This window comes from Onychostruthus taczanowskii, unplaced genomic scaffold (genome assembly GCF_017590055.1).
Source record: "Onychostruthus taczanowskii isolate IOZ18803 unplaced genomic scaffold, ASM1759005v1 scaffold36, whole genome shotgun sequence".
In the NCBI taxonomy this organism is placed as follows: domain Eukaryota; kingdom Metazoa; phylum Chordata; class Aves; order Passeriformes; family Passeridae; genus Onychostruthus; species Onychostruthus taczanowskii.
In genome coordinates this window covers 2,092,699-2,236,877 of record NW_024501015.1, presented here as the reverse complement: position 1 = coordinate 2,236,877, position 144,179 = coordinate 2,092,699, and the positions used below count along the sequence as shown (strand labels likewise).

Here is a 144,179-nt window from a genome sequence, read left to right as displayed (position 1 = left end):
TCCATCCCTGCTGAATGTTACAAACACGTACATTAATTTGGACTACTCCAAACATGTGGTACTTCTTGCAGTATCAAGGTACAATCAGGATCCTAAGTTATGATCATCTCTTGTTGATTATAGAGGAATGTGTCAAAATGACATTGACAGAGTGCCTAGACCAGAGGATCAACTTCCTCTATTAGGTATAAATCAAAATAAATACAGAAACAATAAGAATTCCATAAAAGTAAACCTGTTACACATGTAAATTACTGTCCAAAAAAATGTATGGCAGATCAAAGAGTAACAAAGCTACTGTTTACTCTAGGAGATAAGTACGAAAATATATTTTAAAAGAGCAGGTGGGGTTTAAGTGAACTGCTCCCCTGCTACCATATCTCATGAGAACTATTAATTAGCACAATCTTTTATTTCAAAATTGTTACCAGCTACTGACTACTTTGTTATGCCAATTATACTACCTACCACATCAACTCGTTTTAGAAAATTATTGACACTTGGAAAAAAATGTTAAAATTTCTTGTCAAAGGCAACATCACATAAACACAGATTATCATTCTCTTCACCCTATATGGAAACAGCAAGTAATGTTGCCAGGGAATTTCATTTTTTATGCCAAATACTATTTACTTGTCTTTCCAAAGAAAGTAAACCAGAAACCAACAGAATCACTCTAATTCACAGTTAAAGCAATTCTCAAAAACATTCTGAATTCCAACAGCTCTTTTCCCAACTATTTTAACAACAGGACATACTGTGCACTGCACATTCCTGTATCTATCATGGCCAGCTGTGCAGTGATGATTCCACGCCAGAAAAATGGTATTTCTATATGCATGTGGCAAATAACACATCCAGATGTTTTGTACTTCAGAATGTAATCTGTATGGAAATAATTGTTGCTTAAGTTATCAATCTACAGCAAAATCAGGATATTGAAATGACTCACACAAGCTGTACTATTATTTGCAGTCCACAAGAGACTAAATAACCCAGAACACTATTCAAAAATAGAGCTACATCACCTTGATAAAACCCAAACACAAAGTTGTTTCTGAAGTCTCTATCAAATACAGTGCTAAACCGTGCTACAAAAGTTTTTGACCACAGACAATTTAATTCTGAGATCTTCTATAAACAGGACATTGAAATGACAGAAATTAACTTGCATACAAACACAGGCACTGCACTGGTGCACAAACAGTAGCTCAGATGTGGCCTTGTAAACACTGAGTACTCCCTTTGAGCAAGAGGTACTTTTTCTGTTCAGTAAGTTACTAAGCTCTTCCCAATTCTGGTTACTCAGTTGTTCCACATGTTAGGTTGCCAGAACATCTGCTCTCCATTTTTAATTGTGGATATTAAAAGCATAGAAATTAAGAAATTAATTTCTTTTCTTCTCTAGGGGTACCCTGAGACAGTCATTATCAAAGCATGCCTACAACTTGTCAATATCCTAGAAGAATGGTAATGTAGATTACTTAGAAAAACGTATCAACTGAGGAACAGAAAAGTTTTGATGGAACAGTTAATTAATGACACAGCAAGACCAAAGTCATTAACGTAACATATGTAAGATTGATTATGTGATATTGCCAGTCATTCCAGCATGCTTGTCTCAGCTAAATTATATCTTCAGAAATTCACAAAGTATTATGATATACCCCACAAGCACCTACACCTTTAACACTACTCTCTTGATGCGATTATCTTTATAATGTCCACAAGAGCCTTTCCTTGTGCCTTTGAGACATGGAGTAAACCAGCCTCTCTTGTATACTGAACATTTGACAGCCCTATTTGCAGACATATGCTCCAGACAAAGAGGTAGGCACTGCTTCCTAGAAACCAAGCAGACTTTTCAAACACTTCTGCAAATCTGGACATTATGTATTAATAACGCAAAAAATATCACTCAGCCATATGATTATTTTATTTTATGGTCATGAGATGTAGACTTCCCTCGCCGGAAATTAGGACTACCTATAGACAGGCCAGTTTTGCAACCAGATGCAGTGCACACATTCGTTATTTTTCCTCATTTCAAAGATTTAGATTTGGGTTACATTAAAAGCCTCTCCAGATTCTGATTAACAGAGATGAGCAGAAACAAATAAAGAGGTCTTGGATCACTCTAGGAATACAGATCTCCTATGAAATCAATCAAGGATGGTAAGTCTTCTTGCCTCTGATTCCACACTAGGAACCATCAGATTATCCTGCACAGAAACCTCAGTAGAGGGAAAGCTGATCTCAAGTTCTAATTCTCATAAAACTGCATGAAGAGGAACTGGGGCTCCAGATGTCTACACCAAATACGACACCAGTACTTATGTGCAAAAATGCCTTTTTTTTTTCTTGGTAACACGCAAGGATATAACTGATCAAGACCTTTTAGCACTTGATTACAGATGACTCTCCAGAATATCATAAAAGCAAAAAAAACACATAGTAGCAATGACAGACAACAGACTTGAAGACTGAATCAAAACCTGCATTTGACTCCTCTCCTGTAGGGGACAAGTAATAAAAATAAACACAAAACTAATAAAAAATGCATATGCAGAACTTCTGCTCTAAAGGATATTACCTTCATTACTGCACTTCCTACAGCTCCCAGTTTTTGCCAGACATCCAATTAGTGTATGCATTTAGATGCACCTACTTTGTAAAAAAACTGGCACATCTGAAATACTTCTCCTATATGCAACATTACTCTTTCAGTTTATGAACACTGGGTCTTCATGTTTCTAAGCAATACAAAATTACTTGCCTGGGAACAGTTTTAAACCTGTTACTGCCACCTCAAAGAGCCTTCTGCTCATTATTACTGAAGTTCAACATTTAGCAACTTATACTGGGAACAAAAAAAAAAAAAAATCACATTTCACCTACAGCATATGCAGAGAAGCGGGTAGAGTCTTAACTTTCACAAGTTTAAGTAAGCTGCTATTAAGAAGAAAACTCTAAAAAAAGTTTGAAAAAGAAGCTTCAACTGTCACTTCATATTAAGCAGCCATACTTAATACTTAATAAAGCAGGCATACTTAATAAAGCAGGCATACTTAATAAAGCAGGCATAGCCCTTCCCATATACACGTTCCCAGTCCCCTTGTTTCCATCACAGTGACACCAGCACAGCCGTCCACTGCACCACACCATGATCAAACCAAGCACCAAGTCAGTTATGAAATAAGATGGTAAAAGCTGAGGGAGGAGAGGCTGTATTTTCCTGGCAGATCACCCTACTGATCCATTTCACTGTGCAGCTGCACTAACAGCTGGAAAAGCAAAACAAATGCAATAATATAAGGATATATATATAACCAATATTTACTCAATACATCACTGTTGCTGAAGAAAAGCACTCGCATCCTAAATAAAAACCATTCACTTAAAAAGGTACCTAAATTTTTACCTAAGTTTTTTTCAGTTCAATAAAAAAATTATTATCCAGCCAGCAGAGCAAACAAGACAGAATACTTCTGAAGCAAACGAGCCCTAAAATGCAACAAAAATCAACATTAGAACCAAAACCAACAATGCTCACAGAGCACAGGAAGAATCTTATTTCATATTTATTTTCCACACCAATCTAAAATTACAACTGTTTGTTGGGGTTTTTGGCTGAGGTTTTTTGATTTTTTTTTTAACTAGGTGACTTTTTCCTCTGTCCACTATTCACTATTACAACACCAGTTACCTTCTGTGCAATTTCAGACAAAGGTTAAATGACACCAGCTTGAACAGATTTGTTTTCTAAGCAACTTATGCACTTCAAAAGGACAAAGTGAACTTTATTCCCTCTACATGAACATTCTGTGAATCGACACTTTGAGTTCTCTCATAGAAATCCCACTTTCACTACATACCAGCCAATATTGAAGGTCATTAATTACTGTTCTCATAATTAGTCAAGATTTTCTTTTGTTCTTGTTTATTTTTCAATCATAGGCTCCATTTACTAACCATGCACTGCAACCTTCATATGTGTTTAAGAGAAGTAAATGATAAAACCCCTTTCTGCTTTCATTAGGCTTCAAGCCACCTCCAGGTGCTTTTTTATTTGCTCATGAACAATCGATTCTCTAGAAGTCACTCATTTTTACATTCAGATCACAGTACAACTTCTATTATCTATCCCAAGATGACTAGGTTTTCACAGTTTAATTTACTGCAAACATTACACATACATATTTGTAGACACAGATATAGTTAGACAGCTGGCTCCATTTAACTCAGTGTACTGTATCTATACTAAGCATTTTCATAACACTAAGTGTAAGCTGATATAACCACTAAAAGAAAGCCATTTTTATTCTTACCATCTTGCAATGCTTCCTTCCCTTATACTGATGTGAATCAGGCAAACTGGAAATTTAGTTGGGAAATTCCATTTTAAACATCTAGTCACAAAACACTGGTCTTAACCTCAATCTGATTCGCCACACAAGATCTTGTTTCACATAAAGAGGAAGCATAAGAAACAAGCCACCCTGCATTAAAGATGTTTCTTTCAACAGTAGCACTACCTTATGCCAGCTCAACATGTTCCTCAAATGACTGCCAAAGTATTACCTGTCTCTGTTGAAGTAGAATAAAGCAGAACATCGACAGTTTAAGAAAACTATCATCACAGTCAAGATGAAATCAGATACCTGTACATTGTACACAGCATTTTGTGTAATCACTGAAAAACTGTTTCCCAACTTTTTTCTTCTACCTGATTAGTAATTCTAGAGTCCTGTCTGATTGCCTCCCTCACTCAGGCCAACAGACAAAGCCATTACATTCACATTTCAGTAACTTATAAACAGAACCATCAATAAAGTTTTGATAATTTTTTTTTTTTACATTTCACAAATGCCATGAACTAAACATTCAAGTGTTTTCTCAGTTACATCATTTTTCAAAACTTTGCAAATATGACACATACACACTTATTTTTAAAAATGCCTTACCAGAGAATTGTGCCTGTTTGCAAGCTAACGCCCCCCTGGCACAATCTAGTGACTATATAGTCACTGCACATTGCATTAAAAACACTTCTGCTTTGTTACACAGCACAGCATTTTTATACTGCAGAGGAGTAATTTAGCTTGCATAAAGACTCACAATCTGCAGATGACAACTAAGTCGATTATTTACATTCTTAAACAGTGAACTGAGTTCTACAGGAAAAGTACTCCAGTCACAAATTAGTCTGTCACCCTTCTCCCCTCCCCACTGCCAAAGCATCACTTCATTAAAGCCTGAATCAACACTTCTATTAAATAAAATGCAAATAAGGAATTTAAGCATCATCTATTAGGAGCTATACTGACAAAGATAGACAAATCAATGTCTTAAACAGAAGTAGATATAAGAATTAATAAATTTCTAATCCCATAAATGAAGCTTTATTAACCTTGGAACACATCCAAATATCCAAATATATTTTTTCCAAGGATCTGTTTCGAATAATTTCAGTGATCCATACTGTTCAGCTTGTTCTAGCAATAGAAATTATTCAGGGGTGTGGGTCAGGTTATGTCCAGCTTAGTTTTCATTCTTTGTGCACATATTTCACACACAGTATCACATTCTTCACTCAGTCCTGTTCACCATGTCACTCTGTAATCATACATCTCTTCTCAAATAATTTCCATTTAATTCTGCACACATTAAACCTTCTCTTTATTCCAGCAGACTTCCAGCTGGACTCACACCTCTAGTTTTGGTCTCCAGTTTAGTCTTTGTTACAAAACTGACACTCTAACAGCAGGAACCAATCCATCACTTAAGTGATGTTGAACTTAAAGTTCACTGTTGTTGAGATTTATTTTAACTTGCAAGAGAGCAAGCAAATTTTTGAAAACAGCAATAGAACAAGCATAACTTACCTTGAAAATACCAACCCAGTCTTTCTGATGAGGATGGATAAACTGGGTCAGAGTGTAGTGACATTCAAGATGTGTGTTTGGAAGGTAACTTTTCGCGACATTTTGAAAAATTACATGCGCAAAATTGGAAGTCTGCAAAGTGCTAGCTGAAGATGGAACTTCTTGAAAGGATGACATGGTTACCTGTAACAAAATTGTAGAAGTTATTACTTGAACATAGTGAAAAAACTAGTGAAGTTACAAAAATTAATCTAGTTGAAATACTTATGACAGAAAAACCTAACAATTAGTTCCCCTGTTCTGAAAACAGAGAGCCATAGACAAAATTCACTAAAGTGCACTGCTTCAGCATCTCTCCAAAACAACCACCTCTCAGAACGAAAAGAGCAGTCATTTCAGCAATGACATCAAGATGGAGAGAAAGCACTGCTTAGCTGAATGCCCCCAGTATTATATCTCATTGTCAGAAAGTGGAAAAGAAAAGCAGTGGTGTGAAAACAAAGCAGGGTTCTAACTTAATGAAAGATTCTTAATGGTTCTAGACATGCTAGAGAAGCAGAACAAAAGGTTTAAAGCAAGGAAATTACGGAACATTCTCAAATCTGTACTGCTCTGCTTTTCACAGCATTTTTACACATCAAGTTTTTCCTCCTCTCTCAGTAAAAGTATCAAAGTTCCATTTTAAGACATTTTTTTAAAAATAAGAACGTTTATGTAAACAGGAGGGTTTTGTTTGGGCTGGCTTTTTTCCCCACTTCAAGAGTTTTCCTGCCCCTGTTTAGCAGTCTGTGGGCATCTTTTACTATTCTCACTGTAACACATACTTCGTGTTTAGCTTCATTACCATTAACAATGGCCTGCATTGACAGCAGGAACATTGAGGTATGCATACAGTTGGAGGGATTAACACTAATCAGTTGGACTGCAAAAGCTTTTAATCGTGCTTTCCATTCACCACCTCCTTCAGGATACAGAGTGCTACAACTACAGTAACACAAGATGCTTCAGGAGCAGAACAAGAACATCCCTTCCTCAGATTCAGCAATATCTGCCAAAAATAGAATATATGCAACTGAGAAGTTTCAAGTGTCTGACTCCATAGTATAATCAAAATTTTGTCAAAACATTTGATATTAGGAGGATTAGGGCCTTATGTATCTGGCCTTTCTGGAAAGATGAGCTATCCTGTTCTTGCAATTGCTGCTGAAAGTAATTTTATACCGGCCAAGCACATTCACGCCTTGAAAGAGGTAACTGCCAGGTGTGTGACATAATGTTACTTTCATTGAAGATACATGCGGAAACCAAAACCAAAAGGACACAGGTCACTGCAAGCCTCAATTAGTTCAGATATGAAAAGGTGTTTGTGTACCTCCTATAGCCTTTTAGAATTTCACTAGTTAAAAAATAAGTAGCGAAGACCTTGTGCTTTCTGAAACAAACTGCACTCTGAAGTAAACACGTGTCTATCACCCAAAACAAGGAAAAGGTAAATACAAGGGTTTGGGGGTTTTTTTAGTTTTAAGCCATCAATATTTTAAGCTTATTACTGCCCAATTTAGAGTAACACATTATTTCAGTGTATGAGATGTTCAATAAAAAACAGTCTTGTATACTAACCCACACAGGTTACAAGATAAAACACAAAGCTTGTAAATATTAATAGATATAAAAGAAAAAAAAAAAAAAGAACTTTGACAAGCAAGAAACTGAGTAAAGATCAAAACACAGTTTTCTAGAGACAACAGGGTACACAATAAATCTTATCAGTTATGTAGCTTCAGAGTCCAGAATAAGAAATGTTACAGCACAGTAAAATCCTGAAAACTCCCACACGTCTCAAAACAGAGGCATCTCTCCATTTCATTCCGCACTATAAATGGTATGCATTGGCAATTTCTATGGTTCTCATAGAAAATTAATAACCTTAGTTATTTTCAATTGCAACCAATTAATTCATTTTTAGTAATTCAGTAACTTAACCAAATAACATTGACATGAAAGAATGTGTTTAATTTTCATTAGGCAGAGTAAGTACAAAAAGAGTAAACACAGCATTAATAATAAAACCTAATAAAACCAATTGAATTTTTAAAGTAAGTGTGTCTTTAAAATTGTACACATATTTAAAAAAAAAAAAAAAAAACACCAAACAAACACCACGAAAAACAACACCAAACTCAACCAAAAGGAAAAAAAAAAATATCCATTTCTGCACATTGGTTGTCAGCTGCCACAGCTGAGTACCAGCCCTAGTGGAACCAGTAAAGGTAGACTGGTTTCCAACCCCAAAGCAGAACTGCTCACAAATCTCACTTGTGCAGACCAGCACAATCATGTGGGATTACTGTTGCCTAGCAGGAAAATCCCCGGAGCTTAGGTGATGCTCAGATCTACTTACAGTTCAAGGATATGGGGATGCCGGGTACTTGCTTGCTTAACTCGCAGCTACCGGCTAGGCAACGGGAGAGGAGGAGGAAGAGCTACGCACAGGCTTCATTACTGACATGACAAGCGCTTCCCACGGGAAGGCTAAACGACGCCTTTGGCTTTGCGCAGCGGAAAGGACGGCGAAAAGGAGGAAAAGCTCGTCGGGCAGGAAAAACAAAAGCAGGACGAGCCGCACCACCCCAGACAGCTCCTCCCGGAGTCCTGCAGCTGCGGTCCCGGGCCTCCGACACCCCCGGCCCCCTCCTGCACCGCCTCCCGCCCCTTCCCCGCCGCTGCTCCGCCACCTGCCCGACACGGTCACCTTGGCCTCGGGCCTTCTTCCTCCTCCCCGGGCAGGGAAGCCCTGCCGGCTCCCGCAGCCCGGCCCCGCCGCTCCCCTGCCGACCACGGCCGGCCCGAGCAGCTGGCGGGGGCCGGTGGCGCAGAACCACGGCCGCACGGCCCGGCCGCCCCGGCCCGGCCCAGAAGCGGCCGGAATCCGGCGGGAAGGAGCGTGTCAGCCCTGCCCGGCCACCCAGCCGGCCCCGGACAGCTCTTACCTAGGCAGACACGGAGGGCGCCGGGGACATCAACATGGGGCCTCCGCCACCAGCGCCGCGCAGCTCCGCCCGTCCGCCCGCGTCACTTCCAGCCCGGCCCTGCCCGCACGGGGCGGGCCCCGACGCGGATCCGGTTGGGAACCGGGGAGCCGCCCGGTGGTCTCCGCGTCCCACGGGCACACGCCCTCGGTGGGGCTCGGAGGAGCGGGCACGGCGGTATAGCGTGACCGGGCTGCTGATAGCTCCGTACAGCGCTCGCACGGTGCCCTCCCGTCTTGTCCGTGATTACAACATCACCTCTGTCGCACCCGCTTACCTCGAATTAATCATCTCCTCTTCCGTCCCACGTCAAGACACAGGCTGACCCTGTCGGTCACCGTTAATCTGCCAGGCTTTGCGCGTCTTCCCAGGGCAACGGAGGGGTGAGATAAGAGCTGCTGTAAACGCTTACACAGGGTCCTGCCTGGGTACCTTGGCGGATCTCCAAGAAGGGGTATTCATCGCACAGCACCGACTCGGAGAACCAGGGAAGCACAGAATCATTTAGGCTGGAAAAGACCTTTGACCAGTCACCTCCTTGTCAACTAGACCGTGGCACTAAATGCCACGTCTTTTCTTGAGCATCTCTAGGGGATGGTGATTCCATCGCTTTAGTCGCCACAAGTTTCTACAGGATTAATACCTTTTATCACGTCCGATAGTTTTAAAACAATCTGAATTTAAATGGTTTGGGCATTAAGGCTTTTCTAACTAGGCTCACAACTATTTCACAGGCTCCACTCAATTTTAATCCAAAAATTGATTAAAAATTTTAATCCAGTGCTCATAGAGCACTGACCAGAGTCACGGTGCTTAGTAAAAGCCAACCAGTGATGAGTACCCATCATTGGTAGCAGGATTTGTCCCAGTGCACCCAGTGTTGGTTGCCACTACAAACTGTCTTCAAGATCATCTTAAATCCTTTGCTGCTACGATTTCTTATTTGTTTTCATGAGTATTTAAAACAAACCGGTTATGTGGAGAGACACAGTGTTATGTCTCTCCATAAATAATATGATTAATCATTGGAATTATTGAGTTAGGTTTCTGACAAGTTCACCTGTTTTTTCATGGTCAGTCCTAACAGAAATGAAACCAAGCTGGAGCATAGAAAGTGTCTTTAAGTAATTATGGTTATTCATTGAACTTTCATTTTTGTTTCTGAAAACAGTCTTGTGTCTTAAGGTGTGTCACATTACTAAATTATCTTTCGATTTGTAGCCACAATGAATAATCTCTTATATCCTCCATACATTCCATGTTTTCCTGGAAAACAATAAATTCCCTGCATAGTACTAACTGACCATTTTAGAAGACACAAGAAGTGTATGTAGAGAAAAATTAAACCGGTATCTTGTTCAGCAAGAAATATTTGTAAGGAGGTAGGAAGAGCTATTCCTTCTTATCTCAGCCCTCCATTTCTTCTCCTTGCTGCTCTTTGCTCTGTATGATGTGATAAAGGGCTGTCTAAGAGTCACAAGACACTGTTCTCATGTGGGCTGGAACTTAGGAATAACTCGGGGTTTACAGTCACCAGCTGGGGAATATCACCGTTGGTGAGACTAAGTAGTTTTGCTTTCATTTAAAGACATTATAATGCAGATGTATGGGAATATGATGGGAAATTTGAAATAAAGATTTTCTTTTGCAGCTAACAACATTTTTACAAGTGAATGCCTGGAAAAACAACCAACCCACCTTTGTTTCCTAATTAAAAAAAAATACTTCTCCTCAGTTCTGAGTTTTTTAAGAAACTTGAGATATTTCCATGTTCACTTAATAAATGTTCATTCAGTCAATAAAGGTAGTTATGGTTTACTCATAATTCAGTATTCAGTTATTATTTCTATTCCTTAATGCATATGGAAGAGGTAAAAAAACTACTGAAATGCTGACATTCACATGAGCAGTGTAAATATTAGGACAAATAAATCAAGAATTGACTTTTCTTGTACTTATACAATCAAATAAGTAAAAATGAAATACATTTTTCAGGAATATGTATTTTTAAACTTCTAAACTTGCTATCTTAACCACATAATGGTGGCTATATATATAAAACTATTTCTGACCAAAATAAATGGGTGGTTTAATGTGTTCTCATGTATACTTTTATACATTTGCATGCTAGATTTAGATGCCAATCCTATCCCTCTAGAATTCATAGATATTTTACAGAAAGATGCTGCAGAGCCTTTTCTAATTTTTATTGCCACGACAAGAAATTAAATACTTGAGAAAAATTAAATACTTGAGAAAAATTAAATACTTAAGAAATTAAATACTTAAGAAAATAAACACTTGCACAGTGGTGCATAGTGATCCCAGAATCAGCAATCAATATCCTTGTACAAAGATCTGAATCAAGAAAAATGTGACTGGAACCGGTGATACTTGCACTTGGCTGAGAATGAATGGTTGACTGCCTTGGTAAATCTGAATTTGATAGATACTATGTCCTGAAATTATCCATGTGATATAAATCTTTCAGGAATCTTGCTCTTGAGCAGAAAGAAAAGCAAAACAACCCCAAACAAACGAACAAAAAAACAAACAAAAAACTCAAACAAAACCAAAACCCCCTTTAACACTACTTTTCTATCCTTGCTTACATTCTCTGCAAAATATTTAAAACAAAAAAAAGTTTGATATCAGCATTTCTAACAAAACCTTACTCTTTTGAGATTTTCTTAACTCTGGCACACTATTTAGAAAAGCTTATTACAGGTATGGTGACAGTAATCCCATCTCCTTCTGGCTTGATTTTCAGCTTTCTAACTCCACTGATTTCAGTAACAGGAAACCCGTTTTCTTCAAGCCAGTACTTTACCACAAATGGTACGGTTTTCATGTGTACCAGAATGTACTTTAAACACGTAGTATCAATGTTTAGCCAGTATTTATGCATATTTAAAAGAAAAAGAAACTAGGAATGTCAAGTATTTTTTAATGGTACTATATATATATATATAATTTTTTTTTTTTAATAATCAAAACCATGTTTGTTGGAAGGGCTGTCCAGAGAATTCTGGTCCATCTTTTCTACACCCTCTGCTTAACTGGTTCTAGACATCAATAGGCCCTGAGGCCTTCTCTTCTGCAGGCTGAAAAAAATCCCTATTCTCTCTCTTTTTCTGTCTCTATGCACAGTCCCCAAGAAATATATGTCAAACACATTTTACCAGGGTATTGATTTGAAAATAAAAAGCTGGCAGGACTCTTTTTTAGGGGTCTTTATTTCTGAAGTACATAAATATGAGGACAAATATACAATTGTGGCAAATTACAATTGTGGTTGCGACAGAAATACTAAATCAAGTAAAAAGTGTGTGTGAATTCAGTAACTGGATTTGAACATTACTAGATTCCAAAGAAGTTTGAAATTTGGTTTGGGATTCAAAAATTTACCTGCTTTGTAATTCTACTGAGACTTTACCAGAATGAGACTAGTCCCTCCTCAGGCATGAGATGATTAAGGAATAAAAACTGTAATAATGAGGAATAAAAACATGCAGTTAATCGGAATTGCCAAAGCAAATAGGGAGCAATTACAGATTCCCAGGGAACAAAGTCTTGAGTATTTGCAAAACATTGTTTTTATGACTACACTATCTTCTTCAACCTGTGAACTCCAGCAATTTAGAGCCTTATAATTAAACATGGATCCCTGTCACATCTGTTTAACATTTGGTATATGTGAACTTCTATTCAATCCAGAGCCTGACACTTTTTTCTTTCATTTATTTACTTTCTGTATTACTGTAGTCTGAACCAAACCTATGATGAGTTCTTGAACCATCCCTGAATTCCTCCACTCTGAGGCCCATCTTTGTTTTGCGTGAGTGACAGAAAAAACATATTTCTAGGTTTTATTACCAGAGACAGGTACTTGATGTTGTGGATATTCAATCTATTGGCATGACATGATGATATTGATGAAGTGTGGTAAGGAAATGCTTCAGTTCTAATGATTTGATTTCATTTTGGTTTGACTCCTATTTCAACACTTCCAAGTTTTAAAAGTATGGGCCATGTGAGATGTAAAATATATATATTGATGTCACTAATCGGAAGCTCTTTCTGGTCATGTTGTAAAGCACACTTAATCAACTTCTTTAAGATCATGTTACAGAAAGCTATTAACTATACTCTTAAAATAGTTAAATAGTTATAAATAATGTTTCATGTTATGGCTGACAACACTAAATTGCCCAGCATTTAAGGGAACCTAATCACAGGGCATGCAGTCTTGGCCTTCCTCTAAGATGGTGCGGCTAAACTTTGGAACATACTAGAAATCCCATACTATTGCTAACATTTCCTATTAAGGAGAAAGTTTCTCTTTGTGTATTTTGGACTTCTTTTCCAACACTTAATTGCAGCTGATGAAGAAAAGCTATTCAAAAGCTGCCAGGATTTTTAAATCTGTAGAGTGAGATTGATGAAAATTGTGGGTTTTCCCAAAAGAGTATAGGTGAGAGCAGACATGTAAATTGTGTATGTGTGTGCATGTATGTGTGTGACAGAGGAGAGAGCAGGAGCTTACTTCTAAGGTGTGAGACTTGGCAGCACTGCACTGTACAATGGGCACAAGAAACCACACGTCTGTAAATGACTGCATTTGAATTGCTGTTACTTCACTGTTAGGTTACTTTATTGTTAAAGTGAAAAGGAATGTTTTTAATAAATGCAAATAATGAATTAAATGCTTGCACATACTGAGGCTTTACCCTCTGGTGTGTAATTAATATATGTGCACTGGAGACCCAGGTCTGGGGGAGTGTTTCATTTCTTATTTATGATGTTTGCAAGGGGGTTTTTTCCCTCCAGCATAGCTCTTACTGGCATACACAGCACGGCATGTAAATGACCACTGAGTAGGTGTCACTGAAATCTTAGCAGATATAGAACAGGTAAATACCTTTGTTTGGTACGCTTTAGTAGATTTACTGTTTCTCTCAGCCTTTTATCTTTTCTATCCGAAAGTAATAGGAAGCTCCCAAATGACCAACATTTTGTTTTCAGAGGCAGGAAAACTGCATGTGGCAGGAAACAAACAAGCAATGAGAATTTAAAAGTTCTTGTACCTCGGAGCACAGCACTTAAACCTGAGGGACTGGAAGTAGGAAGGCGCTTTCCAGAGCAGCCTACAGCATGCTTCTTGCATCCCCTCCTGTGTCCCCCTCCAGCACTGGCTGCCACCACTGACAGAGCACAGAGTATACCGTATCTGCATGAAGCTTGGCGGCTTTCCTATTTTCTCATAATGGATTATGTTTTTCTGAAAGGATCTAAAGATGTCCTCATACTAATGCTGTCTCTGGCTCCTCTAGCCTGGCTCAGGCAGTTGTGTCTCCAGCATTGTACTGGTTTTTCTTGCTCCTTGGTTCCCTGAGCAGCTGTGCTCAAACTGGGGGGCTTGGTGCAGCTTCACAGTTCCCTGTCGAGGCCGGTACCACCTGAGCAGTGCAGGAATTTTTGTCAGCCTTGACTTGGCGCCAAGGAAAAGGGCTGTTGGGTCATGCAGTGCACTTGTGAGAGGCTGAGCCTGGCCTGGGTCTCAGCACAGAGACCGACTCCTGATGCTTTCCCCACAGCCCCTCATTCAGCTTGGAGATGGGTCCAAAGCTCTTGTGTAGCTATTTGTACAGAAAACTACTCTGTCAACAAATCTCAAGTCTCACCTTCTACTGCTTGAGTTCTGAAATTCTTACATTATGAGTTCTTAAATTCTGTGGGGAAAAAAATCACTATATTGCCACATACATTACATACAAATCAATTACTAAGAAACACAGTCTAAAATGAAAATTTGCCTTTAATGCACCCCCCAGTGATTTATTATTCTATAGTGTCTATTAAGATTGTACAGAGAAGAATATGTTGGATTTGCTATGCAAATTTACATACAGAAAGTAACGTCACCTTTCTGGTGTTATTTGATCAGCACGATTCAGAAATGCAAATATATTCTAATCACTCAACTCTCATACATTTTCTTATTTCACAAATTGATTTCCTTGTATAAAAATATTTTTAAAAGGCAGAACACTCTTGAATTTTCTACAAAAAGAAACATATTTATTAAATGGCTCTCCCTTTTGCTAATAAATATTTTACATTATAATGTAGGCAAGTTAGCATACTTTTTTGTCCAAAGTGTGGTTGCATGTTGTTGGGTCTTGGAACTGGAAACTTTCAATCAAAATAAAATTTACATTATTAATATGGGTAACAACTCTTTTGAAACCACAGTAAGGTTACAGCCATGACATATGGCTTTAGTTCACTACATGGCAAAAGATCTGTTGGCCCTGTAATAAGTGTTTTGTACACAAACACCATGGTAAAAATCTGTTTTTACAGTGTTTATTTCCATTATCTTTGCTAGGATATGTCAGTGGGCAACATTTGGTCTACATATCTGCATATTTTGAATATACAGTGTCTGTGCTGAAGGAAACTTTTTAGGGCTTTATGAAGCTGCCTGCTTAGATGCTACCACTGAGACCTGACTGAACTTGTCAACAGTATCTGTTACTTATACAGCCTCTAAGTAGTGCTGCTTTTCCATAAAATTGGGTGACAGATGTATGAGTCTGAAAAACACTGTTATCTTACCAGATTTGAGAACTTCACCCATCATAATCCACACATTGATATCTTTATTTTAGCATTCCCGGAATCCAGGCTTTTTTCTGCCTGATAGAAGAGATGCCAAAAAGCAAATTCATTCTGTACTTCTCTCTCTCCTTCCCAGACCTTTGTTGACTTGTGTTCCCCATTCTGCTGCAATTAGTCAACTGCAAGGGAGAATTAATTGAAAATTCTTCCTAGTTGTTTTCTAAATTAAAATACAGTTAGTCTTAGTTTTTGTCACATTAATCACAGGTCTGCTGGGGCCAAATCAACTCGTTTGTCAGTGGGAGTTTGCAAAGCTTTCAAATGGGATGGATTTTCTCCCGCAAAAGAGCCAAAAAATCTTACGAGTTGCACCCATTGCATGTCTAACATCACCCTGATTTTCCATTTACATATTGCTTTTTGATCATTTCACACTCACTATTTCATTTAGAAATCATTTATATCACAACTGTACTCGGCCTTCAGTATTATTAGGTAGCATGGAATATATTCGGTGATGGTATGAAAGTTATTTCCAATAGGGCTTATGAAGAACAGCTGAGCAAGTACGACCTCCTGACCTCAAAGTGTTTGTTTACTGGGAACTGTACTCCAGTTCTCTACATTTAATCTGTCTTGGACCAAGCTGACATTCCCCTACTAAATTTATTGTATCTCTAGAGACTATTAGAAATACAACATTGTCACTGTTTATCTAATAAGATGATAATAGGATTATATTAGTCTAGTGATAGTGGTACATTTATTTTCATTTTTTAATAGTAACAAATAGAAGTTTGATTTCATGTTTAGTGGAGTTAATGTGTTACTAGGGGGAAAAAACATTCAAAAAGTACTTTTCTTTCAAACAAATCAGTAATGGAAAATATTTCTTATTCCATCCTATTTGTAGATCAAAGCATTGGTTTGTGTACATGAGTAGGCATGCTATGTCAATTTGACAGAAATTATAATAATGAAAAAAATCTGACTCAGAAAACTGGGTCTCCTATATCAACAGCTCTGGATTTTGGAAGGTTGTCATGATGTTTTTTCTTGTGCATCTTTTCCTAGAATTTATCAGCTATCAAAAGGCAGGCACAACAGACCAAATTTGCATTTCAATTATACTTAGTTATAATCAAGGTGTCCAGAGTAAATTAATTTCTTATTAGTGTTGGTAGCTCTTAAGACAACAAAAATCACATTATTTTTTTAAATTCAGTAGGGAAATGCATTAATATATAACAGAAATGTAAACCAAAATTAATAATAAACAAACCTCCCACTGGGTGAAGTCAAGACTTTGCTCAGGAGCATGCCATATAAAGACAATCTTTCTCAAGCAGTGGTGGTTTCCTACACTTTGGTGTAGGAAGACCCAAGGACTGAGTTAGTGCCAGGCTTCTTCTTTCTGTATCATAAGGAGGTCAGTACAGGATTTTATCAGACTAATGTGAGGTTGATGCTTTTAGCTGATACACATATGTTGGATGGAAAAAACCTATTTTTTCTGTGTTTTATAAGCATGCATCTTTTCCTGGGAAACAATTACCTAATCCTTACTCAGACTCCTTAGGTTTGAGATCAACATACCGTGTAGCTTTTCCATGTTGCTTTTCCCAGTTGCCCTGCTGTGTTCACTTTCTTTTGCTACATCAGTACCCAGTAACTGGCAGAAGGGCATTGAGTGACTGTTTTGTGCAATTCCCAAACAGATCAGTATGTTCTACATGTAGTGCATTGCAGGTAGAAGTAAAACTAAAATCACCATGACTGATACCAAATATTTATCATACATAGCAATACTTCTTCTGGATTTTGTTTCATTCTTCAGCTGCTTTTACAGAATCTGCTCATCTAAATCTGAACCAAAGTCATCATCCTCTTGCATTTCTGTCGTGTGAAAGATGCTTGTAAAATAAGGTATTTAATAAACACTGCTAGATTCTAAATCCATTAGAAATGCTAAACATATCTTTCAGTTAAAACACAAAAACGAAATCAATCTGAAATTGCTATGGGATGCTCTACTGGTAATTTACACTTTAAATTTTTTGTGTCAGTTCTCCAGTTCTTCTGTCAGTTTCTTGTGTCTATTCATGGTACAACATATATGCAGTCACCCACATAAAACATCCTACTTATTTGTAAAAGACAGTAATGGTTGAAGTTGCTCATAATCAGAACTGCAACACATTCCATTTAGCAAAATGTTTAAAAAGACTAGTTCTTTGAGTGAAATCTTTTCAGGGACTTCGGAAAATCCACACTATGTTCTGTGAAATTCAGCTAGATAAAGTGTCTCTATTACATCCTCCTTGTGTGAGAATTTGAATGGGACAATTGAGTTCTAGGAAATGGGTACTTGAATCTTTTCAGCCAGCTCTCCAGGAAACTCAGTCAGTACAGTCTAGCCTAAACATCCTAATGGGATTTATCACAGCTAAGAAGAGGACAAAAACTGTTGTGTTTAACTGACCTTGGTATCAATCAGTACAAATAAGTTTGTATCGCTACCCTGTGGTAGCCTGTCCATTCTAACATTTGCCTGGTGTCCCAGTGAGATGCAGCTGCTTTCCAAGCTACAGTACAAATGCTTCTGACAGAACAGACACTACATCTTCATACCAAAACAAAACGTCTATGTTCCCCCAGGGCACTGCATTCCCACAGAAGCCTGGAATTAGTGTTCCCTTAGGTATATGCAACATTCCAAACTTTGCACATATTTAGCTCAAGGTTGATTACTAAAATGCATAGTACCCCAGGATATGTAATATGATTCAGCAAGAAATAAAGCAGGTCCAATTACACAAGAGCTTTTTTCCTCTAGACAAAAATAACCACTTGCCTTGCTGCTTATGCATTCCAGTTCATTATCTAGCAAAATGTGCACAGCTAAGAAATGAATGCTGCCCTGAGAATCCCAACTCAAATATTTACAAATGTGAAGAATGTTATGTTATGTTGGACTCAAGGTCCCTCTAGCCTAGTAGTCTGTCTCTAGAAATGACCAGTCAGAGAGGAAATACTTTGGGATATTTCTCTGGAATGCTTTCCCAGCTCCAACTATTTGAAGTTCAGGCCTTCCTGAGCAGCTACACTGTGTTTTGATTGCATTTTCAAATATTATAACAGCTCTCTGATGCAAACAAATAAATGCAACAATTACAAGATGAAAAGGTTAGAAGGAGGAATGGAACACTGTAGGTTTGGCTACCAAATCATTTTGATTCAAGTTTCAAATGTACTGTTGCATCCACTATAGTTTCTTTTGGCTACACTACGTAGTGTTAATGCTGAATTTAAATATCACCCTGCAATGAGGGTCCCATTTTACAAGCATTCTATGCTTGTAACTCTTGCTAAATTCAGTGGAAATTTAGTTATCAGCCCAGACTATAAAACTTGATGTCCTGAAAAGGCTATCTCCCAAAAATAATGGAAAACAAAAAAATGCCAAACCAAACCCCCCAAAAAAACTCACACCAAAACCAAACCAAACCAAACCAAACCAAAACCAAAAAACCAAAACAAAAAAACCCCGAACCCAAACCTCTGAGCAAATGTGGTTATTTCATGCCAATGAAGTTAAAATCAGGGGCAGGCTCTGAAGTGAATCTAGATACCCTTAGCATATTTTGCCACAGTGTATAATTTCCCTTTGCTTTCAGAGGTTCCTTATTATTATACCTTATTATTAATGGAAAAAAAGAATCTTAAATGTAAGAAAATTAAAATCGACAAAAAATTCTATAAATGTTCTGTGTTCTTAGAATTGGGGGTTTAATTCTTTGTTTTGTCCTTTTATATTGAGACCTTTAAAGAAAAATAACATGGCCATATTTTCAACACTAAGAATGAAATGAGTAACCTTCTTTACATTTTTTCTGTTTATTTACATGTTTGTTTACATTTCTTTACATATCCTGTAAAGTGGGCATCATGCACCAACACTTAGAAAACTACCTGCCTGTTAATGTAGAATAGTAGCTGCTTTCTGTATTACAAATGCTCTAACAAGTTCTTATGTTTTAATATCCATGTTCCAATACCACAAATCATGATCTACACCTAAGGTATACACATACTTCTTACAGGGTGAGAAAATGCATCTCAGTCACTTAAACACAAAGATCTAGATTTACTATGTCACTGAGCATTATTTGAGTACTATATAAGTAAATATACACATTTTTTTGATGGTCTAAAACTGGGAATCTCATTAGTCTTCCCATGAGTAATAATTTGGTTTTACATTACCAATATCCAGTAGTTTAGGAGCTGATTTAAGCCTCGTCCATTCAGTCCACCCAGAATGAAGACTGAGTGTGCCACTGCAAGCATTTGTTGAGCAGACAGTAAAACATGACTTAAAGGTTGTACAAACCAAACTCTATCTGTGCTAAAGCAACAAGTAGACTAGGAAGTTCTCCTTCAGAAAATAGTTCCAACCACAATCAGCATGATATTTTGAGATCCCATTTCATGCTTCAGCCACAAGGTTGGCATTACTGCTTTTAAGATACAATACGCCATTGATGAAATAAAACTTTAAGGCCAATTAAACATTGGCAATCTTTCTACCACTGGCAAAGGCACAGTTGTTAAGAGTTTGCCTTTGTGGCATGTTTGCAGTGTAATCACTGATTTCTGGAAAGCTGTTCTGGAAGTTAAAAGTATCCAGTGAATTTCTTTTTGTTAGACAATTTTATACTTGACTTACATTACTTGAAAACACTTTGGTTTAAAAAGTACAGGTTGTATGCACTCAAATGAGTTATATATCTCCATTCTTAACACAAGGAAAAAAATAACAATTTGTAGCACCAAGCTATACAAATAACAGTTTATTTGCATTTTAACTAGTTAATTTCAGAAGTCATCACATACCAATCTTTATGAAACCCACTACTAGGTGTGAGTAAGGAGACCATGCTGTTTTGTTTAAAAAATATCAGCATTTATGTCCTGGGGTTTAAGTAAAAGTTTTCCTGGCCATTTACTTAAAGTAAATATGTCCTTAAGTTAACAAAGCTTTTTTCCTTCACTTTGTATGGGAAAATTGTGAGTAGGTAGGCAAAGAAATAAACATACAAACCAAAATTAACTAGCAAGACTTAGTGAGATAAACTTCTACAAAGGCAAAGTTACTTTAAACAGAAGGAACTTACTGTACTACCTGCCTACTAAAAGTTCAAACATCTCTAGAGGGCATTTTGGAGAAACTAAAAAACACTAAATCTCTATTAATTTCATTTTCTCCCTTCTGAAAATGCTCTGCAGTATGGTTGTCCTGCACCATCTGGTGCTGCAAGTGGCTCCTTCTCATACTGGCTACCTTAGTGGTACTAAACTACTAATATCAGTTCATCAGTGTTCATAATGTAAGCAGAGATTCCATTTAATCTAATCTCAAGGAATTTTATCTGTCTTAAAAAGTACATTCTGTACAAAAGCAATGTACAAGCTATAGTATTATAGTGGTGATGTCTGTAACAAGCCTTTATACACAAGTGTGTTGGCAGAGCAATATAAGGCTAAGTCTACTATATTTTTTATGAATAGGACTATCCTTTTTCCACTTTCTCACACTTTTTTGGGGGAGGAATTATAGTGTATTTTTATTATGTTGGTACTAAGTTTATTCTCCTCATATACCTTTGAAACAAAGAATGCATTACTTATACCTACACAAACAAAACCACCTTAGACATGAGAAAGGTGTAGAGAAAGATGCAACTATAGAGGTAAAGCTGCATCTTGTAATAAGAGTTAAAAATCAGAATTCAAGGACCACAATGAGTACAGCACTTGACTCTTTGCACATTGCTCTACATTTAACTCCCCTCCCTCCTGACGCCCCCCCAAAAAAAAAAAAAAAACCCAACTGAAATCACTTTTCTAACTCAGTTCAGACTTGACAGGAGTCTAGACCAAATTGATAAAGGGGCAATGACTCTGAAAGCGTAAGGTGGTGAAGAAGCAGGCTGGAATGCAAAAATGCAAAAGAACCCCATGTTTTCTAAGTACTATGTGATTACATGCAAAAAATCAGGTTTCAAAGACTTCCAAAGAGCTTATTTGGACCATATCTCAGTACAAATTTCTGCCAATACAGCTGCTCAATGAGGAGTCACACCTCTTCTCATCACCAAAAAATAAAATCAAATACAAGATGGTAGTCAACCTCTTCCTCACTGAGGAGAAGAGTAGCTCAGCAGCTTTATTCACTTGGCAGCCTTCAAATGGCCCGTGAAAGAGATGAGTCAACTTACAAAAATATTAGTATAATTGAGTCTGTGGAGCTTCCAGTGTTTTGCAAAGTGTTATCAAGTGGAAGAGATTCTGTGTTTGTGTCTCTTTCCATTGCTTTAATACAGAGATTTTTCTTTTTTTCTCACATCATATTCTGCCTCAGTGCTCAGCTGAGAGGCAATGAGAGGCAATAAGAGAAAGAAGCAACTGGGTGAAGGTATGAGATCAGCCTAGTGAGTGGTAGCCCTCTCACATGTCACAGTAAAGCTACTATATAACCACAGCCGCCTTCAATGCCCACAAAATTCCTTTATGTTGAGCTAGATTGATTTAACTATATTTAACTGTATTGCTTTATACAGGTAAGTGTAAAAATATATTATGATAGGAGAGCTGAGCTCATATATATTTAGCCTATTCATATATATATTTAGCCTATTGCATATAACTGAGTGAAGACACATTGTGGTGAGACCCGAGATCTGTGCCTCATGACTACACTCCCAGAATCTGTAAATGATACTACATAACAGCTACAAAAAAAGCTCTGACCTAACAAGAGTAACCTAATGACTGAGGGAGTACCCAGCATCCTGGCACAACAAAGCAAGGCAAGCTTTTCTGTCAGGAAAAGAAATTAACTACTTTCTTCCAAAGAAATGAACGTGGCCATTGCAGGACTGGAGCTGAAGCTTTGCTCTGAGAAGGCAGCATTCGCCTGCCTCCAGCCTGCCCTCCCTCAGAGCTTGATGTGCTTCCTGAAGCTCTCCCAGAGTTGCCAGCAGGGTCTCCAGGTTTTATTAATGTTGATAAACCCTGTGTTAGGCGTTTGGGAAATGCGCTCTGGGCGCGATTGTACTGGGTTTGCCTGGCAAAATTTTGGCAGTGGGTGGGTGCTACAGGGCTGGCTTCTGTGAATAGATGCCCCTGCAGCCCATAGTGACCCTGGTGGGACAAGCTGTCCCCATGTAGCCCATAGAGGTCCACAGTGGAGAAGAGATCCACCTGCAACTCATGGAGAACCCCACGCTGGAGCGGGTGGATGCGCCCAGAGTACACTTCCCAAAGGCCTCTAGGCACATCCACCCGGAAGCCTGTGCTGGCAGGATCTGTGACCCCACAGGGAGACCCATGCTGGAATAGTCTGTTCCCGAGGGACTGCACCTCATGGATGGGATCCTACACTGGAGCAGTTTGTGAAGATCTGCAGCCCAGGGGAAGGCCTCATCCTGCAGAAGACCAGGGAGGAACGTCTCCCATGGGAGGAAGCCCACTCTGCAGCAGGGGAAGAGTGTGAAGAATTCTACCCCGGAGGAGGCAGAAGCGGCAGAGACAACGTGGGATGAAGCGATTGCACACTCTGTTCCCCAAACCTCTGAGGGAGGAGGAGGTAGAAAAATCGGGAGTGAAGTTGAGCCTGGGAGGAAAGAAAGGGTGGGGACGAAATGTTTTAAGACTTTGTTTTTCTTTCTCATTATCCTACTTTAATGCCATTGATAACAAATTAAATTAATTTCCCCAAGTTGAGCTTGTTTTGCCCAAGACAGTTACTGGTGAGTGCTCTCTCCTCATCCCTTATCTCGACCCGGGAACCTCTCGTTGTACTTTCCCCCCACGGTGGCTTTGGGGGGCGCTTGGCTCCTATCTGGGATACGCAACGACGAAGCCAGTCATAGAATCACAGAATGGTTTGGTTGGAAGGGGACCCTGAAGATCATCTAATTCCAACCCTCAATAAGCGCCAACTCTCAATTTGCCACCTGACTCAGCAAAACAGTGCAAGGCGGCTTTTTCCATCGCCCCGAGGGCCCCGTCTCGCAACACAAGGTGTCTCCGCCAAAACGCCGGCGCTCCGCTCCTCTGCCGCTTCAGCCAAGCCTCCTCCCCCGGCAGCTAAGCAAGTAGACGAATCGGCAGCGGGCAGGCACAGGCAAGCAGAGCTGGAAAGAAACGCCTCCCCGGGAGCCGCGGGCAGCGGGATACAGTGTCCCACCGCCCCAATGAAGTGCTCCAGCGCCGGCCCGGCCCCCGTCCCGCCCCGCAATCCGGCCCCATCCGTCACGGGGCGGTGGGCGGGGCCAGCCGCCCGCAGGGGGGACGCTGCGCACTCCCATTGGCTGTGCCCCGCCGAGCGTCGTCCGTGGTTGGCTGCGGCGGCTGCCGCTCGCGGCGCGCGGGCGGTGGCGGCGGGCGGCGGCGGGCCGGAGGTCACTCGGCACGGGGGCGCAGCATGGCCGCAGCGGTGGTGCGCAGGGGACCTGCGGGCTGGTGGCGCTGGCACCGGCGGGTGATGGGTAAGGAGCTACCCCTTCCCTCCGCGCCAGTGGCCCCGCTCTGCCGGCCGGGCGGGGAAAGGCCGGGCCTCTCCCGGGGCGCGCAGCTGCCGCGCTGCCCTTGGCGGCCGCGGGCCCTCCGAGCCCGGTGCAGCTCCGGAGCCGCCTCGCTGTGCGGCATCCCCGGTGACGGGCCCCCCGGGCGGTCACGGCTGGCAGGGCGCGCTACCGCTGCTGCCTTATTCAGGGCTCCACCGCAGCTTCGGAGCGGCTTGGCTTAATAAACGTTTTCACTCATTTGCTTAAAATAGCGTGCCTGGAAATCATCAGAGCCCACAAAAGCCTCTTGTGGCAGCAGTGACATGTCTGTGGTACCTCTTACCTAGGTTTGGGCTGCTCGGCTCTGTCGGTCACTGCATCCGATTATTTTCTTTAAACCGAAGGTAGATCCAGCGGCACTTCCTCCTGTGTCGGCTCTGCAGGCACTGGTGGTCACCTGTTGTTGGTCCCTGGGCGGTGGAAGGAGCAAGCACTGCAGGTGTCCTGTCGGTGCAAGCAAAGGAACAATGTATTTGTAGAATTGGACCTATACATGTTCCCCTTCCAGAGTCCTGAAAAATCACACAGCTATTCCTAAGTAATTTAATTGCTGAAGTAAATGGTTAAAAATAAACCTTCAGTAGTCTTGTCAGTGTCATTTTGATTGCAGTCTGTTGGTCTTGTCTGTGGTTAGGCTCCCAACACATAGGTGAAGGTTTTTAACTAGCAAAGTAGAAGAAATAGATTCTTTTAAATGGTATATGGTTCTAAAATCTTGACACTTAAGGAAGTGTTTCACGAATTACAAAATTTCTTTTAAGTAGGTAACTTTAAAAACTTTGTAACTCCCCTTTAAACCTCACTCAAACTGATTAATGAAAAACGTTTGACAATTTTGATGTTATCTTGCGGTGCTCTTTGCTCCTCTGTCTCTTTTCCACTAATGCTTTTTTTTTTTTGGTAACTGTGGTTCTGATGTTGTGATAAGTAATAGCTCAGGTGCAGAAGGCATGTTGGTCTCATGCTAGTAAAGTTAATGTGTTTAGTACCTTTTGTGATACCACAATTGAAAGCAATAGCAATGAACTTTCTGTGCATGGTAACTGTCAGGTATTCTGTAAGAGCTTTGAAATCCATTGTCATGGTCAATTTCCAAATGATCTTGTTTAATGTAGGGCAGATGGTGGGGATCCTGTTTCTTGGTGGTGAGCATAGGTATGAAAAGTAAACCAACACTGGTCCTTAAAGTTGAAAAATACAGTTTGTCTTTATGTGAATACTTGAGCAAAAAACTGTAACTAAGTCTAAGGAGAAATTGTGACTCTCCCTAGAAACTTCCATGGAACAGAATTTCACCCTTAGCATTTAAGCTCTGACTTAGTCGGTAGTGACTGTGCTGAAGGTACTCTTGACTCTGAGAAATGTTTATGGGATGAAGGTCTAAGCATTAAACCTTCTTAACTGCTAAGCTCTGTTGCTTAGTTATATGGCTTCCCCATCTCTAATGCGTTTACTAAGTTTGCCATTCTTTTCTTTAGTCTGACAGTTGGGTTTTGAGTAGTGATTTCATCATCTGTCCTGAGTGAAATGCCATCCTGGTGAAGGAGTTGTGCCAGCTCTGAGAGCTGTCCAACACCACAGCTCGGTTAGCAAGTGGACTGTCTTCCTTCTCTTACTGAATGCTCCTTGGTTACTTGGTCAGTTGCTCTTTGCAGCTGGTGCAGACCATGATGGTTTGTTTTTTCTGTATGTTTATACTAGACATTGTTAAATTGTCTAGGAGGAAAATAAAGAGCTGAGGGCAGATGTTGGAGGAGTTTCTTGGATGTGTATGTGTGTGTATTATTCAGCTGGACAGAGACTATGTAGTCTTGTGTTCTGCAGCTGCCAGGCACTGACAAAGGTGCTTCATAGACATGGTTTATATGACCTTACTTAAAAATATTTTTTGATGGATATGGAGAAATCCCTCCTGGGGACTTCTGGAGGAGAGGGAAGAGGAGGTTAATGAATTATGGTGACTGAGAAAAGAAGATTTTCTGGTGAATGTCCATTCATCAGCTGAGGGAGCTGTTCATCAAAGAAGACAGTACCATGCTAGAGAACAAAAATGTCCTTACAAGTAGTTTTGTTGGAGTGGAGGAGATACATTCACTTAGTAATTAAATAGTAGTTTTGCTGGTTTAACAGTTTTTTTGTAATGCAGGAGCTCTGCTTGAGCTGTTGAATGACTCTATGCTCTGGTGCAGCGAAGCTTTGATTACTAAGCAAGGATTATGACAAAAGATCTGCTTCTCAGAAGTCCAGCACAGTACTTAGTTAAAGGAATCAAGTGTACACTTGATATTCTTTTTAGATCAAAAGTACTTACTATATGGTTTTCTCTGTAATGTATTAGCAGACATTTAATGAGGTATAGGTACAGATAAGAAATATTATATATAAGAAGACTCTGAGTGTTACAAGATAGCATCTCTGGTTTTGATCAGTAGACCTTTACAGAGGCAAGAAAAAGCAAGTGGGATATTTTTTAATGTAAGGCTGGCCAAATTTACTATATTGTATTCTTCTTAAATTATTGTTTTGGCAGAGTGCTCTTCTCCAAATCATTGCACAACCTTTAAAAGTCAGTGACCATGGGACAATTTAAATTGGCAAAACTTCTAGGAGCAGAAGGATTCCACCTATGTGCAGCTGGCCTCTCTAACTTCTCTATTTCTTCATCTAGTTCCCTCCCAGGATCTGGTTTCAGTAGGGGTTTTATAAATTACATGCCGAAGTCCACAAAACACAGAAGCTTACACTGATATTTTCTTTCAAAGTAGGAAAGAGAAAAGGGATGATGTCTTCTGTTATGCTTGTACCAGAATTTCAGATGCTAAGTCAGTGGGAAAATCTTTCATTTAGTGGCTCATATTGAATTGTCATCATGTTTCTCTTTGTCAGTGACTTCATGTGTATTTTCTCATAAAGCCCCAAGCAAAACCAGCAACTTCAGTAGCTAAGCTTACTCTGAGCATCTTCCCATGATCGTGTTAAATCTCACATATTGGAAAAGAGGATCCAGAGAGATCAAGATCATTAATATTCACCAATCCAGAGAGATCGGGATATTAATATGAACTGCAACCGCTCTGATTAGGAAGCTCTTATGGGATGGGGCTGTGTGGACTCTCACCCTTGTGGCCTTTGGTGAATGGGGTTCAAAATAAATTTTATAAAGCCAAGAATTAATATAGTTGAAACTATATTTTGGGAGTTACTTGTTTCTCAGTCTTGTTCTTGGCCAGTTAGAGTGCAAGCACATTGGATTTTTTCCAGATCTGCTGTCTGTGGTTCTACCCTACTATTAGTCCCTTTTTGTTTGATTACAAAGAGATGTCCTCAATTCTGCATATTATAGTGTTTGTGCAGTCAAGTATTTGCAATGAAATCGGGGCAGCACTGGAGCTAGAATTTGTTCTTGAAACTGTAAGACTTGTTACTTTGGGAGATAGTGTAAAATAAAATGTATACATCTGAAATGATCTAAACTTGTCATCATTCAGGTTAAAAAGAAAACTGCTTTCAGTGTCTTTATATAAAGCTTGAAAAGACAAGCTTTAGGTCATTGACAGGCTAGGTATTCTGAAGACTGGATTGCAATCTGTGTGTTTCTGAAGTTACTGGTCTAACAGTTGCATTTTGTTCAAGAAGAGACATTCAAGAGGTTCATAAACAAGATCTTGCTGATTGTTTTATAAAGTAAAATTATTGTGAAACTGCACATTAGGTAAAGTTTTTCTATTGTAGGCTGACTTTTCAAATAAAAAAAAAATCTGTATTTTATCTGTATTGACCATAAGCCTCAAATTTGGTGAGAGTGTCATAATTGGTTCTCCTCATCAATTGAGTTTTCATAGGCATGAGATCTGCAAGCACATATTCCCTGAAGAGAATAATGAAGAATCTTCTGGGAAAAGCCCAATTTATTTGGAGTCGGTATAGCTGTAGCTGGTTTTGCTCACAATTAGCTTGATTTACAGATTGATCTGTATTGCTGGTTCTGTTCCCAGGGAAGGAGAATTAGTTGCACATGGTATCAGTGATTATTTTAAAAGTAGATTTTGTTGCTCCTCTTCTGATGTTCTGCCCTCTCTTAGAAGTTAAGTGTGGACTGGGCATTTTTCCAGCCATGTGATTGCAGCAGGTTGCTGTGGATTTTATGGTCAAAGTAAAATGGGCTCAATACCACAGGAACAGTTTCAGCAAATGCTTATACAATTGATGGGATTAGTTAGCATACATGATGTGGGTTTGCAGAATATCAGTCCTTAGATGTTTGACTTACAGAGTTATTTCAAAACTGAGTTTGTGCTACATATCAGATGCTAAAAAGTGACAACATATGTGAGCTGGACATCACATTCTGTGAAATCACCTGTGGAGGTTCATCTAATGGGAAAACATGAACGTTCTTGTCTTTTAAAGCATCCTTTTTTTGGCAAATCCCCACTGTCTTAAGTAGTCATTTAAAATATGCCATGCATCTAAATGTGGTCAGTTCAAATTTAATTGAAATAATCTCTGTTAGGTCTGTGAACTAATTTAATCAGTCTTCTAAACCAGTTTTCCTATTTTGGAGTACCTGGAGGTCTGAAGATTTTTCAAAACTGTTAATCAAATTATTTCATTTTGAAGTGTCTTATATAATGCTGGGCTGTGAAAAGTTAAACCAAAATAAAGTCAGAAACTGACTCAGGATTTGAACTATTTATCTAACAGTCCCAATTCCCATGGATTTGAATATGTTTTAGCACATAACAGAAAGTGGTCTCTGATTCATGAACTGAGACCAAAAAAAAAAAAATCAAAAGAGACAGACAAAAGGAGAAATAATAGAATACAGTGACACAAAACTTAATAGTACCGGTCAGCAAGTTGTCTTGTATCACAGCCTAACTTTTGCCATGCTTTTTTGGTGATACTGCAAAATGAGAATTTTTAAGGGAGTCCTTATAGTAGAAGAATGTGTTCATTTCATGGATATTTACCTTGTGAAGAGCTGCCTCAGAGGCACAATGTGAGTGCATGTTGGTAATAGGCACGTCACTGCAGTCTAATTACCAGCTGAAGTCTTAATATTAAGCTGTGATGACAGTCATGAAAAGTAATCAAAGCAAAGCAGTCTTATGTAACATGGTGGAGAAAAAGCAGGCAGGTTGCAGAGAAAGAGTGAAAGTAGCATGGACAAAATGTCCTTCTCAATTCCCAGCGTGGAGATCAAGGCAAAATTATGCCTGTTGGGGCAGGTGACCAGGTTCTGAAGCAGCTGAGATCTCAGATGTGATGGATGAATCAGTGAGATTCAAGCAGATCATGGATGGGTCTTTTAGGCTGTTATGAGTGACAGGCATCACTGCTGGTGTCAGCACTGATAGCAGAAAAGGTTTCAAGAAAATTTTCTAAAGATGCTGAGTTTGAAGTGATGGTTAGATGTCCATGAGATAGTGCGAGAAAAGAAGAGATCAGGATAAAAGTGAGGAATCTACAAGAATGATCCTAGTATGGTAGTCAGAATTTTTCTTCTGATAAAATTACTTGGAATTTACAGAAACAAAGAAAACTGAGATTTGGAAGCAAGGCTTCCAAAAGCCTTAAATATTTAAAGCTACCTTAGGTTGCTCATGGTGTTCAAAGGTTGCCAGTAGGATGGAGCTTCCATAGCTTCTCTGCATTGCCTGTTACAGTGCAGAACCTTTTTTCCACATCAGGGATGCTCTTCTTATTTCAAGCCAGAATTTTTCTTTACTGCAGCTTTTGGCCATTGCCCCATGTCCCATTGGAGTGCACATCTGTGAAGAGTTCAGCTTCATTTTCTCTGTAACTCTTCTTTCCTCCCACTCCGTAGGTAGTAGAAGACCACAACCTTTGCTTCTCCCAAGCTCAGCAAAGACAGTTCTCTTAGCCTCTGCTCAGAGGCCGTGTTCTCCTGCTCCTTGGTCATATTTATTACTTGATGTTTGCTGGATCATCCATAGTTTCATCACATCTTTTGTGTATTTGCTGTATAGAAGAATAACTGGGTTTTTTTACCTTCTGCATCTACTCTTGCTAATGCAGTGTAGAATGTCATTAACCTTTTTCCTGAAGGATGCACTACTGACTCCTGCTCAGCTTCCAGTTGATGGGAATCCATAGGTTCTGCAGAGCTGCCGGCTGTCTAGCCAGTCAGCAGCCTGTAATGACATCCCCTGACCCAAGTACAGGGCATAAATTTGTCTTTGTTGAACTGCTTAAGGCCTGTTTCTCGAGTCCTTCTGAATAGCAGCCTTGCCCTGCCATTTTTCAGACAGTCTCCCCAGTTTGGTGTCACACATGATGTTGCTGAGGGTGCTTAGCTTTAATCATCAGTTTTTGATGAAACTTTTAAACAGCTTCAGTATTGACCCACGAGGAACATCATGTGTAACTAGACTGTTGCTAGTCTTTGAACTACTGGTCACTGTTATTTGAGCCCAGCACTCCAGACAGTATTTCTTCCTTCAGTCAGTTTTGCAGTCCCATCCAGTCCATGCTTTCTTCATTTGGCTGCTGGGATAAGAGAGGAGGCTGTTCTGAAAGCTTTACTGAAGTCAAGGTAAATAAGATCTACTGGTATTAAGGGCTAGAGAAAGAAAGATGCTTAAAACCAGGGCTTGAAGCTCCTCAGGAAGTGGGAAGCTTTGGACTAACTAAAGGAGCAATTTTAGATTAGTGCAAATGAGGGACTGGGGAAGACTGACTCATAGAAACAATGAGAAGAAGACTCTAAGACGATTGTTATGGCTGATGATTCTGGTTTGGGCTCTTTGTTCATTTGTTCCCTGGTTTTGACATGTAGCACTTCTTAAAAAAGCAATGGGCTCTTTTCCTGACTTATCTCAGTTTTCACTAAGCATTTTCCCAGCGCAGATTTAAATTTTGCTACTTCTCTAGCTATGTAATTGCTGCAGGCATCTGTGGAAACTGTCTCAGACCAAAGTTCTCTCAACAAACCTGATTTATTAAATGTGGCACTTCCAATACAGTGCTGCAGTTGAAAGAACATGACCATTGCTGGCTAAGAAGGAGCTTAAAGTCAGAAAGACTTTAAAATGATTAATCAAGTGTTATTGGCCTAGAGAGGATTCTTTGCTAAGCATTGAGACCTCTTAGAGTCTCGATCCAGCTTAGGCACATTTTCTGTATGTGCACTTTAGAGCTAGAGTATTTCTGTAGTTAGCTTTGTTTCTGTCTGCTTAGTTGACACATACTTTAGTGTTTATTCTGCATAACTTTTTCCTTTGTTGTAAAGGAGAAAGTATTTTATGTAATTGGCAAAGAAATCTAGTCATTGTCAAATTGTGTTGCCTTTGGATTTGGAGTGTTTAGAGTGATGAGATAGTGATTGCAGTAGATGAATGCCTGCAGTGCTGCTCCTATCCGGAATTTGATGCTCACTAAGTTCTGGGAAAAGGTAACTGACTGAAATTGTAGTTTTTTCCACAGCTTGTAGGTTAGGCTTTATAGTTCTGTCTTGGTAGTATGATAAATAGAATACAGAGGTTATTCCTGTAAAGACTTCACAATTTTTTAATACTGTATTTTATTCCAATTTTCAGTATTTAAACTGTGATTGCATGGTTTAAAGGATTTGCCATGACTTGCTATGGAGATTTTCACCTTTGGACTTGTATCTGATTGCAGGATCAGAACAATCTGTGAGAGGCTGCATGAAGTAAAGTGGCAGCCTCTGTCCATTTATAGAGAGCACGTGCTACATCCTAGGGCTGCAAGCAAAGTTGCAAATAAAGAGTCTGTAAAATATATATAAAATTGGTCTTCACATATCCAGTTTAGAATTTAGGCACATAATAAAATACAGACAATCCTGCATATTTTTAGTATACATTTGAGCTCTTATCAGATCTTAGCTTTAAGTACTGTATTTTTTGAAACGCCCACATTTTCCTAATTACAATAATGATCTTTGATATATAGAAAAATCGTTGTGGGATGGTATTTGTGTCCCAGTGTGTGCTATAATTTAAAGATTTAAAGTTTAAATTATGTAAAATAGGATCCACATTTGCACTGTTTTTAAGGATAAGGCTGTTAAAATAATTGAAAACAGATTACATGGTTGCTTTTAGTATGTCATTGTTATACATTAGTCTAAAGTACAAATGTATTGATGTTTATTGTTTTGAAATCAGTGTGTTCTAGGACTATGGCTTCCAAAACCCCAGTTGGATTCGTTGGGCTGGGTAACATGGGAAATCCAATGGCAAAAAACCTGGTAAAACATGGATATCCAGTTATTGTGTATGATGTCTTCCCAGAAGCTTGCAAAGAATTCCAAGACTTGGGTGCTCAGGTATAGTAATAAACTTCTTTATTTCAGCAACTGTGTGTGTTGAATGGTTCCTGCATGCAATGCAACTAAATAATCTGGGTTTTTTCTTGGTTAAGATCACAGTCAGAACTGAAACAGCACAATTAATACAATCTGAATTTGTGAGGTTTCAGTTAGAGCAAAGGTATGATTCTATGCCAAGTAATTTTCCTGCTGTTAGCCAGAATTGCTACCTTGTCAGACTCCTCTAGCTGTCTCTTTTTTCCTCCACTTTTTATGAGAGTAGTTTGATGGCCTGTTCTGTCACCTCCTGCTTTCTCCTGCTTCCTTCTCTGGTCTAGATGGCCAGTGGGCTGCTTTTCATCTGGTTCCTGCTTTGACCTTTCCAGGTTAAATGACCCTAGTTAAAAATTCCTGCTGGCATAGCTGTAAGGGTTACAGGGACATATGAGCTTTCCTGCTGCTTCAAGGTGTAGTCCTCAGGGGCAGGGGAAAAAATCTAATTATTTAAGTGCTTATTCTCTTGGAGGTGAGGAAGGATATGCTGAGAGAAGAGGAAGGAATGAAAAGGAAATAGGAGGGAAGGAAATTGATTGTATTAGGGAGCTTTACCTTCCTGCAATATACCCTGCAAAATCTTGGCCCTGTTCCAGCCAGTCCTATTACTTTTCTTAATCTGTTAATACCTTCAGAACCCCATTCTCTCAGATGGTTGTGTCATTTCTATGTGTCTGTAACACATTTGAATGGTTTTGACATACTTCAAAGCTGTCACAATTTAGACAGTTGTGGGCAGATGGATACGTGCTTAAAACAGAAAAAAAGGAGTGCAGTGCAAAAATAAACCTCTCATGTAACAATGTAGAGGATAGAAGGGAATTTTGCAGCAGTGGCAAGGAGATTGTAGGTAGGTCTTGATAGAGGAACTGTGTGCCTTGAAAATCTAAACTGTTGAAACTAATTGCAGCTGTTTTAAATAATGAGGTAACATCAAGAGTCCTAAAAGATAAAATGATACCACACACCTGTTAGTAATTAATTGCAGCTCCCCTTGAATAATTACAGAATCTTGGCCTTAAGTGGGAAAGCAAGCTTTTCACCTTTCTTCCTAGCTCCTGTTCATATTTTGTTAAAGCAGCCAAGACCCTCAGGCACTAACCAGACGTGTCTTGAGTAAGACTGGGCAAATGGAAGAGACTGTTTTGAACTGTTGGTTGTATTTTTAATTCGTGTTCTGCAGTGGGATCTCTTTTCTGTGGCTGTCCATGTTGATAGCTTTTTGCCTTTATAATAGAATCCTTGGCATTCACTGCAAGACATAACATACAATAATAAAGGTGAACTGTAATGCCTTTAAAAATAAAGTCCAGGGTATGTTTTAAGATCATAAAACACTGAGAGAATACATGGCTAGGCTTAAATACAAATAAGACACACTGAAAGAAAATATGTGAACATAACTTCCTCTTCTTGATCTATAGGTGTAAATCCTACTCCAACACTTTTTTCAGGAGTTGAAAACTTGTGGGTCCACGGGGCCTTGTAGAAACTGCTGTAGAAGGAACATTGGGCTCTAAGGGCTGCTTTCTCTTTGGTCTGGCTGTAAGGGTAAAACCGTCAGGAGTGTTACAGGGGTGAAATGACCCCAAGAGACAGTCAGCTTAGTCAAATGTCCATTGTTTAAGGCAGTGCTGCTACCAAGGTAAATGGCAGATGCGGGATGCTTGACCATAAATCTGCACACTCTGCGACTCCGCTTTCTTTAGCCACTGAAGTAAACAACTGGGATGTGGTGCATGTCAGAAAGTGGCCACCCACCTGCTAAATGTGAATAGTAAGAGGAAATCTGGCTGAGCATGAGCATATGGAACTCCCTGGGCTGAAATTCAGAGAACGTTGGAAGGCTCACACAGTGGAGTGACTGTGTGTCACACTTCAGTTTACAGGTCTTTGTATCTAAATCCAATCACAGATTTAGAACATTGAGAATGTTACTGGAGTCACCTGATGCATAAAGCATCATAAAAATAGAGCTTTCTTTAGTGTACTGTAAGAATGCCATTTCAGGCCAACAATAATTAATTGACTCACAGTAAATATAAGTAAAACAAAATAGGGAAGCAGTTTGGAACAAATACAAGCAGATGCATGTATTGAAGGACAGTACCAACAACTAGCAGTATGCAGAAAAGTCTCCTATCCAGTTGCATGCTGCAAAAGTTTGCTTGAACTAAACAAGTATCAGAACATGTACAGGCCTTGGTGGGCTGCTACTCTGAGCTAGTATAGTCTATGTTGGTAATCAACAATTAGTGTTTGGTCTGTTTTTTAAAGTTATGCACATATTCTTAATGATTTTGAATGCTTAATGTTTTGTAATAGTCTTCAAATCATTCAGCTTTGTTTCTGAGACAGAAGGTTCCAAATAAAATACAGGTTTTATAAACTGCTTAATGAACCAGGTAGGTATATTTTTTCAGGCATTATTATTCATATTTGTTAACAGTACCAAAAGGCCAAAGGTATCCATTCCACTTTTAATTCCCACTTTGTTTTGCTGCTTACTTCAAGGTGGCAGAAAGTTTTTCCTTTGTATGGTTGTAGAAGTACTGTCCCAATCTGTATACATTTTTAATCTAATTTTCTTCATGTAAAAGGCATCTTACTATTTTGAAAGATGTGGATGGAAAAAATTAATTTCTGTTTAGATGACCACTATACTGTGTCTTCTTTGTACCTGTTTTCTGCTTAAGAATTATTTAAAACTGTAATCAAAACCCAGCTGTCTTCTATCTATGTAGCCAAGTAGAAATTTGAGGCTGATGTACTGTTTCAGTTGTGTGCCCAATGTAGTATATTTTTCAGCTTCTGGTTGAAAAATGCAAATGGGCCACTGAATATTCAGCTGATACCCTGCAAACATGTAAAAATACTGGAGATCATAGTTTAAAATAAGAAGACTGTATATAGATTCAGGTACCAATTTCACATTTCTTCTCTCCACATCTAATAATACACCTTGAGACTGAACCAAACCAGAGATACTCAGAAATTGTTTTTAAAGAGATAGGTTCTCTCATCTCCTGGAAGGCAAGTCATAAAATCAGATATAGAAGGTTTGCTGGTTATAATTGCCTCATTTATTCCTGCTAACTTTTGTTCTTTACACTAGAGCCAGTTTCCTTTTGTAACTGGTATGCCAGGTGTTTTGTGCAATATTAACTTATTCTTTCAAAACAAAATCTCATGTTTCTCAGTCCCATCCATGCCAGTTTCTTAGTGTTTTTTCCCCCAAGAGCGTTGTTCAGTCACTATATACAGTCTTCCCTTCTTTTGTTCAGAAGTCAAATAAAAATTGAGAAGTTTCTTATGCTGTATCCCAGAAGTTCTTCAAGGTGTAATTCAGCATTAATTACAAAGGATTGAAATTAGATTTGATCCTTCTGGGCTAAAAATAAAAGAATAAGCTGTATGTTTGTTGCTATTGTCCCTGGGCTATGAATGTGTTAACAGCGCAATTTAAAAAACATTAATTAATTCAGACCAGATCTGGGCAGAAATCTTACTGGTAGATGCCTTCCAAGTGAAACTCACAACTTAGCTGTCAATATTTCGTTTGTTGTGTATGTATCTTAAATACTATAGTGCCTGCCTCTGAAAGTGACTTCAGAATGGTAATATACCTTTCAAGTTAGGTATGATTCTTTAACAACTAATGCCTAATAATATATTTTGAAAATTGTTCAGATCTTTTTCATGAAGGATGCTTGAGCTGATAATTTTCCATTTTAAGAATGCCAGTTGTAATATTTTGAGAAACATCAGTTAGTTTATTTGATTTATTTTAAGGTGAGGCTCAGAGGTGCATCGAGTAATGTTTTCTTTTTTCCTCAGTCTTCGTCTCTTTTAATGCCGTATATAAGACAAGGAAAAAAGTGGTATTTTTGTAAGCCATTCATGTTGCCCCTCCTTAGAAACATTGTAGAACAATATTTTCTACAGATGCAGGGTTTGTAGTGAATTTCAGGTACTTGAATGAGTTGATGGGATGAAAGCATATTGCCTTTAGCAGATGTTGTGGAGGAACTTCCATGACAGGAGATCCTTTTCATTTTTTTTTATTTTTCTGTTGCTGGATCCAAATAACCAGTATTTTCGTTAGGAGAGCAGTTTTTCTTGTATTTTAATTTTTTACCTAGCTTAGTTGTGACCAGTGCATACTAAAACCAAACTCATCAAACATTTCTTTTTCAGAAGTGTGTAAGCTTATATTGTTTTTGTTTTTTTTTCTTTAAAAGGTAACGGAATCCCCAGCAGACGTAGCAGAAAGAGCAGACAGAATTATTACCATGCTGCCTTCTAGTCCCCATGCAAAAGAAGTTTACACAGGAGCAAATGGAATTCTAAAGTAAGACTTTTTGTAGTTTGGAGAATTTCCACTCGTACTCAGGGTTTGTCTGATGATTGCTGTTGTAACTCTTCCTGTGCCTCCAGGGCACTTAATTCAATGTTCTCTGTTCTGTCACTATTGATATTTCTAATTATATAAGTTCTCTCATACAGTGCCGCTTTTGAATGGCTTTTGGCTAAAGTCTTTATTTTATTTTCAGTAGAATTATAATTTTTGTGCATTTCAGGCAACTTAGCTATTATCTGCCTTTTCAGTTGCATGGTTCTTTTGCCATCATGTATCATGCTCACGTACAGCTAGAATATTTGCTGGCAACAATTATTTGTTCAATACTCTTTTCTTTAACTTGAAATCCTATAAATTAAATGTGTCTTATGTTGTTAAAGTGTATTAACATAGAATAGCTGAAAAAACTTTCTTGATTTCTACTCTTATTATCTGTTTGTTACAGAAAAAAATACTTAATCATTTTGTTTAATGTGAAACGGTGTTTTTTAACTTTTGTGGAGGGATTTCCACTGAGCCTTATATCCATAGTCTGCAGAATTCTAATGCTCTGAGTTTTTGAACTTGCCAAATCAAAAAATATGTATAGTTTAAAAATCTGTTGTAGCTACATATGCACTGCTCCTGGCAGGTTGACTGAGGCTACTGGATACCTCTGAGGATCGTGTAGACTCTTAAGAGCTATCCAAGTAAATAAGGTAAAGGGAAAAAAAACATACCGAAGACAAAAGTACAGTAGATTATAAAAAAAATTATGATCAAAAATTATTATCAAAAATTATGAAATTATTACCTTTTAAAGTATTGATTGTACAATATTAGGATGCAGTGATAAGGAAATGGAAGTGGAAGGGGGGATTTCTGTTGTACTTGTTATATAATAGTTGATTCTTTCCCTTATTGTCTGTAGTTTAATTCCTCGTAAGGTAGGAGCGAGATCTAAGTATTTATAGCTTAGACCCTTCAGGGAAGGTGGGTAATAGGATCAGCCCCACAAAGCTCAGGAAACAGTTGTGGGAGAACTGCACCCGTGATGGCAGTGGTTTGAAGAACTATTGGCAGTACATACTGATACAGTACAGCCAGTAAATCTCTTGAGTACATAGAAGTGGGAAATCCAGCAGGAAACAGAGCATGTGGAAAGCAGTCTCTGCTGCTGCAGTTTCTCAGCCTCTGTGTTAAGAGAAGTGTAATTTGGCAGTAGTGAATAATTGTGGCTCTGAGTGAGCTGGTCCTTACTGATTGGTTTGATTTTCATAATTTTCTGAAGCTTTTAAAGCTTTACAGAAGAAAACCTCAGTAATGTGAAGTGTTTAAAGGTTGAGTTAGTCATCCCACTGTGTTACCAAGGAGCCTGTGCCACTGTGCCTTCTTCTGAACATAAAGGGGAGATGATGTAGTACCTTATCTGCTGCATTGGTTTTTGTTTGCATGTGTTCAAACTAACTGCAGCAGCACAAGGGGATGAGTTTTGTGTATGTAGCACTGTTTGACTCTGGAGTTCCAGTAGGGTCACAATGTATATATATGTTGAAAGACTATTTCCAGCAACCTGAGTAATTCAATTAAGTGAAATCCACTGTACTGCCAACAGCATGCAGTGGATCTCTTTATCTGTCATGAGTTGCTTTAAATGGGACACGTTTTTATGACTGAAAAATTCTGGTGTTCGATTTCCTGGTGATTGCTGGTCAGGTGGACATGAAATCATGGTGCAGTTCAATGGAAAGAGGAATAAAAATCAAATTTTTTGTTGTGGAGGGCATGAAAAAAGTTAACATTTTTTTAAATTTCAAAAATTTTTATCATGTTTTTTAATCAAATAAAGAGCTTTCTGTGATCTGCAGTTTGAAATACAGATCTGCCTAAATGTACTGGCTATCAGTGGGAAAACATTTTTCTCCATGCTTCACTTCAAATCTTCAGTGAGCTTTTTTGGTTTTAGTTAGGGTCTTTATGGAGAACAAATTGTAGAATGATTAAAAGAATGCAGTCAGACCATTCTGATATAAGAACTTAAGATACTGTATATATAAAAAGAACATTTTATTGTTATATATTAAACTTTAGGCTGCATCAGCAGTTGCTTAGAATGAATCTTTGGTGATCTCTATATTATATAGTGCTCAACTTGTGTGATGGAAGATTCTCCTAGTGCAACCTTTTTGCATATTTTTTTTAATAGTGTTTAGAAAAACATAATTTTTTGTGTTCAGCTGTTATTGGGCTTTGAGTGGTTCAAAGCTGCAGTATGCATACTGAGCAGATCTTGTTCAATAAGGTTTAAAACTTCATGTTTACTAGTGTACCAAAATATGTCTGCACATTTGTCATGCCAGTGTGATGGTAATATCTTCTGAAAATAATAATTATAATTATAATAATAAATCTTTATTTTAGGAAAGTGAAGAAAGGCTCATTGCTAATAGATTCCAGCACTATAGATCCAGCAGTTTCAAAAGAATTAGCCAAAGCTGCTGAAAAAACGGGAGCAGTTTTCATGGATGCCCCAGTTTCTGGAGGTAAGTCTTCATTAGCAGTTTACCTCATATTGGACAAGTTGTCTGTGTCTTTGTTTGCAGTTTGTCACCAATTTGTACCCTTGTTGCTGTAAGTTTTTCTTTGCTATATGTACAGTACTCTGTTTTGTTGTTCAACTGCATTACAGATATGTAGAACAGGAGTATTTTTAGGATTTAGGAGTATGTTTTTGGAAACAACTTGGAGAAACAGCTTTCTTGGGTATGGTACAGTGGTCCTTTTAATTTAACTTCTTTCATAAAGCTGCATTTTTATGCAGTTACTCACATTCCTTTAGCCTCCATCTGTTTATTCCTGTTAGGGAAAAACTGGTTGTCATTAAGCAGTTCTGTTGCTTTTTCATTAATTAAAAAGGAAATAATGAAGTGAGGAATATAAGATTTCTTTATCAAAAGAAAACAGAGATTTGTCTGGTTTTATAACAACTAAAGAAAGCGGGTGATAATTGTCTATTCTTAAAAGTTACTAACTATTGATCTCTGAGTATTTAGTCTCTTCTAAGAAATAATATAAGAGCAGGGAAGACTTCTCAATTTGTGGACAGAGGGCAGCAAAAACATAAAATTAATGTTTTGAAAACAAAACCATAACAGGTCATTTGTATTGTTGAATTCTTCTCCAAAACACCTAGAATTAGAAGGTGAGGAAACCTTATTTTTTGTAGGAAAATCCTGAGGTTTTACAATCTGGTCTAAAAATTAATGTAACTCACATTTTGAGAATTCTTTATTTTCCTGATGAATATCAATGATGAGCAAAAACTGTCAATCAATCTGTTTAATTTTCAACTGGGGACTAAGGCAGGATTTGACTACATACTAGAAGCCAAAATTTTCATCCAAATTCTATTGTGAACAGAAAGTAGGCAGATCCAGGTAGGTGATACTGGAGAATATAATGGAGAAGACAAGATTCTTGCTTCACAACCAAAATGTTAGTTCTCCTTTATAAAGCTAGATACCTAATCAGCCTGGGAAGAAAAAACAAAGAAAATTGTATTGTGGGCAGATTATGTATCTCTCCAATCCTTCTTTTTAAATACAGCATGGCTTTTTGCTTATCAGTTGGGCAATTCTGACCTACTGCTATGTTGTTTTCTTCAATCCCTTTCTTCCAAGTGTGTTATTTTCCTGAAGGAATTCTTTACCTTTTAGAAATGTCTGTAATTTATTTTCATATTTAAGTTTTTGGTGTAAGGCTGACTATAACTACAAAGAAGAAAAGGAAAAGTTTTGATTCCGAAGGAACTTTAGCTACTTAGGGGTTTTTATTCCTTGAGAAAAAGGTAAGGCCAAGACAGAGTTAATATGATAACATATAGCTGACTAGTATGAATACAGATGACTTTTTTGGTGTTAGTGTTTTATCTGAATGGTGACTAGTGTCAGTTACAGATTGAGGGATATCCTGTATAAGGGAGAAAGAATACACTTAACTTTCTAGTCCTTAATGTATTTGTGAAGCCCAAGGAGTGCTCTTTTGTTTAAAGTGTGTACTTGCTAGAAATATGGAGAAGTTAGGTCTGTTGGGAAAAAAACCTTTAATGCTATGCTTTGTTATTTCCATCTTTCAGTACCTAACTCATCAAGTCTTTGGGGTATTTTTATATGTCCTGACTGCATTGTTGGCCTTCAGACAAAACACTAAATGGAGAAGTATGCTCGGCTCTCTAGAAATTGGCAGGCACTATGCTGTTGCTGTGCAATGCAATAGAGTTGGCAGGAGTTTCAAGGAGAGTGTTGGTGAGACATAGGGAGGAGGAAGAGAAAGCAGCATGCCTGAACTGTCCTCTTTAGAGCTGTCTGTTTACTAGCTGTTATTGGCAGACAACTCCACTTGTGTTTTTAGGTATTTGGGTGTTGCCTGATGTTAACATTCATCTGCACTGTGAACAAATTCACAAACTGAGTAATATTTTGAAAATTGCTTTGTCTGTAAACCCTAGGGAGAGAGAGCAGCGATTTTAATCCTGTTCTGACCTTGCAAATGAAGAATCTTTGGGCCTAGCATTAGGGCCAGATTTTAGTGGCTTGTTTGCAGTCTTGCCCCCAAAAGATTCTTTCTCTTGATCTTTTCCAGATGGACCTGCATGCCAACTTAATGCTGTCTTCTTCATATGATTGGCCTACAGCATTTACTTGCAGCTTACAGTCAGGACCCGTTAAGTAGAAGTTGATGAACCAAGTCCTTATAGTATTATTCTGTATTAAGTGACTTCAGAAAATACTTCTCATCCTCATGGTTGCATGCAGATTATGCTGCTAATGCTGTCTAGAGATAGCAATCGCTTTAGCCTGGGATTAGGATCTCTTGCAGGTCCACATGAGAAAGTTGTGTCATGGTTCCCAGTGCTGCCCTGGTTTGTGGCCTCTTTGTGAGCATGGGACAAATGGGGAAACATCTTCAAAATCCATGTATTTTTGTTTGTTTGTTTGTTTTAATCTAGACAGGAAAACTATCTCTTTGGAAAGGTTGGGTTCTTCATCTTTGTATGTATAAAAGTATTTTAAGGCACACATTATCTCAGAAGCATATTTAAAACTGACTTCTGTTGGCACAAGATTCTACTGGCTAAGTACAGGATCTAAATTTAGCCTTCAAGAATTGTGTCAAAATTGTCCTCCCACTGATTTCAGTAGAAGTATGATACAGATTCTCGCCTCATAATCCAGAGATAACTTCACTAGCGTCTTCACTGTGAAGTCTGTTGTAATAGTTCTCTTTCTTTAAGTCAGTATACAAGATATTCGTTTCCCAAAGTATACTGGAGGATTTTTTTTTCTTTATTTCTAATGTAATTCTTTCTATGTTGTAAGCATTGTTAGTGTTCAGATACAACCTTTTCAACTTCTTTCCCCTTCCACCAACTATTACAATTTTATCAACTCTGTATCTGCTTAAAATACATTGTAGTGCATTCTACTGGAACTTCACAAAAAGATGTGTCAACTTGATTTGTTTTTCTTGTTTTGGGGTATGAAAAAAGGCTTTCAACTCTTTTGTAAGTCTGGTTCTTTAAGATATGATAATGACACTTCAGATCTTCCTTCCTCCTCACTGTATCCTTCAGACAAGAGAGTAGTCAGTTAAAAAGTCAGACTGCTAATTGTTAATAACAGCTGTCATAAAGAGAACTGTAGTCATGCTAAAATGGTAAAAAAGAGTAGAATAAATATTTATTTTTTAGAAACTGTGCATTGGAGGTGGCCAGAAGAGGTTGTGGTTTCTATTCCAGCTGTCATTTCAAACTGTTTCATTTTATAGTACTGCTTCCATAAACTTCAGCTGATCATAAAGTGATGGAAACAGTAGTAGTAGTAACACTGACAAGACTTCAGGTCACTGATAACGTGAAGTACTATGTGAGTCCTTGAGGGGTGCATTGCAGACTTATTCCCTGAATGGCCAGATCTCTACTTAATATGGAGCAAAGGAAAAAAAAATAATTAGAAACACTCTGAAACATTCTGGAGATATTTTATTTTATTTATTTTATTTCAAAGAGCAATATATTTCAGAATACCAGATTTTTTTCCCTTTTTCTTACAAAGGGCACTTTCCTAAAATAGGACAAGTGAGTTATGTGTTTCTCTTACTTGACCACTGAAGGCACTTAGTGTTGTGCCTTTTCCAAGGGAAGCAAAAGAGTTAAAACTTTATGCACACCAATATTTGCAAAGATTATTTGAAAGACTCATTCAGACTAGACTAAATAATAGGTAATAGGAATGAGTAGTTCAGACTTCTTGTAAATTCTGTTGTAATAAAGATGCATAATTAATATCTTTGCCGGAATTAAACTGATTTAATAGACCTGTCTTTGTTGGGGAGCCTTGGTAGAGCTCCTTGAACTGGCTTCATTAAGTTTTGTCTGCTTTGTTTCTTTAGCTTTGTGCACCTTTAGAGAAGTGCAATCTTATGACTTCATGGGAGAGGAAGAGCTGGTGGGTTAATTCAATGTCTCTAATTTGAGGCATCATGTATTTTTTATATAAACACAATGAATAAAATAAGGACTGTCCTGAATTTGGTGGTATAGAGGTTTGGTGTAATTTTGGCTTTCTGGTCTGGTAATGCAGTGATTGGATCTGTTAGGATCCTTGAAACACTATAAAGATAGGGCAGGTTCATGAATTTAGAACTAATAATTCTGACCTATCCCCCTCAATAGCACATGTTCTTGTTGGCAAGGAAAAACATCTAAAGTCATAGTAGTATTTGCTCCATTATTGTTTCTGGATTTATGTTTTTATGCTTTATTTTTAAAGCCTAAAAGTGTGTGCTCAGAATGGCCACAATGTTCTCTGTGTTCCTGGTACACTTTTACCTCACTTGCTTTGCTCTTCCTCAGTCACTATATGCCTTGTGTAATTTTTTTTACTTTCCATCTTTACTTTACATCTTTCTTAATTTCTCTGTTTACATTTTTTGCTGAATACATTGGATCATATTCATTTTTTGCAAAGTCTGTGATTTAGGGATGGTAGTAGAAATTACAATGTACAACCTTAATACTAAAGGTAGTGTGAAAAATATCACAAGTTATTCTGAAATTTAGATGAGAGAAAATAATGCAGAAAGTAACTGATGACAAAAAAGGGAAGAATTGGCTGAACTGATTTAAGGAAGCTGAAATGAGGATGAAGAAGTATTTTGAAATCTGAGATGCCTAAAAAGCTTCTGATTTCTAATAACTTATGGTTTAAATTGTATAAAAATACTTGTCTGTCAAAATAAAGCTAGTTTAATAGATCTCTTTTGTTGGAGAGAAGAAAGAACTGAAGATCTTGAAAATCTTATGCATTGGTAAAATGTATATTTTGACACAGGGAGGGGAGGAAGTATAAAGCATGTGCAAATATCACTGTGTTGGCAGCAGCTGTTGTTTCAGAAGAGCTAGGTAGTATACTTACTTATGTGCTGACTTTGCAAGGCTATTTTTCTTCTGTAAGTCTATTATGCCTTTTACATTTTCTATAAAATAAAATAAAAGGTACCAGAAGGTAAGGAGGAATAAACAGATTTGTTGAGAGTCTCATCTAAAAATGTTCACTGGGGTGGAGACAACAATCCTACAATGACTAAAAGGGTGGAATAAATTATTTTATTAAAGCATATTGTATATTTTGGCAATAAAATTGTGTGTAGTCTGGCCAAATAGTGACCAATGTGGAGGGAAACATATCTGTCTCCATTTATTCGAAGGTGTAAAGATGAGTTATTCAGGCTGGCTCGATGGGACATAACCAGGAATAATAGGCTGGAAATCATTAAGGAAAGAAAAATGCATGCCGTGTCTACCAGGAAAAATGTCCTAACGACATTCTTCATACACTGTGGAATAATTTCCAAAGGAGATGGTTGAAGCCAAATATCTCAACATGCTTTAAACGGTACTGGGCAAAGTGCTAGGAACTATTCTGTAGGGAAAAATCTACGACTGGCAGGAGGTTGGCTACATGATCTAATCGGTCTTTTCCATCTCTAATGTCTACAATCCTGTTGTGTTCTCACACATGGTGTTCAAAAACAGTTAAAGGAAAACTGTCCAGATGGAAGTTAGAAATCCCTGTGGCACTCTTTGAAAAAGAGTAAGGAATAACTGCAGAGTTAGAGCCAACATTCCTTCTCTCAGTAAAAATGGTTCTAATATTCACGGCTGTATGTGAGCTGTTACCACATTCCTAATAACTGCTCTGTTTGTTTGTGGTTACTTTAATGCTAGTATCTGCCTCTTCCTGTCAAATGTTCTGAGATACCCAGAGTAAGAATGATCTATAAATGCCAGCCTGTCATAAGTCCTAGGGAATAAAAGTTAATTTACTATAATTTTTTAAGTTTTGATTGCTTCTCTTAGGGAATGTTTAAAGTTAAGGGGTTGCAGGTGGTGTTTGACAACGTTTCTGGAATGAAGTGATGATTTTGAAGCTTTATACTAAGTTTCTTTTGGTTTTAAACATTCATGGGCTTCTTTTTCTCTCTTTTTGTTCTTTCAATCGAGTGCCTTCTTCAAAGTGTGTATTTTTCACGTAGTCAAAAAAACCTAATGTGATTCCCGTGCTTTTGGGACAGTGGGGATGATGAGCACCAGACCTTAATAATCCCCTGACTCCATATGAGTCTTAATTCTGCGCTGTGCTAAATGTGGATGATGCACATGTCAGTAGTGAGCCCAGCACCAGGCACACCAGAGCAGGAAGTCCGGACTGGAAGGGAGTGCACAGAGTAGACTGGGAGTGAGTGCCCTGTGCCTGCAGTGCCCATCACCATGGGGACAGCCCCACCAGCTACGAGCCTTGGAGGTGCCGCTGGAGAAAATGCAGTTTTCTGTGACTGCTGATGAAAAGCAGTTATACTTGTAATTCAGTGTTGCCTTAAACAGATTTTTTCAGTCTGTGTGTGGAATTCTTGTTTGTTGGGGAAAAAAATAAAAGTCCATAGAAACCTGACTAAATGGTTTCAGCTGGAATAGAGTTAATTTTGTTCCTAGTAGCTGGTACAGTGTCGGGTTTTTTGTTTTAGAATGAGAATAAAGTTGATAACACATTGATGTTTAGTTGTTGCTAAGTTGTGCTTACTTCAAGTCAAGGACTTTCAGTTTCCCATGCTCTGTCAATAAGGAGATGCACATCAAGCCAGAAAGGAGCATTGCCAGGACAGCTGACCTGAACTGGCCAAAGAGTTATATTCCTTTGATAGAACTCATATAGCTCAGTATATAAACTGGGGGAATTGCCTGGGAGGGGCTGATGGCTGCTCAGGAATGGGCTGGACGTTAGTCAGGTGGAGCAACTGTATTGTGCATCACTTGTCGTTCTTGGGTTTTATTTCACTCTTCTTGTTGCCTCCCTTTTCATCACCATTTTAAAAAGTATTATTCATATTTTTATTGATATTATTGTTATAATTATTATATTTTATTTCTGTTATTGAACTGTTCTTATGTCAACACATGGATTTTACCTTCTTTTATGTTTCTCCTCTTCATCCCACTGGGGAAGGGTGAGGGGTGAATGAGCGAGTGGCTGCATGGTACTTCTTTGCCAGCTGGGGTAAATCACAACACTTATTTAAATGGACTGGGCCACTGAAGATGTGGCATAACATAGAATTACATGTCTTATTTTGTCTTATTCCTCAAGGGAGATCTGCAGATCTTACACTAGACAAGTGGAAAGAAACATTAACATCCTAAGTGTCTGAACCGTAGGAGTCATCTAAGATCTTAGCACACATTTGTGCAAACTGCTCTGTGTTGAAGAGCACACAGCCCTTTAAACACTTTATCTAAAGGAGCAAAAAAGAAAAGAAACAAACCCACATGGACTAAATTTTGCAGGCAGGGACGGCTAACTTTGACTTGTAGTGCAGGCCTTTGAAAGTAAATCACTTGTTGATCCCCTAAAGAACTAAATCCAGGATGAGTAGGAATGAAAGCTGATCTTGTATTGACCCCCATCTGGATGATGCTAGTATTCTGGGTTCTTTGTGTTTAATTTTTAAAGTCATAGTGATGAGTTGGCTTAGTATTGGGTTTATTTATGACAATATTTTCCTATGATCCGGAGCCATTCTAAGTCACTGGATCATTGCAGAATGTTGCCTTGTAGTGGATAACATTTTTATGTTTTGAAAAGATTCTTAAGTTGTGCGAATAAAAAGGGGGAGAATGTTCTAGCAGAAGTAATCCCTCTGCACTTCAAACAAATACCTGAAAATTATTCCATATTTGCAGTGTTTCGTGTCGTACTGCCCATTGTGAGACAATTCAGTAGATTGAGCTTTCGTGCTTAGCAGAACAGCTCCTGGTTAATCCACAGGGAGCACATAGAAATACCAAGATTTCCTAATTCTTCTTCCTTCAACCACATTTTAAAAAACCATGGTTTGTATCATGAAATAAAACAGTAAGGGAAAGAGTATTGCCTTTTACCATTAATAATAAGCATTTAGAATCCAGCTGTCAGCATACAAACTATTCAAATGTTCACCTTTTGGTTTGTCCGACAGTATTCAGATCTGTTGGCTCGCCACTTCAGTCTACTGAAAAGTGGAGGACAGAATGGTCTTGCAGTTCCAGAGCTGCAGAAACAGATTTAACTAACTACAGTTCTCTTCATGCCAAGCACAACGTAGGACCTGAAGTGGGAAAAAAAATATTTACTGCACTGTATTTGACTTTTAATTTTAACCCTTAAAATTTGGTTCTTATTTTACTTCCTGTAGTTTTGCTGGGAAAAAATCCCATTGTGTGGGATTTCCTAAACCTTATACAGCTTTAACTGGTATCTCTTTGTAAGAGAAAATTAAGAGATGGCTTGATAGGTACAAAGTAATGTGTGGAAATGTTACCCTGATGCCATACCTTCAGTTTCGATTCCTGGTTCTGTAACCAGTTGTGTTTTAATTATTCTGTGTTGTGTAAGAATGTTAAATTATTTGTGGGGAAATGGGGGGAACAGTGTGAAACACCGTGGAACACTTTAAACTCTTTCTGTATTTTAAGCTACATAATGATTTGATAGTATGTTGTTTGTCCGCTGGTAAACTAATGGGGTTAAGGTTTATTTTTTAATGGGAAGCTTAGAAAATTGTCAGGAATGCTAATCCGACGTTTGCTTTATTTAATGAGTTGCTGCAAACTGTGTAAGTTCCTAGTTACTCAGTAACCATATAGTTTAACCATACGCAGTAAGAAATGTGCATTTTGGCTGTAATTTTGTTTTCAATCCGTGTTTCTGTTGCTTTCTGAGAATGTATGGTGGGAATGTGTGGCTTGTGGCTCTTAGTGTGTTTGCCACAGGGAGTACAGGGAAAGTCACTGACTTTTAGCTTTGGCTGAGGAGCATACTGCTTGTGTTTCATTTGTGTTAGATTTCTTGGGTTTGCTTAAAATTGTGGGTTTCATTGTGAAACTAACATGGAGGTAATCTGTAGAGACATATGACTATACATAGTTAGCTGTTCCAACTTGCTTGATTTCTGAGGTCCAGCATTTTTCTGATCAAATTACTTCCAGAATTGCTACAATTGCTAGTCATCTGAAAGCAGTATTTGGTAGCAGCTAGATGCTTTTTGTATTGAATAAGGCACTTTATGTCCCATGTACAGGAAGAACAGCAATTTCCTTCCTCGTTTAAAAGTTGAAGGGCTGGAGAAAGGAACGTTCAGTAGGTTATCAGCATGTGAAATGCTGTTGTGGTAGAGACCTATATAGTTAGAGCAAACTAGGAGTGTGTCTAACTTTCCTCTTTCTGCAGATGCTCATCTTAGGATTTATATTAGTGGAGAGTTAGGGGTGAGGCTGGGGCAGTGGTAGGCTTTTGTAGCGGAAGCACTAAATGAGAAACTGATGTGAATTTGGCAAGCAGGAGAGTTCCTGAGATAGAGCATCCTCTTAACAGCCTCAGCCTAAGTCTTGGCTGCCTCGGAGGGCTCCCACCCTGTCCAAGATGGAAGTTCCTGCAGAGAGCCCTAATAGTATCTCTCCCTGCCTCAAAGAATCATTTTAAGGCATGGGACTTAACTGCTATGAAACAATGCAACAAATTCCTCCCAGGACCAAAATGAACATACTTGATCACCTAAATGCATCATTCCAGTTGCAGAACAAGCTGGACTATAGAAAAGCATTTCTGTTAGTAGTGCAACAACTGGCACACCTATTAAAGAAGTTGGTTAATCTGTTACTATTTGGTCATTGGTACTTTTTTCCCACTTTATTAATCTGCTTAGCAATTCTTAACACTAAATGTGACTATGTGCACTTAGTATGTTGTTTTCTTTAGTAGACAATTACACCAATCTTGAATGGAACAATTTTTTGGTTACTGGGGTAAAGGAATCTTAGGAGATTGAAACAGTAGGCAGCAAAGCTTGTTAAGGAGTTTTTTATTTTACAAGCCCTCAAGAATTCAGAATATGGCTTGCCTACTACTTTAAAAAGTCCAAATGTCCTTATAGACTCCATTTCAGAGCCAGCATCAAATCTGTGCTATACTTGTCTAAAAATCCAAACATGCACTCTTGGCTGTTACTGTTTACTGAATCAGAACCCTACTGTTTCTACTTGCACTGTATCTAATTTATCGTAAGTGACCGCAAAAACTAGAATTATTTATGTGTTGGCACCTAACAGCTCCACTATAGTTAAGGGTCTGTTGGCATTTCCATTATAAACCTTCCTTTGAGAGGTTTATAACTTGGTGGTTTTACTTTTGCTTCAGGCTCAAATGTGCCATTTTCATCTAAGCACAAATTCTTCTACAGAATCTCATTTAAATCAGTTTGGCCATTATTTATTTTAGAGTGTGTATGTTGGGGAGTGGAAGGGAATGCAGTATTTAATTTTGGTTTCAGAAGCTTTTTGGTCAGACTATATAATGAAAGAAAAATGGTGCTTTTTATTTTAATTTGTAGGGACTTAAACCTTCCTTGGATTTGTTGGAGTTACTAAGCGCATGCTTTTTCAGGTTTCTGCCAATGCTCACATGCAACACATCCACTCCCACTCGTCCACCCACCCATCTCGCCTGCCCCTGCCCAATGACATGCTTTGAGGAAGCATCTCCAGGCTTCTGGCAGAGAAAGCTTTTTTGGGGAAGTGGATGAAGTAACATACAATGGGTGTCCTGTTGAGAGGCCTTAGGCCAACCAGTCCAACCGAGGAAGCAGATGGAGCTTAATTGGAAAAAGACGGGCTGAGTGCAGTTGTCAGTCAAATGTAACCCTATGTGGTTAAGAGTGGCATTTCCTATGGCTCTGCCATTTCTTGTGGGATCTCTGTAAATTACTACTTGGATGCAGTAATTCTCAGTCTAAACGTGGCATGGGTTGCCATTTTCCCTTGCTCCTGAATGCTGAACCACAGAGGATTTCAACACTTGTTTTAGTCAGAAATTCTTGCCATATTACTCTATTATTATGCTAATTAAATTCTTGCCACACGAGTAATAGGTATCTATAATGCTTCAGTACTAATCATAGCAATGAAGTACCACTGTTCTTTTTGCACAGCAACTTAAGAGTACAAAGAAGGGAAATGGTGTACAGAGAGGTAGAAGGTTTTATTAGACCAAATAATACAGCTGAAAATAGAAAACAAGTTTCTGAGTCAGTTCTTTCACCACATTACACAAGAAGCAGTAAAGTACAATAGTGTTTGTTGGTTTTTTCTTTTGCTATTGAATTACAAGAAAAAGCTAGTCAATGGAAAACAAAGTAGGGAGAGAATATGTGGTTTGGCAGCTTCTTGGGTACTCGTCCTTTTGGGATCTTTTTATTTCAGGTAACGCATGCAGATTACTGATTGGACAGACAAGTAATGAAAATGCTTTGTTATATTTTGTCTTCTGTTGTATTAGCAAAAAGTAAAAGGGAAGCATGAGTATAATTATGGCAGCAGATACAAACAGCTTTTTGCACCATAAAACATTAGATCCCATTGAAGTATTTGAAAGTCTTCTCCATCTTGCTTCCCCCTGTCTAATTCCAGAGGTTAATGAATTCATAGGTCAGGCATTCCAAATCTTAAAAGTTTTAGGAACAACTAATTTTAAATTTTATTGGTCTCTTTTTAGTTTGTTGGTATTCAGATTTAAAGGCACAGAAGACTAAAAGTTTAGCATTTATTAAAACCTGCAATTTTCAGCTTTGGAACCTGGAAACAGAAGCTTAAATAAACAGCAAATGTCATAAGATGTGATTAGTTGGTTACTATCAAAACATGTTTTAATAACATTTTCCCTGGTATCCCTTTATTGCTAAGAATCAAGAACTATAAGCTATATTCAGTCAAGGCAAAGAAAATCATTAAAAGTACCTTAATAGAACACATCTATAAAGTCCAATTCAGCACATAACACTTAGACATCTGCTTAAGTCTGTGCAGTTGAATGGGAATTTAGTGCAACTTGAAGAGGTGTGTCCTTGTTGTCTGTTAAGTGTCTTACACTACCGAGCTTTTGTCTTTCAAACTCCAAGGTTGCAAAGCACTGTGTAGACATCCTGAGCATGACTTAACTGGACTTTTCATGCAACTATAAGCTAATTCTTTCATTTACTTGGCAATATCCTTCATCACCAACTAAACATACAGGATTTTTTTATTTGGTGTCATCTAAGTTCAAGGTTTTATTGTTTGCTATTTCCAGCAGCTAACCTTGTTGATATATTATTTAAACCCTGTTGAAATATAACTTAGTACAATGACTTATACTCCTGTCTTGGAAATGGGACCGTATTGAGTTAAAATGTTTTAGGGTTATTTTCAAAGCACATCTGTAAACATGACCTTGAAACAGAACTAAGTATTTAGGCTTTGCAAGTTGTTACATCTCATTACTGCTCTTTTTCTCTATCTTCAACGCAGCAATGGCTGACTCACTTTAAATTGTGTCCCTCACTTCCTAACCTTCTAATTGAAGCAGAAATAATGTCCATTTTTCTTCTCCCTTCAGCAGTAGGAATACTGCTGTTTCTCATGAGGCCAGAGCTGGGAGTGAGCATTCTTGAATCTCTATCCCTTTATTCTCTATCACATCCACACTGGCGATGAAATGAGACACATTTTCTAAATTCAGTGTGTTGCTCTGGATTTCCAGTGACAAAATAAGTCAATTCTTCTTTCCCATCGAAATACAGTATTTTGGTGGGAAAGGAGAATTGGAGAAGGTTTATTATATGAAAGTTACTTTTCTGTAAGTACATGGCATGGATTGCAGTTTCAAAGGAGTGTTTCTTTTACTGATGAATGATTTTAGCAAAGAGTTTTAACTGTTCCGAATGCTGGTGTAAGTTTTTGAAACCACTGAAACTTTGCAACTTTGTCAAGAATTAACTGGAACATGCCCCTGTACTAAGAAGGTAACTGCCTGCATTTGGTCACCTCTGTGTGTTGCTTCAATTGGATTGAACTTCCAAAGCTGATGTGTTTTTGGAGGTCAATACCACCTGAATACCATAGAACTCTGGAGCTAATTTGTACAGACCATCATTACGTTGCCTCCCCAGTCAGATACTTCGTAGGGAAGCCAAGAAATTTAATTGTTGCAATGAATATGTATTTACTGTGATGATAGAACTCCATAGGTTTTATGGATTTAAGTAAACTGCCTGGAAATTAAGCTTTGGGAGGGAAAAAATAAGCTGCAAAAGTCACAGTTCAGCCATGGAGGCCCTATTTGTTAGTGTTGGACATGGGCTTTCACATTTTTCTTTTCCTTAAAAAACAGACAAAAGTAAACAAACTAAAAAAATGTCCAGAAAGTTGTAAATATGCTCCCAAAAATTTGTATTTTAATTTTCATATATTTGTGAAAACCTCTGAAATTTTTCCCAGTACTTAGGAATTGTTAATATTGGCTCATAACTTACCTGTGTTTTATTGTACATGTGCACTATACAAGGATTTTCAAAAGTGTACAAGTGTTTCAAAACTTTCAAAACTGTCCTGTTAAGTTCAGTGGAGATTATTTCAAAAAATAAAACCTGTGGCTAAAATCTGAAGTTACAGGACTAAGACATACAATAAATCTGGTGTATTTAACTGATGATAATTAAAATGCTGTCAACAAATTTAAATAACTGCTGCTCCTTCCTCCTTATATTGACTCCATGTACAGCTCAGTTAGCAGCAATTTCTTAGTCTGAGCTTCTTAATGAGCAGAAATGTTTCAAAATTAGTTTTTGTGGACTTTTTTCTTGCTTTCCCTGGTACTGTATTATATTTCACACCTCTTATTCACGAAGAAATGTAAATAAGGATCTAATTACAGTTCTTCGCTTAGTACTAAGCCCAATACTTGCCATAAGGTTTGTCATAAAGTTTTCTTTTCTCTGCTTTGCCATGACCTTAATTTGACCTAAAATTTCTATAGGGATTGCAGTGGCTTAGGCTCAGAAGGGTCCTTGTCTGTCATTTGGTGGCTGCTTGATGTGTGTGTGTTTTGCATGACATCACAGTGTCTGTACTATTAGTTTCTAACAAAGACAGAACTAGTTCCACATGTTTTAATGGACTTTGCACTAATCTGCTTCCCTATACTCAGTGGAGTGGCAGAAGCATCTAAAGACACGGTGTTCCTCTTTTTGAACAATATACGCTGGAAATGCAGTAGGTTTAAGATATCACTGTCTGTTTCATTAGAAATCCATTTAAAATACTAATCATGATCCATGTTTCCTCATTCTTTCCACATTTAGGGTGTTACCTGTGTTTGGAATAGCCAGCTGTCTCAAACACTATCCTCATTTTTAAAGGAATAAGAAGTCTTGGCAGACACTGGAACAATTAATTAGCTTTTTCAGCCAAGTCAGGTTAGGAAAGTATTTTGTGGGGAGGGGGCCGGGAGGAGGGGAATACAAATCCTGGTTTCAAGTTTGACTTCTATTAACTCTTTAGAATGGTAGTCAGACTTCTTGCTAAGCACAGTACTCTCCATTTCTGACTAACATGAAATTTATTTAAGAGAAAAGTTTCTAATATACAGGACAAATATGCTTTATTAGAAGGAGTTTCCTGGCACGAGGTGGAAAGTGATAAATCTAAATCATGATGGATTTAAAAATCTCTGAGGTGAAATAAGCATTAGAATATGTATTAAAGAAGTCTAACCTCCTCTAGTATGTATGTTTAGAAAAGAATGAGGAAGCTGGCATCTGAGGCACAGGATGATGATATCTTCCTGTTGAGTTAGAATAAAATATTTCCGTGCTGGACTTGCTCACCACATTCAACATCTTGACTTATCCACGGATGCTTGGTTAATATTTAATTTCCAGCTCCATAGCTTTGTTTATTTTCATACCAAAAACAGAACAAGTACTAAACATCAAATTTTAATTACCTGTATGTCCTTCCATTCCGGAAATGTTTTGTTTGAAATATTGGAGCTGTCACACAGTCTGCTTTTTCACAATTCTGTGTATGTTCTGGTGCCAGTGGATCAATTTATAGCAAAGAATTTTCAACGCAGTTGCTTTTAACATTTGGCTGCCCTTGTTCTGAAGGCTGTTTGTTTGTTTGTTTCAATTGTCCTTTATGGAGTAAACTACTAGTAGTTTAGACTGGAAACTGTAAAGTTAAACTTTTTGGAATCGTTACTGCCCCAAGTGGGAATATAAACCATATTGAACAAAATTTATTTAGCCTATTAAAAAGTCAGCCTAAAACTACATTTAATTAGTTTACACTATTACATCACTTCTAGTGGGGAGTAGAACTTAGGCAGAGTAAAAGGAGCTCTATCAGGTGAGCTGACTGTGGCCCATATGGGGCTTTAAGATAATGATGAGTTTAAATTTCCTCTTAGAGCTAAGTGAGAATAAAACTGGAGGCAATAAATACTCTTGGCCAAAGCCATTAAATGAAAAAGCTGGGAATTCTCCAGCTCTTGACTTAAATTGTTTGTTTATCAGCTGGCGCCTAGTCTGGAGTCAAGAGCTGGAGATTTCTATCTGTGACAGAACTTTGAAACTCTTGCAGGACACTTTCATTTTAACTTAAGGTAACTTGAGTTTATAGCTTTGGCTTTAAAGATTACTAATGATTTACTCATTTCCTTACCATTTAACCAGAGAGGACTTTTTCCCAGGGAGGGATCTGTGTTTATTTAGGGCCTTTGTCTGCGGAGGGATTAAAAGGCAGCCCACCAGCATTGTGAACTTGATGGTAATAAAAGGTCACCAACACACACCATAAAAACGTTCTTACTATGGAATTAATTATACAGTGTAATTTTACAAAGCATTTCAGTAACCCTTCTTTTAGACTTCTGCTGTATTTGATTTTTCCCCAAGCAGGGAAAACTTCAACTTTAGGCATTTATTGTGTGAATTAGACCCTGTGTGTATGTGTGCAACTCTTTACGGTGTAATATACTCTTCAGCAAGTTCAACTCACAACTGAAATCAATTGTAAAATTCCAGCTGAAGTTGGATCTCAACATGCGAACTTTGAAACTTAAAATACTGTGCACTGGGAGCAACAGAATGAAAAAAAAAACTTGTTAGCCAAGAGATGCAAATTATTAACTTAAACACTGTTGCTATGTTTGGCATTTTTATAGAATATTGCATATTTTCCAAGCCATTAAACACTGTTGAAAGCATCCTGTTATTTTTTTGAAGCCACCAGGTGGCATTGCAGCCCAGCCTGCTCAAAATTGACAATTTGTAATTTATAAAGATTTGTATGGAAGGCATTTCCTCCCTTCACCCCATTAATATGCCATAACTGTTAGGGCTTAATTTATAATATCTTATCATGATGTTTAACATTCCTAAAAGCCAGATTGATTTAATGCTAGATTTTTATATATTTTTTTGCAACAATAAAAGTATTATAGATGTCATGTCAGGATATCAACAAAACATGTTTTGCTTTGGTAACATGATAGCAATAGAATTATGTTCCTATTTAATGAATTATCTTAAGTTCATCCACAGTGAAGGTCATTTCTGAAAAGCTGTGGAATGGACAGGCATAGAAGAACACATAGAATAATCTATGTGGTTTTCTGTATCCAGAGCAAAGGTATCTTCTTGTATTCTAGACAGTGATGAAAAAGTACAATTATGAAGTTGTTTTTTTTTTTCCTCTTTTGCCTTAAAAAGATATCCGTCCTCCATTTCCCATTATCAATTTTGAATTACCCATTTAATCTCATTCTCTTATAAATGGACAAAAAAAACCCTTGAAATTCATATTTCACCAATTAAATTAAATAGCTATTAACATGTATCATGTATCCTGTTAGACAAATTTAGTACAGCAACATTGTCAAGTCCATAATAAATCTCTAGTTTGATTAAGGAGTATTTTTCCCCCCAATTTTGTATTTTTTTGATATATACTTTTATGCTTTCTTCTGAAAGGTATGAATGTAAAGTGCTAATGCAGTAATTTATCCACAGTTTTATTTATCCACTGCCAGTCCTCTTGAGCTGGTGCCCTTTTTCTTAGGCCATTAAATGGGCATAACCCATTTTAAGGAATGTATATGTTTTCAAAGTAAGTGTCTCTGACCTCCCACCTCGTCGAAATCCGAACATATATGTTTTGCTGTAGTCTGAGTATCTGAGACGCAGCATAACAGTGACACTAAAAATTCAGATGCTAAGGGAATAAGCAAAACCCCATGTGGTAATTTAGGTAATGCTTTCGGTAAATCATACTTTAACTCTGATTTCTTCACTAAGAAATGTCGTAGAATATGTAATTGAGGCTTTTGACCCTGGATACTAAACTTTTAAACTTGATACAACAGTCTGCCTCTCAGCTTTGTTGTATACTGATATTGCTACTTAAGATCAAAAAGCTGTGGTAGTTTGCCTTTATAGATTGTGCCTGTGTTCTGGAATTGCCTCCTGCTGTCCTTGAACTGTTTCTTAGTTTAACGTGTCAGATTTTCTCATCAAAGCTTTTAAGCATGATGTTTAGTTAACACTTGTTCTATCAAATCTGATACAGTACACTAGTTTGGAATAAAACTGTTATTTTCATTACCAAACACGATGGCTTGACAGGCCCCTTTCCCGGTACATCGTGTGTTTTTCTGTAATGATATGCACATGCAGATTTTACATCGCATGTAATCTTTGTATTTGCCCAGTTCGCAGTCATTGCTCTAGGACTAGAGTAAACGACTGGTTTTTGCCAAGATTCCTGAAGTAAACTGGCCTCATTAAAAATAATGGTTGCTGAGGAAAGAATCTCTGTAAGTTGAAGCAATTTGCTTTTAGACCTGTTTCACCATAACAGAGCTTTGATTCCCTGCCTATGGTTCAGTTCGGTGTGACACCACTTCTGCTGAGAGCTGCTACAGGATTCACAGCATGTAAATGAAAAACAAGGATATCTGGACAAAGGAAATAACACGTAGAATAATTAGTATCTTTTTAAGATTGAATTAATCTCTTGAGGTAGCTAAATAAAAATTGGGGAATGGGGGAAGAAAGGATAAGAACACAGTAATAAAATGTCTTTTAATGACTTCAGAAAACAAAAATTCCCTTAGACTTTTCATTTGGCATGAGTAATGTGTATATGTGTATACCTAGTGTGTCAAAACCATGGCACTGTTGTGTATTGCTTTACCTGTTTTAAAACTGTTTTGAGAAACTTACTTTTCAAAGTAGCAAATTCAATACAAGTATATAATGGGAGTGTTCAATTACTATAATCACTTACGGGCACCATCATTTTAGATTGTCTAGATTTTATAGTATTTGTATTCTCACTGCTTTAAACTTCATAAGAGTTATTTCCTACATAGACACTTCTATTATTTTTGTCCTTCTGTTTGTAAACAGCTTTAGCTTCAGTCAGTAAAAATAGAAATGCTTAAATACGTAGCACATGGTCCTTAGAAAATTTGAAAAATGTTTGGCTGCTTTATTGTCAAAAATTTGGGGTTTTTAAGGTATATCTACATGTGTAGAAAGGATGTGCATATGTTCCTAGTAATATTTTGTTTTAATATGAAGTTTCAAAAGGTACAGAAAGACCTTTTCATAAGGAGGAAGAATGTCTGTGTGTTCCAAAAAAGTCTCAGATTTGTAGCAGATGTATTGGATGTACTACTAAAATAAAAGCAAAATTCAATTTTATTTTATTGAAAAAAACCCAACACTAGTTAGTGGCAAAATAAAGATACCACGCTAATGATAAACACATGAAGCTTCTAACCTGTGGTTTGTACTCCAGCTCATACCTGCTTGGAAGTAAATATAGAGGAAGAAATTTAAGCTGCGTTTTTAGGAAACTTCCTCAATCTTTAAAGTACATGCCGTGGAGCACTATATTTAGCATTTTCTGAGATTAGAGAATTACCATTTTAAAACTTGGGTGTGAATTATATAAGGAGATTATGAGGTAATGAAGCAGGACTGAGAACAGGTAAGAGCATTGTGGGAAGAACAAGAAGTGTGGGAACTTCTCAAAGGTCAGTCCTGTTACTCATTTCAGAAGTCTTTGTCCTGTTGTTATACCTGTACCTTGCTCAGGGCTGTGCCTGGCCAGATGCAGTGTGACAAGATTGCAGAACTTCTTCCTGCCTGGACACTGAATAACTGATAAGAAAAGCTCTTCTGTGGGGAAGTGGGGTGTGAAAAAAGTGGTTGCAGTGTTGAACAGTGAGGGAAACACTGCTATTGGAGTATTCCAGAGCAACAGGAATATAAAATCCTAATTCTTTCATGGTTTTCTTGTGGCCCACCTCAATGGACAAGAAGGAAAAAAGTGAAGGTGTCAGACAAGGTTTTTTATGTGTGTGTTTTGTTGTCTGTTTCAGATTATTACTCTATTTAAAAAGCTGAAAAAACCCTGACTTGTTAGAGCAACAGGTGAGGGATTTCCTCTAATGGAGGAATAATACACATCCTGGAAGAGCATGCATTTCTGTTCTCTACTGGTTTGTGAACAATGTGGCTGATACAAATGCTTTGGATATTTTTTGTTTGTTTGTTTTCTTAAAAATAAAGTACCTGTTAAATAAGGTGACAGCCAGTAAGCTGAAAACAGTCTTGAATTTTTAAATACATCATTGCTTGTTTCTACTTTGACTCTTTTAATGACTTCAGAAATAATGTTTAAAGCAAGTTATAGTGTACATAAACTGTTTAAAGTTCTTGCCTATGGACTATATACTTTTCAGGAGCTAGTAGATAGGGCATGCTAAATAGCATGCATGTGCACATTTATATCTATGTTCTTTTCTCTTATCTTACAGTGCCCTACCTTATATGTCAGAAATGGCCCAATAAAATGAACAACAAAATGCGTAAAATTTCCTTACAACAACAAGAACCTAAAATAACCATTTTATAATGCCAATGAGGTAGCTGACTGTGTGTGTTATTGGCTAATAAGATATTCTCTCATGTGTTTACTGCATTCAACCTTCAACACAAATATGTATTGAAGCCATAAAATTACAATAATTGTAGTAGCATACACCTTATGTTCCTGCTGAATTATTTCTATTGCATTAATGATTCTGTAGTGAAATAATTTTCTTGCTACTATATGTTGCTACTATAAAAATTTTATAGAAAGGAGAATGAATAGATCTTCAGTTTGTCAGTAACAACTTTGGGATCTCAAATTTTGTATCTGTGTAAAATAATTTAATGGTTAAAAGTTGAAGCACTACGAGGTCTCAAAAGACTGAGACAACTTTGAAATAATTTATATATTAATAATACTTATATTTATAATGTGTAGTATTATGCAAAACTCAGATTAATAGGATAAGACAATGGAAAAATACTTGTCACCATTTTTTTGCCAAAATGGCATTCTTTGTCAGTTCCACAAAGTGTATTGAATGAGAGTGATTGTGCTTTAAATATAGTGGAAACACTTCATGTTTTTTAGTAGTGTCAGCTTTTATAATATTTTAGATAAAATATCATTTCTTTTTAGCTTAAAAAAATATTTTTATTTGTATTGCTAGACTGTAGGAAACTTGTTATTTTGATGGTTTTGAAGAAAAATTAACCAGCATTTGCATCTCACATATCAGATGAAATCACACTGCCACAGAATTAGATTTTATTATTTAATATTTGACAGTCTTCCTTATGTTTTTTCTAGGCTGTCTCACCTCACTGTAGAATGTGTCTATGTTTGTCTGTTAACTTTGTTTTTCTTTTGAGTCACACGCATGTGTTCTGTATTATGAAAATAACCTGTATCAGTTGAAGACCAATAGAGTAAGAGTAATCTGCAGGAGGAGTACCAAAGAGTAGGAGTAACCAGTACTTTCTCTCAGTTGCTGTCTTCTAGTTCCTTCCCACACACACCTTGGATAGAGCTGTAAATACGGAATGACACTGAGCTACTGAACTGTGTGGTTTTCTTCTAACAGCCCAACTTGAATGTCTGGGGCCATGGATGTGTATGGTGAAAAAAAAATGAGGATGGAAAGGTATGTGCTTCCCAGTAAAAGTGAATAGGCAATAAGGTGTTGGAGATTGTTTTGGAGGAAGAACATCCTCTGAAGGCAGGAAGCCAAAAACTGGGGAGAAATAGGACTGTCCTTAGCTTCAAACTTTCTCATCACATTTCTTGAGGAGCAAGCAGTACTCAGCTTTTATGGGGCAAATTTTTTTCAAGTGAGAGCAGTGTGCTGAAGATGCCACTTTGCGTCCCAAGGTTTTCTTCATGTAGTCTCTGAAGTATGCAACTCTTCTAGAGAGGCATGCTCTGAAGAAGGATATCTAAGTAAAAAATACTGTAATGAGTATTAGGGGAAGAGTGTGACACTGCTGGATTGTGGACTGCCAAAAAAGCCCAAATCCTGAAGTGTCTCTCATGCAGGTATGGTGATCCAGAGTTACTAACTGGAACCAGGAAGGTAGTCACAGGGGAGAGAGGGAACTCTATGCATATGGGTTCTGGCTTGGAGAGCTCTCTGCTGAGGAACTCCAAGTGCCAGGGTTTCATGTCTCTCACCAAATGAAGGATGGGAAGTTTTTGCATCTTGTTTTTCTGGGAGGAGTTTGTCTGAATGAGATATTATGCCATAAAGGAATAGCTTCGTTAATGACTACATACCTGTTGGATAAGAATATGATCACCTCAGGGCTTAGCCATGGGCACAAACAACCTGAGAAAACATTGCAGAAAACTAGAAAATCTAGAAAGCGCTGCTCATTAGCACATCCCATACGGCTTCTTGCATGCCAAGGCTGCTCTGAAATCCAGTCTGTTCAAGGGGGATGTTTCTGTCACTCATTGAGAAGGAAATACCAGCATCCTGGTGTCTCATTTTCTGAGAATCCCTGGTTTATAGGAATGTCTGGAGGTCCTCTAGTCCTCCCCCTTGAAGAAAGACTGTAGCCAAGATTGTATGATTTAGGCTCTGGCTTTCTTATTGCATGTCTTGAAAATCTTCAAGGGTGGAGATTCTACCACTTTTGTCTGGTTAACCAGCTTCAGTGACAAACTCTGTTCCCAGCAGAGAGGTTTTGTAGCCAGCATGCAGAGGTCAGATAGAGATGCCAGAGTTATATCTCAGAATTCCAGGGGAAAGAAGAATGAAAACTCTGTAGATACACTTTTTTAGTCAGTCCTGATATTTTTGAGGTGTGACATGTATAAAAATTCTGTGTCTTGTTTCATAAACACTACACTCTAGATGTATTATTGGAATTTTAAACATAGCAGTTCTGAGTCTCAGAATTAGTCTTAAAATATGAAGCATTGCCAGTGATCCAAAGATATATGTAGCTAGATCTATGATTTTCATTTTCAAAGTAGGCTTTCCATGTCAAGTTGTGTTTGGGATCCAGAATTTGGACAAATTGATACCTGATCCTGTAATTTCTTTGATCATCTGCTTCTCACTGCATGGATTCAGCCACAAATATAGTGGCTTGTCTATTTGGCTAGATACTGCCAAAGCCAGAGAAAAATAAATAGGCAATATAATTATTTTTCTGGTTCCGGCAGCCTGCAATGAACTGTTGACATATTTAGTCAATCACCTCGTCACCTTTCTCTGAAAGTGGAAAAATTTTATGATCAGAACATCCACAGCAAACCCATGACAAAGCATTTGTTGTGTGGATCTTTCATGGCCTGACCACATGAAACCTTTTTCTTACAGATGGGTCATTTCATCACAAGGAAAAAAAGCTTCTATTCTTCTTCAATCAGTTTTTTTGCGTGTGTGCGCTGGCATTAATAAGTCTTGGGAATTCCTTAGTAGTGGAAGCCTAGTAATTATCTCTTTGCTGTCAAAGAGCTAGTCTAGTTGATGCTTGGTTTTTGCAATGTCTAGTGTCAAGGTTCCATACCAGTAATTAGTACCAACACTTCCCACATTCTTAATTTATGGCACTGTGACCACATTTTTACATATGTTGAGGGATATTTCAGTAACCCTCTTAACATGAAGATATTAAGAAATATACTCTGTTATCACTCCCTAGAAATTTAGTTTTCTGCATTTTTGTTTTTTGCTCTCTGTCAGCAAGTGTAATTGCATCAAATTGTGTTAATTCTGCATTGTTTTTCATTGTAAATGACGTTTAAAAGAAGTATGCTTGACATCCTGCCAATATCATGTGGAAATGCAAAATGACCTGTCGAAGATGCTTTTCAGTGTTAGAAGGTACTAGGTGGGCAGATAAAATTAAATCATTGGCCTGGAGGTCTGCTGGAATGCAAATTATTGATACTGAGCATTTGACCTTAAGGTATTCTGGGAATGGATGAACAAAGAAATAACTTTTTTCATGAACTGGAGCATGATTAATTATTGAAAGTTGGATAAAAATTCTAATTTAGAAAACTTATGTGTGAGCACTTCTATTAGGGTCTCAGAAATTAGTTTCTGGTGATTTCTGACTGAACTAGAGCAAGATGATTTTAAGAACTTCTTTTGGAAAGTGTGTAGAAGGAACAGTGTCTGCAGCACACATGGTTGTGTTATCATTCCAGTCAGTACCAACGTGTTTTGCTACAGGTCAGGTAGTCAAGCCCTTTTCTGACTATGAGCAATACATGGGGCATAAGAACTGTAAATGCTTAGGCCTAAAATTCCTCTATATGTAACTGAGCTGTTTCTGCTTTGCTTTTAAAGCAAGCAGGAAGTACAATAGCTGTCTTTACTTGAACTTTGCTTCGTTTCTAAGGGGTTATTTTTATTTGTGCATGAGGAAAACCACACAATCTATTCTATCTTGGAATCCATTGTAGTTGGGTGACTTCCTATTATTTTCTTTTTTTTTTTTCCACCAGATTGAAATCCAGTAACTGCCCTACAGTTTCAATAATTTGCATACATATATCTACTTTTGTTCAATGGTAGATGATATTTGTTAAGAGGCTGTATTTATCAGTGGAAGAGAATGTCTCTTGGATAGTTAAATCCTTAACTAGGAATATCTCCAGAACAAAAATTGTAAAGATGGTGAAATCACTGTAGGTCAAGAGGGGTTAATGTAGTGGGGTACTAGTGGGAGAAGAATAGGCATGTTTTCTCTCAGTCTACTATCACTACTACATAATTTTGAAGTGCATTTGGGTGTTGATTGGAGCTTCTGCGTGGTGCTGTGTGGTGGGGATTTTTTTTCTGTGACCTTCTTTGCCACCACCTGTGCTCTATGACATGGGAATTCTGGCCTGATTTGTGTCTGCAGTGTGTTACCACAGTGTGTCCAAATCCCAGCAAACTGGCAGACTTCTCACACACTGGGTGTACAGGTTCTAATTCCAGAAATGTGGAAGGATATGATAGCTCTGACAGTGTCATTCACTTGTGTCCTCCTCAGCACTCATGCCATGGATAATGCCATGGATATTCTCCAGATAAGTACTTGTTGCTAGTGACATTTATTTTCAGTCAGCTGTATTCGATTTGAGCACTGGTTCTGGTTTACCTCATTTTAACTTTGAGAAAGGTGAGTGATTGTCAGGAATAAATATAAAGAAAATGTGGTTCTGAGCTTCCCTTTGCATATTTCTGATGCTTCAGCCTGTGCTATTTCATTGGCTTTCCTGCGGACTGTAAATACTGTTCAAGTGAGAGTTTTAAAGAATTATATTTAACATCTCATTTAAATTATTATTAGTGCTGCATTCTTCACTAAAAACACTTAAGAGTATCAGGAGGTAAGGATTAAACTTGTGGGTCTTCTCCAATTCCAGAGCTAAAGTGCAGATAATAGAGATGATTTTTCATACCTTGTGATGGAAAGAGTTGGTGTTCATCTGGTTTGATGACATGAGTTCAGTTTCTTCTCATGGGAAGTAATCTCGCCAGCCGATCTGCGGGAAGGAACCTCTATGCCTCTTCAGGTTAACAAAAGTGCTATGCATATATATGGAGATTACTGTTGGAGTTGACAGTAAAGAAAACTTTGCTTTAAGGGTTTGAAAATGTTACTGGAGAAGTACTGCTTGGGTAAATGTTGTTACTCACCAGCGTGATGAATCTTAAGGAATATTTCACTTTATTCCATCTGACATAGCCTCCAGTGCCTGAGATTTACCAGTATTTCCAGAACACCTCGAGCTCAAGCATCCTTCTCTACATAACTCATACAGTATAATTGTAAGAGCTAAGGTGACTTTACCAAAGTTCATCTATTCCATTCCCTGGTGGCTGGGGGGATGTTTATGGAACATAAACATCTGAGGGTTCCATTTTTTGGCAAGTTCTCTATCTTATCACCAAGAGATGCACTGTCAACTTTGAGTCTTTTACAAATGAGAGTCATGGATTCCATATGAAGCGGACTTGGAATGTTGTTCTCAAGAATGAAGGGAAGTAATTAATAAAACATTCATTTCCAATTCCAGCTCTGTCCTTGCTAGGAGTGCTGGAGAGAGTTTATTCTAATGATTATTGTCCTCTTGTATTTGCTGCGGTTGCTAAGTATTCAGTGCAGCTTTGGGGGGCTGGCCAGAGCAGCTGTTACGCTGAATAGATCCCTCAGCTAATACAGCTAGAGCAGAGGTTTGATCAAGATGAACAAGGTGACAGAGTGATAGAACAAAAGGGCTGCTCTGGTGAAAGGGGCTGTATCAGACCAGCATTATGTTGCAGCAGGGGCTTGGGGAGAATTGCAGGAGCGTGGCACATGGCTCATTGTGTGGTACTATCCCAAATCTATGACCCACTGTGTGTTCAGCGGAATGTTTTAAGGGAGTGCATTAGGCAGCAAGAAATTCAATCCAGTGCTTCCTGCTTTGAAGCCTGCTGTAGGAGTTCCTTTTACTTGGAAGCTGATGCAGCAGGCTGTACTGTGCTAGCAGAGTGGAAGCAGCAAGGGAGGAAAACTGCTTGTAACGCATGGCAAAGCAAATTGAAAAGAAGCCAGAAGGAAGGGGCCAGAAGGAAGCATTCTTTATCTAGAATGACTGAAAATGATTATTAAAATGTTCCTGTCTCTCATTCCATAAGACTAAGTTCTCTGATCCACCATTCCGCCATCCTTTTTATTTTTTTCCTTTCTACGTTATCTTATCTGTGGTATTGCTGTCACTTTGATGCTTTAATTGTACATGTCTTTTGACCTCTTTAATTATAGCCTTGTGTTGGGCCACTCTTCCTTGCCTTGACCAGGTGGCCAAATGGCATCATCTTACCTTCTTCAACTAAAGTGTTTCAAAGGAAATGGTTTTCTCATGCAGGGAACACTTCCTGTTGTATAAATCTCCCTCCTTGGATCTTGAATTTGTGGCTTGGGTCTCCTGGGTCTCATGTAACTGCATTTTCCTCCTCTCAATCTCCTATTTGCAAGTTTGCTTCCAGCCGCCTCTCCAGTTTACCATCATCTTTTTCTCCTCAGAATGAAGATTTTTTTTTTTCCCCCATATTTGTCTCCTTGCTCATCAGCTTTGTGACTCATAACTGCTTTTCTACAGTTCATCAAAAGTCATTAGCAGATGCTGGGTTCAATGAAGAAGCTATGATTTCTCTGCCATAGAGAAGATAGGACTTGTCAGGACTTAGAAGTGTACTGATAGTGACTTCACCTGTATCTTCCTATTTAAATGGTTGAAATACAGATCTCAGATAACAGCTTGTTTAGCCAAAGCAATGTTGTAGAGGAAAGTGACTTGTTGTTTTTGCTTAAATAAAAGTAAATGCTAAATCCAAATTTCTTAGGTTTAGTTAGCATAAATATTTTTTATGTGACACCTCGGGGAATATGTTTGCAGGAATTTTTGTTCCAGAGAATATGACTGAAATTAAAGAGGTATGTTTATAATTGTTTTCAGTGTCACAACTGGGTGACTTATCATTTGTAATATTTCATGAAGGGAGTACTCATATTTGTGGCTCCCAATAATGCTTCCATGTGCATGGATGTCTGTGCTTCTGTCTTGATCAGATAACAGTTTCGTCAAGATAATTACCATAAGAAAAATAATTGCATTTTTGGTTAATTGTATTTTCAGTTGTGTCTGAAGTTGCACTTGCGCATCAGAGTATGTTGTGCTACATAAACAAATGAGTTAGCTGTAAAAAGGATCAGGAACTTTATGTTACTCTGGTTGCACAATTAGAGTTTGTGAGTTCGTTTCTTTTGCAGTTGGCTTGTTGGTCTAACACGAAGTGCAGATTGTGTTGTAGACATGTTCACAGCAGAAATCCAGTGATATTGGCATGAGGTTAAAAACTGGAAAATAATTCAGTATGATTATGAAGTCTTTATTACCCAGTCTTGATAATATATAAATGTAAAATCAAAGGGCAAAGCTGAAAGCAAGGAAAAATATGTGTACTTTTATGTTTCTTGCCTAGACATCCTTTTACAAAGTAATAAAGCAGAGGTAATAGGGCACTATTGCTGTGTCAAATTTAAACAAATCAAAGTTTGGCACAAAAATAAGTTCAGAATTTTACCAGGCAGATCTACATCAGTAGAGAATGCATTTTTATTGTATGTTCATCATTGTACTGGAGTCTGTATCCACAGAAAATTTGCAGAAACACCTGTGGTAAATGTTCTTGTACGTTTTAGTCTTTTTAAGTGTTCTTCTTAAGTTGGTGAAATGGAAGATAAATGTGAATATCAAATTCTGTGGAGAAAAATGTGGGGAAAAAAATCTTATCACCTAATAATAAAGGATGGAGCAACTTTTGATTATTTTGCATATTAGAGGTTTGTCTGTCTTTTGGAGAGAGACATTGTAAAATTTGGTTTTGTTTTCTTAATTGCACTGTCCAAGTAATTTTTGTCCATTGCCACTGTTTTACAGGTACCTCTATTAGGCCATATGCTTGCCTATGTCTGCAATTATTTTTTTTGCTTTCCAAAGTCTCAAGTCTACAGTTATCTTTTGGCAAATTCTGTGAAATGAAGTGCTTATTTTTTATTCTTTTGCTTGGATCCCATGTGATAAAGTCTTGTAGATTAACTGTATTTGCGGGTTTAGTGTGACTTGGATGGAAGCTCACTGTATGGAAATAACGGCTCCCATCTGTTTTGGAATAAATTGCTTGTCATAGTGTCTTTACAAGGTGAACACTTGTCACAGACATCCTTCTGTTTCTGCCTTGATTATATTTCTGACTTGACCACTTCAGTTTTCAGAGAACTTGAAAGTTGCTGAAGAATGACCTTACAGTCTCCATTATTAATTTCACATACATAAATAAATGGTTTTCACTGAAAACATTCAGCACTCTGCTCATAATGAGCTGAGGCAAGGAAAGTGCATGTTCCTTCTTTCTTATCTTCTTCTTTTGGCTGTGTTTTGATAGAAATGGATACAATTTTATAAAAGTAGATAAGCTACATTTTTGCACCAAATTAAATACTGAACTAATTGCTTTCAGATCTACATGTACATGCTTTTCTTCTGGGCCTGTTTGTTCTCTGCTCTTTTTATTTGTGTATATATTTGGTCTACTCTTAATTCCTTTATAAGAACAGTCTTTGAGAAGAATTATGGTGGTTGCTGGGAATGTGGGTGGGATACAGCAGATACCAAACTGCTGATGTTTAAAAGCATCTCAACCCCATGCAGAAGCCAACTGCAGTGCAAAGGATCTCTTCTCTCTCAACAATATTCCAGTGAGCCCAGAAAAACCCTGGCTTGCATCAGTAAGTGACCTGATGAATGAATTATTACAAAAAGGAGAGGACCAAATGTTTTCTGGCAACTTTGCTAGACATAAAGGTTGCTCTTTTTAACCCTTTAAAATGCCCTTTAATCAGTGGCACTGGCCTTAAGTGAACCATTTCTGATCTAATGAGTGATTTACTTCTCTTAATCTCTCTGAGATTTGCTTCTGCTTTTAGGACAGGAAAACTACAGCTATCTTATTCTTTCTTTCTGTTTTGCACCTTTCACTACCTCCTGTATGAATCTAGAAATATAATGGGTGGTAAGAGCTCTTTCCCACGCCAACAGTTTCAGCTCCACATTGGGAACACATTATCTGGGACCAAAAAAAAAAGTTTATGTCTTTTACTGGTTCTTAATAATTACTTTGGTCACTTGAGAGTAGAAAATATCATAATACATTGGCTTTTCCTGGGATATGATGGCAAAAGTACATTCAATTTAATTGTAAGGCAACAAATGAAGATGCATGATTAAGCAACATGGAGTCAAATACAGTTCAGTGTTGATAAATATAAAGTGATACTCACTATGGAAAAAACACTTGATTAATTCCTCATTGCCGCCTGATTTTGAATTAGCTGAATGCACTTCAGACATTTCCTTTTTTTTACACCCACTCCCTGTATATCCTTGTATGCTAATTAGTGAGAGCTTCTATTTAATATAGATCAGCTTACAAAATAAATAAATGTTAGAGTTTATGAGAAGCAGCTCTGAAAAAATAATACCAAATTGTAAATCCAGTATAGAAATAAATTACTTGGCGCACAGATTTATGGTTAACGTATTCTGGTTTTACTGCTTTCACAAGGATGCAGCTAAAATAGGGAGACTTTCAAACTGTTGAAATGGAATTTGAAAGACAATGAAAGGATGAAAATAATAAGAGTTTCCTTTTTAAAATTAATCTCTGAAACTAGGTAGTAGTGGAAAATACACTGGCATCATGTTTGGCTTTTCTCAAGGTGTGATGGTAAAGGGATATTCAACCAAGTTCTAAGGCAACAAGCTAAAAATTAGCACCCAGTTTTTTTCTAATGTAATAGAGTATTAATCTGTTAAATAAATGCACATTTATCTCAGAAGCTTTTTAGGATTAAATTAAAGAATTAAGTCGATATATACATGTACCGAGAACACCCACAGCTTCATTAGACACAATTAAATAAAAATTTAGGAGGCATGTGCATTTTCATACATCACTGCACCAGGCACCTAGGAAATGACAGAGGTTAAGAATAAATAATTTTCATGTTATTCTCATGTAGTATTTCAGCATTTCAGGTTGAAAAACAGAACTGTTTGACTCTTCTTAACTCTGGAAATTTTGAATGTATATGTAGGTGAGAGTAAGTTGGTCAATCAGTTTTAATGAGAACCATATCAGTTTTAAAGGTAATACAAAACATCAGTGCAGAATCTTGAATAGCACAGGAATAAAACTTTCTGTGAGAATTGCATGAACAGACTTTCAAATTTCTTTGGTGTTTTTGAAAGGAAACCACCATGCTTTTATAGCTTGGTGTACAAATGCCTGTGCATCCACCTGTCTTATTTCTGGAAGGGATCAAGATACTTGGATAAAAGAATCAACAAAAGGAACTATTTCTCCAGTGTCTACTTGTGTTAATTTTCTTGGTGGGAAGTAACTATATTATTTTATTATTTCTTAGCAAGAAAGAGAACTATTAGGATCTTGGCTGGCAATCCTGCAGCTAAGCAATAAAGAGAGTGAAATTACTGTTTGATGTGGTTAGGGTGGGTCAGTACTGGATAATACCAAGTGGTGAAATCCTATCATCTTGAAAGTATATCTCAAGTGACCGAGTTAGCTGACATCAGATTGTCTCCATTTTATTGAAATACCTGTCTTTAGATTATCTGTTCATGTCTTTTTTTGCCAGTGGAACATGGGACAGTATCGCTTCTTTAACTTCCATTTATATAGTTGTATCTTGGTTTGTAATAAATAAATGTTAATGTCACATAAATAGAGAAGAGTAGCCTGAGTCTATTGTTGTTGAGTCTGACAACAACAATTGCACTATTGTTTGAGACAGTTTGTAGCAAACTTTATGTGTTTTCTCAGATACCAATAGTCTGAGGGTGGTGTCATCAGAACTGTCTGTATTATTTTGTTTGGAAAGTGTAGCTCAGGGTTGCTTCAGGGAAACAGAACTTTCCAAGAGTGCTAATTTAGCCTTGATTAGGGATATTATGTTTTTTTGTAGATAGAAGGTAGAATGAAACTCATTTGAGATTTGATATTCTCTCAAAACTTCCCTAAGCTTTCCATTTTTTAGAATTTTTTTTTGCCACCTTCTTAAGAATGAGAGGTTGGGGAGAGAAATGTGAGTTCCATGCACATCCTCAGTTGATTTTCACAAGAATATCTCTGGCTTCATTAGGAGTGAGACTCTTAGAGCTCCTTCAAAATTCATGCTTCTAAATCAAAACCAGATGTGCCAATAGTGTCCATTTTCAGTGTAGTTTTCTTTTGCTCTTTTTCCTATCTACCCCTGCCCAACTCAACCAAAAAAATTCTTTTGTAATGGTTTTTTTTTACTTCTTTGAGGTTATTCACACCATTTGTTAGGATCCTTCCGTAAGGCTGTTAAGTTTTAGCTTAAGTTACCTTGCTTAATTGGATTTGTGTACCTGTATAAAAATTGAAAAAGAAACATGAAGCTGTTTTGAAATTACTTTTTCTGTTTGTAACATTTTTGTTATGAATTTTAATATGCATTTTCTAATGTACTTGCATGTAGTTTATTTTCTTAATCACATGCTCTGTTTTACATAAACATCTTTCCATCTCTCTACCACCAATTTACAGCTTACAACAGTTTTACTGTTGCACAGTTTAGTCAACTGTGTCTTTCCCCATCACTATTGATTTTCCCTTTCATCCTCCAGTCCTACTATCATATTTGACTTTTGTTCCTCTTTTTCCAATAAATTATGTCGGTTCTAAATACTACAGATGTTTCACTTAGAATTGTTTGAGAATATTCTCATAGCATTGGCATGATCATGGTCCATGACCCAGTTATCTCAGGCTTTGGCAAATTGCATATTTTGATTTCTCCTTGGCATCTCACAATCTTTATCTCTCTGCTGTTTTCTTTCACCTAAGTCTTCATTTTTTGCAGTCTGCTGTAAATGTGTTCCTGGAATCCTTTTCCTGGTTTCTGATCTCAGTCTACATCGCCTCTCCTCCTCTTCCAGAATTTAACACAACAATGCCTCTCTCTCGAATATATCTCTTCCCATCTCTCTCACTCATGCCAAGTCTTCTGCCAGCACAGTGTGCTGTGCCATTTTTCCACTTTGTCCCAAAGTTTGACTCACACCTTCCTTCACAAAAGCTTAGATTACTGGAATTCATCAAGTCATTGTCTTACGACTGCATCTAGTATTTTTCCCCACAACCTTCCAACACTGATATTTTATAAATTTGTTTAGCAGTCATTTTGGAAGAGAAAACCTTTTAGGGTAAATGATAAGTTTTTGAAGTAGATCTCCCCCTTCTCCTCCTCACTTTACCAAAACTCACTGTTGAAAGAGGTTGAAAAGATGAATCAACACTTTAAAAAGTGACTTCATTCCTATGTGGGGAAAGAGAAATAGGTTAGTAAGATGTGACTTGATTTGTTTTCATCTGACCTAAGACCTGAATTGGTTATAAAACACATTAAATATTGATCTAGCTGGGGGACTGTGCTGTAGCTTTGTACTCACTATAGTTGCATTCTTTGGTTTAGAAAATCTCTCCAGTATTCTTCTTCACTAAAAGTATTTCCATTTGAGAAATAGAAATATATTTTCTTAAATGCTAGATATAAGACTTACACCAGTTTGTTCTAGCTAGCAGTGGTTTTTTTATCTGCTAATATTTCTTATGTCAGCTTTTGAATAACTTTTCCGAATGAAGGCATGCAATTTCATAATGATATTTTGAGTAGGAAGTTTGATGTGTATGCTGAAAAAATCAACAATATGATGCTTAACTCTTTGTTTCTAAATCTTCACCAAACTTTCCTAGTTTATGTCTTTGTGCTTACATGATGACTTCTCTAAGTAAAATCTTCTGTATCTCTGCATCAGGGGAAACTACCAATAGCTCCGAATTACATCTGAATTAAATTCAGTAAATAAATATGTGAGAGAAGCAGGTAGTTATTGCTACAGCAGGCCTGCTACTTGAAAAAATCTGAACACCAGCATGCTAGTTTAAATGAGAAATCTTGCTTTTTGTTACCTGTACTCTTGTGTTAAAGCAAATACCTCAGTTGCAATTCACTGCTTTCTTGAATACTCTGTGTCATGTTTATTTGTTTGCATTTTAAAATACTAGTTACATGATCTAGCATTCTGTCAAAATTTTATAATTCCCACTTCAAATGGTAAATTATGTAGATAGTGTGGCTTTAACTCATGTTTGATTTGATGCTGTATGTTTTTAAATTAATTTCTCTCTAAGCTTTTTGCAAGGAATAGTAACCCACTGCAGAGAGGTTACAGTACTATGGACTCTGTCTGTTCTGCCTTAATGATACAAGGGAATAGTTGAGCAAGAATAAATGAGGTACTTTTGGTGAGTAGAAATGTGAGCTGACTGTCAGTGTGAGATTGGTTCTAGGAGCAGTTAGCCAGCAGTAATAGGGCACACTTGAGTAATTGAATTTGCATAACAAGGCTTGCTGAAGAGATCTGACAGGCCCAGAGATTTGTCTGGCTGGAGATCTCCAGATGGACGTGACCACGCAGCAGCTGGGTGGCACGTTTCTCAGCATGGTCAGCAACACCCAGACTGTCAGCTGGCCTCTGCAATTGCAAAGCCCTGGCAGGCCAGCTGGTGGCTTCTGACAGCCAGTGGCCCCGTTAGAGAATCTTTTCATTCTGCCTGTCAGGGTACAGGACCTGCAGGGACCAGTGGTAAGATGTAACAAGTCACCAGTGAGAGTTGTTAAGATGCTTCAGAAACCTGCTTCTGTTAAATAGCTGCTGCTTTACCGCTGAGAGTGAACCTTCTGAAAGCTTTTTCCATCCTTTAACAAGGACAGGACTAGCCTGTTCTCCAGTATTTTGTTTGGAAATCTATTACTTGGTGTTAGTTTCTACATGTTTAGTTTCAATACCAATATTTCTACATCTAAGCAAGCATGCCCAGTCAGTAACAGGAATACATTTTATGTCCTTATTACTTTTACAAGAGAAAATACTAAAGCTTTTGTTCATGTGTCCCTTCCAAGGATACTGATATTACTGTATTTTAGATTTAGCAGTTTGCTTAAACAGAGCAGTTTATGGAAATACACTGTGAAGGAAGGCATTAGAAACAATGCAGGCAACAACTGTTTTAATTGGTTAGTGTGCATAAATATTCTGTGGGGTAGGAAAATAATATCCATAATACTAGAAATCTTGTCCTTTTTCAACCCGCAAGAAGTGATGCAAAATATTAGATCTCTTGCTGCTGTAGCCCAAGTTGCTTGGTCCTAACATCCTTGAGCCCCAGCCACTAAGCATGAAGCTGTTGGATTTAAACTCTGTATGCCCTTGCAAACTTGGGAAAGTTCCTGTTCCCCAGCAGTTTAGAATTCAGGTTGTTCCACTCCCAAGACAGTAAAAAAACCGCTAATGAGAGTCACATATTCTCATCCACTTATTGTTTCTGTCCTCCGTGGTGTTGTTTTGCCCTGTTTACAAGGTGACTGAACAAGTAGGTGCCTGCTGTCTGACATACAGACTATTGATTTGAACATTCTTTTTTTTTTTTTTTCTGTATGCAGAACCCCACCAAACTGAAGGAACTAAAAGTCATTTTTTATTGGATATGGTACCCCTAGCCATCCTAATTTCTAAAGGGTATCACCAAGTTATTAATTTTGGGAAGCTGGAGGAGAGACGTGTTTAGTACTGTTCTTCTAGTGTCAGTTTCTGGGTTGTTCGTATGGTTAGTTGATGCCTTGAGTTTTAGCTTTCATATTTTTAGGTTCTGTACTGCCTAGGTGTGTAGCTCTGAGCTTCATATTAAGTGTTAGTAAGCTTTCTTCACAGAGTAGGTACACAAGACCATCCTTTTCCAGCTTGAGACCATGGACAGCCATTACAACTTTCAGGCCCAAAAAGCATAAACAATGGTGGACAAAAGAGAGAAATCAAACAGGATGGGACTTCATAATCTGAAGCTGTAATTGGATAATTAACCCTAATATGCAAATGGACCAGAAATTTATAAATGTGTGTGAAACCTTGTGACTGGTCATCCATTTTGTGACCATTTTGGATCCGTCTTGGGTGTAGCCCTGGCCAGGCTCTGTACTGCCCAAGGTATATACTTTAAAGTCTTTCAATATATACCTACTTTATTCTCTTAGCTCTGTCCAGTCTCTGTTCCAGATTCAGCCTCTCAAGGCATCATAATCATCCATGGACTTCTGTCCAGTTGCAGAATCATAGAATCGTGGAATGGTTTAGACTGGAAGGACCTTAAAGATAATCTAATTGCAACTGGTCCACTTGCAAGTCAGTAGCCCTAACTTTTACATTCTTTCTGAAAAATTTGATGTCAAAGCTGAACATGAGACCCATGCTTCTAACTTCGTTTTGTTTCTTCCTATCAAGTAGCGTTCAGCATTTGTAAACCCAGCCAGTCCATTACAGGATAATTACAGAATGACAGAACAGTTCAGGCTGGAAAGGACCTTAAAGATCACCTAGTTCCAGCAGCCTGGCACAGGCAGGAAGACCTTTCACTAGACCAGGTTGCTCAAAGTCCCATCCAACCCAGCCTTAAACATTTCCAGGCATGGAGAGTCCACCCTTTACCCTGAAAAGGGAGTACCTTTCCAGGGTAAGCTGTGCCACTGCCTCACCACCCTCACTGTAAACACTATCTTCCTAATATCCAATCTAAACCTGTTCTCTTCCAGTTTAAATTCTGCTATCAGATTTCTGTCTTATTCACTTTATTATTCCTGTCACTTATCACCCTTATCACAAACTTTATCTAGTTCTTACTTTTGACTTCTGAAAGTTTGGGTGTCTTTGCCACTCTGAAGTCATGGCAACCTAGCTGTAGTCTCTTACCTCCCCACTTAATAATTTGAAGGTTATCCTACCCCTGGAAGACTCATCTAGTTTAATGGTTCACGCCTCTACAGCGGGGCTGGGATTTTCTGCCTGGACTTCTGCACCCTGGCTTTAGTCTGGCTGAAAGTCTTCTTTTGATGCAGGGGGATGTTGTACCCAATTCACTGCCGATTACTTGGTAGCAGAAGGGACTTCTTGTGCACAGAGGACTCTGTTGGTGAGTGCAGTGTGAAATAGCCTCATGAGACACCCCATTCATCCATCTGTGAGCCCACTCTAGCACACTGTTTAACACTGGATCCATTTCTCTGTAAACAGACTTGTATTCCCACACGAACTCCTGCACTCTGTTTTTAGCAGGCTGGTGCCTATGGCACTCTCTGGAATCAACTGTATAGTGTCCTGTTGTAATGTATCTGTTTCATCCAACTTACTCTTCTACAGGATGCATAAGTTCCCTTTTGTCTCAAGGAGAGTGGGATGAGGTTGTTAAAATAAGAACAGAAGCTTGACAGTTTGGAGGGACAGGTATGTTTAGTTTTTTAATCAAGAGCATTTTGATACCACCTCAGACATTGTCCAGAAAGGCTTCTTTTTTGAAAAGAGCTCTGTATGAATGGAAAATGAATAAGAGAAATTGTGAAAATAAAGACCACTCTGATTGTTTTATAGGCTTTCGACATTTTTACTTGTATTTTTTCTTGTGGACTGTAAAAAATGCTTAGCATGCAGTAAGTATTTTACAGAAAGTTCTACTTTGAAAGAAGTGGAATAATGCCATTAAACCTTTTAATTAATTTTTATATCAGTTCATCAGTGAAGGCTGAAATAACAGGTTATAAATTTTGTTGAATCCTGTGATGCTGCAACATAAACCTTGCAAGATTTGGCTTGTAGAATGGGAACCTCAAAGCATTTCTGTTCAAACAGCAGTGATGAATGAGAAAATCATTGGTTTGTGACCCTCAGATTAAAAAAAAGGCATAGAAGAGAGAGAGGTAGAGGACATACTCAACAAAACTGCCTTCCTTTGCCACCCCTGAGTTTTTGTTACATGTATTGGTTTTGGGTATTGTACTTGAAGTCTGATGTGTATATAATCCCTGTAAGACCATAATATAAATAAGAAGAAACCTTTTGAATGCACTTTTATTTGATGCCAGAAATGTCCTTTTTAGGACATCAACTTGTGATTTAATGGGTTTTTTTCATTAATTTAAAGGTAATATTACTGAGAAATACCATTAATAGACTATTTTCTCCTGACTCGATAGTGCAAATCTCTAATCAAAACACTGAGCAGCTACCTCAAAACGAGAGATTTGGCAATCTTTGGAGATGATTACATGATCATTTTGCTAGCTAATCCTTGACACAAGATGGAAAATAGCCTTTTTAAGAGTAAATGATGTATCTTTCTTTTTTCTTTTTGTGTGTGTGTGTATTTTACACAAAGAAAGCAAGCAGTTGTACTAGATACACATATGTAGGGACTACACAGAGACAAGGAATGTAGTCTCAAAAACTGTACTCTTCACACAGCAAAATGAATTGTTGCAATACCAAAGTGCACCTTACATGTTTAGCCAAAAGTGATTAAGGAGCTGGTATTTTAGATGTTGTAGCAGGTATGATTACCTTCCCTGATAAGAGCGTGATGTTAGGCTGTGTTTAGCAGGTCTGATTAGTGTTGGTGCATAGACTGTGCCAATTTTAGTGATTTCTGGTGTAGAGGCTTTACTTTTATGCCAGTTGCTCAGTAGCTGGTTCAGAAGTTTAATTTTTTATGTAATTCTGAATACTAAATTCTAATTTGGAGCAGTTATTTATCTGAAATTACATAGAGTTAAATAAACAACCATCTCCTCTCTTCATTCTTTCCCCTGCTCTCCAGGAAAAGGGAGATGTAGGTGTCATCAAAGCTGCTTTTTGAGGTTTCTCAGTGCAGAAAGCACAGATTGACTTCCTGCTGATACTCTGAATATGTAGCCAAAGAAATTTGTACCAAATACTGACCTGATACTTTTTCTCTATTTTCCTTAGTGAAGTTTCTCCAGAACTGTAGTATGTTGATGAATAATGGACACAGAAGGAGCCAGAGACATACTTTGGATACATGATCCCCCCATTAATCTAAGGGAAGAGGCAAAATCCAAAAATTAGGAGAACTTTGGTGCTGGAGACTGTTCATTAGAATTAAGTCTGTATTCTGAAATAAATTGCTGTAGTTCATTTATCCTTCCCAGTTTTCCTGTCATTCTTTATGACTAAAAGCCCAGATCGCTGCCTGAGTTACATTTGGGAACAAAGAAAAATAATGCATCCTAATTACCTTTTTTAAGACTAGAGTTAGCACAGAAAGATTGCAGAATAACCTCTTAAAAACCTTATTTTCTGTGTTTATGTCAAGGAAGTGCTCTTCTTTCTTCATCTACATTTCTGTGTACTTAAAAAGTTAATTTGAAACTGTAATGTTATCTCCCTGTGAAGGTACATTTATTTTTTTCTTTTCATTTAAGAGCTTTTAAAAGCATACTTTTAAAAACTATTCTAGCCACTGTTTTATCTTTTGCTAACATTTCAGAATGATCTTGTGCATTTTATAGATAGCTATAAACCCAGTAGAAAGCAAGCCAAATTACTTTTTTTATTCCATGTCCTTACTTCTTCATTATTTTTTTCTGAGTGAGGAGAAAAAGCCAGTCTGAATCTATTGAATCAGTTATATGCATGCTGAAGTATTCTAGAGAATACTTGAACGTGAGAGGGTTTGGAGTATTCTTTGTCTTCTTTCTTCAGTATTAACCATAATTCCATCTCTTCAGAGCTTATGACTGAGTGCATTTCTAATGCAATCTAATTTTTCTAAATAAAAGATTTTGAAAATACAAAATCAGTGTGATTCAAGATGAGAAAATTGTTTGCCCTTAAGGCTGCCTGCTTCTATCCTTCCATGGAATGAATGATGTAGCTTCTCTGCTTCATTTTTGGTTCTTCCTTTCAACAATATTCCCAGACAGGATGCAGTTTCTGTCCTTCATCCTTGTCACTCCCCCCTGTAAATCCTAGTTATTTCTTTCCTTGACTGCTACACCTCTACTCTAGAGTTGATATCTGCAATTTTACTGAATTTACAATGGTTGAATTTCTTCTGATGAGGAAGAGTGAAAGCCAAACTAACATAGCAGGAAAATAGAGTAGACTGAACTACACAGTTTGGAAAGTTATGTTTATTTGTTTGTCATCTACCTGCCTTTAGCAAGAGTGGCAGGTCCCTTTTTTCTCCAAGTTCATCAGTGAACTTTATGTTGCTAGTGTTATAGGAAACCACCACCACCTTCAAAATATTTGTCAGATGGTTTGGCAGTGTGTCTGTCCACCATGGGAATTCTGGGTAAACTGTTATTTAGTGCAGGTTGTGTATTGGATACCGTGTTTGGTGCAGAGCCACCAGCTTGATGTGACTTTAGCACCTCCTTAGCACAGTCAGGACTGTGGAGGGTTGTCACCTTAGTCTGAAGGGACTGCTCAGTTTCTGGGCTTTGGTTGTGTCAAGGAGCTGTTTAGAAAGGAGAAGAACAAGTTCCCAATCTCTTGTTGCTCTTCTTCTGCAGAAGGTAAAAGGGATGAAATGGGGTTTGTTCAAACAGAACAAAAATGTGTATGGCAAACAGAGTCTCTAAGAGGGCTCATAGAATGAGGCTACAGTGAGGAATCGCAGAGGCAAAGCAGCTTGTGTAGCAGGGCAGGGCTGCATGGCTTTGTGAGAGCAGAAAATGCAATCTAGCTGCAAGACTCCTGGTGAGCTAATCTGCAGTGGACCAAGAGAGCACCATCATTTTAAAGGTGGTCATTAGTTGCAGGAAACAGAAGATATTTTTGAAATCCTAGCAGGTTTACAGTTTGTACTTGATGGAGATCTAAATAAGAGCCCCTCTGTGTTAACTCTTCTTATTACTGTGTCTGGAGTTGCTGAGGGTGAGCACTGTGGCTGTGCTACTGTATGGCAAACCCCTCTTTGCCTGGACGTTTGGAGCAGGGGTGCAGGGGAGGTTTTAATGGCTGTCAGATGTTACCCCTTCAGGCTCACTGCAGCCAGCAGTACTTGCAGCTACACAAGACAGCCTTTGCAAAACAGGCCAACACTTACTAGTCAACTGGCACACAAGAACTGTTTGGTTTCTGAATGGAAAAGCAAAGCTTAAACATGTGTCTGTGCTGGCAGCATGAATTACTTTCCTGCTTAAGAGTCCAGAATTCCTTTATTCCTTCTTTACATTTCCAGCAGAGCTCTCAACTGGGAATTCAGACATCAGGGCTTTGTCCAAGTTTTAGTCAAGTCAGTTTGACATGTTCCTCTTTCCTTGGCTGCTGGTGGTTATAAGTCAATACTTGGAGTGTTCATTCTCGTCCCACCCACGGTCATTCCATTCATATGTGGGCAGTTTTGGGGATTTCACTTAGTTTTCTTCCAGTACCTTGTCCTGAAAATCCCTTAGCCCTTTCGGTACCAGGTGACAACGATAAAAAATGAGGGGTGAAACCATTGTAGGTTTCACTTTAAAAATAACTGTTCTATGTTTTAACAATAAATCATAGTAGTTACTATGCTTGTGTCAGTTAATATAACTTGACAGATAAATGCCATGCAGTCCTCCTAGCTTCAGTCTGGGTTATTTATATACTGTTATGTAGAGAATCCTGAAAAGCTGTCTGAAAAGTTTTGCATCTTTTAATAAGGCTCCTAGCCAAGTTAAATTTAAAAGACATATGGAGAATGCATAGCAAGATAGTACTAACCTCATTGTGACTGGTAAAACATGTATTTTTTTCTTGTTTTCCTCATTTATTCTCCAAATAGAACAGAAAAAAAAATATTAAAATTGTGTTGAGTAGGGCTCTATCATGGAAACTGAATTACAAAAGAAAAAGTCTTTGCTATAAACTTTAAAAAATGGGGAGGTTGCCCTTATGTTAATGAATGTAACTCGCACAAGTTTCTAATTTTCTTGAAGTGTATTCAGTTTACAAAGCTAAGGTAGCTTTTTTATGTGACCTATGCAACATCACTTGTACAAGCTGTTTCCTATTTACAAATCAGTATTTTTATTGCCTCAGTGACCTTAGAAAAGCAAGAACAATTTCTGATCGTTTCCTGATATGAATTGACAGTAGCAAGCCCTACAATAGCATATGCTAATTTTTTTTCTTATTTGTATCAACATGGGGTTTGTATTTGGACAGCCATTTTGAAATGTTTCACTGTATATCAAAATAATAAGTCCTAATGGATTGCTTCCTGCTTGACTAGGCAAAAGTATTTATTTCCTTTTTTTTTTTAATGTATGCCCAAGCAAGTTTAAAAGAAACAGTAGAGCAAAATAAAGTAGATTTGCTGTTAATGGCCTTGCTTGATAAGGTATTTATATTCTGTGTATGGTTTTATTATATATTAAATTCTGACAATAAGGTAGCTTTTCCTCTCCGAGGTCAGCAGTGTTCAGATTAATCAGGTTGACATTTCATGCCGGTGGGTCATGAACTGTTGATAATAGCATTAAATGGTGATTCACTTGCTGCAGGGAGCACAGCTCATTATCCAGTCACTATATTAAATCATCGCCACAAACAGCTAGAGTCCTGCACACATCTGCACACACACACACACACAGAAATCAGGGTGGGGATCTCTGTCCTGCAGCTATCCATTTCTCTGTTTATAGCAATTGTTAAAGCTCTTCCCAGCATACAAGGATGATGGACATCTCCCCATTTGGGAGACTGGAATAGCTTTCTCTGAAAAATCTGTTTTTGTATGAAACAGGATTGTGCTGTTTATTTTCTAGCTTCTGTCCAAAAATGGGGGATAATTTTTTTAGCCAGTTCTGTGTTAGACAAAAGTGAAGAAAAATACATATGCATCATTTCTACAGTGTTAGTGTTGGAAAAAAAAGCAAGATGGAAAATTAAAACAATGGAAATTCAAATTGGTTGTATTCAATGAGTATGAATTTTTATTTAATACTGTGTTTCAGGGGCTTTTATATTAGTTTCAGATGTGCTACTTCCTGTTAGAAACATTCATACTTAAAAAAAAAAAAAATTAGATACGGTCCTAGTTCAAAAAAGAGTGTATCTATCATAATGGAACATTTTAAAATAGAACACCATCTAAATAGCCTAACAGTGGATTAACTAATTTGAATGAGGGAAAATTCCACCCTAGTGCTTAAAAGATTTTGTCGGTAAATGCAAGTCTTACTGACTTTTAAGCTGCATTTTTCTTAAATTAAATTTGAGTAAAGAGTATTGCAAGGCACGTGTCCAGCAAATAACAAGAAATGTTGGGGTTTTTTTCTCCTACCTGGAGCAGAGAACTGCAGAGTTTTCTCTCTCCCTGTCCTCTGCCTCCTCCAACTGAGTTAGTGTAATTTGTTACCTGGAGCAGAGAACTGCAGAGTTTTCTCTCTCCCTGTCCTCTGCCTCCTAATTTTGCACTAATTTGTGTTAGTGCAAAACTGACTGTTGTTCAAAGGCAACACTTAGAGGCACTTCACCTTAAGGTATACACAGGCTGGCCTGAAGTGTGAGCTTCTCAAGGTCTTCATAGTTGACACTTGAAAAGTGTTTTATTTTAATATAAGATATATTCTTAGTAGAAGGCATTATGTTTAATCAGTATATAAATATTAATTACCATGAGAACCATGTTAGCCTCAGCATTAACTTTAAAACTGAGAAGTTGTGGAGTTTTAATATAGATGTACTCTTTTTTTTTTTTTTCCTTAAGGTTCAATAGCTGCTAAAACTGCCAAGAGAACCGGGATAACATGAAAAAGCTGTAGGCCGCTAGAGGTCACTATTTGGTAATCAACTTCTAATGAACCAGAACTGTCGAGAAGGCCAATAAATTACGCTGTGGATTTTTCTAATTATGAATTCCTATTTAATCATTCAATGACAAGTTAACTGTGGCAGTGGTTCTATGTACTTTGCATACACAGTTATGTTAATGTACTATTATATTTCTTAGGATGGAGGTCCTCCATCATTAGAGCAGTTCATTACCAAAGAGTCTCTTATCTAATCATAATTACTGATTATGAGAAATAATTAACTTTGTTACCCTCTTGATTCTGTTCGTTGGAAAAATGCAATCTTCTTCTTTTCTTGTTTTTTAAATAGAGGGCCAGACCAAGTACTGATTTCAATACCTTTACATTACAGAAAAAAAGGTTAAATTGGTTTTGTGCAAAATTGCCTAAGTTACAGTGTTGGAATACTTACAGGTTGTACAGAAAAGGGAGATACATAAGTATTATAGTGGTTCTCCTTAAGTTGTCATTCAGCACAGTTAAATATGAAAATGTGTTTTGTTTTGTGAAAGTACAGCATTTGGAGCATGTAGACATTTGTAAATTTAAACCATATGATTGCATATTGGCTCATCCTGAAACAATAAAAGTAATAATAAAAATAGTATCTCTTCTTAAAAATATTTCCATATTAAATTTAGAATTAGTTCATATATAAACAAATATGACTTTTAATTAAATTACAAGGGTTTGAACCCATTGTATAAGTGGCATCAAATACATTTGAGAACACTGAAAAGTACATTGCATTTTAGGCTGGAGGGCAATGCTAAATCTAGTTCTTTGAAAGAGATGTGCTTTCTGTTTTGCAAGAGAGGTAATAATAGAATTATGTGTAGAGGATCCCTGAACAGGAAATAGAACTGGGAAAGGCATTGAAACAGAGGGAATCTTTAAATGGAATCTTTCCAATTTAGGCTGTTTTTCTAGCAGTTGTCATAATCTTGCGTTATTGTACTGCTTTGCCTTTCAGTGCCTTAAAGCTTTGAGGATTAACTTTGGCTATGCTGAAATTAGGGAGCAGAAAGTGATTTGTTACTTTGTAGGTAATAGTTAGGCATGCTTTAAAATAAGCGTGTATTTTAAAGGAGAAGCTGAAAGATAAGACTCTGTGGGCTGTTGACTGTATCCAGAGGCAAGATTCAATGCCAAAGTGCTTAAAGAAAGAAGAAAGCATAGATGTATCTGAAGCAATGCACTCTGATGATGGTTCAGATTGTCAGAAAAATTCTTGGTCTCATACCATCGATGACACTTGAAGGGGCAGAGTTCAAAAGTTCATTCAAAAATGTTCAATGCAATTCTCACTACTATTATTTATGCATTTCTTTCCAGTTTCATTTGGTAAACCTCTGTCAGTTGTCCTCTCATAGACTGTACCCAAAACAGGTAAAATTAAAACTTTCAGCTGAGCAACCCTCCAGGAGGAAATACTTCATTTATTTTTAAATTACCTGTCTGACACTACTTTCTGGCTATACATTTCTATTTTTTTTTAAATTTTGTTAGATTCCTGCTGTTAAATACTAGGTACTTTCTAAAATGTTTTGATTGTAAATATGCCCCTATTGATTGGGATTGGCATATGGCATTGCTACATCTTCAGCTTTTTTAAGATAAACAAGAAATTCTTAAGAACATATATGCTATGTTATCCACCCCATTTAAATGCTTTTTGTTTCATTTTTGTGTGTTTATTGTCTTGATTTTCTTATATGACATGAAAGGACTAATGAACGCATCAATAGAAATTTACCTACTTCTACAGCTGGCTTTTTAAGAAGCAGACCTTTTATTAAGAATATTTGAACCCATACCTGTTGAATAATGCAGTTTACATGCATATTTCAGTGTGACTATATTTTTCTTTTTTTAGTGATGTGCTTAATGCCTTCATTATTCAGAAAAAAAAAATATGCCATGTTTTGTTGGTTTTAGGGGCCTATAGGAAGGTAATATGATAAAATCATAAAGTACTGAAGTGTTTCAAGTATTTTGTGTTTGTAAAAGAGGATTGATATCTTGTTAGAGTTGTACTAATACTGGAGAAACTGGCAATAATATTAAATATCCCTGGTTTATTTTTTCTTGAAGGTTCTTGTTTTTCTGTTATAATGAAGGGATTTCTTCATCTTTTATGTATCTATTCCACAGAACTATGTAGACATAGTTGCATTTTGCTGTGGAGTTAAAGTACAATGTGCAAGTATTTTGTACTTTCCAGAGACATTCAAGTCCCAAGTAGCAAAATCTGCAAACCTGGTGACATACAGCTGACTGCTTCCTGTGATTTAAAGAGCTCAGCAAGACTGGTCACACATCTGGTTTTGCTGGTCATGCATTTGCATGTATGTTGTTCAGTCAAAATGGATGAGATGAAAAGCTGTGATTACAAGGTGGATTGCTGGATCTCTTTGTGGCTTTTGGTTATTCCATGCAAACATTAAGCTTCTGGAGGCATTTTGGTGTTGTCTGTGAACTTGAGTTAGAACAACTAACTGTAATAATATAAGAATCGCTTTTCTGGGATTTTGCCTTCTTTTTTTCAAAGAGAGCATCATAAATGTCCATCCCTTTGAGTTTTTTCTTCTACAGCCACACAAAAGTCTGTTTTCTCGTTGCTGATCTTCTGCATAGAGTAGAAGCTTTTCAAGAAGGCGAGATTATGATGATACTGGAAATGCAGCTCTTCCCTCTTTCTAACACTCGACAAAAATTATTCTTGATTTTGCAGTATGTGAGTGGGATAAACTTTTATTTCTAGGACTTGAAGCCTCATTGGTCAAGATTAGTCTACTGAATTTTAGTTGTGTGGAGGGTTAACAGTGCCCCGCATAGTGGAGGAACTGCATGCATGTTCATGTTTAATTTTGAACTTCTCCTAAAGGACCAGAATTTCAAGCAATAGTGCTGGGCGAGATTTCTTTTCTTTGAAGAAGGACTATTTTCTTTGTTTCTTTCGTATTCAATATTTCACATGTATTTGATGCTGTGCTTGATCAGAACCCAGCAACAGTTAATCAGACAGCTCAATGTCAGGTGCTTTACAGTTGGACTGTTTGAAATCGGCTTTGAAATTTTGGGATCTTGTATATGTGGAATGTATTGCTTCTGTTCATCCCTAGCTGTCCAGCCTTCTTGCTAATGTTCAGATAAAAAATTAGGTACTTGTTTTGAACTGTGCTGAGCTCTGTGCACGTAGTTTTGCTGTCCACAACTGTAGATGCATGCAGCTGTTGTTGTTTTCATATTTCTGTGTAGGTCTGGAGGTAAGATTTAGACCAGGTATCTAAATATTAATGATGAGTAAAGGAGTAGCTAAATCTGGTACTCCAGCAACACCAAAAGGATGTTTGTGTTGTCTATGATTTTGTGGTGGAGTATGGGTCAAAGGTGGAGAATGGGAAAGATGCCTGTCATGAACTGCTGTTTCTTAATGTTTTTAATACAATATTTTGGGTAAAAATAAGTAGATAAGTTGATCAATCATACTGTATTTCCTTTCTTATTGCACTGCTGTTAACCTTTTTACTTGCTAACTTTTCAGGTGCTTTGATATTTCTCTTTGACATTACAATGACTAGAACTAAATGTAGTGCTTTTTACAAAATGCTGCAGACAGAACAATTTCATCAGGCCTTTCAGCTTGTATTTCTGTTGAAAAAGTTGAAGTATCTTTTGTGTGCATTTTGCCTTTTGCAACTTATTTTCTTTGGCTGATCCCTTGGAGGCATCAGTTGCTACTTAATACCATCTCGTAAAATTTTCCTCGTGCATCCCCCTCATATTAAACTGCCTCAACAAGAGCTTCTAGTTTTTGCATGATTTATTGAGAGGGCATATTCTTTTCTGTGTTTTGGCATCATTCCGTAATACATCTAAAACAAATTGAAGATCTTTATTCCACCATCCATGGCCAAGTTCAAGTATAAATCCCTATACAAATCTACTCAGGCCTTCTTTTAAAAACATTAAGCACCTCATGATCATTTTGCTGCTTTTGTTTAATCAGTTGTTTGTTCTTCCTCTTCCACTACTTTGTACCTTCCATTTCTGATTATGTTTACATTTATTTTTTTTGTTCCCAAAAGGGATATCCTCTTCTACTGTAACAAATATATGTACCTATTGTTTATATGCATGTATCCTTACGATTCATATAAATCCCTACATATGTTTTCTTTGAAGCCTCCAAACTTACTTGCACGTACAGCAGCACTTCTCATATTGGCATGTAGGACTGGAAAGTTTGGAACTGGCTTTGTCTTTAGACAGCACCTAGCAGAATTGGGACTCAGCTGTGACAGCAAGTGGAATGCTGAAGAAAAGCTCTTAGAGCAGTCTCTGCCTGCATCTTCTACCTTCATATTATTCTGGGAGGCAAAATCTGTTTAATTACGCCCTCTCATGCTGGGCTGCCCAGAACAGGTAGCATATTGCTCACCTCTCTTGCATCTTTCTTTCAGTGTCTACTACTGCTAGGAAAATAGCTGCATGGAGCATTAATGCTGATGCACACAGTCTGATCCACTCGTCTTCATTCTTGCCAGTGCTTGTGGGAGAGGGGGTGGAGGAGGAGGAGGAGGGAATTATTATTCTGCTGCTGACACAGGGAGAATGAGAGTGGCTTGATGCAACAGAAGATTATGTTCCCTGAGGATAAACAAACAGAAGGAGATAAATTAGGAGAGAGGATAATCCTGTTAATATGTGCATTCCTTAATTCTGATTCAGTTTTTCAAAACATATGATTTCACAGAGGTTAGAAATTTAATTAATACCTGTAAACCATCTCTTCAAGTTTACCTTTCAGATTGTGGAGTAGTGTTTTGAGTTGGCATTTGAGATGCACAAATTTGCTTATAAACAGGAATTGTAAGTAGTAATATGAATATCATGTGAGGGAAATATAATAATGTGCACATCACCATCTCTTCCTTAATTTAAAAAAAAAAAAGAAAAAACCAAAAAAAACAACTTTGGTTCTCTGGACTCTTTCCCAATACTGTTTGTTAGGAAGTCAGGGCAGCTTATAGCTTATTCGTTGCAATCTTCTTGTTGCTTTTTCAGCAGAAGCTGGGCCATTGTGATATTTATCTGAATTCAAACAAGGCTAATTAAAAGAGCTGCTGACAGTTGTTGTGATCTGACTTTGACTGGAGCTTGATGGTCATTATGGGTAAATAATGAACTAGGTCTGCAAATGTAGCAGCTGCCAACTTGGGATAGAAGAACAGCTATTGCTTCCAATTTAAGGATCTATCGACCGCTTCCCTTTTCCCTGCAGATCTTCTTCCTAGCAGAAAACTAATGTTTTATACTGCTTTGTTTTGTGGTTTCAGCTATTTCTAATATAGTCTATAATTTCCTCTTAAATATTTAACCTAGTCCATTATTAGCTTTCAGAGTTAACAACTTTTCCATTGAGCTTTCTTTGCATTTTCATTTTGTTTTGTTTTGTGGGTGGGTTTTTTGCAGTTTGTTTTATGTACAATGTAACTGCTTAAGTAATGATGATCATGTGAATTTAATTTGCCTGTTGCTGCAGAATAAAAATCCACTAGGTTTTTTTTTCTCTGTACAGCCATAATCTCACAAATTGTATAATTTGATTATGCTGTAAAAGAGATGTTTCTACTTCCTTAAGCATGCTTTTGTCTGGATTAATATTTGAGTGCTTGTTGTATAAATCTTGAAATCACTGACCTGAACCACCATTTCCATTTTGGCTCAAAAATCACTAGCTTATGAGGTATGGTGATGCAATGCTCTATTTGTCAGAAGAGGGAAACAGCAATGACTTTCATTAAGGGGCACTTCCAAGTACATTGTCGCTTCATCATGAGCTTAGCCTTGTCCCGTTAGCAAGTAGGAATGGTACCTTAAAGGGAAAATGGCAGATTTTAATAATAGATTAATTCAACTTTCTTCTAGAATTCACAGCATTATAAAGGCAGTACAAACCACAGAATTTTATATACAGAAGGACCTAGTCCATCTACCCAGCATTTGCTCAGCTGCCATTAGAAAAGGCAGCGTGCATTATGTAAAATGTGCGGAGGCACTTGTGCATTAGTGCATAATGCAGCAGAACTAGGGATCTTGCTGGGAAGAAATGATCCCAAGCGTGCCCCTAAAAGACAAGTCTTGCTTTGAGATATAATGATGAAAAATTGCCCATTTATTTGTGTCTTTGTGTTTCAGCAAAAACGAAACTTGGACTCGTTGACTGTCGTGCTGCCGCAAGGGTTTTGTGCACGTTTGTGTGCATCCGCGGGCACGGGCGTTTCTGTGCCTGCTTGGAAAGGCCAGCAATACGTTAACAAGGGGTTATGTTATGCTGGTTTATGTTAAACCAGATCACCCCCTAACATGTGCAGAGCCATTCATCTGTGTCACCAAAACCCAAGAGAACATCTGACATGGACTTCGAAACAGAAACAGTGATCACTTACAAATCAAACATGGCACGCTCTAAACCGATTGTGCACGGCAATCTTTTCGAGAAAGGACAACTAATTGAACATGATAAAGTGTAAAGTTAATTAACACCCTTAAATTTGTTGATTACTTTCACGGGATTATATTGTTCGTTGAGGAGCAGCTTTCTGTCCCAGCTGTCGCCTTTTTAGCGAATGTCGCTGGTAAACAATAGAGACACCATAACAAGTCGTAAATGGTCCCTGTGACAGCAGCCCCTTGTGAGGCTGCATCTGTAGAAAATGATTAGAACAATTGCATTTTAAAGACGGCTCACATTGCAGCCCGGTCCCATCGGTCCTCTTCTTTATCTCTGCTGATGGCAGACTGGTTACAACATTTAAGTTCTTTTGAGCAAATTAAGTGATTTACTGTGTTTTAGTTATAAGGCAGCAGAATAGCTTCATAGGTCTAGCTTTGATGCTGATTTTTATAATGGGGAGAAACACAAGCCCTTGGAGTGGCAGTGTGCTGTGGGTTTTTTTCTGGGTCTGTTCCATTTACTTGTTTCCTGCAAATAGATTGATGATGGCAGACTTTGTCTAAGAAGCAGGTAAAAAACATTGATACCCCACTTATATAAAATAACAAGTCTCTTCATGGTTATTTTAAATTTTATAGTATAGTTTTAAATATTCTTTTATTTCCAGCAGGGATTTATAGCTGATTTTGCCTTTACATGCCTTTTAATTGGTTTTAGTTTATATATGTAGCAAAACAATAGTAACCTTTGCAGTTAATCTTTCCTTGTGTACCTTAGTAACTTTTTGTGAGTTGCAAAGACAAAGTATTTCGTGTGAGCTGGCAGGTACTTAAAAAAATCTGCTTAGTCCTTAAAAATACACACTCACACAAGGTACACAGATGCAGCCTCTCAAGCTCAGCCTATGTGAAAGAGAGCAAACATGACAAGAACCTGCTTGTCTGAGGCAGCTACAGTCACTTAAACTGCATTTTAAAAAAAAGAATCAGAATAAAAGACCAGTGTTCCCTTGCACTTCCCAAAGTGGAACAGGCAAAAAAGCCTCAACTCCTGTGCTTGAAGGTGCAACATCGTAAAACAAGACAGAGGATTAAAACTCTAGCAATGTTCTTCTTGTTTGCTTTTTTTTTATTTTGTTTAGATCCCAAAATTAGTTGTTAAAATTGCAGCTAAATGTTGAGTAGACAAACAACAAAATAGATGAGTTTTTGCTGAAGCTTCTTGATATTACAGCCTTCATCTCTTACTTGTCCTTCAGAGACTCTGAAACAGCTCAGCTCGTATCATTTCGGTCTCAACTTTGTCAGCAATGAATTTTTTTATCTGCAGGTGCAGCGCAACAGTGGTTTAAATATGTTGGCACAGGGACATGCTTGAGTGCATTGTCTTTCCAGCAGTGTTGCTGTTTTCAGCATTGCCACTGTGATGGTGCTGTAATGCATAGCCTTACAATAGCACTTCTTTTTAACTCATCTGCCCTCTGTTCTTACAGAAATGTAATAACGCTGAAACCAAAAGCAGATACTTTCATACAACACCTTTACATTAACATCTCTTTTCTAGCAAATTATGTTCTTAATAATAAGCAAACTGATAGAAACTAAGGGTTTTAATGATGTAGCTATAGAGCTAAGACCTTTTTGGGCTTTTTTTGGGAACTGGAAACATCAGTGGCAAATTTCAAGGCTTTTTGCAGCAACATGAAATACTGTTTAAATAAGCACAGGAAAGTGAATGTGGAAGGGCAGCATGTCTGTCAAACGAGGCTGCTTGGCCTGGATGCTAAAACTTGAGGTCATCTTCAGACTGTTCCAGGGTAGCTGCATCCAGTTCCTGTTGTCATGTGAGGGCTCCTAAGTTTCCATTCCTATTTTTGTCTAAAAATGTTGAATTTAAGAACTGCTCTGTAGCAGGTTCACTGAGCAATCCATTGGCAATCAAATGAGAAGTGCCTGGATTGAACTTACCCCACTAGTAGCACAGGCAGATGTGACAGGATGCTTTGAAGTGCAGTTCTTTATGTACCTCTTTTGATAAAAAACTTAGTTTTGCAGATTTTCATCCAAAACCTGCCGGTACACAAGTGGGAACCCATCTCCAAGTGGATATGCCATACTCTGGTGCTACTCTGTAACTTCTCACCATATTTTTTCCCAGAGTCATTTTCTTGCATATCCCCTCAACTAGTTAGATCTCTTATATTTTTCTGCAATCCTCTTCCTGTCAGTTTATATCTCTGGGACAAAATCTGGTCCTGTTGTGACCTGCAGACTTGGAGTTGATCTGCTCTGTGGGATCTGCTGGTGTGACGACCTCGCAGGATTCTGCATATAGCTGTGGTTATCCCTAGAGAAACCAAGTATAAGACTGCAGCAGTCTTGCTTTGCAGCAGAGGAGGAAATCTTAACGCGTGCTATTCATAGATACTGTTTCTCTGAAAACTATTCCCCAAGGATGTGAAAAGACTTTTTGTATTTTAGAAAGAACAGCTAGATTTTAAACTACTTTTGACCCTCATGGTAGTGGTACATAAAACATTATCTTAGGTGGTAAAACTTCTTTTAAAAAATCAAAATATGAAAAATAATAGTTAACATATTTAAATTGCATTAGCTGCTCTGCATCTCCACTGCTCTCTTTAGTGTTAAAAACTGGTAATACTTAACTGGCTTGTGTTGTTGGTATGGAAGCTGTGATTGTGAAAGAAGGCTGTGCCTTCTTATATAATGATTTTTTTTTATTTCTATTTTTAGCTGAAGTTACAGTTCTGGTACTCCTAGACTCCATGCCAATTTTTTTTTAATTGCCAGTCTTAAAAATTTGCTGCGTTGCTAGTTTGATTCTGATAAAATAGCAGATAGTTGGCAAGGACCCTAGATGATAAAATCTACCATGAAGTAAATAGATTTTTGTTTTTAAAACAAGAATTTTCCAAGCCTTCTCCATTATACAACAAATTGGTCTCTTTTTTTTCTACTTAACTAATTTATTTTTGCTTCTTGAAATGTGTTTGAACAAGTGAGAGAGTGCAGCTGTCAGAAGATTAACCAGCTGAAAACTATTGTCAGCATTAATTTTACTCTAATAAATGAATCTCTGAAGCTATTTAGCAGTCTGTAATCTAGATACAAGGCTATTGACCTATGATGGATAGTACTGGATTTTGTTTGTAAGCTTTGACTTAAATTGTCTACTTAATTTGCTGCAGGTCAGATCACAGGATTAGTGGTAAAGGCCATTATGTGGTTTGAATAAAAATAGCTAGAGGAATGGAATGAAAATCATTGTGTTTATTAATGTAGCAATCTTTGCGGTCATGTACATAGTGAACTGGTAGCCAAAAAGACAACAATGACCTGTTTGTGCTAGCTAGTTTGGGCTTTGCTCTTTGCCCAGTTCCTGTGAGTTGCCTGGAGAGGAGTTGTTCAAGTGAGATCAAGGATTGGCTGAAAATTGGGTATCTCTCAACCTGGTCAGGAAGATCTTCGCTGCTGTATATATTTCAGTACCTCAGCGGTGTTCTGTATACAGACCGATTGTTTCGTTAAAGCTGTGGGTCTGAGTTCTTCTGCATGCTCCAGTTCTGGACTTAATAGCACAATAAGGACACAGATTTACTGGAGTGAGTCCAGCTAAGGGCCATGAAGATGGCAAAGGGTCTGGAGCATCTTTCATACGAAGAGAGACTGAGAGAGCTGAGACTGTTTAGCATGAAGGGAAGGCGCAGGGGGATCTTACTAATGTGTATAAAGACCTGTTGGGGAGAATTAAGTAAGGGAGCTACACTCTGCTCAATAGTGCCCAGTGACAGGACAGGAGGCACGAATCCAAACTCAAGAAATTCCTTCTGAAGCACAAGAAAATACTTTTTTTACTGTGAGGGTAGGCAAAGAGTGGAAGAAGTTACCTAGGGAGGCTGTGGAGTCTCCATCCTTGGAGACACTCAGAGGCTGACTGGACACAGTCCTGGGCATCATGCCTCAGCTGGCCCTCCTTGAGCAGGGGCTTGAATGATCTTGAGAGGTCACGTCCAACCCCAGAAATCCTGTGATTCTAGGTTCTAATATAGGCTGAGCAGGTCATCACTGGGAGCATCTTTACTGTTGCCTAGTTTTGCATAACTGGTGGGTATTTACTCTTTTTAAGACTTTGATCTGTCAAATTTGTCTGAAATTCTTCAGTGACTTAAAAGATAGTAGATGTTGAAAGTCAGGATGGGAAAAATAAACACTTGCCAGATACAGAAAGGGGCATTTGTAGGCATAGCCACATAGAGCAGTTGCACACAGTGAGAGCATCAATTGAAATTTTTATTGAAAAAAAAAAAAATTCAACAGATTCTTCAGTGTGAAAAGCTGCAGTGCAACTGTCCTTGATGTTGTAAACAAAGTCCCAAACTGTCCACTTCCTTAGCTGTGAACAGCACTTCAGAGCAATGTACCTAATTGAGCATGTATAATTTGAAAGTCAGTTGTTATCTGCAGCTGTACACCCTAACCAGCCAATGTTTGATGCATAGCACAGAAAATTTATTGTGGCTATGCTTCTTGCCAGAGTGAAAATTAGTGAGGAAGCTGATCTGTTCATCAGTTTAGGCCGAATTTTCCTAGCAGTTATACCCATTAAATACCAGGGATGAGGAAGTTAGGGATGTAAGAGTAATTCATATTAGAATTAGGCTTCTTTTAAAGAATAGAGTATTTCATGGAGTGAAGGTAATAAATATCACATGAAAAATTTGCCGATGTTGTGCTTGGGAATTGTATATTTGGAGAACTACGGTGTGTTTACTGAACTGTACTGAAGACAGGACAGACTACAGGAATAAAACTGGGAATAGCGTGTTTGTGTGTGTATGTATATGAATAATTTTTACATCATCTTTATGTAATAACTGCATCATTGTAAATACATTAAGTTTGTGTGGGAACTAACTTAAAGCTTCTCAGATTAAGGAGACTTTTGCTTCAGATTAAGAACATCATAAACTGCAGAAATTCAGGAGACTTGGTTTTATATGCTTGTGTCTCTTAGCTGTTCAATCATGTGAAAATCAGGAAGCATTGATAAAAATTAGCCTAGGTTTGGAAAGGCTGATAAAAGCAGAGTTATCTTTGAGCAGTAGTTTGTTAATGGTTGTATGTGAAGAGTAGTTTGACAAAAGAGAAATTTTATTTAGTAATTCAGACACTGAATTTTGTGGAGCGCAAAGTTGCAGGAAAAGTTAGTTGTTTCTTTGTATAAACTATAAAAAGTGACTGCCAGTTTTATGCAAGTCTTATGACTTTTCTGCTAGTGTGCATGGAAGATAAGGTGGTTTTATCTCCATCAGATGTTTCACAATGCTGATCCTTTGAGTACTGGGAATGCAGGGTTATTTTACATAGAATTTGAGAGGTTCATCGTAAGAGAAGTATTAATTTTGCATCATCAGACCCTTACTGGTAAGAGAAACTGCCTAAGTTTTGAGGCTTTTTAATAATATTATTAAATCCAATGTTATCTTGATTCAGGTGTTGGAGCTGCTCGAGCTGGAAACCTTACTTTCATGGTTGGTGGAGTGGAACAAGAATTTAATGCTGCCAAAGAGTTGCTGACATGCATGGGTTCTAATGTGGTTTACTGTGGAGAGGTTGGAACCGGACAGGTAATGCTTTCTGAAGGGCTAATAGCTATCTCAGTCTTTCCTTTTTCTGCCTTTTTATTTATTGGTGCCTACTCTTTTACTCAAGAACTAAATGCTTGATAATATATCTTCATTCTTGTTTGTTTGTCTCTAACCTTGTGTTTGTACATAACGTCGTGGCACTTTTGTCCAGTATGTTGTGTAACTTTGTATGAAATTCTGACTGGTATTTCTCCACACTGGCTTGTTGAGATTAGACTTCTTAGGGGAGAGACATTTTGATTTTGTTTTATCTGAATTTAGATTTACTGGGTGTTCTGAAGAACAAAGAGCTCCAATATGGCATGTATGCTAACTGAGCAGTACTAAGGAAAAAAGGTATTTTTTAATCTGTGAAGGAGTCATTAACTTTGTGCTATCACAGATCTGTGTTTACTCTAGAAAAAAGCTGCCGGAGCATACTTGAACATATTGTCCTGGGCCTAGTGGATTCCTGTATGTTAGTTCTATAAAAATGCATAAACTAATTGATGGTTTCACGTGTTTTCAGGCTGCAAAGATCTGCAACAACATGCTCTTGGCCATCAGTATGATTGGAACTGCTGAGGCTATGAATCTTGGAATCAGGTTGGTTTGTTTTTTGTGGTGGATTGAACACCACAATAACATTTTTTCCATTACAGTTTTTATGTATTATGGTTGACTTTTGCTGAGACAATGATTAAAAGAAATAGGTAAACTTTTTGCCAGAAGTTGTCTTACAAAGCCATGAACAGGCTAAAGGGATTATTTATTTAGCTAAAGGAGGTGTTTTCAGCATGGGAATATTCTCTTGTATTGGCTGCATTGGTTGTTACATTCTACATCTGAAGTTAAGAATTTATTTGTTCTGCTGTAGTGTAGTGTACAATAATGTTTGTCTTTCACTATAAACAGCCAGAGCTAATATAGAGGTAAGTTTTTGTTTGTATTCTAAGCTAATGTACAGTCTGTTCAGAATATTTTACTCACATATGGCTCTCATTGGCTTTGCTTATTTCTTAAATTGTTCCAAGGTCTATTGGAAAGTGAAACTTCTACTACAGTGTGTATATCAAATTAAGATGAAAGCATAAAACAGAACATCTACCTTTTTTTGACTTTATGAGAGCACTTTGTCCTATTTGCCAAAACTCCTAGTTTGTCAAAAAGCTGCAGTATACTCCACTACTCTCTTGCCAGTACTGGCTACCATTTCTTTTCTAGGATGTGCTACATCTGACTTTTCAGTGACGTCATATTTGAGCAAAATTATTTTTGTTTTCTAATTGTGATGTATTTATTTTGCTGTGGTCTTTGTAATTTTGTTTTATTTATTGAGTGCGTGCAAGTACACCTTCAAGATCAAGGTATTTGAACCTTTGATAAATTCTTGTAGCCAAAGATCAAAATAATTTGCAAATTTATAGACAGAGAAGTCCTGTGTTTGAAAACATTATCTTGCAATTGTGTATCTTTCAGGGGATTTTCATGAATTATTTATCTGCACAGTTGCATCCTTAAAATTTGCTAGCTAAAACTACAGATACTGTAGGTACTTATCAACTGGGCTCAACTGTGCTCATGTGGATTTGGTACACTGTAAAAACAGCAAGAGGGCATCAAATGCTTACATAAATTTAAAAAAACACCTACGTATGCGCACATACACAAGACAATGTAATGGATTCACATTTCCTCTTAATTACCATATCAAGATGCAGTTGTTTTATTGAATTGCCCTTGTCTCAGATGTTAGACTGTCTTGACCTATTAAGTTGTCATGTTGTAATTGAGATAAAAGAGGAATTTGCTTTGCATCAGTGCTAATTGGTTTATCAATATCCTGTACCATTTACATTTTAAAATTGAGAGTCTGTAATATACTGAAGCATGTCTGCATCAAGCCATAATAAAACCAGTAACATTGTTTACAACTTTTTAAATCTAGTGTTATCCAGAAAGCTTGCATTGTGTTCTGCTTTAAGTCATGATTCACTAAGGCACATGCAACTAATTTTTTGTTACAGTTTTATCTACATTTGTAGGAATGGCTAAAATAAAATCAATTGGAAGAGGGGTATTCTGGGGCGTGTAAGCCCTGTGAAGAGCAACTTGATGTCTGCAGTCTGTAGCTTGAAGATGTTTAGAATTTTTTCCTTTTCCAGTTTAAATTTTGGCTGAATCTCTATTCATCATTTGTGACCAAAAATCCAATGTGAAAGTAACAATATATAAGCCTCCCTACCCTACAATTAAGGTTATCAAGAGGGAACTATATTTATTGTAGATGAAACCTGCTGATTTTAAACCAAAGTATAGAAATAGCAGAATCTCATTTAGTCAAAAACTGAATTAAGTTTAAAACAGAGATGGTTATTTAAGAAGTAATTTAGAATCCTTGCATTGATTTTAATTTACTGTGATTTAGATCTTGAGAAGATGACTTCTGCTTATAACTAGAATAAGTGCTTTCCACTTGGAGTGTGGAAAAATTTCTAATATAGAAATTTACAGTTGTCATTCTAATTATTAGAAGTTTTGCTCTATTAATAATTTTAGGAAGTTTTTTCTACTCTAAAGCTCAAAGGATAGTGTGGTTGGCTGCTCTGAAGAGAGTAGGAAGATGAACTTGATTTATTAGATTGATGCATATCTGGTGAAGAAAGTCAGACTTTGACTTCATAATGGTAAAGGATACTGAAAATCTTAAAAATTTAGAGTAGGAATTTTGGAACTTAGGTGTGTTCTTAACTTTCATATAGAATATAAAATGTCTTTATGTCACACATTGTATATATCTGCTGTGTCATTTACATTGAGTCCTAGGGACTTTGAATAATTAATTATTCAAAGTACTACTGTCAGAACTAGATGTAGCTACAAGATCATATTACAACACCTTCCATAAACCAATATATACTCTAAACTTAAGTCTTCAAAGCAGTGTGATATTAATTCTATTAATAAGCCACTTCTTCTTTAATGTTTTTGTAAACCATACAGTCTAAATTTTAATTTTCTGAAGTAGTTAGAGTGACTATTCTAGTAATTTAGTATTTTTAAATTATTGCTTTATTTTATATTTGAAATTATAGAATTTTTCCAAACTTCGACATAAGTAGCAAATAAAATATGGTGAGGAGGAAAGAAAACTGACATTAATGAACAAGAATTCCTCAAAAAACTCCCAGAAAAATAGGCCATATTGCTATGCAATTTTGCATTTATATTTCACTTGCTTTACTCAAACATCATCTTTATTTACTAATGAAGATGTCCATTTTCTCTGGAGGTTATTTGGATTAAATTGCATAAATACTTTTTAAAAATATTCCCATCCATAGTTCTGGATTAAATGAATGAAATGCTTGTTATGTTCAGTTTTTCCATTACTTTCCTGATGATTTATGAATGTTATAGTAAAAGTTAAAAGGTGTGGCAGATGTTGCGGAAATGAATTTACATTGTCATTTATATTTTCTTTCTAGCATGTTAGTGCATCTTGTCAGTTGAAAAATCTTGAGCACATTTTGCTGTACAGTTTTACAAGTAGTGTGCATATTGCAAAGTACTGACTTACTGTGTCAAAGTGACACAGACTAGATGTAAACTGCACAAATAAGAAGTACAAACATGAAGGGATACTGTCCACAGTCAGAAAATATTTTTCATTTTGCTGATCATCTCAGTGCCAGAAACTTTGTTCTGCTGAGCCCTGGGCTCCAGTAAAACAATTTCTAATACTAGCAAAATAAAGCTCGGAAATGAAATATTGCTGATACCTGGTTTGTGTTTAGGTCAGATGGAAGTTGCTGCCTGACAGACAGTTTGCGGTCCCTTCAGAAACTGCCTGCAAAGACTCAAGGAAGGGCTTATGTGGTGACACAAGACAGCTCAAGGTTCCCTAATGTGGTTGGGATATAAGGGACCAGGAGAGCAGTAAGGGCTCTATGGCAATAACTTCACTGCAAAATCCGTTTGTACATCCAATAGCAGAGAAAATCATATCTATGAGGAGGGACTGCAGTGCCACCCAAATTTATACCAAAAACCGCAAATACAGCTCCTTCCTAAGCAATTTTACTCCATTGATTTGTGCCCACCTGGGTTTTTTTTAGATAAATAAAGTGACAAGACAGTAAAAGAATTTTTCTTCTCATGCTAAGTTAAATGTAGTCTCAGTCTCTAGATCTGGTTTCTGTGAGCACCCCTGAGCTATGGATGTAAGAAATGAGCAGAAATGAGAGCTGACAGTCGAGAGGAGCATGTCCAACAGGCTGAGGAATAATTAGTCCTGGACACATCCCCACTGCAAAGTTTAGAAAGAGTATCTTGAACAAGCACTCCAGGGTGTGGTTCCTGCTGTCTTTGGCGTGGGACTATAGCTAAGTCTCATGAAGGTTAGTAATGATGCTGGAGACCACTTACCTTGTTTAAAACACCAATGGCAAAGTAATTTTTAACTGTGGTAGACGGGCTGTAAGGTTCTGCTTGAATATTTACATCCTTAATTCAGTGTTTACCCAAAGCACCTTGAGATGGGAAAAGAGTTCAGCCACTTCAATTGTTACACCTTAGAATGAGACCTGGATGTATCTTTCTTGTGAGACACTATTTTAATTTCTGTATCTGTTTCAGACGGAGCTTTCAGAGGAGTGTGTGAAAAATTCAGGCTGAAGCTTTATTAGAGCTCAGCAAAACTTGAGTTTTGAGCTGTGGTGTGAAGGGATCCTATTTTGAACTTTTTTTTTTTTAGTATGTGCATCTATTGCTTAGTTTCTGCTGTTCACTTCATTAGGAATGTTATTGAAGAAGCATTGATTTGAGGGAGAAATTGTTTTTGTTCTATTATAAGTACAGTTAATACATGAGCTTCTTTTCTGCTTATAAGGGAGAAGAGCATTTTGGTAATTGTAAATTCACACACACATGCACAAGCGCTTGCCATGTCCAATAGCAAGTTGTTATGGGGACTGGCAGACTGTCATCATTTTGATAGCTTGAGCAGTATATCTCCTGAACAGCAATGGAGCTCTTATGCAGAGAGTATCGTATGTTCCCAGCCAATTTACAGGGAAACAGCAATAACATTTTATCATGGTTGAGAGCCCAGTAGCTGCTTCCTATTAAACTTGCCCTTTCAGATACCTGTCTTGGATTAATTTGTTGATTTCAAATGGAAACTCAGTCTTCTCCACTGAAGCATGACTTTCTAGGATAGACTCTTGCTGAATGACAATTACTGTATATTCTGGCTGGTTTCAGACCATTACAAGCTTTGGGCGCAGTGGAAGACAGAGGACTTCTTCAGTAACTGATTTTAATATATGTCTAATTTTAACTGTCAGTTATATATGCACCAGTGGATGAATCTTCAGAAAGATGAAATGCAAAGCACTTCTAACTTGCTCTTATTAATGATACACTTGCTGCAAAGGAGAAAAAAAAATAGGTTCAGGTCTCCTGAAGAGAAGCTGCATGGTGTTTAAGAGCTATGAATTTTGAAGAAGCAGGGATACAAACTGACACTATCTTCCTTTTTCTTTTCCCAGAGCAAAAATATGTCAGATCTAGTGCAAGACAGTATTTTACATATCTGTATAATACATGCATATCTTTTAAAGTACACTTTCACAGAGAGGTGGTTGGAACACTGTAAAAAGAGCATCCTTTGGGAGGGTTATGTGTTTTGAAATAATAAGCCCAGTGTCCTGCAGTATACTCACAGCTGTAATTGCAGGCCACTCCATGCAGTTGGATATGGCACAAGCAGGCACTACATTGGTAAAAATACTGATCTGGATGTAACAATGATAAGGAAACACACGAGTCAAGAGATTTGTTTGAGGGGGAAAAAAACAACCTCTGTGTATTTAAAAGCTCAGGCTTTGAATGCTCCCAGTGTGGTTTTTTTTGATTACAACAATTAAAGCCATTATTTGGAGTGGCTCTTGATGAAGACTTTTATGGTGAGGACTTTGATGCACTATGCACACTTTTATGCACAATAAAATACTGTGAAAACATACTGGTGCTGGAAAATACAGTTTGTATTTTTAAATAAATGATCATTGTGAGCATTCAGTTGAATCAGAGGTTTGGGAAAAAATGGGGAAGAGCATAAAGCTGGATCCCATTTAGGCCAGCGGAGACTTTCCATTGAATTCCAGGGCCTGCTGCAGCAAATCATTCATAAGAGTGCCCAGCAGTTCTGCTAAAAAGCTATCTGAAATACAGAAAATTATCTTGCTTAGCATTAGAAAGGCAGACTTGCAGGACACAGTGCCACTATGGGAGTAGGAGCCATGCTGTAGGTTGACTAAAATGTAGTTTTTCAAATCCAGAATGCCTACTGGAATAGATAGACATGCATTTTATCAACTGTTCGACTGGTAAAGAGCTTTTCTCATCTACAAAAAACTTTGAGTGCTACAGTGCCTGGAAGCCCTGTTAGGCTATGGGGATCTGCAGAAGTCTGTGATGTGAGAACTAACATAAAAAACATTGAAATCTATTTAAATAAACTTTGTATAAGGTTGTGATATATCCATTTTAAAGTGTCCTTTCCTTATCTTGAATTGTTACTGGAGATAGTTCCCTTGCTTTCTCTTTTGTCCTGTATGTAGCTGAACATTTGTACACTGCCAGATAAACTGCTGCTGCTTGTCCTTGATATTAATGCAATTGATGTAAAATTACACTGCAACTTATTATCGGCATAAATGTGAATTCATAAGAGGGTTAATTTTGTATAATATTGAAGAATTTTCAGGGTCTGCACTGAGCAGCAGTTTATGCCATCATCTCCATGGTAGAACAAATGACGTTTCTACTTGGACAAGCTTTGTTTTATCGGGATCAGTAACCTTATCAGCAGCTGACCCAGAACTATAATATATGTTTGCAAATAGATAACATATGTCACAGTGAAATGCAGACTTGCCTCATAAGCAGGAGCATATAATGAAGATTTAATAATAGCAAAGACAAGAATGCACAGCTGTATATGACGGTAAAGTTTTTTTTATAAGTGCAGCATTTTTATTCACATTATTAGAGCAGAATCAATTGTGTTATCTTGTTTACTTTAGAAATGCACTAGTGTTCACATATAAACACATTGCACAACCATTTCCATGATGCCACACTTGCTTGTGAATTTTTGGCTTCGTTCAGAGAATACTGTTTATATGAAGAACAAGTATGTGACCTAGTAGGTAGCAGAACAGAAAATGCCTTTCAGTAATTGAAATACAAGGTAACTATTGTTCTCAAAGGATCTTTAATTTGCTTGCACTGTCAAAATTGCTAGGTGAAGAGGATTTGCGTAGTGCAAAAGGAAAAAAGCTTTGAAAACCTACTGCTTAAAGGGCGGATTGATGCTCTTTAATTTAAGATACAGCATCCCTACCCCCAATATCAATAGTCTGTCATTTTTCATGACTTATAATAAAGGGAGAGGAATGATGGTAGGGTCCTAAGATATAAAACAAGTCACCCATGTCTTGTGCGTTTTGACATTAACACTTCTCTTCTTTGACCTTTGACAGATTAGGCCTTGACCCAAAGCTGCTGGCCAAAATCCTAAATATGAGTTCAGGTCGCTGTTGGTCAAGCGATACATACAACCCTGTTCCTGGAGTGATGGAAGGAGTACCCTCAGCTAACAATTATCAAGGTGGCTTTGGAACAACACTCATGGCTAAGGTACATAGCACTTGCATGTCAAGTATGTGCAATTGCTTCTCTCTGGGCTTCTAGCAAACGGTCTTCTCAGTGAAAATTTGTGATTATAGGATAATATATAGGCATGAATAGAGGGGAACTGAGCTCTTCCTGTAGATCTGAATTAATGAGTTGTTTACAGGGCATTTCTTTAGTCTCCAGCTTTTTTCTAGCCACTATTACTGCTGAGCCACTCGGTGAGATTATATGCATGATCTTTTTGAGTTCTGCCTTAATAAAGGAGTCCCGATGGACATGTGGGTATAGTGAGCATTCAGCAAGCCATTTCGCCTCTTGCATGACTGCTCTAGAATTTAGGAGCCTAAGTTCAAGAGAGAATTCAGGGAAATCCAAGTTACTTAATTAGGTGCTGATAGTGGCATAAGCATCTCAGATTTTGGTTTCTGCACCATTCTGTGAACTCTCCTGAACTGTCCTAGCTGGTGATAGAAGAAGGCTTCTCATGAGTAATTACATAGTAATCTAAATTGCTTGTCCACAAAGTGGGAGATGTGGGGTTTAGGTCCTTTTCAGCAGTAGGAAGTTGAAAACCTACTGTTATCCCATCCCAGGAGAATGCACTTATTGCCATGCTCTTGGCTTTTCCAGGAAAAGTGCTGTCCTGAGTCACTCTGTGGTCAGGAAAGCAAAGCTTTTAGAGGCCAAAGGAAAGTAGGCAAGGAGGTCAGAGCTTTGCATCCCACTGATAGGACACACAGTTGGAGGAAAGAGATACAGAACTCTGACTCTTGAACTACTTCTGCACTGAGCACAATGATTGCCTAAGGTAAATTATAAAATCAGCTCTAGAAGAGAGGCCTCATCTTAAGTGCAGGAAATAATTTCACACTGAATATCCATTTAATGGAGATACTGTCCTAAGGGAGGTATTTGAGTTCATACAGGATAGGTTTTATGCATACCAGTTTATTGAGTGCTCCCAGCTGATTAGGAATTCTGTCCATTTTCAGCTCTTCCATTTGAGTGGAAATGTAGCACTTAAAACTCAAACAGCATTCTCAAAGCTGGTGAACTCAGATATTACCATGTAAATCTCCAAAGTGCTGGAGCTCCTGTATATAATACCTGCTTATTGATACTGTTCATGTCATTTTGCAGTTGATTTAGGACAATTGGTGCATTTGCACACTCAATTAAATTTGCCAGCTTCTTCTCAGAGTGGGCCCAGAGTGTTTTGCATGTGGTAGCACAAAAAAACTTTGCTGGTGCTGCATGGCTCACAGCCCCTCAATGGCTGCTGCATTTTATGTTTATGGACCAATGACCAGGAACTTCCATTTCTTTGAGGAATAAATATTAAAATATTGTGTTAAAATATTGAGAAGTAGAAGTCTTTGCATTATGTTCATGTCATTGAACATCGGGGACAATAAAGTGTTGTTTAAATTACAGATTTAGAAAAAGCATTAGGTTATTGCTTAGAGTTTGCCAGGCAATTAGAAATAAGCAACCTGATATTGGCCCTGCCAACAGCTTGTTGCCATGTTGTGTGTTGTTTTCAGAATCTGTTCTGCCTGTTGTACCATGTTCCATGCTGCAATCTCTATTCTCATGATTGACAGCTCTCAATCTTGTCCAGAGTTGCCTCATAGTATAGATGCAATAGGGGCACACATTTTCTTCCCTCCCTTTTAAGTTTCTTTCTAAAGGGTTGGTTTTTTCCCTTTGGTCTTCATCTCCCGTGGAAGAATGCCCTGAAAGATCTTGCTTTAATTGAAGGAATAGCATCCTGGTTTGTGCCTGTTGAAACTGCCAGCTTTTGGTTATAAAGCATCAATGATAACCAAGAGAGAGCTCCTCAGAGAGATTTGTAATTGCTGTTCACTCTTCTTACTTGCCTCTCCTGACAGTCCTGAAGACTGCCTTCTTTAGGCTAGAATCCTCAGTAAGAAGGAAAGGCATTAAATTCCTCTCATGTCTCTTGAACTATGCTCTGTTTTTCTATAGATGGAATAAATCTTGAATAAGTAGCCAAGAGAGCCAGTCATGTTCAGGCTATTCTTTGGTGCAGTGGTGACCCTTCTAAGACACTGCCTTTTAGTTTGTGGAAAGACTTTTGCTGCTATCCATTTCATCCTGATGTGTGACATACTATGCAGTTTGTAAATTGTTTGAGGTGGGGACTTTTTTTAAGGGAAATGCAGAGCACAATTTTGCCACTTAAGAGATAAAAAAGAATGTATTCAAAGGAGAAAGAGGTAGGTAAAACCCTGACACTGAGGAGAAAATATTCCACAGTGAAAATATCTGGAAGTCTCAGTAACAGTCACTGAACACAGTTACTAAACTTCAACTCCTGCTCACATATCAGATGGTAGAAGTCGAAGGCTTTCTTAAAAATGTTTTGTCATCAAAATCTCTCAAACAAAGCCAGAAGATCTTTATTTTAAGTGTTTGGGTAAAAAAAGTTTGCCAGATACCTCTGAGAAGCTCTTTGGCCTTGAAATTTGATACCAAAACATACAATTTAGTCAACTTACTGTGAAACCTGCTCTAAAAATTTTGCATTTAAAAAAAATCTAGTTTAGTTTACCACACCATGTTTGTGTCCAAGGCATTGGCAGGCCAAAAGTTCCGTCTCTCATTGACAGCACAGTTGCTAATTAAATGTCAACTTTGGATCCTGAGAAGAGCTAGATCCATATCATACTCTTGAGTCATGTCAAGACAGCCTTTGAACATTATTCCAAATGGCAGTTTCATTTACATCAACTGCAAAATAAATGTAAGGAACCAGGTAATTTTAAAGTGGAAGCAAATTGTGAAAGAGAATCTGTTTCCCTATTCTAAGGAATATTCAGTGCACTGAGACATCTGGAAGATGTTGCCAGTTCCAAAAACTATGAGAGAAGCCATAAACTATGCTCTCATTTTTACTTTTCCAAATAAGTCAGCAAAGGGAAATTTCTTTCCAAGCTCTTTTGTACTATTTCACTTGAGGGATCTCCAACCTCAAATGAAAAGGTGCAAAATACTTCATAATCTGAAGTTAAATATAACCTTTACTTACATTTTCTTGGGTTTTTTTTCCTTCAAAGCTCTAATTTATAGAATGGAACTTTAAAAAAAGCAAAACAACCTTCGTGCACTTCAGTCAGGAGTCCTTGTCCATTTGACTGTTGAAATGTTGTTGAATGTTTCAACCATCTTGGAGTCACACTTTCTGTACTGAAGTGAACAGAGCTACTTTATTGCCTTGGTTTAGGAATGCAATTCCCTAGTTTAGTATTCCATTAAAAAAACCCTGTGAGCTGCTGCCCTCCCCCTCCAGTCAGAGACACAAGACACAAAGATCATGGGTTGAGATAAGAACAATTTATGGGAAGCAGCCATGATATAAGAACACAAATAGTAACATACTAATACTATTAGCACCATACTAATATACTAACATACTAACATAACATACTATTAGCACCATACTAATAATAAAAGAGAGGATTATTTAAATGCAAAATGTTCACCAAGCCCAGGACAATGAAAAGCAGTGGTGGACAGACACACCCACTACGATTTTCCTCAACCAGAAAGGAGCATCCTTTCTTCCAGGAAGCCAGAGAAAGTTCCTTTCCTCATCCCAGCGATGACATGGGATGGTACCAAATAACACTGAGGTCTTGGCCATGCCCATATGGTGCAAGGCTCCACCCCCTCACAGCTACTGCAAAAAATTAACCTTGTCCCTTGCCAAAACCAGGACATTTATGAAATTATATTTGTGCTAACAGTCCATTCAAAATTCTCAGGAATTGTTTCTGTGAATGTCCTTTCAGAGAGAAGTAGATCAAAAGCACCACTACCAATACCAAGTACTTAGATGACTTTGCCATTCTAATATTCCATTACATGAGTTAAGCTTTCTTGAATAAAATGAATAATATGGGTACAGATTTCACAAAGAGGGCTTATATATGTCATGAAATATCTTACTGTATGCAGGTTAAAGAAAGTGTTCCTAGATTTGTCAGCTCATCAGTCCTTCAACAGAGAAGAAGTGATCTGCCCTGATGTAGATGAAAACTATTTTGGTTTCTGTGACATCTGATATGTATGTTTTTCCTATTTTCCCAGAGCTTGAAGTCATTCGAGGGTAATAGGAAAAGTAACTATAATTCTGATTTGTATCAGAATGACCTTTATAGAGCCGATTTACAGATCGAAGTGACATTTAGAGAATAGAGTAAGATCTTGAATTTCCTTGTGCTAATTCAAATCCAGACACACAGAAAGTAAAGACCTGTCTTGTAAGTCATCCCTGAGAAGTCAAAGGTGCTCTCAGCAGTACTAGTCTTTCAGTTCTTCTGTATCAGGGATGGGAGCCATCTGTCAGAGTAAGGGAAGAGCATCTTTGCTTACAGGCTTGCAGAGCTGTGGTGAAGAAGGCTTTAAGCTGAAGTTACTAGAGGAGGGGGAACCTGCATTCATCCCACTCCTACCAGTCTGATGCCAACAACAGCAATAACTGTCCACAGCCTGGAGGTGGATTGCAGGTGCAGCAGGAGAGCACCTGAAGAGCAGCACAAAAGAATTACAGCCAGTAAGTTGGCTTCATCAGGGCCCAGTTTAAATGATCCTTTGCAAATGCTGTGTGTGCATGCCTGCTGGGCTGTGATCTTACTGGCGTCACAGAGACATGGTGGGATGACTCCTCTGACTGTGGTGTTGGAGGGGAAGGATTCAGGCTCTGTGTCAGTGACCAGCTGGAATGCATGGAGCTTCGCTTGGAGGAGGAGCTGACTAAGAGTTTACGGGTCAGGATTAACAGGAGAGTAGGGACAGGTGACATTTTAGTGGAGACCTTCTACAGCCCATCAGATCTGAAGACTGAGCAGATGAGACAAATATAGACAAATAGGATCTATCTCACATCCACAAGCCTTGGTCCTCATGGGGGACTTCAACCACACTGATACCTGCTGGAGGGGCAGCACAGCAAAGCATAAGCAGTCTAGGAAGTTCTTGGAATGCGTTGGTAAGAACCTCCTTCTCCAAAGACAGGGGAGCCAACAAGGAGAGGTTGTTGTGTTGGACCTTGTTCACATCAGCAAGGAGGGGCTGGTGGGAAATGTGAATCTCAAGAGCAGCCTTGGCTGCAGTGATCATGAAGCGGTGTAGTCTGAGGTCCTTAGGGCAGCAAGGAGGGTGCACAGCTAGCTCACTACCCTGGACTTCAGGAGAGCCAGCTTCGATCTGCTTTGTACAGTAACATGATGAGGCCCTGGAGGGAAGAGGGGCACAAGAGAGCAGGTTAATATTCAAGGATCACCTCCTCCAGGGGGAATGCATCCCAACAAGGAGGAAATCAGGCAAAACCATCAGGAGGCCTGTGCTGATGAACAAGGAGTTACTGGACAAATTCAGTCACAAAAAGAAAGGTTGGAAACAAGGACAGGTAGGCTGGGAGGAATACAGACAAATTTTCCAAGCAGCCAGGAATCAGGTTAGGAAAGCTGAAGCCCTGATAAAATTAAACCTGACCAGATACTTCAAGGGCAGCAAGAAAAACTTCTATAGATACAGGACCTTATAAGGGTTAGGACTTGGTTGCCCAGAATTTGGAGAAGGCTGAGATACTCAAAGACTTTGACAGGTGTGAGAGGTGGGCCCTTGCAAATCCCATTAATTTCAACAAGGCCAAATGCAAGGTGTTGCACTTGCGTTGGAGCAATCCCAAGCACAAATACAGGCTGAGCAAAGAATGGATTGAGAGCACCCTGGGGAGAAAGACTTAGGGGTTATGGGTGGACCAGAAGCTCAGTGTGACCTGGCAATGTGTGCTTGTAGCTCAGAAATCCAGTCACATCCTGGGATACATCAAAAACAGCGTGACCATCAGGTTGAGGGAGGTGATTCTCCCCCACTGCTCTGCTATGTTGAGACCCCACATGGAATGCTGTGTCCTGCTCTGGGGCCCCCAACATAAGAAGGCCATGGACCTGCTGGAGGGAGTGCAGAGGAGAGTGGTGAAGATTGTCAGAGGGCTGGGTCATCTCTCCTGTGAAGAAAGGCTGAGAGAGTTGAGGTTGTTCATCCTGGAGAAGAGAAGGCTCTGGGAAGACCTTATAGCACCTTCCAAGACTTATAGGAAGCCTACAAGAGACGTGGAGTGTGACTTTTGGAAATACAGTGACAGGGTAAGGGCTAATAGCTTCAAACTGAAAAAGAGGATATTTAGATTAGATATTAGGAAGAAATTCTGTACTGTGAGGGTGGTGAGTCGCTGGTTGCCCAGAGAAGTTGTCTATGCCACATCCCTGGAAGTGTTCAAGGCCAGGTTAGATGGAGCTTGGAGCAGCCTGGTCAAGTGGAAGATGTCCCTTCCCATGGTCAGGGGCTTGGAATTAGATAATCTTTAAGGCCCCTTCCAACCCAAACCACTGAAAAACAAGAAAAAATCAACCACACAGCAGATTCTATAAATCACCATAGTTCTGAATGGATAGGAAATTATAGGCATTTCCTAGTAATATTTGAGAGGTTCTTTTGGAGCTTTGTTGTAATATAGACCCCAAACACTGATTTCATTAACAAGAACTTAAAGACAGACTTCAGTGCAGGCATTACTTTCCTACGTAGTCAAGGGATCTTTTTGTGTATATCCAGGCCCTTGTTAGTGCTTCCTTCTTTGGGTTGTTTCATGTCTGATTCAGCTTAGAGTTCAAGACATCCTACGGCCTAGCTGGCAGCTGACTATTTCTGGCTAGCTATGATTAGTCATAGTACCTGGTACTCACCTTTGCGTTCTGCCGTATTGATTTCAGATTATAACAGTAGTTGACCAAGGAGGACACATTTCAAATTTGTCCTCTTTGAACCTTCCCTCCTTTTGTTGATCCAAATACAGTATTTAAAAACACAGTGGAACTATTCTCTATGTGTCTCTATTAAAGAAAAAGTCACTCAAGAAGAATTTTGAGTTGTAGCAGACGGGGGACTGCCCCCTAAGCAATTCTCTTAATACATCCTTCCAATTAGGCAGCAAACCAGTTATATTCACTAAGTGACCTGAGTGTCATTTTGCTATTAACTGTTTAAATCATAGTAAATATATATTTCTTAAGTGGCTTTCATTTTCTTATTCTTGAAATTTCTTCTGCCTGATTCTTAACCTGTTTATAATAATAAAAATTCCTCTTGCCAAAAGAACTAAATTATACTCTTAGAATCTATGTGAAATGCTTCAGTGAATAGCCAAGGAGATTTTCTTACTAGAGATGACATACTCAATGGGGAAAAAGAGTCTGAGTCTTGCTACCAGGTTATATAGTGATCTAGAATCTTAAAATTCCTCCTGTTCTTAAGATGGTGCCTGCCTGGGAAAGTTTGAGGTTTTTCTGTTGAATAACATTTAATTACTGTTTAAAAAAATAAAAACTATATGAAACCTACTTCTTCCAGATCTGAAATTTTAAGGCTGGAGTATTGTACTTGTTGGCATTAGAGTTCTTGTTACAGTGGAAGCCAAATAACCTATGATATGTATATGGCTGTTTATGTCCTTGTTGTTTCTCCCCTGACTTTTTCTCTTTTTCTTTCCTTCATTCTTCCTCTCTGCCCTCTTCCTCCCTCTTCTTGCCCCCCACAGGATCTTGGCTTGGCCCAGATTTCTGCCACCAACACGAAGACACCAGTTCCTTTGGGCTCCCAGGCACATCAGATCTACAGGATGATGTGTGCCAAAGGCTATGCCCTGAAAGACTTCTCAGCTGTGTTCCAGTTTTTACGTGAGGAGGAAAGCTTGTGAGCTGTCCTTTGGAAATGGACGCAATAACAAACCACATTTTTTATCCTTTAGTTCATTTGGGAAGTTTGTGGATTTAATCAAGCATCCTGCTTCCATACAGATTAATCATCTTTGGCTGTCCAGACCACAACGAACTCCAGAGTTTCTGTATAATTCTTGAAAAGGCAATCCAAGGGAAGGGATTGTTTGGCAATTAGCCAAGAGCAAGTCCTTTTTTTTTTTTTTTTTTAAGTACCATCAAAGTTTTTTTCACTAGACGCAATAAATAAATATTTTTTTTATGAAACACTTAACTGTTCACATATAAAATAACTTACGTTATGGCTACAGACTTAGTTGAATCATGAATAATAAGAGAATGTTTTATTGCAATTTTATCATATATAGTGATCTATTAAAATTTAAAATTAATACCTTATGGAAAAAGGGAATATATGTTCAATGAGGAAACACACATCTTGAGATGGATTTTTTTTTGGTTTTGGACCTAGTAGCCCTGAGTTGATCAGAAGTTAATTTTTCCTGGGATTCAGGTTGCAGATTAAGTTTATAGGCACATGTTGTAAGTGGAAAGCTGTTACACCATGTTTACATGATAGGCTTAGGTCAAATAATATAGAATGTGTGTCCCTCTTGTAAAGCTCCGTTACTGTATTTTGCTAACCCAATTTTATATTTTCTTGTATTCTGTCACGCATTTTCAGAACTCAAGATCAGCACTTACCAGAAGTTCTAACAAAGTGTACATTTGCTTTAGGTAATTACTAAAGTATTTTAAATCTTAACAAACCCTATTATTTTGAAAAGAAATAAAATCTATACTGGTAAATACTTGCTGCACAAGTATATTATTTGCTTTTTGTTTAGGTTGAGTCTTGTACACACAGTATTAACCAAAACTTATACAACGTGGTCTTATTTTCTAATTTGCTGGGTTTTCTACAGATTATCAGATCATCTTGCAAACCTAAGTCTTTCAAAAGCTCTTGTTGTGAAACGCAGACAAATATATAATATGTGCAAATATATTTGCATACATATTACCCTAACCATTCATATCCCATTGGTCTTGCCAAAGTACAGGTACATATTTGGCTTTATAAATACTCACGCTGATTGTACTAGAACTACTCACATTCAAACTCTATGCTTAATGATCAATTACACATCTACATTCCCATTTTGGTTGTGTGATGGATCCTTTTATAGATGCACATTAGGTTATCAAAATTGTGTGCTTGAATTAGCTCAGTTCTGTCAATAATCAGACAGCTTGGACGCTGTCTTCCAACAAATTAGTAGCATCATGCAAAAATTATTAAACAGTAGTAGTTGATCTCTTCTCATTTCGGCTTTCTTTGAAAACTGTTTGACATTCCAGGTGATTCAAGGATTTGGGATTCATTATCCTCATTCAATCTACATATGTTTTTATATATGAGTATCGGGCTACTGAGAGCAATTGTACTTTTAAAAAATTGTTTGTCTCTCTTTTGTTAACAATCTTGTTTCTACAGGATTGCCTTCATTCAGAAATTAGACACAAAACTCCCTGCGCCACAAACAGCCACTCAGGTGCAACATGGCACCATAGTTGCAGATGTGTGGTCTGACCTTTGCTAACAAGATCCCATACTACATTTTTTTCTTGTGGCACTCCTGCCTCACATAATGCAAAGGGTAGGTCTAGTCTTGTTATGAATCTGGGGTCAAGTAGTGAAGGCTGGTTTTGACAGTGGGATCCTTTTTCATTTGGACATTTTGTGATGAATGAGGTAAGAAATTGTAGGAGTGTTCCATTTCTATCCTCTGTATTTGGCTTGGAGATCTGTCTGGCATCGCAGCACTTGTGGGAGACTCTTCCTTCTGCTGTCCCCCCCAGCCTGTGGCAGCTTTTGCTATGAAAGTGTTTGCTGATACCCTTGAGTTTACCTGTAGGCCTGGGCTTGCAGGAAGTGTGACCATTTCTTTTCTGAAGACATTACAGGCACATACAATTGTTGGGAGTCATGAGAGAAGAGAATATGCTCAGTGAGACAGTTTCTGAAGTTTTTAGCCTCTGAAATCATAAAGCTTCTATTAAATATGTGGAACCTTCGTTGTTATTTTTATGTTCCTAAGGCTTGCAGCTTAGGCTTCCTGGTGTTCTTTTCTCCTCCCTCACAATCCCTCATCAAATTTTTAATTCTCACTCCAAAGCACAGGGTTCCTGGTGTTCTTTTCTCCTCCCTCACAATCCCTCATCAAATGTTTGATTCTCACTCCAAAGCACAGGGTGCTCATGTTGGAGGAAAGGCTGCCAGAATGCCATTTTGGCAAATCAAGAAAGTGTTCCAGTCCTCCTTCTTGGTGGAGGATTGTGGCTGAAATTAAAAACAAACAAACAAAAGAAAAAAAGCCAAAACCCCAGCTTCAGGGCAGACAGCCAGCACATAAAGTTTTAGACCAAGCAGTTTGTTTGGCAAAGTCAGAAACAACTTCTCAAATAAATATTGTTATAGAAAGTGCCTTGAAAACATTAATGATGTACAATACCTGAAGCCAATAACATGATTTATATTAGAACACCTTTTTTTTTTTTTTTTTTTTTTTTACTAATTCTGCAGGAGAATATTTTATGACTGTATGTATAGTGATGATAGTACCTGCTACCTATGGGTACTCTGTATGTGTATGTTGTAATGTATCTTTTGCTTGAGGTATGTTTCTGCTCTGTGGAAATCAGGCAAATACTAAAACAATTTATGTCACTGTCAGAGACAGGTTTTGAAAACTGTAATTTGTTGAGTTGAACAGAAAGATGGTAAAACTGGTTGAATTTCTACACTAATTGCCATCCAGTACATACACACAAATTGGGTACAACAAATTAATGGCATATTTTGTCAATGTCTCAAAGGGAAACTTGAAGTGACTTCTTTTTAGTTTGAATCTCAAACTAGCCCTCCCATCATGCTTACTTTGGAAACTCACCTATATCAAATGCATTTATTGACTAATAAGAAAACATTGTCAACCAATAAAAGTAGTGATGGGTTTTTTTTAAAGTTCTCAGCAGCCTTCTCTCATTTATGATTCAGTATAACCCATCTTAAGCAACTATTTTTGGTGACTGTTAAACAGAGGAGGCCTTCTATTAAAACCTCTGAGTACTATATTGCTTTAACCTTATTTATGGCTCTTACAAGCCTCAGGAGCAGGAGGAGGTGTTCTGACCAAGTAAAAATATTATATCTGCTAGTCTGGCTCTGCTTTAATCAATGGGAATTTGGCCATTAAGTTGAATACTGCTGAAATTTCACAGTGTGTGTTGAATGCCCACGTGATTACACTGCAAATGTGTCCTGGATGCATCTGTTGAGCAGCTCAAGCACATCTCTGATTGGGGTTGTTCCACATTACTGGCATTAGGATTATGAGAAGATGGGGTGGTGCCTGTGAGAGGAAGGATCCAGCACAAGCCACTGAAGTTTGTATTGCCAGTCTCCATCCTAGCCTTGTCCCACACTGGATGAAAGAGAGAGAGGTACTGAGGAGCATGAAATAGCTGCTGTCCCTGCCTGCATGAGCACAGAACTACCTGTCTTTTCAGCTGTTTACATCTTAGAGCTCTGGCACAAGGAGTTTTTATCAAATGGCTTACAGAACTGAAAGACTGGGGCCACCCCTGAAGCAGGCAGAGGAAGGCTGACATCATACAAGGCTGCTGTATTTATGCAGTAGATGTCTTCCTTTTAGTGTGCCAGCTTGATTTGTGAGATCAAATCTATCCAGGCACAAGTCTGAGGGTACTGACTTAATCAGCAGTGATACCTATTGCTTTTGATTTGTTTTTACATCATCATGATCTTCTCCTATAAAGAGTGATGAAACTCAGCTTTTCTCAAGACAAGTTGAGAATATTGTCTGCCTTTATAAGACTGGCTAGTAAGCTGAGGAAACTTTGAAGCAGTTTGGAAACTTTATTGTGTTTACTTGGTTCAGTGATGCAATGTGGAGTTAGAGCACTCTGCACTATTTTAGTTTTTTGCTGAACTTTAGTTCAACATCTACAAGTTAGAATAAAAGCTTATGAAAAGCTCAAGCTCTCAGTAGCAAGAATATCTTTTCATTCTGTGGAACACCATAATAGAAGTGTGGTATTTAAAGGCTGCTGATATTTTTAAGATCTGTTGTTTTCTATGTATGCTTTGTCACAACCTGTCCAGCCTGCTGGCACAGTTACACATTAAATTTTTTCCAATAAGAATAATAGCAATGGTTACATAGTTTTCTTGGGTGGACAGAAAATTAATATTTTTATGACTGGTGTGTTCAATAGATGTGTGACATGGAGCTCAGCATCCATATGGCAGTGATTTTTTTTTGGCTTTGGCATTCATCATGGATCGTGAGCACTTGGGTAAATTGGAACAGGTGGATAAACCTTTCTAAAGTACTAAATGTCTCATAACAACTACTGTATAATTAAAAGCCGTCTGGCTCTTTCTGCATTTTCACCTAGCTCTTCCTTTTGACCTTGACCCTAAGATGAGGTCTGGATTTTCATTTGAAGTAAGAAATAACTCAGTCTGTTTCTTCATCTAGTTTTACTGAGCCTCCATTAGTGATGACAGAGTTTGGTTTGTTAGAGTGAATGCTGTATATGGAGATAAGAAATGTGCTAACATATGTTTTATGAAGTTCATTGATTTCAAAAGGACTTGGAACACTGGCCAAAACCGACTGAAATCTAACTCATAAAAAAATGTTTGCCTGTACCTAAAATGCAGCTACTCTGGAAAGGAATGCAAATGGTGTTAGAATACATTTCAGTCCTTACAGCATTTTTAGAAAATAAAATAGTTGTATTTTTGTCTTGTTGAAATTCAAAGAAGAAACCAGACAAGTGAAAAAAATTTGTAGGCTTTAAATGTGGCCAGGTGTAAGTTTTAATTGGCCAAAATCAAATATTGCTGCTGTCCGTCTCCAGTTTGAGAGCATGATGAGAAAACATGCAGGCAACTTATGGCACCCACAGCGGTAGGGAAGTAATTTAAAGAATACTTCTTAAATTCTCTGAGCTGCTTGCTTTGCTCTGAGTCTCCTTCCAACTGATTTAACAGCATTAACTGGGCTGTAACCACTGAATGTAGGCATATCTGAGCCAGCTGTAAGGTGACTGGTTTGTATATCTGCATCTCCCTAAGCCCAGAGGCTTTCCTGGGTAAATACTGGGTCAGCAGTTCTGTTTCCAGTACCTAAACTGTCCAGTTTGTGGCTAGTAACAGTGGGCCATTTTTGCTTTTCAGTCATGTTATTTTCATGAAAGCCTGGAAGCTTTCCATGACCAGTGTTTAGTAGGTGAATGCATTGGGTGTTTTAGCTGTTGCCTGTTTTACAGCATCCTTCTGGCAGTCTGTGCCCTGTTACTCGTTCCTCTGCTTGTACGATGCCTGGAGGTCCCCTTGGTGTTGTATAATTGTGTCAGGCAGCAGTCACACTGCAGTCCACAAAAAAGACTGACATCAGTCACACTCTGGTGACTAAAGCTGAAGCTTCAGCTCTGGTATTTAAAATGTTCTTGGGTTCCTCTCCATTTCTACTTTCAAGGTTTTCATACAAGCGCTACTTTATTTGAACCTATACATTGCAAGGCACTAAGAGCCCACAGTACATCAGTTGGTTGGAGCTTTTCCCTGTATTTGACTGTGTTAAAGCTACATTTGCTATTCATGCTCAAGAAAAACCAATTTCTGATCCTTTCAGGAGACAGGGAGAAAAACACCACTAAGCAAATGGAGATTGCTAGGTTACAGGACCTGATGCCAACACGTTACTCTCACTGGAAAGCCATTGGACCCTGTCTGCACCTCCTCTTGCTATGACTTTTTTCCTCTGCTTGTCCCTGGGTAGATAAACTGTGTTCATTTATGTGGATGCAAGCAGAGTCTGTGTTTTATAAAAGAGGAGAAGTAAGCAGCATCTTGTGCTGTGTGACCCACTGGGTCTGTCAGGGGAAGGTGGTTCCTTGTAAAACAGATAAGGGGACTGCAATCTGCTCCCTCCAGCACCATGATAAAGATGGAGACAGTGAGTCTGCAGACATCTGTGGATACTACCACTAAAGTCACAGCCTGCAGAATGCAGTCACACCACCCAGCTCTGCTCTCTGAGCAATAAACATCACACCAGCCTCTCCAAACTCTCCCTGGGGCCACTTGTGGCTCTAGTTTTGGCAGCTTTGTCTGCCTTGGCCCTGGCTGCCTGGAATCTACTTCTACACTTCTTCCCAAAAATTCCTTTTCCAGTTCTGTGCCCGAGCTGACTGTAGGCCTTCAGTATGCCTACAAATAAGATGCTAGGTCTTAACTTGCACTCTATGTGCTCCCAATATTGCCAGAAAGCACATAATGAATGTGTCTCCCTTGTTTCTTCCAGACTTAATAAGTAAATGAAGCCATAAACAGTAAGCCAAAAGGATGGTGGTGGCAGGCATTTATGGGGTAGTAGGAATTTGTTCGTTGAACTAATTGTTGTTCTACTTTGTGACTGTGGTATCTCAGCTTTTTTTTCTGGGAGCAGGAGTGGTGTGGGTTTCTTTTCAGATGAAGAGGAGCCAAAACTGGCTCTGTCCACTGACCTGTGGCTGTCACTTTGAAACAGACTCATTGTTAAAATTTACAGTAAAAACTAAGAAGCCTCTTTTTTTTTTTTTTTTTTTTTTTTTTTTTAATTAAAATATAGCTGGTTTGCTTTGTTGGACTTTTTAAATCAGTTTCCTGCAAATGGATGCTCTAATCTGCTTGCTAGTATTTTACTTCCTTCTCCATCTGTGTAACAGCCTGTGTATTATAGGCTACATATAACATCTAAAATCACATTCAGGGATCTGTGAGAAACTCGAGTCTTAAGGTAACCCTGCCATGGTGCTGTTAATAACACATTGCAAACAAGAAAGTAGTAAGTGGAAATAATGCACTCATTTAGAAGTAATAAATCCTTTGATCTTTCTTTGAAGCAAGGGTATATGCTTAAACTACCAATTCAGGGACAACCAGATGCCCATAAAGAATGGTTCTTTGCTTTGATAGAAAATCGCTGAGGCCTGCCCAGCAGCTCTGGTCTGTAAACAGATTAGTTAAGTGCTCATCAGCTCTGATTTGCATAGGACAGTCTTTGCACACAAACCCTACTTCCATCCTTAATAAGCTGTTTACTTGCAGGAAGGCTACTGGTTTCCTTTTAGTTAGAAATCTCAGTAGAAAATTGCTTTGTGAGAAGGAGCAGGATCCTGATTTGGAAATAGCACTGTTCCTTTGCATGGATGTTAATAGGCAAGTGGTGACTGGCAGTTTGCTGAGCCTCTTTAGTGAACAGCTGTGGGAATTAGAAAAATAGCTGGTAGTTGAAAATGTGGAGAACAGTTACTTCTCTCTGCCATTGGCGGCTGGATAAAGAGCGTACATGGGAGAGGATTGGGAAGCAGACGTTTGTCTCTGCAGAGAAGGATCCCAGAGCTGAAGTGTTCACTCCAGAGGATTTCGCTAGGCTGTAAAATTCTCATCACCTTTGAATAAAAATAAATGCCTCGTGGGTGCTTGTTGGTCTGTGTGCAGAGACTGTGTGCAGCCTTCAGATTTGTCACTCACATTTTTCCCTGTTTAAACTTCATTTGATCCCCACAATTACTTTTGTCTGATACAAAGGGAGGTCAGTCTCAGCCACAAATGCAGCAGATGGTGAGATTGACCCTAGAGTATAGAAAAGCTGCAAGTAACTTCAGAGCCTTTTGCATTTTAAAATGTGTTACTTCTCAACTGATTTCAGCCTGACCAGCAGTTTGCTTTTCTTTGAATCAAGAAAGCAGTGAGACTGCAACTTTGTTCTAATGGGGAGACAAATACATCAAAAGTGGGAAGAAAAATGCACAGTATTCCTGAAACCAATTGTAAGCAGTTTCAGTGCAAACCTGCTGCAGCTGGAAAGGTCTTAAAAATTATAGACTAGATTCTTTATTACTGATCTCACAAACTTTGGGGTGACAGGTCTACAAATAAGGACATTATGTAGGTGTGTGTGTTTTAAAACAGAATACTGACATTAGACACAGGAGAGTAAATTGTGTAGTTCTGCCTTGCCCTAGTAACAATGAAAAATATTATGGATCTGTTTTTTCACTGATTACATTATTTCCGTTTTGTGTCCCCATTTGCTTGGAAAGTAAACTTAGGTTAGTGCCTTTGTGCCTGAAAACACAGGGTGAAGGGCTGGACTGAGGAAACTACTTTCACAAGCTAAACTGTTTTCACAAGCTAAATATAGTTACAAATTCTTCCCTGTAGTTTGGTTTTCATCATTTATTTCATCAGCCAGATGCTAGTTTTTCATGTAGAATATGATAAGAACATTACCCAATGACTTCCTCCAAAAATAAAATCTGAATTATTACAGGGCACTCTGCATTAGCCCATCAACCGTCTGCCTTTGAAGACTTGTGTTCAGCCCCTCCATTTTATAGTGCCAAGATTCAAATATGGGATTGCTAGAGGAAATTAATTACTAGTAAATTTAGAACAAAGGAAAGAACCTGCAACTTCACAGCATGTAAAACACCTTTTGGAATTCTTTGCTCTCTTCTTGGAAACCAGTGTGCCAAATTCTTGGAATTATTTTAAAGGTCTCAGTAAAATAGTTAGCTATCCAAAAGGCATAGTAAAACCTTATGCTTAAGGATATAAATAGCTGGCAGAAAAATATTTTGTCTCTAGCCACTTTAGACCATGTCTATTCAATATTCATTGCAAATCACTGCAGGCCTTGCTTTTCTGATGTCTTGAGTGCTGAGTATGGCTATGGGCAAAGAGTGGAACCTGAAGGGACAAAGTTGTGAGACATCCTCACCCCAGAGATCTACAGCTACTGCCACCTTCCCTTCACCCCCTGTCAGCCTCCTGTGTCCAAGCAGGGGCAGCAGTGGGCTCAGGGACCCACGTGGCTTCACACACTGGGTGTCCCACAAATCCAACAGTACCTGAGTTTTTCTGAACTTTCTGAAACTGTCACCTGTCTTCAGCCACTTCTTAGATGCCTCAATCTGCTCATACTGCTTCGTGTCTTCTCTAAGGCAGACAAAGAAACGCCTGCGCTTTTAGTGGGCATAAACCTGACCTTTCTGTTGATGCTCTTGCTACTGGTTCTCCATTTTCCCTCTCTGACAATTCTCTTTAATTGTTGCCTCCAGATTACAGTCTGTAAAACGTGTCTCTCACCTGCCTCCTCCCATAGCCACTCTGTCATGTGATCTTATCATTTATTCCATTGCATCTGAACGTGCATTTCTTTGTCCCAAAACACCATCCACAAAGATCCATCATTCACATCCCTAAAGGCAGCATATGAATCCACCTTAGCTAGTTTTCCTTTCTTTTTCCTTGTTAGTAGTGTGGCTTGTCTCCCATGGCTCTGATGCTCCACTTGAACTGCACCTTATTTCTCTTGTAGCTTTGCAACCTTTAATGCTCACAGAGACGTTGTGCAGGCTGTACAGTCAGACTGAAGAGTGATTCCCAAATCACTCTTCAAGTCATTAAGGAGGTTGGATTTTATGTCACCACATTCACTCTTGTTTTCACATCTTGTATCTTACTCCTTCTCCCTCAATTGGCTTTTCGACTAAATTAGCATCAAGTGTCCTCTCACCTCTCCTTCAAAAGCAGCTGCATCAATACCAGTCTCTAAGGCTGTGTCTAAAGCAGTGATGTAGTCCAGAGCAGGAACCTGCTTTACAGCATATTTCTGCCCATACCCATTTCCCATCCTTGCATGCACATCAAGGGATCCCAGACTACATGAGTGGGTTTTCTCTCAAATGAGGCAAAAGAGCAGGATGGTGCTCCAGGTCTGTCTCAGGCACTTTGCCTGCTCATGGGCCTTCTGAGTACCAGAGCAGACTGCAGCTGGTCTGGGGAAAAGCTCCAGATGTAGAACACTTACAATGTAAGCATTGGCTCCTCAAAAACAACTGTGTAGTTTTCCAGATTTTCTCCTACTGTGCGGCTGGGCTAGGCAGATCCTGTACATCCTTTCAGCAGATGTGATTTTTCACTGATGCTTTAAACCTCAGTTTATTATTTTAACATTTGAGAAGTATTTGTGCCTCACCAGATCAATGTAAGATTGCAAGCCTGAGTCTTTTAGCAGTGTGGAGTTGATCCTTTTTTACTGACATTGATTTTATACCCAAGCACATTTATGGGCTTCTGCAGGGATTCCCTCTATGTCATCTAAAGTGAGATCCACATGGAAATGTATCTTCTGTTGGGTGAAATGTCATGTCTGTGACTATATTCTGCATTTTTTAAATGCTCAGTCTGGGAAGCATTCTGATACTGGCCTCAACAATTGTTTTTCTGAGTGGCAACACTCAGCTTTGTATTCTTAGGGAGCTAGCCAGGTTATTGTGGAAACAAGATATAGTAACTTGATTTTAAAACTGTTCTCTGTGGAGGATTGTTTTTTATGACCCTGGATTTTAAAAGTTTTCAAAATACATTTGCATTCATGAAAAATGTATTTTAACAACATAAAGGCTGACAATCCTGCTAGTTGTAAGGAATTCCTTTGATCATGAGCTACAAAGTCCTTGGTAGCCCTGGCAGTAACACAGGGTTTCCAACACATTATTCTCCACCTTATTTCATTTATTTATTTGATTTGAAAGCTTTTCTTTCCAGAAGCCACAAAGGAAGAATAGGAAACAGTTATCAATGCGGAGGTGAATTTTCCACTTCCTTCTCTTTCATGAAGTTGTTAACAGTAATTTACAGTTGGTCAATTACATTAAGATGGCTGGGATATTTCTACATTAAGTAGTAAAAATCTTTAGTTTGTAGTCCTTATTAATTTACTGCATATCATAAAGCCTAACAAATTGTACTGTACTAAAAGACTATTACAAAAGTATTTATGAAAAAATATATGATATTGAAAGTAATTCTGCTTCTTTTGGACTTCCTTACCTCTGTGGGAAAAATTATGAAAGCATTAGGCATGTTCATCACTGTAACAGATATTTTTGATGCATGCACACATTTTTATTTCCTTCTTGAGTTGTGCCACGTGGATGTGATTCTACCTGAAGCAAGTCAAAACTCTTGAGTTCCTCTGAAGTCAATGGAAATTTTAGCATATATTTCAGTGACTTTTTCTCCCATATTAATTTTTGGGGGCACAATTTAAATTTAAGTGTGGCTCTTCAAGTTTGAAAAAGTGTCAGGTGTTTTATAAAGATCAAATTCTATCATTTAATCAAATAATTTTTCAGGAAATGGTGTATATGAAGAGTGAAGCTGACTCCTGATTTATATTAGTGTATGACAGGTTCTCTCAAAATGGGGAAAATTGTCTGGACTTGAAAGGTAATATCAACAAATTTGTTGATGGAAGGTAGCCAAATATTAGATATCTGGAAGTGGGGGGGGTCAGAATAAGGAATGTGGGCTATTTAACATTTTCATAGGTCAAGTGGTAAACAAGGTCTATCCAGTGTTGAAAGTTGCAGCCACTGCTGTGTTCAATAACTCTCTGTCATCCCTGAGGCTTCAGTGTGTGAAGAATCACAAAGTCCCAGGATGGCTGAGGTTGAAAGGGACTCTATAAGTTATCTGGTCCAACCCCCTTTCTCAGCTACAGCCATCTACAGCAAGTTGTCCAGGACCATGTCAGGTGGCTTTTGAATATCTGCATGGATAGAGACTCCACGTCCTGGGAAACCTGTGCCAGCTATCAATAAAACTGTTTCCTGATTTCAAACAGAGCCTCCTGTATTTCAGTTTGTGCCCTTGCCTCTAGTCCTGTCACTGGGCACCACTGAAAAAAGGCAAGAAGCTCCATCCTCTTTGCACCCTCACTTCAGGTGCATGTATACGTTTGTAAGATCCTCACTTAGCCCCACTCCAGGCTGAAGCAGCTTGCTGAGCCTTTCCTCCCTGAAGTGATGCTCCAGTCTCTTCATCGTCTTCCTGGCTCTTTGTTGGATTATTTTCAAAATGTTTTTTGTCATGTAAAAAACTACATATTAGCATAATTCCCAAGCTTAGGGCTTCTCTTGGGAGGAAGAGGGACCAAGCTCTGGTTCTCTGCACGTCCTCTGCCAAGGTGTTTCCCGCAGGCATCCGAGCATGCTGGTCTGCAATGAGATGGCTTCGTGCTCCTCTGTGCCACAGTGAGGTTAGAAATCTGTGGCTTCACTGTAGCATTCTGCCCACAAAGGGACCACTTCACAGCTGTACAGATCTACAAGGCCTCAATGAAAGACTGAATTATCCTTTCTATAATAAAACTAACTTGTTCTATTTGTGCTATAATAACCAAAGCCAGCAAAAAACAGGGTCTAGGTGAAAGAACTGCACTGGGTCCCAGCCCAGCTGTGTAAAAGGAGACAGCGGTCCAAGACAGATTTTTTTACTACTAGGCAGTGGCTTTAACTGTGAAGTAAATGTTTATTACTGAGGGAAGGTCTTTTGCCTGATACTCTACTGGGTGCTATAATTTCATCTTTTCCTTTTTTGGCTCTATGACTTGTGAAAATCTTAATCAGGGTGAAAGGCAAACTTTGCCAGGCCACCTGAATGTAGTGGTGATTTGTTATCTGAAAATGTTCTGCTAATGGCAGAAGAATGTACTTAGAATTTAACTGTCAATAATTTCATTTTCTGTAATTTGATTAAATAAGATGATTTTGCATGTGACAGCCTAAATCTTCCATTGGTCTAGGCTGAAATACTATCCCTAAATTGAGATAACAAATAGGAAACTGATCATAAACAAATAACGAACAGAAGGAAAATTTGAATTGACTGGATAGCTATTTGCTGTGAAGGATTCACTCAACTCTATAAATAATGTTTTGTTTCTCTCCAGAGGAAGAATGACTTACTTCACCAAACAGGTAAAATAGAAAAAATAACAACACCCTAATACACTGAATCAAATGAGAAAATAAAAACTGTGATAGATGTGACCTTTGGAGAAGTGTTCAATTTTGTTTGTCATTGCTTGGAAATAATGTTGTGTACCTTACAGGAGGTAAGAGCCAGGCAGCAGAAATGTCACTGTTTTCTTTTATTTTCTTAATGTGGAATGCAAGTTTTTTAATAGATCCAATATACTTTAATAGATTGCTTGTTTTCTTTCATTCATAGGAGGGTTTTATGTGGGATCACAAATGGGTGTATTCCTCCGCCCCCTGCTTTATAGCACATCACTGTCACACATGACATCAGAATTGCTGTAATGTGTGAATGTATCTACAGGTTTTTTCCACAGGATTCTTGGGCCTTTAGTGTGCTGATGAGCTGCTTTTATACTTTGTTTCTTCTGATTCAGATCAAAAGAACTTGCACATGGTCAAGCCCCTTTCAATAGACTCGATCCACTTCCAAAACAGTGCCAGGTGACAAATCTCTTTTTATTCCACAGTTAGTTTGCATGTTCAATGTGTAGACATTTTCCAGACACTATTCCCCCCAAAATTAAGTCTCTATTCCCATAAAGACTTTCCACAACAAAAAAAAAGCCTGGCTACCTTATATTCCCTCTTCAGTTACCTTCTACCTTTAAGGAGAGAGCATGCTGTGTATTGATATGCAAAAGCAAGCTCCAAAGTGACCTGCTGTGTTTGATAATTTCTCTACCAAGTAGCTTTTAAATTACAGTTAACCTGAGATTTCAGAGAGTCTGCTCATTTGCACATCAATATCCTAGTGCTCCTCCTTAGTACTGGTGATGTCCCAGTGTTACTTTTAGGATAAGGTGGCTAGCTTTGATATTTAGAGATATGCGCACATGAGAAAGTTGGATGTGATCCTGGATAAAGTTCCAGAGTGTTTTGGCCAAATGCACAAGGGCATATGTTAGTGATACAGTAAGAACAACAACCTGGAAAATACTCATCACATCAATGCATTATGATAGGCAAAGACATGCTTTGAGTAGCTGCAGACAGATTACACCAGCAGATGTGTAATTTTACTGCTGGAACATCACCTATTCTGGAGCTTCTGCCAGTGCTGCTGCCTTGGCCAAGGGCACCTCACTCCCTGACCCGGCATAGAGAAGCCATGCCAGTGGCATCCTGCTGCGCAAACATGGTCTTGGTGTTTGGAAAAGTCCTGAAGAGCAGTGCTGAGGAAGTGTGAGTCTGCTGGCTTTCAAAAGATGAGGTGAAGAACAGACATGTTACAACACATTTAAGGCTGGCAGTCCTGTAGTGGCACAGAGATCAACCTCCAGTTCCCCTCCAGCTTTTGACATTGAAGCCTGAAAAGTTCAAGTGAGGGAAATATAAGTGCTGTTTGCTGAGAGCAACAGTAATTTATCATCAAACAGTTCACAAGAAAAAGTGACAAATTCATCCTTGGGAATGCTAGCTCAGTCACCCAGCCTCTGGGTTTCACAGTCAGGATCACTGCAGGCTGCATGACAGCACCTTTGGATCTTTGTCTTCTTTGCATTCAATATTAAACAGAGGCTCTGGCCTTGTTAATATGCAGTAATTACTGTTCAATACATTTGTCCTTTAGGATTTGGGGTGGCTTTTTCAGCTTTTGTACTAATGATTTGTGGTACTAGCACCCAGTGATAGCTAAACGTGGGATACAAGTACATTTCTGGTGGATTTTGGCACTTACTGCTATGTCCTAGCAATATAAATTATTTCTGGGTCTATCTTCTTAATGATATCAAGAACTGAAGTTCTTAGTGACATTAATTATGTTCTCAGCTCCAGTTCTTCCTCCCTTCCCGGTCAGACTCAGGAGTGCTTATAGAATTGCTTGGAGAAGAAATCCATAAAAGTTTGAAGCTTGCACCTTGTGGAAATATTTCCTATGTTATATTATTTCCTATGTTAATGTCTGCTCATATAATTGAAGTGAAACAATTCCTATGAGGTAGTTCTCTGTGAAGAGTGTAAGGATTGAAAAGTACCAGGTCAGGTGCACCAGGTATCTCTGCCTCCTGTTCTACACAGGAATAAGTGGTGGATGTGGACAGAGGCATATGACAAGAAAAGCAAGCCAGGAAATTACTCCAGTCTCTGCTCCTACTCTCTCACTGTTCTGTACACATTTTTCCAGTTTTCTACTGGCTTTATCCAGTGAGTGGAGGGTGCTCAGCACCTCTCACCAGCTGCTTTGCCTGTATCAATAGATGTATTAATATTAATAAATGTATTAATCTAGTCAAGTCCCTGGCATTTGACCTGAAAGTTGCAGAGGAAGGTGAGCCTCGCAGGCAGGAATGGGTTAAGATGGGCTTCTCCTGGGGTCAAAAGCTCAAAAGAAGTGCTCATGTAAGTTGTGGAGGAGTGTAACATGATTATGACTATTTCAGTGTTTGCTTTCAGGGAAACTGCTTGTTCTTAATTCCACTTGTGTTACATGTACAGCAATAATGTCTTCAGACTCTGGAAATGTTACATTTCCTTTTAAAAGCCCAAGGGTGTAACTCAGGCACACAATCAATGCTTGTACTTTACTGGTCTCGATTTCCAGGCTCCAACATTTAAAAGGCTGCTTCATTCATTTTTCTCCTATACCTGCTAAGCAAGGAGTAACCAACATCTGAGTGGAGAAAATGTTAACAAATTCCATTGGTGGCCCTCTTTTGTCAGTTCTAGAATTGTGATTATTGGATGACATTAAAGTAAATTAACCCTTTAAAGATGGACAAACAAAAAATCCCGAGAAAAAAACCCAAAGGTTCTGAAGTTCAAATAATATACTGCTATTGCCACAGCATTGTGGAATTGTAATGAAAACTGTTGTCGCCAGTAAAAAGCCTTGTGCTCAGTCAGGAACCGTTCCTAACAACCCGACAGATGTCATTTGAGTGTGGAAATGTGTGTTACATTGTCTTCCTATTTAATTGCTCCAATATTATTTGGAGAGGAGGTATTAGGGAACACCTTCAAAGCAAGTAGAAAAGGTTAGTTGTGGGATAGGTAGAAGGCTGTTCTCTCACTGGGATCTTCAAAAAGCAAAGATTTGTAAAGCTTTCAAGATGACTGGGGACAGGATTGACTTCTTGTTAAATCAGATAGGGACCTAATTAGAGATTTATGAAAGCAACAAAGCACCCTGCAGCAGGCAGTTTCCCTGCTGGGAGAAAACTCACTGAAACATGAGGGTAAGGCTAATAGCAGCTACTAAGAAGGAAAAAAAAATCCCAACTCCCTTTTAACTGTTTTAAACCCTCAAGCAATTTGGCTTCACTTGTCAGGGTTGAGAGGAGATAGCCTACCTTGTCTGATATGAAGACAAGCGACTCAAATCTGTTGCCAAGGGCCACAGGGAAGGGTTGAAAAAAAGACTACAGTGGTCAGCAGATGAGCTGATAGCTCCCCTCCAAGTAGAGGGATGAATTAGCCTTACAGTTGCTAAACTCAGGATAACAAGTCTAAAAGCCTAAAAAAAAGCCTGAAGCTTTGCTTCCTCATTGGGAAAATAACCTTTGAATGGATCTCTGGAGCAGGAGAAAGAGATCAAGGAAAATGTGTCAATTTGGGATAATAAAGGAAGCAGAAGGGCCATAAACAGAGCAGATATGCATCCCTAGGCAGCATCCACCTTTTTTTCTCTTAGCAATTGACAGTGGCCCTCAAGGTGTTGTTACACATGATGAGTTGTCAGACTTGATACTGCATTTCTTCTTATTGCCATTTGCATAATATATGACCCTTTGCTTTTGTGTATATGAAACAATCTTGTGAAATGTCAACACATGAGGGAAAATTATCCACATTCCATCTGTTTTGGTGCATTCATTTTTTCTGAATGCATTTTTTGCAAATGAAATATGAAGACTGACCCAAAATTTTAATTTTGGGTTTCCTTTTTCTATTGCAACCAATAGAGGCTGAAGTCTGAAAACTGAGAAAGCTTCAGGGCAGCAACCTGAATAACTTCACTTACAGAAAGATTCTGTCATAGAAAAAGGCATTCATAACTCAGAAACAACATTTCTGTGTTCAGCCCAAATTGGCAGTCTGACCAGGGTGGGCCTTCTTTTGCACTTTCCAAGTGAGTGAAAAAAATGCTTGTCATTGCATGGGTAAAATGATTATTATTTTAATACATTGCAGTGCCAAGAATGCATTGCAATGCCAGGGGGTTTTAAATTAGAAAGTAAACAATGAAAATTAATGAAAACCTCTCCTCATGATAAGCTCACTTATTTAGCACTGAAGAAGTGACAAAGGTCATGCCTGTGTATGATACCATTCTAGATGACAACAAAACTTCCAGTTTTGTTTTCATCCAGTTTTGTTTTCAGTATTTTCCCTAATAAATGTTGAATGCTTTAGTAACGCTTGCATGCTTAAGTAATATATGCAGGCTCTGCTAGTTTAATTTTCATAAACTTGATTGATTCAAATGTTGATTTTACTACTACAGCTTTTATATCCCTGTCTAATCAAACTACATGTTTATTATTTCAATTTTACATATTTTAGTAATTGGGTTGTGTACCTTAATAGTACAGTAAGGTTTTGCATAGTTTACTAAGGAAAAAGCTGACTTGATACTCTTTCTCCTGTTTTAGTGCTGTATTTTTAATTTTTCTCCATCAAGCTAAGCTCTTAAGAAATTACTTTACAGGAGAAGTGTATGACAAGTTGAAGGGAATTAAATGAGACTCAATTGACTCAATTCATTAGCTCTTGCATTCCAGCATTACTGCTGCTTATCACTCGGGATTCCTGCTCTGCAGCTGCCTTAGCCTGATACAGTGTTCATGGCTTTCCAGATTCATGCAAGTAGACCCAATTCCTGTATTGTTTTTATGGCCTTCCGCTTGGAAAAGGAAAATGGCTGAGTCTCAAACTTGTAACAAATACTTGGTTTTGTCTGCTGCTTTTCCATCATAGATTAAATTCACAAAAATAATTAATTATTTGTTTCCCAGAATTTCACTCTTCAAACTAAATATTCAAATAACTTGCAATGTGAAGTGCCAAATTCAAGACTTCCTCTGAAAACTAGAGGTGTATCTAGCTGGACGTATTAAAAATGAAGTTTCCCAACTTGATAGTTAGCCTTGCTAATGCCTCCAGTTTTAGCACTTGCAAGTCTTGTCCTTTGAAACATATTTTGGTTTTGTTTGCTTGTCTCACCTGCCCTCATAACAAATTTTTTTTCACTTTCTGCTCCTACATTATTTGACTTGCATACATATATGCCACCCAAATATTTCAAGGAATGTTTTTCATCACTGCATATTTTTAAAAGATTTGTAACTGAAAAAGTTAGGGTCCTAAGTCTGAGTTTTAACACAGTGCAAAAAGGTTTTTTCGATAATTTGGTATCAAAATATTCAGGTCGATTCAGGAATTTATTTTTGCTGATGCACTCCGTTAAAAACTAGACAGCCTCTGTGAATTGCCAATGTTGTTGAATGAGTCTAGGTATTTCTGGGGAGAGGGATTACTACATATCATTTGAAAACTATGTTTGTTCATGTTTTATATTACCAGAGGGGCTGTTATGCTTATTTTTAAAATAGATTGTGTGATCAATACATGAATTAATGTAATTTATTGATTCAGCTTTATGTGTTAATAGCTTGACACCTATGCCTCAGTAGGACTATATTTTAAGCAAGTTCCTTTATGTGTGTTTTATAAACAGGATGATGACTTAAAGTAGGGGTGACAGGTGGATTATTTGGTGGGAAGTATCTTTTCTCTGATCTTCTTTTCCCCTTTATCACTCTTTTGTACACTTTCCAGCACGTTGCATCTCACGGGTTGGAGTGGATTTGTGGCTGACAAGGGCTTGAGTAGAAGGGCTCTGAGGAATGTGTTGGTGCTCCTGGGAGTGGCAGCTGTGATTTAGTGGGTGGCAGTCTCTCTGTGGAGTTAGAATTGAACTGCCAGCTCAGTCTGGAGTTTAGGACACTGCTGGAGCTGCTGGGTTTTGGGTGAAACTTAAAACCAAGGCTTTGTTTGTTTGTTTGTTGTCATTAAAGACTTCTGGTGAACATCCTCTACTAAGCTGTTGTATGGTAGTGCATTAAGAGTTCTTTTTCAGAAGTGGATTAAGAGATCCTTTTGTCTAGTTTCCTAAGCACTTAAGAATTTGGGGGATAAAAAATACCACATAAATGTAAGTTATTATAATAATAATAATAATAAAATGAAAACACTCTCTTCTTAACTTTACAATCAGGAGCACATCAACAATAAAAGGAAAGAAAAGGTAGCTCAAGGCTTCTTTAAGACATAAATTCAGAAATTGTTTGACCAGATGTGGGTTAAGATCACCTTTAAGTCAAGCTTTGGGCTTCAAGTTAAAGGCTGAACCTTGTATAAGATTCAGATTCTGGCTTAGTGGCAATGAAATTCCATAAAAATCTCCAGTGAGATTTCATCTCAACACTGTGAAAATTTCTTGAAATCATCTGTTTTCCTGAGGTTCTCACATTTTTCTTCATTTTGAAATAGGTTTTTTCTCCCCAGCTTGTGAAAGACAAGAGAGCAGAAGGACTGGACTTCAGTTTTCCAATATGACTTAGTGCCAAGCCTTGGACAGCAGTGATTCATGCCTGCATTCATCTCTGGGCCTTGGTTTGAATGCCAGACATAGAAATGGTTTTGGAAGGAGGGAGAGAGGACACTCATATACAATACCCTGTAGCTTTACTGAACCCATGTTTAACATAACTCTGCAAGTTTTCACTTGTCACTTTTAAGACTCGCTTGGTAAGCAAAACTGTGTAGGTATTTATGCACACTTAGACTTAGACCTAAACTATCCATGCATCATTTACAATTGCTCACAGTTAGCACTTTAAGAATGCAGGGAAACACATGCCTTTAACCCATCACTTTCTAGCTCTGGGATAATCCATTTTGCTGAGTACTTTCCTTATCTTTGCATAGGTCAGCACTTTTCTGTCACACAGGCTGGTGGTACTTGTCTGGGCAATATAGTAATTGATCAATACTCTCTGTAATCATGGCATGAGCCACTCTTCATTCCTCAAATCTTGTCTTTGCCTCATCTCTTCCATTTACTGTAGGATCTGTCTGGGCATAGAATGGAAGTACTTTCTAGCTGGCAATTGTAAAAGGGGCTCTGTCCAGGTGGGCATGTCAAAGGAAATTCTCCTCCAGAGATTAAAGTGGTGGAAAAAGCTAATTTGGGGATAAGTCAGACAGCTGTATCACAGTTTGTGATGCATAGATCTGTGATAAGGAACTGCTGGCAGAAATACTTAGCTATTTGAAAACACAGTTGACTAGTAATCATGGGCTGTGGGGATCAACTTGGGAAGAAATGCTGTCCAACAAAATGATGTGGCATAACATCAGAAATCTTGTACAAATAAAAGATGATGGGGCCATCAGTTTCATTCACTTATATAGAGGGGTGGATGTCTGAGAAACAAGAATTCTGGTATGGAAAAAAAAATATAAAGTGTTTGTCGGTCGCTTTTGTCTTGTAATGCAATGAGGCCTCAGGTTCAACCAGTTTTAATAGAAGGAAAAAATTCCAGCTCAGAAGATGCAGAATTTTAACAGCTGAGACAAACCCAGGAAATGTGATTGTTTGGGAATTTCATCCTGTGTGTTCACAACTTACCTATTCCCTTTGCAGCCGCTCCATTCTGGATCCCTCAAACCTTTGTAAAAGTTCTGGAAATGACATCTTCCAATAAAATGTTCAAATTGATGGATCTGCATTTTTCCATTAAAAATGGTTTAAAACATTCTTTACCCAATCTTACTTTCATTTTTATGAGTAGGTGGGGAGATGCAAAGGAATGGTACTGTTTGAACAGTAGGACAATATTCTGTAGGAAAAGCTGTCAGACCCAAAATTATACAGCTCATTAAATATGCAACCTAATCTGTGTCTGCCTGCTGCCAAAATCGTGAGCCCTGTGAAGACAGTAAAAACCTTCCCCAAAGATTCACTCAAGCTCTTGGTAGAGTGCTAAATAACTTCAATTTCTGTTAAAGCTAGAACTTTCAACATTGCCTCCTGCATATAATGGGTGTAAATGTGGAATATTTGCATGACTTTTTCTGTGTCTCTAGAGAGCAGAGTATTGGGGCTGAGAAAATCACAAGACTGCAACCAAGAACATCAAAATATATGCATACACTTCAAGTTGTTCCAGCAAAGGAAACTCTCTTTCATTGAAGTACTTTGATCTAAGTGAGTTTTCTGATGTAATGAACTTTATCGCTTTGATCCCCATGAAGAATCCATCTGAGTCAGAGCCAGAAAAACATGTAAATCTGACACTACAATAGGAACATTTGTTTAAAATGAGTAACATATCTTGATAGGGGTTTTTTTGATAGCTAAAACAAACTTTAAGCAATACAGTTTTGAAAGCTTGTTGGAAAATGAATGGATAAAATTCATTTTAAAATAAAATTCATGTTTCAGCTCAAGAGTCAGCTATACAGTCAGATTGCTTCTTTCACTTTGATTCAGTGTGATAAAAGCTAAATCCTCTGAAGAGCTATTGTACCAAACTGACTATGTCTGTTATGGTGTAGCACATATTACTGTAATGAACCAGTTTCACACAGATAATTGTCATGGCAATGGGAAGCAAAGCAGAGACACAGATGTGCGTTGTGTTCTGCTGGTCCTGCCAATGGTTGTTTGAAAGTCTGAAATCAAACAGAGATGAGCATGTGTGCCTTAGGTTGCTGCACAGGGTTTTCTGGTTTCCTACCAGGGTTTGTGCAAACAATTAAAAACATATATTATCAAATAAAGCTCATGCTGCTTCTTTCCATCAATATTTTCTCTGAATATGCAAAAAAAAAGAAGGCCCTGGCAACTGCAGATTTTGGTCGTAAAATCTGATAGTCAGGAATATGTTTAGCACATTTTTTCAGAGAATTTAAATGTCTGTCAGCTCACCAGAATTCTTTACAAAAAAACAAACAAAATTTAAAGCTTAATACTCTCATAATGGTCATCAGAACTCTCAAGGAGAGACATCTGCAGGCAGTGCCCCTGTGGACTGTCAGCTGATATATTATCAATTAGCCAGCAGACTGGCCAAACACATCTGTACTATGTTTTGCCTGAAGATTGCTGAATCACATTGCCTGGTATCTAAAACAGCAATGACTAAGTGTATTAGAAAGGGCAAGATGATGACCAAGCAAATATAGAGAAAAATCTGCTCCCTGTTTTCAAACCCTTGTGTACACAGTTGTTTATAACCTTTTCTATGTGTCTCACATTGAACAGTGAGTACAAGTAGCCCCCAGGCAACACCACCAAATTGCTGCAGTACCATTACTTACACGGGAGCTATTTAGAGAAACTTAGTTTGTAAATACATTTTAGAAGATAAAGAATCAAGATACTATGGTTTCTGGAATAATATGTGTCAGTAATTTCTGAAATAACTCAATTAACTGAGTTAGCTCCATAGCTCACTTTTAATAAAAGTATGAGACTTGAATGAAAATTATTGGGAAAAAAAAAGGTAAAAACTTAAATTAGAAACATCCATTTTTACAAGATGCTGTGAGGGAAATGTCAACAACGACATTCTGAGTGATTTTTTTGGCTCAATGGTATATCAACCTCTCTACATGCCATAATTTATGATTTCTTTTAGGGACTGTAACACTGGCATAGCAAGAAACATCAGCTGAGGTGAGTGACTGGCTGACAAACCAATTTAAGATGATGATAAGCACAGCAATGGTGAGAGGATGTGCAGGGGTGAGATTTCCCCACATTCAGTGTAGGCCTCTTGCTTTTGGATGAAATAATGAGCAGATGAGTAACAGAAGAGGGCAGTGAAGGAAGACAGTAAAGAGACTAATCTTTCCCAGCTGAGATGGGAAGGCTTTGTGGAAGGACTAATTTCAGGCCAAAAATATTATGAATAATAGACATTATTTCTGTAAAGAGAACATTAGTTTTAAGCCCACAGGGAGGATTTCTAATAATAACACAGAAAGAAATCTAACAGAAAGCATTCTAATATTTTTCATCCATAGGATCAAAACCATCATTGAGTATGGGCAAGAAGCTGATTGAATGTTATCTTCCATAACAGGAATTTACTTCTTCATCCAAAATGAAAATAAAACTCTGAAAAAATATGTTTTACTGTTTCCTCTCTCTCTTATGTATGGAATATAATCTGCCAGCTGTGGTCCTGTCCTTTTGGTGTTTGCAGAATTCAGATTTTTCAAGTCCTTGATCTGCACCATAACCACTGGGCCTTCTACAGAAGGGAGCATGTGGGGAGACATGGGAAGTCCCCCCCACTGCGTGACTGTGGGAACATCACTTGGCATTGGTTTTTGCAGAACTTGTTTGCTGTAGATGGTGCTGAGGCATTTTACTGGGCACTGCTTCTTGGAGTGTGCATGCGCAGGTGCACACCTCGTATGTGTGTGTGTGTGCACGTGTATGGGTGTACACTCATTGGCAAATGTAATCAATGGATCAAATCAATGGATCAAATGTCATCAAATGGATCCTGCCTTCTCCTTACATCACTTTTTTGACCTGACTGACAGTGGTGCCCTCCATGATCCTGTTGAAGGCTTTCAACCCAACATCTTGGGTTGCCACAACCAAAGCGACTGGGAACATTCCCAGATGCAGAATGTTACCCACCTGGTTCAGCTTGCTGCTGAAAGTTGAAATGCCAATAGGTTTCAAGGATCATATTCACAGACTTGAATGTTGGTGTTCTGCCAAGTCCCTTTAGGGGCTGTAGAAGGATGCACAGCTCCTTTTGCTGTGCGTACCCTGGCAGGCAGAGCAGGGCAGCAGCAAAGGGCAGGCAGTTGTCCATGCTCTGTGATTCCTGCATGCTCCCAGGCACAGGGGCTGCTGTGCTGATTGCCCTTCTTCCAAACAACACACAGACATACTTCAGGGGAGAGCATGTGCCAGGGTCCATTCCCATCAGGCAATTTCAACTCAAACACCCCGAGTTTGGGGGTGGGGAAGGGAAAGAAGAGGCTGTGGTATGTAGAGCTGAGCCGTGCTGTGCTGCCTGGCCCCAGGGCCAGAGCATGGTCCCATGTTGTTTTACTCACTAGACATTTCCTGTGTGTCTCAGTTCTCAGTCTGTTCAAGAGCAAGAGAAGAACTTCCCCCCTTTACAAAAAATATGTGCCTTTTTAATGTGCTACAGGAATAGGTGCTATTTTAAGTATTCACCAGAGATGAAGCCAATATTTTTTCAGTCTGCTGGGAGAGTGGATCCATGGTAAGAAATCTTAGCCCTGCAATCCAGATTCTGTCTGAGTTTCAATCTGCAGAGATCTCCAAGTATGCAGTTGTTTGAGTTTGCTGTTCAAGTCTGGCCCACTCTTGATAGCATTTGTGCAAAGCTGAAGCTTGAAATTGAACTGGACAGGAAGGCGAGACGGGTTCAACTTCATTGCTCTGCCTGTTGGGTTGCTTCCTCTCTGGGCAATGTAAAAAAAGTAAACCGTATTATTTTTCCTTTTCCATGGCCAGGGCCAAAGAATGCAGGAAAATTTGCCAAGAGTAGAAAAAAAATTGAGTTCTGCTATAGCTTCAGGGGTCCAGGATACTTGCCTTTCTCATCAGAGAGAGAGCAACCAGACTGATATACTATTTTCCATCAATCAAGTCAGCAAAGCCAAGCAGAGCACTTCCTTTGACATCAATGCAGTGGTGACAGTTGTAGAGTTAATGCATTCCTGCTTAATGGAATACCATAAATCTAGGTTCAATGCTGCCAAAATAATGGCTGCAGTTCTCACTGGTGAAGTCAGCTCTCTCCCTGCATTCCCATGGGCCTAAACCAGTTTGGATATAAGAATTCTTATTAATACCACTGGTATTAATAAGAATTTCTAAGGCAGTTTACAAGGATGTTTTACCTGCTCAAAGTGATCCTATTGCCTCTCGGTTGAGCTCACATCTGCCTTTTAATAAAGGCATCATATTTCACAGCTTCAGAAGAATTATATTTCTTATTTGAAACCACAGGACAAATCAGAAAGGAACAATTTATATTTTTTTCCAGGAAGATGTTTGGAATGTGTCAGAGTCTCCCTAACGTAAACACAGGTTTCTCAGGTTTAGTGTCTTATTTCTAAGGAAATATGTAAGACAGAATTCAAATGTGACAGTAGGGTATAATGCTGATACAGGAGGGGAAAGTTCATTGATTAATTCACTAGCTGGATTATATTTGGGTACCAATGAGGGAAAACCCCCAGGTATACCTGCTCAGGAAATAATCAGATCAGAGTTAGAGATACATGGGAGGTTCAAATGAAAGTCAGACCTCTTTGCAATCCCAGGGAACAGCTTTGCCAGTGGGGTGTGTAAGCAAGTGGCCTGCAGAAGGAGGAATAATGGATGCACAGTCTGCATCACAGGGAAAAGCCCTGACACCACAGGCAGCAGAGCAGCTACCAAGCATTTCCTTCACAATATCTTGATCCTCTTTCTCCTCTCCCACAAGAATTTACTCAGCCCCCAAGGGGATGTTATTTGGGATTGTATAACTTGCTGGAGTTAAACAGCTTTATAGCACTATTCAGGCACAAGGCTTTACCTCTCACTTACAAGTTTATTTCACTCTGCAGGGATCATAAAGCAACTTTCAAATTACCAGCCAGTGCTGCTGGGGCACAGAAGAAACCATTGTGGTACAAAGTCCACGTGAGCATAAGATGTAAGTGTAACAATGCTTTTAAACCCTCTCTGCATGGGAATCTGGAAACAGATGGTAAATGCCCAGAGGACAGGTGGTGCTGAGGGGGGAGGAAGGAGATGGACCATAAGCATTTTGGTTCAGGTAATCTGTATCTTGGTTCAGTGCACTTCCAAAAGAGCAAGCAGTGCTTCCCCATAGGCCCCCCTCAGTGAAAGCAACAACATCCCTGCCTTCCCATCCTCTGGAGGGGACCTCACCAACATATAGGCGGTGATGAGAGCAATGCCCTAATGCTGCCCACCCTCTAAAGGAAATGAAAATTATTGCCCGTATTTAACAGCAGTCTATTAACTTTGGTGTTTGACTTAAGCATCCACAAGTAATCATACAAAATCTCAGCTCTGGTTGTTCTTGCAGACCTAGACACTCACTCACAAAGCAAATGTGCAGGATGCAAATAAAACATAAGCAGAAGGTAGCCTAGGGGGTCCAAGCCCTGAAGGCATATAACGTGTTGATTCAATTTTTGGAAGGGATTTCTTGTTTGTTAAACCAACCACTTGAAATTAATTGGAAAGTAAAGTCTTGATCTTGGCACATTTAAATCATAAATATTCAACTTTCATTTAGCACCTAAATAAAGCCAACAGTGAAGGTCAGACTTGGAGAGGGATAACAGGACTTGCACGCTGTCAGTCGGTGGAAGCTGTTGGTGTTAGCTCAGCTCACAGGACACGAGTGCAGGGGGAGTGACGCTGGCTCCAGCTGCAGACACTTTGGTCCGGGTGTGGGGAGCTTGGCCTTTGGTCCAGACCAACGAAGACATAACAGCAAAGAAGCAACACACATGAGGTTGCTCATGGTGCTGTGCTGATGTGAGTGTTTGACTTCTGGGCCAGACAGGCTTGCATCAGTCCAACTCGGTGCATGGGCTCATGCAGACAGGCATGCACTAAATCTGATCCCAGGGCCATTCCCTGACAGAACCACAAAATCAACACATGCGCATTCACTGCTTTCTAGAGTACACCGGATTTAAGGAGCAGAATAATTTGTAGTGGCTTGACTACTGCTTTTTTTTTTTTAGCTTATGGTTAATGTATGAAGGCATTTCTGATCATAACTACGCCAATAACCTATTGTCACGTCAGCTATTGCTAACTGCATTTACTGAAACAAAATATTGATGGAGTTCTTTTTTATTGCACAGAAAAAAACCGAGTGGGCATGCTTTCAAGAATCACAGTCAGAGTACAGTATGTCTGCATTTAATTATGGGGTTGGAGCAATTAACACTTGGGCTCTGCTTTGTTCTGTATTCCATGGCTGGTTGTTGAGAAAATACAATTCTCAAAAGCTTGCCATTTATAATGTATTTAGCCTATTTTTAGTTAGCGTGAGGGGGTTTACCTACGATTGCTTAGGGCTGTGAAGGTTGGGCTAAGACTCAGGAGACCCTGATTCAATCCAAAGTGTTCTTTGTGACAGTGGAAAAGTCTTAATTTGTGCTGATATCTTATTGGCCTGCTGGAAAATTATTCCTTGCTGTAAGGCAGGGCTTCCATTAGCTGTAAAGTGCTCAGAATCTGGGCTACTTAAAAAGCATCGGTGTTTTCTCAGGTTTTATTATCAGTGTAGGTCACTAATAACAATTTACATTGGACTTACTCACTGATAACTAGAGACTCTTAAACCAAAACAATACACTGTGTAACATATATAGCTTGGTCCCTCTTTCATGAATTCTTTTAAACATCTAAGTCTAACATAATTCAGAATTATATATCTCAGGTATGTATCTTAGATTAAAACATATGATTCAGACCCACTGAAACAAGTTATGATACTAAAGACCTCCTTTTTATTATTTCCCTCACAACTTCACCTTGCAACACTTTCTTAATTGCAAAACAATTTTGGCTTGAACTTCTGTGTCTCAGTCTGCTGTACTGTGACCTAAAGAACAGTACATACACATGCAGAAATTAACTGGTCCCTTAGGAGTACTCTTGTGCTGGAGAGTGAAGGAGGAGAAGGCAGATTTGCAAATAGCTATATTTTCTTTCACCAACTTAATTGCTTCTGTTTGGAACTTTTAAAATCTCACCTTACCATGCAGTCATTTTCAAAGTGAGCACAGCATGACTGACCCAAAAAAAAAATCTGTTTGCTTTTTTATTATAATTTTGGTTGTGATATTTTATTTGTGGAGGCTTCAACACCTCAGAGGAGTAACAGTTGGCTGGTTGTGGCACTTCAGGCATTTCCTAGATTATACTCTGATTAACTCTGCTATATTAATAAAGACCTTTTATTATGCTTTTGTGAGAGTAATTTCCTAGGGATTTCAGGAAAGCATATGGAAAAATAAACTGCATCACATGGCATCACACTGACACTTCTCTGAGTGATCAGAGTTGTACCTTTGGATCTCTAGTAGGTGAATTAACTAATCAATAATAATACTAAGCCATCATCATTCTTGGAGATTAATACTAGAAATATTTACCAGTTTTCATAATTATTTGCTGACAGAGGAACAGTGAAACTCAGGTTGGGGTTTTCAGTCATCATTTATGGCTCTGAAAGTATCTTCACATTCTCAAGTGCAAGCCTTTGCTAGACCAGTGGAAATTAATGCCTTTTGTGGAAAATTGTCCATTTTAACAGCTCTCCAGTATTATTTTTCTTTCTATAATCCTTGATATTTCAGTTCAAAATAAAGGTTAAATTATGATAATGGTGGTACATACAGGTTAGTACAGTCAAAAGGGACTCTTTTTTTTTTTTTTTTTTTTTCCAGGCATGTTCACAGCATTTCTTATCCAGCAGAGTGCATAAACTGCACACAGATTCCCACATGCACACAACCCTTTGCAGAGTCCTTTGATCTTTGACAGGAATCTTCAGACACCCTTTAGAATGGGAGACACTCTTGGAGTCTGTTACAGTTGTGGGTATATTTCTGGTCTGGAGTAAACAGTCTAGTAAGAGGATGTTTTCTTATTCTTAAAATGACATGAAGTCCTCAGAAGGACATGAAAGTACATCATTGTAGCTTTGTACTTATGGGAATATTAGCCATTTATAATTTCTGGAATAAAATAAAAATGGAAATACTGAGAACATGATGCGTAAGACCTGTAAGACATGTATTACTCATGAACACAGGATCAAACAGCTGCTTTTCCTGCCTTTTACAATGTGTTCCTGACATAAAATTAACTGTATTTATTGCACTAGTATCTCACTTAATGTTGATTCCCCACCTCTGTTGGTAATTTCTTTGGTTGAAATTCAAGGACTGATCAGGGTATTTTGTCCTTATAACATCTTGGATTCTCTGGGGGTCTAACTCTCCAGAAATTCCAACTCTTGTCCATGCCCATCTTCCAGCTGATAATGTGTTTTTTGTCTAGCTCTGTAAGGCTTTTACTCCCAGCACAGGAGGCGTGACACTGTGCTCAAGTTAAGGACTGCAGCATCAGGAACCAGAATTTTCAAATTTTCACCTGATTCTTTTCCTCGTCTTTCCAGAGCTCTCTCCATGCACTAGAGCTGACCACAGCTGACTCCTCTTGGACCCAAAAGGGACAGAGCTGAAAGGCAGCAGACAAACAAACCTCTGTTGGCTTCTCTGGTTACAACTGCAGAACGATTTTGAGAAATTGCTATTGAGAAATACATCAACATATTGTTGATGCCTTTGGCTTAGTGAGTGATGATCTAATTTCTGTTCAATTGACCAGCAGCCAATTCATGTTTTGATCAAAGTTTGAAACATAGCTTGTTTCTTGTTGGGGTGAGCTAGTCATTACAAACATGAATCATATCAGCCCTTAGTAAGGGATTAATGCTGCAAGATGATGAGCACTCTGTGAAGGAGGGCAGGTGCTCAGTACCACCTACCTTGTTCTTCACATTAACAAACCACACCATTTCTCTGAATCTGATCTGCCAAATTATTCAGGAAGCCCTATCCTGTAAATGCAGACGTTCATACAGATAAATATGTTGCACTGTTCACTGAGGAAGGTAAAATTAATTATACTCAATGATCCTCATTCATGCCTGCATTATGGAAGATTTAGGTCAATCTAAATCCATTACTAACTCAAAACTGTGGGAAATGGTCTTTCAATGATTTGTCTGTTTGATTTCTGTCACTGATCACCAGAATAAACCAAATGCCTTGGCCAGTCACAAATAGACCTATCCTACTTTTTTCTAAGAATAAAAAGCTGCTTTAACTTAATCAATAGTAGCAATTGCATGACACAAATTAGAAGATTACTGGAATTAGTTAGGATAATAAAATTACTCTGTGTCCCTCATTAAATGTCTTAACAAGAGTTACTAAAATTGAAAGGAACAGTTGAAAGATCAGGGTCAGCATCTGTTTAATTTTTAGCTATTTTAATTCTAGTTCATGATTATTTTAGAAGCTATCCTAAAGAGTCAAAGGAGACTTTGACCAAAGCAATGGGAAGAAGACAGAGTTCTTCAGGGGACAATTCATCAGTTGATTCAACATATGGTGTATGAGAAAAAAAGCAAATAGAACAGAGTTCTCTTAGTCATAAGCTAATAATAAAGTCTCTAGCCACTGTTCAGAGTAGGGTCAGGCCTTCGGCACTTTGAATATTTGACTGGTGACTTGCTGCAAGAAATCCAGCGCCCATAAAGAACAGGTTGCTGTCTCTGGTGGAAGCGACACTGACGAGAGCCCAAAAGCTCCCATGTTGTCATTCAGTTCCCCCAGGTTCACAGCACCTTAGTTCAGCATTTAGCTAAGGCACTTCCATGACAAAGAATAGCTGATGAAGCCCTTGTGCAGTCAACAGAGGCACAGGTGGGGAACCTTTCAGAATCAGTCATTTTTCTTGAGGACTAAGAACAGCTTGCTTTCTTTACCCCATAACAAGTCCAAGGTCATTTGGCTTACAGCAGTGCACAGTGAAAAAAAAAAAAAAAACATTAAGAGACATCAAATGACCTCTTCCTTGTGGCCAGACCAAAAAGAAGAAAGTAAACTCTTCTGCCTTCTCCTTAGTTTAGATGTTGCCTAGGGCCTAAAATCTCTGAATTCAAAGATGAAAAATTGAGCACACTAAAAAGGATGAGTTCCTTCTCTTCCTTCTCTCTGAGGACTCCTCAGGCTTTTCTTCACTACATAAAGTGGAGTAATCCAGCTACCCTTTTTGCATTACAAACTTTGCTAATAAAAACCAAAATCAGACAATAAAAGCACACTTTCTCCTGATGCTCTGTTTTGTCATTCTTTCCCTCTCCCTGGCCCCACCTGTACTAACACAGTCACACTTTCAGTAGCCCTTACTGGCAGCAATGCAGGCTTTCAGATTTCATTAAGAAGGCTAAATCAGGAGTTTATAATAGTCTTTTTATACTTTTAATGTTGCCCATTTTACTGCTGCTTTAACATTCACTGCCCAGACCTGGCTTGTATTCCATGTTCCCAGATCTGAACAACAGAACACCCCTATTAATTTAACCATGTCCTTTCTATTCCTACATTTCTTAAGTAGTACAGCTGTGATTTTGTCTTAATTTCCCTAAGGTCCTTAAACATCTTTCACATCCATACCTGCAGTCACTGCCAAGGTAGAAAGTGAAAGGGGAGTGTGCCTTTGAGAAGTCTGCAGTCATACATTGACTTTGCATTGTCAGTTTGGGAAAGCATGTCCTGTATAAAAGGGGAATAGCTATTGGGTGCACTTGATGCTTTGACAAGCCCAAAACAAGGCTTACCCAATTATACTAGCGCTTGAAGGAGGGCCATGGGTTTTCATACTTAACTCTCACCAAAGAGCAGGGTTTGACTGTTTTCCTTCCTTTCCTTCCTGTCCTTTGACTGAAATCCTTCCCGATTTTGGTATCTGATTTCAAACTGCAGGCCATGCAAGAACCAGCCCTGCACCCATCTCTCAGATTTGGATACCATTCAGCAGTCTGATGAAGATGTCAGAGACAAGGAGATGGGGATGAAGAGCAACAGAAAATCTTATTCATGTCAGCTGTGCTTTGGTGATGGTCTCTAAGATCCTTCTTTATGCAGTTGATTATGGGGCCAGATTTAAAAAAATATTTAAGGCCTCTAAAACCAGAAGTGGCTGGGATGTTTTCCAGACCTAGCTTGTTGCTGAACTGTAACCAGTAGGACAGCTAGTGGATGTACCAACACCCAAGCTTCAACTCAAACAGGAATTCAGGCCAAAAGTGATATTCAGAAGGCCCCTGTTCAGACACTGTTCCCTGAAGTGCCAAAATTTGCACTGGGGCTGCCACAGCTCTTTCTTGAATTTAACTCCAGCTGTCTACCTGTGTTTGCTGATATTCACAGCCTCAGACAACTTGCCTGTGTGAACTAAAATGCCTGAAAGAATACTGATCAAGTTTTGGCTCCATGCCACTTCTTAGGTCCACCGTTGCTTAAGATGGGTCAAAGATCCATCACGTTCTTTGTAAATTTAGAAACCTCAGAGAGAAAGATATTTGCACAGCCCTGCTCCTGAAGGAGATTGTTCTTGCTCTGGGGTTATGCACCAACGTACCCCTTCACCCTTAACACACTAATAAAAAAATAATGTGGTGCAGTGTGACCTCCCTGCAAGCAAAACCAAACACCATCATGTACCTAAATGACAATACATTAAGATCATTATTGTATTTAATACAGTCAAACTTATCATTAATCAGTAAAACCAGCAGCAGCATTATGTTCTTCTTTAAGTGACAGATTTGTCAATAGAATAAAAAAGCCTTTCTATTGAGACATGGTGACATAAATATAGGCACCTTAATGGAATAACAAAAATAACAGTCAAAAAGAAGATCTCTTTTACCAATAAAAAAGAAAAAACCTCTTAATCGACTAATTTACCGTAAATCTGTCTTTTGCTTTCTAATCAATCGTTAACAATCAAAGGCCACCTGGCTTAACTGAGGCTAATTTTTAGGAAGCCTGATCTGGCATTCCTTGTGCACTGCTTGGTTGATGTGTATGTTGGAACAGAAAAATCATAGCACTAGTAAAGGAGTGAAGAAAACCTGTCATTAAAGTATTTTTTAAGCATACACAAAACCTTTTTTTTTTCAAATGCAAATGCAAAATTTGACTGTTGGTGATCATTCAAAAAACTAGCAAGAAAATAATGTCTTTCTTCTCCTAAAGGCTTTTAAAGACTGCATGGACACATTCAAAATCATAGCTGTGTTTATTTTTTAGAGCTGAATGGCATTATGCTAGAGAAGTCAATGGTTTTCTACAACCACCATCATAAAGATATCTTCTGGCATGTGGGTCGTAGAAAGATTTTAGAAGATTCCAGCCTAACAGGGTAAAGGAATATCCTAGTCAAAAACCTCTTTGGTATTTGGAAATGTTTTAGTGGAAAGCTAATTACAGCCCTAGCAACTCTCTTCTCTGCAGGAAGGTCTTCTCCTGTTTGGACTCTTTACCTGGCTCCATTTTCCTTGCAGAAGCAGATGAGCAGCTCCAACACTTGTTGTGCCAGGACATGACACCACTTACAAGGGTTGAAGGTTTTGGGGGCCTGGTGTTGGGGTCATAGCAATGGTCTGACTGCACTCTGCTGAGGGATAAAGCCTATGTTTTACATTCTGCCTGAGTAATTGTAATAAATATTGATAGGTGTGCTCTGTTACTAATTTATTTCAGGCAGAGCATGTCTCTGAAGCTGTGGAATGACCTTGACAGAGTAAGCAGTGCTTACCAGGCATAAGTATCTCTGCTGAGGGCATGGCAAAGGCCAGGGGATCCTGTCAACACAGCTGAAAGATACTGCTACTCAACAGGAGCTTCCTTGGTGCTACAGAAAGGTAAGATATTGCTTAAAGGCAGAAATTTTAAAATATTCAGTATTTTTCAGGATATCTCTGAAACAAGGTTGTTGAAAGATGAAATAGTACTGGGGCATTGGAACTGTAAAATGAGGCATTTCATTCCTTTACAGGGAGAGGATGTGTCATTCCTAGTCTGGTCTTTTTCTTGAGGTTTGATCCTTAGGTCAGGGTTTACCACCAAGCTGTCTGGGGCTGTGCTGTCTATGCTGGTGCAGTTGCAGTACTGTGCTTGCGTGGTGTGCTACAGACAGATCCTGTCTCTGTAGGCACTGTAGAACCCTGGTGGGTCTGATCTTTTTATAAGATTAAGGCTTTAATCTCAATATCAATTACCTCCATAAAATTGTATGCAAGCATTTTCCTAGCTCACCTATTATGAAGGGGATTGCCCTCTGGGTGGTTGCCATTCAGCTTGGCTGCCTTTACTATAGACTTTACTAGTTGGCATCAGAGTCATTTTTCTTGTACAGACACATCTGCAGTTATAGCAGCATTTTTTCCCCAATTTTGCCAGATATTTTTTTCATTTCTCTGGTAGCAATCTATTTGTAGTGCTTGCTTCATTGGATTCATCACAGCATCACTGAACTTGAGCTGAAACTCAGGAACATATTTCCTCCTCCTCTGCTCCAAAGTGGAAACACTTTGAACAGTCTTTCAAGCCCCTAGTTGTTTCTCTGTTGATTAATATTTGACCATTAAATTAGCTCATTTTATTAGAACGTGTTGCTAATAACACCAAGGTCATGGGTTCACACAGGTCGTATCCCTGTGTGGACTATTCACTTAAGAGCTGGACTTCAAGATCTTTGTGGGTCCTTTCCAAACCAGAATATTCTGTGATTTTGGATATAGTGAGGGTTTGGGTTTTTCTGTTCAAGATCAGCCCCTCTGTCTTGAAGTACAGTACTCATAACTCATGCACCATTTCCCCAAACTGACTGTTAATTTAAATAGCCAAAATGATCATGCTGTACATTATGGTTCTATTTGTGAGCAACTGATAAAGGACTAATA

General features: G+C 38.3%; 2 protein-coding genes across 7 annotated transcripts in view; one reads left to right on the top strand and one right to left on the bottom strand.

Moving 5' to 3' along the window:
- TAX1BP1 (Tax1 binding protein 1) overlaps window positions 1-9,023 on the bottom strand; it is a 55,674-nt gene extending 46,651 nt beyond the window's left edge. For 3 of the 6 annotated variants that reach the window (XM_041411457.1, XM_041411458.1, XM_041411456.1), the window contains exons 1-2: window positions 8,876-9,023; window positions 5,886-6,068 (exon numbers count right to left, since the gene is read on the bottom strand). In XM_041411457.1, the coding sequence (XP_041267391.1) occupies window positions 5,886-6,062 (177 nt within the window). In that variant the 5' untranslated portion in view covers window positions 6,063-6,068; window positions 8,876-9,023. The remainder of the gene's footprint in view (window positions 1-5,885; window positions 6,069-8,875) is intronic. The other 3 variants (XM_041411460.1, XM_041411459.1, XM_041411461.1) reach the window with 1 other exon arrangement.
- A 14,956-nt stretch (window positions 9,024-23,979) lies between these two features.
- Window positions 23,980-110,421, top strand: HIBADH (3-hydroxyisobutyrate dehydrogenase). The gene is made up of 8 exons (XM_041411549.1): window positions 23,980-24,093; window positions 32,328-32,488; window positions 36,766-36,875; window positions 39,285-39,406; window positions 93,969-94,102; window positions 94,632-94,708; window positions 101,653-101,809; window positions 109,434-110,421. The coding sequence occupies exons 1-8, from the start codon at window positions 24,030-24,032 to the stop codon at window positions 109,590-109,592; spliced, it is 984 nt and encodes a 327-aa protein (XP_041267483.1). The 5' UTR covers window positions 23,980-24,029; the 3' UTR covers window positions 109,593-110,421.
- Window positions 110,422-144,179: the final 33,758 nt, after the last annotated feature.

Bases quoted from the DNA above. Each gene is read 5' to 3' on its own strand.
- HIBADH (XM_041411549.1), top strand. From the start codon at position 24,030: ATGGCCGCAGCGGTGGTGCGCAGGGGACCTGCGGGCTGGTGGCGCTGG. The intron at 36,876-39,284 runs GTAAGACTTTTT...TCTTTATTTTAG, and splicing joins GGAGCAAATGGAATTCTAAA to GAAAGTGAAGAAAGGCTCAT. The intron at 94,103-94,631 runs GTAATGCTTTCT...ACGTGTTTTCAG, and splicing joins GAGAGGTTGGAACCGGACAG to GCTGCAAAGATCTGCAACAA.